This window comes from Orcinus orca, chromosome 12, assembly GCF_937001465.1.
Source record: "Orcinus orca chromosome 12, mOrcOrc1.1, whole genome shotgun sequence".
Taxonomy (NCBI): domain Eukaryota; kingdom Metazoa; phylum Chordata; class Mammalia; order Artiodactyla; family Delphinidae; genus Orcinus; species Orcinus orca.
In genome coordinates, this window is record NC_064570.1 from 62,013,359 (window position 1) to 62,157,537 (window position 144,179).

Sequence of the window (144,179 nt, forward strand, 5' to 3'; positions counted from 1 at the left end):
CTAAGGGGCTGGGTCAAGCATGTTTGCATGAGTAGGGTGTAGGTGAAGCAGGACTGGTCGAGCAGGGGACATACAAACAGCAAGAGAACAGCCATCATGAGTGGCCTGACCATATACTGGCACATCCAGATTTTTCCTACTCTCAGTCTTGGTGCTAATTTAAACATGATAACAGTGGATAATTCCACCTTATTTTAATTATCTAGTACAGGATTTCTCAAATTTGGCACTATTAACATTTTGAACTGCATAATTCTTTGTTTGAGGGGATGTCCTATGCATTTTAGGATATTTATCAGCATCCCTGGCTTCTACCCACAAGATGCCAGTAGCACCTCCCCAGTTGTGACAACAAAAAATGTCTCCAGACATTGCCAAATATCGTCTGAGGAATAAAATTGCTTCACATTGAGAACCACTTGTCAGTTATTGGACGATTAGACCACGGACTGTAGGCCATTCTGAAAGTAATTATGTGCCATTATAGCTGAATAATTTAGGGATTTGACTACTCAAATTTTTTTTACTTGATTATATTCACAGTATTTATTTAACTGCATGTACCTTGTTTTCTTTGCTAAACCTCAATTCTTTTGCAAAGAATTTAATTAAATTTTCTTTAACTTGAAACAAAATTCCCAAAAATGTCCTTTCATGTGTTAATACTTAGTATGTATTTCTAACAGATAAAACTTTCTTTTTATACACAACCTTAATTTAGTAACCACAATAAACACAATTAATAATAATTCTTTGATCTTATCCAATACAGAGCTGATAGCTAGTGTCAATTGTTTCAAAAATGTGTTTTTATTGTTGATTCCTGTGAAATGAGATCAAACAAGATCTACATATTGCGGTTGGTTGACTTTTTTTTTTACTCTAGGGCATCATCTATCTTTATTCATTGTTTTTTCAGGCTATTTATTATTTGAATAAATGGGCTAATTTGTCCTGTAGAATTTCCCACTGTCACATTGGTTAAAGTGTGCCACATGAAGTGGGTTGTGTTTCAGGAAATTAAACCTAAGTTTAGGAAACCTATTTTTTAAATAGTGGTCAATAATTACACTTATCGCTCTGTAGGGAGTCATTTTCTTTATTGTACTGGACACTAAGAATGTGTGCACTTTGATCTTGAGGGTGATAACTGTGTCTTCCAAGGTAATCCTCTGCAAATGTCATTGAAAAGGTCCATCAGTGCCTCACTCACAAAGCATGCAGAAACATGAGAGATTTATGGATTATTGACTCCCCAAAATATTTGCCCCTCATTTCTACATTGACTTGAATTCTGATGAATTTTCCAGTAAATATGATGCCACTTTATCGGCCACTCTGATTCATCTGATCTAGAGAGGCTAGTAACAAAATCCATTCAATTGTTCCATACAATATTTAATTAAGGCTCTTCTCAATAAAATTCCAAGCAGCCTGATGAAGACAACCTAAGCTTTTGACTAAAATATGCCATCCAAGGTACCAGACACTGCTGAACAAACAAGTCAGGCTTTAACTCAGAAAGCCTGGTGTCTTACTCTGTAAGTTTCAGCACTGATATTTCCACTTGGCTAGAGGTATTAGTCCAGGCACAGCAGATGCGTTAGTGATTGCACAGTTTCTGCCTTTGCCTGTAAGGAACAAGTTTCAAGCAATCATCCATAACTACTATGACCAGTGAGTCCAGGCTGAATGCCTTCCAGGACCATTGCAATGTAACTGATCAATTCAGTTAAAGTCAGGAATAAATGTTGTACCATGATTTCTAATTTGTTGACACATGGTAGAGATAACTGCCTCCAAGGAGCATATAAATAATGAATCAGTTAGTCCTCTGGGAAGATCCCCAAGCAACCAAGAGCTGCCTCATTTTGAAACGATATCCACAGTTATATGTGAGCTGCATGATCTACTATTAGTGTTTCATAAAATACCTGAAGGTCTCTTACATCTTCCCCTAAGTTTTAAGGTACTGTGATTTGGGGAGCAGGATAAGTTCACTGTTACCAGAGAAGAAGCACAAAGCCACAGACATACAAAGTTCCAAAAAAGAAATTCATTTTCAAAAATTTGGGGTCCTGTAAGTGGAACCAATATCCATTAGAAAGGGCAGAGATTGAGAATGCCTGCAATGTAGTCTCCCTAAAAACTAATAAATTTTGGGTTTCCAAGTTCAGTTTGAATAATTGATCTAATTCTTCTTTCACAGGGATTGTCTAGGGTACCAACAGAATGGCATCTGTCTGCCCCACAGAATGACTGGGAGATGGTTCTGGAATGCAGGTGGGCAAGACGTCCAAAGACCTTGACAGGTGTTTTGTATTGGAGATGGGGTTGCTGGGGGCCTCTCCTCTGTTCCAATATATGTATGAGTAAAAATTAAGAGAATGGCAGTAAAATCATGGATGGTGTTGTCTGTCAGAGACTGGTAGATCTAGCAGTAATTTTTTTTACTAAGCATATTAATAAATATTATTTATTTAAAATTTTGCACATTGCACTTTAACATTAAAAGTACTTGCAATAGTTCAGGAGAGTCACATGGGAAGGGGTGTCCTTTATGAAGAAGGTTCTAGGGATGATTCTAAAAGACACACTTAGTGTAACTCCCTCCCAGTGTCTGAAGTCTTACCTTCAGGTGATTGATAAGATTATTATTGTTCTCTTGCTACCACCATAAAACAAGTGTGTCTTATTGTAGTCGTTGTAACTTCACCTATTTTCCAATTATACCCAATACAAAAAAACAGAACTTTTTTCCCAGAAGGATTGAGTCTGAAAATAAATAAATAAAACTTATTCAAACTGAAACGCAAGGAGAAAATCATTTTAAATGCATAACAGAGCATCCAAGAGCTTTGGGGCAGTATCAAACTATCTAACGTTTGCAAGATTTACATCACAGAAAAAGGAGAGAGAAAAAGGACAGAATAAATACTGAAGAGATAATGGCCAAGACATTCTTAAATTGAATTCACTCAGAATGAATTTATTCAGAATTCACTCAGAATTCATTCAGCACAGCCCTTTCCCAGAGTAGTTGTGAGAATTAGCAGAAACTGGTTAACATTTCAGCTGCCTAAGGCTGTGATAACATTTGTGGCAAACAAGAGGTTAACCAAAAAACTTAAAAGGAAAAGCTGGTGAATGTGTGTTCACAGGGAACCTTGAAGAGCTCTGATATGCCCCTGAGAATTTAGAAGACCACACACATGCACAGAATGGTATGCATACTCAGGGTTTGTGCATGCCCAGGAAAGACCTGATCAAGCCCCCATCTCTCAAGTGTGGCTTAACTTGAGGTTCTGCACAAACAGAAAGTGAAGAATAATAGAGTGTTGTAAACTGCTTGCTTGAATATTGAAGACATACACCAGAATCCATACAGAACACCTCAGCAAAGGCTGAAAGACTTCTTAGTCCAAGGCACTTAAGGAAATCTCTATCCAATCATTAGTTGGCCACTAAACTAGCCAAGCAGACGGTAAGCACATGTGACAGTGAAAACAGACTTTACAGAATTAGTTTGAAAAAGTTACTAAGCAAACAAAGAAAAACTATACTAAATAGTAACAACAACAAACTACATTGAGGGAAAAGAATCTGATTTACACAGTTGCCACATTATTTGATTTAAAACATACATTATTAACAAAAAATTAGAAGATATATAAAAAGTAGAAAATATGGCCAATACATGAGAACATAAGCAGTTGAAAGAAACAGCCCATGAGGAAACACAAACACTGGATTAAGAGACAAAAATTTTAGATCAGTTATTTAAAATATCTTCAAAGAACTAAAACAAACAAATGATGTCCAGATAACTACACAAAGTATGAGAACAAAATAGTGATTATCACCAAACAGAGACTATCAATAAAGAGATAGAAGGAATAAAATTTTGGAGTTGAATAGTACAGTAACTGAAATGAAAATTCACTAAAGGGGCTCAAGCCACAGAGAGAGAGAATCAGCATACTTGGAGGTAGAGCAATTGCTATTACCCATTTTGAGTAACAATAAGAAAAATGAATGAAAAAGCGAGCAAATCTTCAGGATGGACCATATGTCAGGCCATAAAATGAGTCTCAAAAATTTTAAAAGGACTCATCATCAAAATTTTTTCTTCAATCTCAAAGGAAGGAAATTCCACAATAACAGAAGGAAATTTGGGGAATTCAAAAGGAATAAATAACAGGAGGAAATACATACAGATTAAACAACACACTCCTAAAGTAACCCTGGGATCAAAACAAGAAATCATAAGAGAAATTTTAAAAATAGTTTGAGATGAATTAATATAAAGACACAGCATGTCCAAACTTTTGTAGTCTAGCTAAAGCAGTGCTTAAAGGGAAATTCATAAATTTAATGCATATATTAAAAACAAATAAATATCTCAAATTAATAAATAAACTACAGCAGAAGAGTAAACTAAGATCAAAGCAAGCAAGAAGAAGACAAAATTAGAGTAGATAAATAAAGAATAGAAAAATAGAGAAAATCACTGAAACCTAAGTTTGTTGCTTTACCAATTTCCACAAAATTAAAAAAAAAATCTTTAGCTAAACTGTATAAGAAAACCAAATTACTAAAATAAATAAAAATGGAATATTAATTCTAATCTTACAGAAATTAAAAAAATAATTATAAGGAAATGTTATGAACAAATGTACGCCAATAAATTAGATAATCTAGATGAAATGGACAAATGCCTAGAAAGACACACACTACTAAAAATGACTCAAGGAGAAATGGAAATTGGAATAAACCTGTAACAAGTAAAATAACTGAATTATTGATCAAAAAACTCCCCTGAAATAGAAGTCCAGCCCTGAAGACTTCATTTTTGAATTGTAAGAAACGTTTAAATATTTAACACCAATACTTCACAAACTCTCCCAAAAAGCAGAAGAGGGAGAAATATTTCCAAACTCATTCCAGGATTAAACTGAAATTAAAAGCAGGTTTAGAATCACAAGAAGTGAAAAATACAAAACAATATCCCTTTTGAATATAGACACAAAATTTCCAAACAAAATACGAACATATTTTATCCAGCAATATGATCTATGTAGATTTAGCTCAAGCTGACAAAGTTGGTTTAATATATCAAAATTAATCAATGTAATACCTTACAGTGATAGAAAAAATAACAAAACCTTATGATTATGTCAATAGTAAAGAAAATTTTGAGAAAATCAACACCCTTTTATAATGAAAACACTCAACAAGCTAGAAATAGAAGAGAAATTCCTCAAGCAGATAAAAGACGTATATTTGAAAACCCACAGCTAACCTCAAACTGAATGGAAAAAGAAGAAAGATTTAATCATAAGAGCAAAAACAAGCCAAGGATGTCCACCATACCATTTTATTGAACATTAAGATGGAGGTTATAGACAATGTATTCAGGCAATAAAAATATTTTTAAAAAGCATCCAGATTGAAAAGAAAGAAATTAAACTATCTCTGCACACGTATTACATGACCTTTTATTTAGAAAAACTTAAGGAATAAACAAAAATGTATTAGATCTGATCAACAAGTTCATCAAGTTGGTAGGCCACAAGATCTATTTAAAAACATCAATTGCATTTCAACAATTTAGCAATGAAAGTTCCAAAATTAACAATTTCTTTTCCAATAGCATCAAAAAGAATAGATATTTAGGAATAAACGTAACAAAAAATGCAAGATTTGTTCACTGAAAACTACAAAGCATTGTAAAAGAAGTTAAACAAGACATAAATAAATGAAAAAAACTCAACTGGAAGACTAATACTGTTATGATGTCTACACTCTCCAAATTGTTCTACAGATTGAAGACAATCCTAATCAAAAGCCCAGCTGCCTTTTCTGCAGAAATTGACAAGTTTATTTTAACTTCATGGAATTTTAAGGGATGCAGATCAGCCAAAAAAATCCTAGGGGAAAAATAATAAATTTGGAGGATATTGGAGGACACAAGCTTCCTGATTTCAAAACTTACTACAAAGCTACAAGTAATCAAGACAGTATGGCACTGGCATAGGTACAGCTACATATGTCAATAAAATAGAAATGAGTGAAGAAATAGACACTTAAATTATGGTTAATTAATTAAAAACAAAGTTTTAAAGACATATCAATGGAGAAAGGATACTCTTTTCAACAAATGATGATGACCAAACAACTGTATATACATAAGCAAAAGAATGAGCTGAACTCTTTCCTCATTCATACACAAAAATACAAAAATGGATCATAGACTTAAATGTAACAGCTAAAACTATAAAAGTCATGGAAGAAACCGTAGGTGTGAATCCTCGTAATTCTGAATTAGCCAATGTCTCTTACATATTTCTCCAAAAGCAAAGCAACAAAATAAAAATAATAGATAAATTGGACTTTACAAAAATTTAAAATCTTTGGGCTCCAAAGCACCATCAGTAATTTGTAAAGGACAACCCACAGAATCAAGAAAATATTTGAAAATCATAAAGGACTAGTGTCCACATAAGAGTTGAAGAACTCCTACAACTCAACAATAAAGAGAAAACCCAACTTTAAGAATGGGCTGTTTAAATATATTTCTCTACAGAACCTATGAAAACGGACAGTAAGCACAGTAAAAGGTGATCAACATCAATAGTCATTAGTGAAATGCAAATCAAAGCCACAGTGAGATACTATTTTATATCAACTAGTATTTCTCTAATCAAAATGAGGGACCATAACAATTATTTGTGAATACACTACTAAATTATAGCACTCATACATTGCTGATGAGAATGTAATATAGTCCAGCCACTTTGAAAAACATTTGACAAAATGTTTAAACGTAATTTGACGTAAGTTTGACAAAAATTTAAACATAGACTTACCACATGACTCAGCAGTTCCTTTCCAGATAAGTACCAAAGAAAATTTTAAAATTACGTTTACACAACAACTTGTACACAAATGTTCATAGATGAATTATTAATAATAGTTAAAAAGTGGAAACAACACACATTCCTATCAACTGATAAATAGATATTTAAGGTTTATCCGTACAATGGATTATTGTAAATTATTGCTATTTAGCCACAAAAAGGAAAGAAGCATTAATACATGTTACAAAATGATTAAACCTTGAAAACATTATGCTAGGTGGAAGAATCCAGACATAAAAGGCTACATTAGGTATGATGCCACTTATATGCAATTTCCAGAATAGACATATTCATAGAGACAGAACGTAGATTAGTTGTGGCTGAGTGCTAAGGAAAGGGGAAACAGGAGAGTGATTCCTAAGAGATAGTTTATTTTAAGGCGATAAGATTTGTGGTGATGTTTGCACTAATTATAAATACACTAAAAACTACAGAACTGTACACTTAAAAAGGGAAAATTTTATGGTGTGTGAATTATATCTTCAAGACCATGAGTATAGACAATGATATTTAGACAAAAAAAGCATCGATTATAAAATTTAAAAAGTGATACTTAGGCTAATTTTTAATATTTTTAATTATAAAGCATTCATAATGATATTAATAGCAATTAATAGTGATATGTTTTAAATTATAAAGCATTATTAAGTAAGTGAAATATCATTGTAATATGAGAGAAGTTATCTTTAATATATTTGATTAACAAAGGAGTCTTATCTGGATTAAAGATTGCTTACAAGTCAATTAGAAAAAACAAATGACTTAATAAAATAGGTCATTGTCTAAACATTATATTCAAAAAATCAGTAAATGTGTGATTATGAAATACAAAATTAAAACTGTAATAAGATGACATTTCACATCCATCAAGAACATTAAAACAAAACAAAACATTGACGCTATTAAGAATTGCCAAAGATGCGGCACAGTTGGAACACTCATACGCTGCTGAACAGAGCATATACTGATAGAATACATTTGGAAAATGGCAGCATTTACTAATGCTGAACATCAGATACCATATGACTTAGTAATTCCATTCTACATACATGCATATATTGACCCAATTACAGGTATATATGTGCAACAGGTGACATGCATAAGAATGATCACAGCAGTATTATTCAAAATTCCCCAATTTAGAAACAACCTAATGTTCATTAATAATAGGTGGATAAATAAATTATAGTATATGTATACAATGGAAGACAACACAGAAATGAAGACGAAATAATACTGTAACACGTATTGACATGGATAGATCTCACAATCAAAACATTTTGAGAGATAGACTTTTGACACAAAAAGATGCATTCTACATGATTCTATTATATAAACTTTTAAACCAGGTGACTAAATCTATGGAAGTAAGAAAATTACTTACCTTTGTGTTCATTATAACTAGAAGGAGCCCCCGCTCCCTGCCATGGTAGAGGTTTCTAGAATACAGATATAATTCTATTTCTTGCTCTGTTTAATGGTTAAATGTGGGTACTTCTTTTGACATACCAAACACAAACAAAACCTTGCCAGCTGTCTTCCTCTGATAGGTTCACTTACTTTTATGCATGTTATACACGTTTAAATATAAAGTTGAAGTTAAATATTAGGGAAATTACATTGATTTGTATTTGAGTAAATTACCATAGTTATGTTAATTTCACACTATTTTTTACAAAGTAGGAAGTAAAGTAGAAAATAAAACTACTTTTCAAGCCACCAATTGTAGCTTACAAGCCATCTTCTTTTATACTGCCTCTATGACATATCAATCATGGGCAAGAAAAATATTTATACTAAATTCATGAAATTATTAAATAAGCTTGAAAATAAACATTCTTGCTTGGATCTCATTCTACATTTACAGTCTAATGGATAATATAGTTAAGGGAAGTTAGCAATGTGTATATCTCCCCAATAAATCAAATAGTGGACACATTAATGTTTGTGAGTTCATAAACTGTATTGGCAAATACACTTTTCTTATATTGAGACTCTATGAGAAAAGTTTTGTTCGATTGAATTACAAAGGAAAAGTCTACAAGCCAAAATGAATATCATATTCCTTTAATAAGCAGAAGTATGAATCATTCTCTGGATGAAATATGTAAGCACTTTGTACCTGCTAAATAACTGAAGGTTATTCTCTTTCATTGTTTCCCTTCTAATTCATTAATGTACAAAAATGCAGCAACTATGCTGATATCATCAGGGGTTACTTTAAATATTTTATAGAATTAATGTTTAAAACATTGTTCAATAAATTTGGGTTTGATAAGAAGTCTGGTTAATAATTAAAATCTATGTATCAGTTTTGAATATTTCAAACAATTTAGAAGTGATGCTGTCGAGATGAAGACTCGAAACAAATTTTTATGTTACATCCAAGGTTTACAATTACACAAAATTAGAGCCCTTTTCCCTAATTTCATAGAAGGAAAAAAAAATGTTAACTGTTCTTACTTAGGCAGCACAAATAGGACTCTGTGAAGTTGGCAAACCTTTAAAGCAGGAGAATAAGAAAACTACTGCATTCAAAATTTATTTTGATTAAGCTGTTTCAAAACAGAAGGAATAACACCAGTGGTAGCTTCAGAATGTATATTTAAGTGGGGCTTAGGAGAGCCAGTCTGGCTGGAAGGAGACTGTCGGGGACTAGTGTTGAATCTTCCTTTGAAGATTCAACACTAGGTGATTTGATTCCAGAGCGTTGTGCTATGTAAAGAGTTTGCATATAATTCATGATCAATTGAACACTCCTTCCTTTGAATACCAAGCACGGTGTATTTCGATTTGGTATTTACGTGGGATGACCTAGAGGAATGAATGGAGACGGAAAATACGTACCACAAACACCTTATTGCTGCCAGTTAATAGTATTCTGTAGAAACAGTCCTGTGGAAATAGAACTTCTCTTTAGAGACTCATGAATGTTCTTCAGTAGCTGGTTTGCAATGCAGAGAATAGACTGTTTTCAGGAAGAACTCATCTGCTCTGCTGGGATGTACCAAGCTAACTAGTCTCAGTTTTATTCAGATACTAAAAGTTTTATTTCTATGTCGGAATTTGTACCCTGACTCTCTAGTATTAATGGAGGAAATATTCACGAAGGTAAAAATATTCCTATATTGGGGAAAATAAATACAGACTCTCCTAGAATTGAGTCACTCAAACCAGTGTTTTTCCTATGTCATAGCAGCTATAAGTCAGAAAATAATGGAAAACACTTTTTTTGAAAGCTATAAATATTGGGGGGAAAAAAACTGGAGGGCAGTTTTTAGAACTTTACCTGTTTAGCGTAGCTTACCTACAGGGAACTCAACAAAATAAATGCATGTAGTATTATGGATAAACTGTGAAGTGAATTTTCTTTAAATATTACTTTTAATTATAACTGGCCCTTGTAAACTTAATACTGGAGGCAGCTGAAAAGTGGTATAATTGTTAGTTAGGTATAGCAATGTGAGTCTCAAGAATAAGTGATTGGTTATGGTTTAATAATCCTAAAAAGTCCACATATATAAACCAAACATTTAATTTCAAATACTGAACATCAAAGTACTTCCTTTTTCTTCTGACACTTAAACTGCTTTTAACATAGTCTGGAAATTGGTTTACAGACTTTTCTTATAGCCAAAGACATGAGAACAGAGATTCTGGCCATGTGGCTGCCTCAAGCTATAGCCCTTGGCCTGCCATAGATGATTAAAAAGGTTCTATGCAGAAAGAGTCAAGACTTTTTTGGTCTATGATTTTAAGTGAGTGTGGGTTGGAACAATTTAAGTGGGGAGAGACCCACATTCTTGAAAACCTTGACTCTTTTTTTACTTTTTCCTTCTTTCCAGCTGGCTAGAGCCTCTGCTTTTCTCTAAATCAGGTGCCTGTCTAGATGGAAACCAAATTCTTTTAGAATTAAGTGGAAATAACACTTGTTATTTCATATTTTCAAATGTTGAATCTCCACAGAAAGGCAAGGGCAATTTAAGCCAGAAACATGTATAAGTTGGCTTGAAATTGCTAGGAGGAGTTAAAGGAACAGATATGTTGTAAATTATATGGCAGAAGTGCCACATCCTACCCGAGTCACACATGATTTTCTTTAAAAGAAAGGACACTCCTATTATGCAGAGAGTATCTCCCTGCAGCTATTCACATCCATTTAGTGTTCAATCACTTGCAGAAGTGAGAGTCTTTGAAGGCTTAAGTATACTCATACGTTCATAAAAATGACACACTCATTAGCAACTATTGAACCAAAGGAAACTCTGCATTTAAAAAAATAAGAAAGGAAACTCATGAATAGCAACTGAAGTATTTTTCTTTTGTCTTTTTAAATCTAATCTTTATTGATCGTGTATTATATACAAACCTTTTACATAGCACAAGGCTCTGGAATCAAATCACCTGGGTTCCTAGTTCACTTTCTGTTTGACCTTGAGCAAATTATTTAAACTCCGTTTGTCTCATTTTCTCAATCTGTAAAATTGGGAAGTAATAATACATAATTTATGGAGTTGTGGAGGTCTAAATAAAATCATTTATCTAAAATTTTTAGGAGAGAATTGGGCACATCACATCAAGGACCACACTTGTTACATAGTAGGCACTCAAAAAAGTTACTCAGTAAAGATTACCTATTACTACTATCATCACAATTGATACTCATGACAACCCTATGAGTAGATGACCTTATTGACAATTTGAATACGACACAATTGAGAATCTGTAATGCCAAGTTACTTTCTCAAGTTCACTCAGAGACCCTAAGTGGTAGAGCAGGTGAGCTGGTACACAAGCCAGGTCTCTGCCAGCACCAAGTCAGCAACTCTTCTCCAGCTTCTTAAATTACATTCAACACAAATATATTAAGAATCAGTGCTGGAGAGGGTGTGGAGAAAAGGGAACCCACTTGCACTGTTTGTGGGAATGTAAATTGATACAGCCATTATGGAGAACAGTATGGAGGTTCCTTAAAAAACTAAAAATAGAACTACCATATGACCCAGCAATCCCACTACTGGGCATATATCCTAGAAAACCATAATTCAAAAAGAGACATGTACCACAATGTTCATTGCAGCACTCTTTACAATAGCCAGGACATGGAAGCAACCTAAGTGTCCATCGACAGAATAATAGATAAAGAAGATGTGGCACATATATACAATGGAATATTATTCAGCCATAAAAAGAAATGAAACTGAGTTACTTGTAGTGAGGTGGATGGACCTAGAGTCTGTCATACAGAGTGAAGTAAGTCAGAAAGAGAAAAACAAATACTGTATGCTAACACATATATATGGAATCTTAAAAAAAAAAAGATTCTGATGAACCTAGGGGCAGGACAGGAATAAAGACACAGACATAGAGAATGGACTTGAGAACACGGGGAGGGAGAAGGGTAAGCTGGGACGAAGTGAGAGAGTAACACTGACACACATACACTACCAAATGTAAAATAGATAGCTAGTGGGAGGCAGATGCATAGCACAGGGAGATCAGCTCTGTGTTTTGTGACCACCTAGAGGAATGGGATAGGGAGGGTGGGAGGGAAGCGCAGGAGTGAGGGGATATTGGGATATATGTATACATACAGCTGATTCACTTTGTTATACAGCAGAAACTAACACAACATTGTAAAGCAATTATACTCCAATAAAGATATTAAAAAAAAAAAAAAGGAATCAGGTATGTGCTTGGTCCTGTGCTTGGTCCAGTCAGTCAAAGATAAATCAGACATGATCCATCACCTAAAGAGATTATATTATTCACAGATAGTCATATGTGAAAATCAATCATTTAAATAAAATACATTAAGGGCCTTACAGAAAGCATAGAGTAAGGCGCTGCCTCACTGTAGCAGTGTAGAATGTTGTCTGTGAGGACTGGCAAGACATCACAAAATACTCAGCCTTCTCAACCAGGCTTAAATAAGCAGAATTTATTTCTCCAATTAGATACACTTTTAAAAAAATTGAAATCACTAAAAGCAAAATCCAGTAAAACTCACTTATAATAAGTGATTTTTTTAAATTGGAAATATTTGATACTCAAACCTATAGTTTTTGATATATATCCATGGCAACTGTGCTCACTACTTCCTTCTAAATAACTGATTAAACATTAAATTGGTATTACTGACAACTTTCATCTACATTTCAGAAATCTGATTCAACAATAGCTTAAATCCAATTATTTACAAGAGGAATAGTTAAGGTGCCATACAGAGTTTGGTTTTCTAATTTTAATTGCTTCAAGATTTGCAAGGAAAAATCAAAATACAGAAAAAAAGTGAGAATACTTAAAATATTTGTGGGCTGCTTTTTCCAGATAAAATTAGAAATTTGCAATAAATTATTAGTAGACACCAATACAAGTTTTGTTACATTTCTCTACATTTTACTCTTACTGTGTTATACTTTCATTAATCGCATTTTAAAACATCTCTAGGTGACTCAAAAACTGGAGAAAACTTAAATCGCAGAAGTCCACTCACTGGAGTGAAGGCTCTGAGCCACACATCAGGCTTGCCAACCTGAGGGCCTGGCAACGGGAGGAGGAATTTCTAGAGAATCAGACTTTGAAGGCTAGTGGGATTTGATTGCAGGACTTTGGCAGGATTGGAAGAAACAGAGACTCCACTCTTGGAGGGCACACACAAAGTAGTGTACGAACTGGGACCCAGGGGAAGGAGCGGTGACCCCACAGGAGACTGAGCCAGACCTACATGCTAGTGTTGGAGGGTCTCCTGCAGGGAAGGGGGGCAGCGTGGCTCACCAAGTGACAAGGACACTGGCAGCAGAAGTTTTGGGAAGTGCTCCTTGGCGTGGGCCCTCCCAGAGTCAGCCATTAGCCCCAACAAAGAGCCCAGGTAGCCTACAGTGTTGGGTTGCCTCAGGCCAAACAACCAACAGGGAGGGAACCCAGCCCCACCCATCAGCAGACAAGCAGATTAAAGTTTTACTGAGCTCTGCTCACCAGAGAAAAAGCCAGCTCTACCATCTACCACTCCCACCCATCAGGAAACTTCCACAAGCCTCTTAGATAGCCTCATCCACCAGAGGTCAGACAGCAGAAGTAAGAAGAACTACAATCCTGCTGCCTGTGGGACAAAAAATACACTCACAGAAAGATAGACAAGATGAAAAGGCAGAGGGCTATGTACAAGATGAAGGAACAAGATAAAACCCCCAAAAAACAACTAAATGAAATGGAGATAGGCAATCTTCCAGAAAAACAATTCAGAATAATGATAGTGAAGATGATCCAGGACCTCAGAAAAAGAATGGAGATTCAGAAGATGCAAGAAATGTTGAATAAAGATCTAGAAGAATTAAAGAACAAACAAACAGAGATGAACAATACAATAACTGAAATGAAAAATGCTCTAGAAGGAATCAATAGCAGAATAACTGAGGCAAAGAATGGATAAGTGACCTGGAAGACAGAATGGTGGAATTCATTGCTGCGGAACAGAATAAAGAAAAAAGAATGAAAAGAAATGAAGACAGGCTAAGAGACCTCTGGGACAACATTAAACACAACAACATTCACATTATAGGGGTCCTAGAAGGAGAAGAGAGAGAGAAAGGACCCAAGAAAATCTTTGAAGAGATTATAGTCAAAAATTTCCCTAACATGGGAAAGGAAATAGCCAACGAATTCCAGGAAGCACAGAGAGTCCCACACAGAATAAACCCAAGGAGAAACACACTGAGACACATAGTAATCAAATTGGCAAAAATTAAAGACAAAGAAAGATTATTGAAAGGAGCAAGGGAAAAATGACAAATAACATACAAGGGAACTCCAGTAAGGTTAACAGCTGATTTCTCAGCAGAAACTCTACAAGCCAGAAGGGAGTGGCATGATATACTTAAAGTGATGAAAGGAAAGAACCTACAACCAACATTACTCTACCCAGCCTGGATCTCATTAAGATTCAATGGAGAAATCAAAAGCTTTACAGAGAAGCAAAAGCTAAGAGAATTCAGCACCACGAAACAAGCTCTACAACAAATGCTAAAGGAACTTCTCTAAGTGGGAAACACAAGAGAAGAAAAGAACCTACAAAAACAAACCCCCCAAAATTAAGAAAATGGTAATAGGAACATATATATCAATAATTACCTTAAACATGAATGGATTAAATGCTCCAACTCAAAAGACACACACTTGCTGAATGGATACAAAAACAAGACCCATATATATACTGTCTACAAGAGACCCACCTCAGACCTAGGGACACAACAGACTGAAAGTGAAGGGTTGGAAAAAGATATTCCATGCAAATGGAAATCAAAAGAAAGCTGGAGTAGCAATACTCATATCAGATAAAATAGACTTTAAAATAATGTTACAAGAGACAAGGAAGAACACTATGTGATGATCAAGGGATCAGTCCAAGAAGAAGATATAACAATTATAAATATATATGCACACAACATAGGAGCACCTCAATACATAAGGCAACTGCTAACAGCTCTAAAAGAGGAAATCAACAGTAACACAATAATAGTGCAGGACTTTAACACCTCACTTACAACAATGGACAGATCATCCAAACAGAAAATTAATAAGGAAACACAAGCTTTAAATGACACAATAGACCAGATAGATTTAACTGATATTTATAGGACATTCCATCCAAAAACAACAGATTACAATTTCTTCTCAAGTGCACATGGAACATTCTCCAGGATAGATCACATCCTGGGTCACAAACCAAGGCTCAGTAAATTTAAGAAAATTGAAATCATACCAAGCATCTTTTCTGATCACAACGCTATGAGATTAGAAATCAATTACAGGGAAAAAAACGTAAAAAACACAAACACATGGAGGCCAAACAATATGTTACTAAATAACCAAGAAATCACTAAAGAAATCAAAGAGGAAATCAAAAACTACCTAGAGACAAATGACAATGAAAACACGATGATCCAAAACATATGGGATGAAACAAAAGCAGTTCTAAGAGGGAAATTTATAGCTATACAAGCCTACCTTAGGAAACAAGAAAAATCTCAAATACACAATCTAACGTTACACCTAAAGGAACTCAAGAAGGAAGAAAAACAAAACCCAAAGTTAGCAGAAGGAAAGAAATCATAAAGATCAGAGGAGAAATAAATGAAATAGAAAGAAAGAAAACAATAGCAGAGATCAATAAAGCTAAAAGCTGGTTCTTTGAGAAGATAAACAAAATTGATAAACCATTAGCCAGACTCATCAAGAAAAAAAGGGAGAGGACTCAAATCAAGAAAGTTAGAAATGAAAAAGGAGTTACAATAGACACCACAGAAAAACAAAGCATCCTAAGAGACTACTATAAGCAATTCTATGCCAATAAAATGGACAACCTGGAAGAAATGAACAAATTCTTAGAAAGGTATAACCTTCCAAGACTGAACAAGGAAGAGATAGAAAATATGAACAGACCAATCACAAGCACTGAAATTGAAACTGTGATTAAAAATCTTCCTAGAAACAAAAGTCCAGGACCAGATGGCTCCACAGGTGAATTCTATCAAACATTTAGAGAAGAGCTAACACCCATCCTTCTCAAACTCTTCCAAAAAATTGTAGAGGAAGGAAAACTCCCAAACTCATTCTATGAGGCCATCATCACCCTAATACCAAAACCAGACAAAGAAACCACAAAAAAATAAAACTACAGACCAATATCACTGATGAATATAGACGCAAAAATCCTCAACAAAATACTAGCAAACAGACTTCAACAACACATTAGAAGGATCATACACCATGATCAAGTGGGATTTATCCCAGAGATGCAAAGATTCTTCAATATATGCAAATCAATCAATGTTATACACCATATTAACAAATTGAAGAAAAAAACCCATATGATCATCTCAATAGATGCAGAAAAAGCTTTTGACAAAATTCAACACCCATTTATGATAAAAAGTCTACAGAAAGTGGGCATAGAGGGAACCTTCCTCAACATAATAAAGGCCATATATGACAAACCCACAGCAAACATCATTCTCAAAGGTGAAAACCTGAAAGCATTTCCTCTAAGATCAGGAACAAGACAAGGATGTCCACTCTCACCACTGTTATTCAACATAGTTTTGTAAGTCCTAACCACAGCAATCAGAGAAGAAAAAGAAATAAAAGGAATACAAATTGGAAAAGAAGAAGTAAAAGTGTTACTGTTTGCAGATGACATGATACTATACATAGAGAATCCTAAAGATGCCACCACAAAACTACTAGAGCTAATCAATGAATTTCGTAAAGCAGCAGGATACAAAATTAATGCACAGAAATCTCTTTCATTCCTATACACTAATGATGAAAAATATGAAAGAGAAATTAAGGAAACACTCCCATTTATCATTGAAACAAAAAGAACAAAATACGTAGGAATAAACCTACCTAAGGAGACAAAAGACCTGTATGCAGAAAACTATAAGACACTGATGAAAGAAATTAAAGATGATACCAACAGATGGAGAGATATACCATGTTCTTGGATTGGAAGAATCAATATTGTGAAAATGACTATACTACCCAAAGCAATCTACAGATTCAATACAATCCCTATCAAATTACCAATAGCATTTTTTACAGAACTAGAACAAAGAATCTTAAAATTTGTATGGAGACACAAAAGACCTTGAAGAGCCAAAGCTATCTTGAGGGAAAAAAACAGTGCTGGAGGAATCAGAGTGCCTGACTTCAGACTATATTACAAAGCTACAGTTGTCAAGACAATATGGTGCTTGAACAAAAACAGAAATATAGATCAATGGAACATGATAGAAAGCCCAGAGATAAATCCATGCACCTATGGTCAACTAATGTATGACAAAGGAGGCAAGGATATACAGTGGAGAACAGACAGTCTCTTCAGTAAGTGGTGCTGGGAAAACTGGACAGCTACATGTAAAAGAATGAAATTAAAACACTCCCTAACACCATATGCAAAAATAAACTCAAAATGGATTAGAGACCTAAATGTAATACCAGACACTATAAAACTCTTAGAGGAAAACATAGGAAAAACAGTCTTTGACATAAATCACAGCAAGATGTTTTTTGATCCACCTCCTAGAGTAATGGAAATAAAAACAAAAATAAACAAATGGGACTTAATGAGACTTAAAAGCTTTTGCACAGTAAAGGAAACCATAAAGAAGATGAAAAGACAACCCTCAGAATGTGAGAAAATATTTGCAAATGAATCATCGGACAAAGGATTAACCTCCAAATATATAAACAGCTCATGCAGCTCATTATTAAAAAACCAAACAATCCAAAAGTGGGCAGAGGACCTAAATAGACATTTCTCCATATTAGACATACAGATGGCCAAGAAGCACATGAAAAGCTGCTGAACATCACTAATTATTAGGGAAATACAAATCAAAACTACAGTGAGGTATCACCTCACACCAGTTAGCATAGGCATCATCAGAAAATCTACAAACAACAAATGGTGGAGAGGTTGTGGAGAAAAGGGAACCCTCTTGCACTGTTGGTGGGAATGTAAATTGATACAGCCACTATGGAGAACAGTATGGAGGTTCCTTAAAGAACTAAGAATAGAATTACCATATGACCCAGCAATCCCACTGCTGGGCATATACCCAGAGAAAACCGTCATTCAAAAAGACACATGCACCCCAATGTTCATTGCAGCACTATTTACAATAGCCAGGTCATGGAAGCAACCTAAATGCCCGTCGACAGATGAATTGATAAAGAAGATGTGGTACATATATATAATGGGATATTACTCAGCCATAAAAAGGAATGAAACTGGGTCATTTGTAGAGACGTAGATGCATCTAGAGACTGTCATACAGAGTGAAGTAAGTTAGAAAGAGAAAAATAAATATCGTATATTAACGTATATATGTAGAATCTAGAAAATGGTACAGATGAACTGGTTTGCAGAGCAGAAATTGATACTCAGTAGTAGAGAACAAAGGTATGGACACCAAGGAGGGAAAGCGGCAGGGGGTGAGGGTTGTGGTGTGATGAATTGGGAGATTGGGACTGACATGTATACACTGATGTGTATAAAATGGATGACTAATAAGAAAATAATGAAATTAAAAAAGAATAAAATTTAAAAAAAGACTAAAACATCTCTAGCAGTCTTCATTTAAACTTCTTCCAAACAACAAGGATCTATCCCACCTGAATCTGAGCCATTGTTTGATCAGGTATTTGAGGCTATTTGGGATCCTGGCACTTGGCATATTTCTGCCTATATCCATCTTATATACATTGCACTATCTTCTCCTAATGTAGTAACAAATAATTAGAAATCACAAGAAACATTTATCCATTCATTTTTCAAAAGCAGTTATCACCTCACACTAATAGAATGGCCATCGGCAAAACCTCTACAAACCATAAATGCTGGAGAGGGTGTGGAGAAAAGGGAACCCGCTTGCACTGTTGGTGGGAATGTAAATTGATACAGCCACTATGGAGAACAGTATGGACGTTCCTTAAAGAACTGAAAATAGAACTACTATATGACCCAGCAATCCCACTACTGGGCATATAGCCTGAGGAAACCATAATTCAAAAGGACACATGCACCCCAGTGTTCATTGCAGCACTATTTAGAATAGCCAGGACATGGAACCAACCTAAATGTCCATCGACAGATGAATGGATAAAGAAGATGTGGTACATATATACAATGGAATATTATTCAGCCGTAAAAAGGAATGAAATTGGGTCATTTGTAGAGATGTGGATGGACCTAGAGTTGTCGTACAGAGTGAAGTAGGTCAGAAATAGAAAAACAAATATCGTATATTAACGCATATATGTGGAATCCAAAAAAATGGTACTGATGAACCTATTTGCAGGGCAGGAATAGAGGCACAGACATAGAGAACCGACATGTGGACATGGTGGGGAAGGGGGAATGGGATGAATTGGGAGATTGAGATTGACATATATACACTACCATCGGTAAAACAGAGAGCTATTGGGAACCTGCTGTATACCACAGGGAGCTCAGCTCGGTGCTCTGTGGGGACTTACATGTGTGGGATGGGGGGCGGGTGTGGGAGGGAGGTCCAAGAGGGAGGGGATATATGTATACATATAGCTGATTCACTTCTTCGTTGTGCAGCAGAAACTAACACAACATTGTAAATAAACTATACCCCAGTAAAAAAAATAGCTGCAAATACTCTTAGGACACCCTGTTGATTTTTAGTGAAAGATATTTTGTTTTCAACAAAATTGATACTACAATATACCACATATAAATGGAATGTGACTACTGCACAGAGTTAGACTTGGTTTCATAAAAGCAAAGTTGATTATTGTGGTTCACAAAAGTACTATCTATAATTCATGATTTGCTTTTGTTTAAGTTTTTAAATCTTTTACTTATTTATTATCTAACAAAGTTTGTATCAACAGCGCACAGGATGATTTTCAATGAGATTTATTAGGCAAGACTGAACTAAATGCAAAACAGAAGTAGCTCTCATTAAGCCGCAGAAAAAAACCTTTGCTTCAACTTGATGAAGCAAAGTTTATGTGTAAAATCTCAAGATTATAATGGTCTTGACAGTTTTATAAATTAGAGAGGAGTATTACAAATTTAGAAGTGTTCAAAGGAGAATGGAGACCAATCTAGTAAATATGTAATTAATATTCTTTTCATAATCTTAGACCTTCTTTGAGATTTAGATTTTTTGTGTTTCAAGCTCAAGGCATCATTTAAACAATGTTGTAAATTCTGATTTACTACACCAAGGAAAATATGTATATTAAGGTAGAAAATTACTCAGCATCATAATCCTACTTTGCTTATTCTGAAAATGTTCTGGTACATTTCCATTTCATGTTATTATTATGAAAAATGTGAAATATGTAGAAAAATGAAAGAATCTTATACAAAACACCAGTGTATCATATTCATTACTTAGATTAAAAATTCTTTCACATTTTGTCTTTTTGCTTTATCTATTTATTAATATTTATATATACATATTTTTCTGAAAAACGATTATTACACTCTATATTTATAAATATATGTAAATATAAATAATATATATAAATTAGCATGTATTTCCTAAATAGGACATACTCTTCAACCACAATACCTGTATCCTACCTAAAAATAATAATATTTTTCTAATACCTTAACATACAGTCCATATTCAAAATTCCCCATGTGTCTGCCAGTATATCATTTACAGCTATTTTATTTTCAATCATGATCCAAAATATTTCACACATCGCACTTGTGGTTATGTCTTTTTATTTAAAAAAAAATCTGTTTTAAACCCTCACCTTTTTACTACTCTCTTATGATATACATCTTTTTGCCTTTCTTTTGAAGTTTTGAATTTTATTTTATTTTTTATATAGCAGTTATTAGTTATCTTTTTTATACATATTAGTGTATATATGTTAATCTCAACCTGTAAGGTACTTTTGACCCTAAAAATATCTGATCCCCAATAATACTTCACTCACTTTTTATTGCATGCATTAATGATCATTTGCTAAATCATCTATTCAATAAGAAATAATTTTCTAATTATATCGTTCTTTTTATATTTTTAGCTGGCCCTCTTTAAAAAAGATCTTTTGATTATCAATAGGAAATAATTATAGTTGGATTAAAGGGCAACATTTATGTTTAATTCTGCCTCTTTAATCAGAGAACAGAGTTGGGTAATATTGGTGGCAAATGAGCTTTTCTTTATGCTTATCTCCCGTTTTCAATGTCATCATGGACTCATAAATTTTTATTAATTGAATATTTTAGAATCTTTTCCAGTCATTGTTCATTCTGATGCTCAAATTATGGGAACTTATTTTATATAGAAGAGGAATATTCTACGGAAATAGAGAAAACATCTGTAAAAAATAAATGAATACTTTTGGTTTATGCCTCAGAATATGTAATTAATTTAACATATATCTTGGTCCCTAAAAAATATTTAAATAATTACCTCATGTGCTTTTTTGTTATACATAAATTCAACAGAACTGAATAAGTTATCGAAACATTCAGGAGATACAAAAATTCAGCTAGAAGTTAAATAATCAGACATTGTTTGACTTACCCTACACCATTGCAAAGGCTATCATTATCATCTTCATCTAATAATTAGCATACCACCACTTAGGAACTGGTTTTCTCTGATACCTATATAGTTTCCTTTATGTTACTAAATAGTTTTTAATCTTTCTTATGCCATACCAGTTAAAAACAGCATAATATCAGTTTTGTATTCAAATGCTATGTGTTTTATTCAACTGCTATATGTTTTATTTTCATGTCCTATTTTAAAATAAACCTGTACTAAAGCTGCAGTATTTATTAGAAAAAACTAAGAATCAAACACTTGTCAACACAAATCTTGTTGAATTAAAAAGGACTTAAAATGTTCTACAATTTGTTTTTCTAACATCTGGAACTCAAGAAAGGTACTGCTTCTATTAACAATTAAGTAAAACACACAATGATATCAATTTATAAAGATAAAATCTCTGCAAAAATTATAACTGCAAAGCAGATTCTGAAATAACATAGTAATATCATAACATCCAAAAAAAGCATCCATTCAGTCATTATAGAAGTGGCCATCTTACACAGTTCTGTCATATCTCGGCACATAGCTAAATCTACCTTGGTAAATTTTATGGAACAAAAAGAGAGTTGAGGAAGGAATCTGTAAGTAGACATTCTTGCTAGAAGGTGGGAGACACTAGGAATATCCTGTAATGGGGGGAATTTAAGCTCAGCATTTAGAACATGACAATCAGCACTTCAGATATTGGAACTTCAGTAAGTATCACTGAAGTTAACAACAACAAGCAAGGGATAAGTAGGCTTCATCGACAGGGATTATAAAACCTGGATCCATTTAGAAATTGAATTTGACAATTGAATTTGACAGCTAGGCAGAATGCAACTGATGTTATAGAAATCTGTCTTATGGTGGCCAAAGCCGCCAGAATAAATTCAGTACGACTTCAAGAGAATGTCACAAGCTTGACAGATTCCTAGGCTTACATGGACAAAGATACTAGCAAGCTACTAATAGAGGGGATCACAGGCACAGCAAACAAATGGAATCTAATTAAGCAAATTAGATTATAAGACAGGTCTTAGGTTTGGGGAACAGGATGAACATACTTTCTTTTTTAAATAGAGAATAAAACACATCAAAGCTAGTCTAGTTTCAATAAATGACTTGATATGCAGTCTTAATATTGAACTGGAATTCTTTAATTCTGTACAGACCAAGATTAAGTCTGATGGGTCCTGAAGTATGATGATCGAATCATGAATTGAGGGAAAGCATGTTGAAGCCATGAAGAAATAGGATTTGATGGCCTGCAGAACAAATAGATTTCGGATGCTTTCAATTTACAACTAAAATTGGTTCTAATTTAAAAACTAAACAAATACAATAGAAGAGTGCAATTTAAATGATTGGAGAAGTTCCTATATTTTAAATTAAGCATCAAACCATGCACTTATATTTAGGTTACTGCAATGTTTAACAAGCAGAGTATCATATGGAATAATTCTTAAAGTAATGTTTTAGATACACATATCACATTTTGATAAATCATTGTAGTCCCACGTTACTGAGATATTTAATGTTTTAATATTTGCATGGTTTCTTGATGAAATTTCATCTTAAGATTTCCTTTTCTCCATGCATTTACTCTGAGTGTACCACTCTTGTGCCATATAAATACTTGCTTTGCCTTTTTTTCTTATAAAAATATACTATTTCCCCTGAGATGAATTCCAAAATGGGTATCAATTGAAGTTTTATTTTTTGGTTATTATATTAGTTTCATGTCTTTTTAAAGGGAAATGATAGTGCAGCTAATCACTCTGGAGCAACTTCATATTTGAGTCCAGAAAATGGAACACTTTTTTTCCTGTTCAAACTTTCAATATATGAAAGCATTTCTATGAAACCTTAAAAAAACTCAGAAATTCTTCACAAACTTGAATAAAGCATGCATTATTATGTAGTGTGGAATATTAAACACATGATTATGTATAAAAGCTTTACACCATCATTTTAATAGCACATTGTTTTAATTAGTTTAACTAAATACTGTTCATTGAAAAATGTTGTGGCAGATTGTCTGGTGGCAGTTCATTTTTCCTGATTATACTTTTAATAATATTTTATCGATTACATGGAATACAGTTTTATCTCTGTGATAACAGACCTCACAGAAATAAATCTTTCATAAATACACTGAAAATATTACTTTTGCTAGCTTTTTAAGACAAATATTCTGAGTTCATTTTAAAGATTTTAAAACTTTTACCTGTCGTTGAAAATAAATAATTTTATCCACACTCAGTGGTCAAAAAAGTGTTGTTAAAATTAGGGGGAGTGGCACGTCTGTCAAGATCTAGAGTAATCAAATTTATCTTCTTTTGTAGTTTACTTTAATGCCTTGTACCATGTTTTAATTCAGAACTTAGAAATGTGTTCAAGCCTATGAATTGAATATGCCCTATAAAACAGAGCCAGTTTTCCCTTGGCCAAATTTAGTTCTCTCAGTGATGACTCAACTTGTAATATTTCTGATCTGAGCACTGCTTCTCAAAGACCTAGTTTTGGATTGATAAAATGATTGTCTTTGAAAATGCAAAATCTTATAAGAATTATATTAATTATATAATTATATTATATTTTACTATGAATTATATGAACTATAATTATATTAATTATATGAATTCCTTTTTTAAGATTATGGAATTGGATATTACTTATTGATGTTTGGTGATTTCTCTCTCTCTCTCGTTAGCATACCTCTTCTATATTATGTTTTCTGTCCTCTCAATACTGGACAATTCTATCTTAAACATTTATTGCATTTACATTTAAAACTGAGTAGCCAAATCGTGCCCCAGAACATAATTTTCACTGGGTTCACATGGCATAGGTCCTATGGATAATTTCTAATATTTATGAAGGTTATTTATTTTTTTAGTTATCATTTTATGCCAGACAAGAATAATTATATCTTTGAAAATATGGTCTTTCAGCTCTCTATGTTCAGGCTCAACAATCTATATAGACCATAGTCAAACCATAGTCAAGTTCTTAAAATATCAAATCAATTTATTCCAAGTTATTTTAATAACTAAGAATAAATTTCCTGCTTTCAATTTCCAGTAGACAATTACATCATATAGAATATCTTATGTTTACCATCTGCTCTTCTATCTTAAAAAAATCATTCCTTGACCTACAACTACATACAGTTATTTTAGTTCTTTTAACAGGAAAAACTCTATATGCACAATCTCCAAATTAAAAAAAAAAATCCTTCAATTAAAAAAAAATTTTCCTTCCCTGAGTTTTATCCCCAAATTAGAAAGAAGTTTCAGTTCTTAAAGTCTTATTAATACAAGATTCATGTAGCCTGATCAAATACCAATTCTTAATTCTCATCAGTCACCAACATTTAACCCAGATAATTATTCTCTTCTTCCAAAAACCATTCCCCTAATCACCACACCTCCAGCTACCCCAGCTCCTCAGCCGGTTTTGCTGGTTTCTCCTCATCTTCCCAATCACTGTGATCAGTACAACCCAGGTTTCAATCTCTGACATTTTTTCTTCTCCTTAAAGGATCTCATCAAGTCCCTTGTCTTTAAATACCATCTCCTCACTGATAACCACATAATTTAATCTCTAATCTGATGGCTTGTTTAAGCATCCGATTTATATAGCCAACTGCCTAACTCATTTATCCTGTTACATATCTAAAAAGCATTTCAAATTTAATATGTCCAAGATCAAACATGTATTCACCCTCATCATACCTAATCCTCATTATGTTTTCCCATATTAGTAAATCACAAGAGTATTCTACTACTTTGCTCAGGACAAAAACCCAAAGACGCATCATTATCTACCATCATTCTTTCCTAAACCACATTTAATCCATCTGCAAAAGTTATCATGCCTTTATTCATTACACACCTCAAATCAACCACTATTTACTGCTCCATCATTATCATCCAAATATAAACTGTTGCCGTTATCTTACTTGAATAGCAAAAGCCTTACAACTGGTGTTTCTGCTTCCATCTTTAACCTACAAGCCTTTATTTGACATTGAAAACAATAATATACAAATATGGCAGATTAAGTCACTCCTCCATTGCATACCCTATGATTGCATTCCATCTTATTCAAAGTAATACCTAAAATCCACCACCTTTAATGGAGACTAAAATGAGTTATATGATCTGGCCTATATTTCCCTTCTGCAGTACCCTATTCTTCTGCTTCAGCCACACTGGACTTCATGACAATCTATGCTTGAAATGATTTTCTCCCAGATAATTAACTGGTCCACACTCTTGTTTAATTCATTTCTCTCAAAAATCATGAGAGGCATTCCCTATCCACTTTGTGTAAAAGCACAAATGCCTCCAAGGTGTGACTATTTCACGTTCCCTGCCTTTTTCCTGTTTCTTCCCCTACAGACCTATTAACATAGCTAAAAATGTTACCTAGAGTTATTTCAATTTGGAAGATTTTCTTTTTTCTAACCAAAGTTTTCTTTTGAGGAGCAGTAGATCTATAGAGTTAGAACAGAATTTATTTTATCATGGAAGAGCATTAACTGCTCAGGGTTCTTGCACTGAATAGTCCAGGAAACTTCTCATGATGTCATGTGAAGAGAAGCAGAGCTCCCAGGGGTGAAGGCCAATTTAAATTCCTTCTTTTCTTTGAGACAACTGACATAGGGCACATTCTGAGAGAAGGCACTGAGAAAATATTGTATTGCTCTCTAGGGTAGCCCAAACCTATGGTCCTGCTAAAATCATAGTTTGTGCTGCAAAATGACTTTTCACGTTACCAGAGCTCTTTATAAAATTCAAAATATAACTGCATTGCATCCTTGACATTCTTTGTGGTTCAATGTTTATCTTTATTAGGTTAGTTTAAAATAGTAATGTACCATGTTACGTCTTACATGGATGGAATGGAAGTTAATTCCTGAATTTAAAAAATCAAGGCCTACAGAGAATAAGTACATGGAGGAGGAGAGAAAGAAGGGTCATATTAGGCTCATTTAACAGTATTCCATTCAAGCATGTTCCACTTCCCCTCAGGGCATTGTTATAAATATGGCCCCTGCTGAGTTTAGGTCTATACATCACTTGTAATATCTAGAGGGAGAGACAGTTAATGGTTTTACATACCCCTCGCTGTGCTCAGAATCATATGTCTTCTCAATCAAATGATACAGATAATTACTAATTCTAATAAAGACTCAAGCTTGACAAATTTTACAGAATTGATTTTGTTTGCAGCATGTTTAAAATTCCCAAAGTTTTAAGGCAAACCTTATCAATACGTAGTCCAATGGAGAGCAGACCTGATTTTGCTGTTGTATATCGATCTTAACAAAGTTATCCAAGTTTAACTCTCTCATCTTTGAAATCAGGTTCTAAACCATTAACAGAGTTTAACGTTCATTTTCTAGTTTTCTCAACAACGAAATGGAAGAATTTTATTAATAAAGGTTAGTAATAAATAGAGCAAAACTACCAAAAAAAGGATATGAGTTTTGCAGCTGCTGTTACACCTCCCAAAATTCATTGTTTTATATTGTAGAGTTAGATAAATGACAATTACGAAACACTGAGTTCAATTAGTTTTTATTAATGTATGACTTGGGAAAAACAGTAAGGATACTTTATCCAATTCTTAAGTCACTTAGAATGTAAGATATCTTTTTAAGAAGAGTTAGCACGCAAATTAAAATTTGTTAGGCTAGCATCCTGGTATTTCATGAAATATAAGAGAAATTTTTTCAATGTTTGATGGAAAAATTTCTGATCAAGTAAAGTACATAAACATAAGGCATTACCATGGATAATTCTTACCAAAAGAAATTTGAAGCACCCAAAAATCTCTATAGTAAGTAAGTGGGTTAATTTTTGTTTAAATCAGAATTTCTAAAAATTATTTCATAATTGCTTATATTCAAAGAACATCTATTTGTATAATGTACAATACCTCTTTATCAGGACATAGTTGGCAGACAAAGGTAAACAATGATTGCTTCTTTGATTTCTTCTAAATATAATACTATGATAATAATAACTGAAAACTTTTACTTCCTTTTATTGTAGGGAAGGGAATGGAAATATAATTGTTCAGGATATTTTATCATTTTTTAACCCAAGACAAAAAGGTTTTTTCATTATCTTTCATGGATACTATAGATTATTTTTATTTCTTATTTCTATTGAGTTTTTTCTTTCTTAACTATGATTTTTGCAATATAATACAACATAATAAAAATTAGAAGAAAATAATAAAACAATTATACCATCCCAACCACTAAATTTGTATTAATAATTTAAAGTCACTTTTAATAACTGTAAAAAGGTTTATACGTGGGCTAATTTTTTAACGATTTTGGATTTATAAAAATAAATCAGAATGAATAGTTGGAGCAAGCTATGTATGAATATATGATCTGTTTCAGCTTATGCTATTTTTATATTATCCTTATAATTCTGGTTATTCAGCATCTCTTATTATTTTGCATTTCCTAATTAATTGTAGCATCATATTTTGAGTTTTCAAATTGTGGGTTTTATTTGATTGTTCTTTCATTTTTTTCATTGTTTGATTGTTGATATGATGTGAAGGAGCTTTCCAAACAAATCTAGAGGAAGAAAAAGGGATCATGAAGGAATAAAAGCACTTATCATTTCTTTTAAGGAAGTGGATATTGGATATTTTTAAGTGCATACTAAATATATTTGTGATGCTGAACCTCGGAGTTCCGTTCTAAGATCACTAGCTCTTTTGGCTATAAAACAAAGAATGTTGCTCACCTTTCAGTTCTACAAGGATTAAGTCATTAGCCACTATAGTTATTGACCAACAGTGCACCCTAAAAGGAATTCATGACAAAAACCAGAATGAGGCACTCTGTCCTTTGGAAAAACTGGCTCTTTAGTTAGACAGGAGTATCTCTAGGCAAAAAAATTATGAATGCAGATTCTTGCATCTTCCCATACATAGAAAAGCGCTCAAATCACTAACTGAGATACCTGTTCCTCATAACTAGCAGTAACCTTCTACCAAGATGAATGTGGATTGCACATATTCCTTAGCCAAAATCATATATATACTGGCCTCTCCTCCTACCTCTTCAGATCAGTGCCCTCAGAGCTACAGGGAGACTGTTTCCCAGGCTATAATCCTCAGTAAGGTCCCCAAATAAAACTTAAACTTACAACTCTTACTGTGATTTTTTAAAACAATTCAGTTGACATGGCCATATGGTCATCATATATGATTTTTAAAAGAGCAGATTTAGAACTTTTGATTATAAGGGATAGTGAAAATGTGAACAGTAATCAAATGTAAAAGTGGTTGGAAGTAGAGGATGACACTAGATCTAGGATTTTGCATTTTGGGTGAGGTCTCTTAGCAGTTCAGTGCTTTAGAGAAGGTCAATGTATCTTAAGAAACAACCCATGACATGACATTCTGTAAAGTGAATGTACACATAATAAGTCCCAATATAATAACTTTCTCTATAGAGAAAGTTTTTAAAATAATGGAACCATTACTCAGCTTGTAGATATTGCACTCAGACCTCCAGAGAACTCCAGGATATTTGTATCATTGAATACCTAGTGAAATGGGGAGAAACCTGTATCTGTAATTTGATGCCATACTGTGACATGTTTATGCATCCTGGGCTAGACAGATAAAACATTGAACTCTACCATCATTTGATATTTGAAAGTTTTAAAACTCAGCTCTACACAGTTTCAGATTGATGTAATTTTATTACCATGTGCCAAGAAATTAAAATTCATACATGCTTCATTTCTTTTTGATATTTTAATTTTGGACATCTTTTTAAAATTACTTTGTTATGAACTTTTCTGAATGGCAAGGTCAAAAAGACAGAGAATCTTTTTTGCTCTAATGAGAAGTAGATAGCACAAGTACAACTATTTCATACTGTTGATCTTCCAATAATTAAGTTCTGAATTTTAAGTTCAATATAAACACAGAGTTGTCAGAATTCACACCAGTTATATTGGTGAAAATAGACCCATGGTAGCATCCACCTACAAACACATACTCTTGAGTTCTAACAAAATGAATGCACATTTAGACACTTTTCTAAATTTCCTGGCTAAATAAAACTGGTTTTGAATTAAAGTGAGAGAAAAGAATGAGAAATAAAGAAAGGAAAATTTACGTAATGTCTTTAACAGAAGAGAAATGACAAGAGGGTGGTCTTAGTAACAACTTTAAATGCAAATTAGTGTGGAGTGGCAAACAGGAATTGATAGGAAATGCTGAGAAACAGCATATTGAAGAAAAAAAAAAGAACAGTATATGGTGGTGGCAATCACCAAAAGACAAAGCAATTATGCACCAAGATATACTAAAAAGGAGAAAATAACATAAAAAAAATAGTCCAGTGAAGTGAAGAATCTTGTTTTTAATTTAAACATTTTGATTATTTAAAAACTCTAATCTGATGATTATTGCTTCAGAACTTTCTCCTTTCCTTGCTTTTCCCCAAATTAGTCACAGCCTCTGTCATAATATTTTTATCATCAAAATAAACGTTTTAGCAATTGTTTTGCTATCAAAGTAAATCTTTATAATATATTAAAAATCTCCAAAATATATAAAGATAAAGTAAAAAATTGATTTTAGCATTCAAAGTATATCTACTGATTTTTCTAATTATTATATTATTATTATTGCTCTAATTATTTTTAGTCTGCCTAGATATGTATTTTTGTACAGAAATATATTTTAAATCTATACATTTAAAATAGAAGTAATATGTATTTGATAATAACTTTTTCATGTGAAATTTGCCTTATCTATTTTTACTTGTCAAATCAAATTGATCTGTGGCAATTTTCCATTTTATGGATATAAATATATTTAATCCATTTTGGTTATATTAAAATTTTCTGTTTCTATAAACAATGTTGCAATTAATATATATATGAGCATGTCATATAATTATTAAATTCTTCCTTTGAAATGAATTCCCAGAAGTAGAATTTCTGGGTCAATGGTTATGTATATTTTGCATAACTTTATTCATATTTATCAAGTGCCTTCCAGAAATTTTATAAGAGATCTTTTCTTACAATCTGTTAGATTACCTATTTCTTAATAACCTCCTGGACAATGGAAGTTTTCATATGTATATTTAAAATCTTTTATCTTTCATAATTTTTTTCTCAAAATTTTGTAAAAGAATTTTGTATATGATGGACATGAACCCTCTACCACGTGTATTGTGAATATTTTTTCCATTTTTTAACTTGTCCTTTATCTTATTTGAATTCTTTATCCTGTTGAGAAGCTCTTTAATTTTTACATTATTAAATTATCAAGCAACTCTTTTTTGATAATTGCTTTGGTATTATGCTTAGGCTGTCTTTCCTGCATTCCTAAATTAGACACGCAATCAGAAGCCATAAAGATTGACAGTAAACAAAACAATCTTTTATATAAAAGAAGATATCATGAAAAAGAAGATGTGAAAGAGGCAGATATTTTTAGCAGTATGTATAACAAATTATTAACTCTAATATAAGATCTTTAAAATTTTTGAGAAAAGTAATACAAAATTTTTCTAAAAATTCTAATGTTATTGCCAGATAAATTGCACATCAAAAACACAAATGGTTGGGCTTCCCTGGTGGCGCAGTGGTTGAGAGTCCGCCCGCCGATGCAGGGGACACGGGTTCATGCCCCGGTCTGGGAAGATCCCACATGCCACAGAGCGGCTGGGACCGTGAGCCATGGCTGCTGAGCCTGCATGTCCGGAGCCTGTGCTCCGCAACGGGAGAGGCCACAACAGTGAGAGGCCCGCGAACCGCAAAAAAAACCCCACAAATGGTTGATATATATACATATGTACAGTATAGACTGTGCTAATGTTTACTAATATGTCACTATTAAACCATCAGATTATGCAAAATATAAAATATTGGTAACATTCAGTGTTGGCAAAGAAGTACCTGATAATAAATTTGTATCTTATTTCATTAAAGTTTAAATTAAAAAATAGAGTGAAATATTTAATTGTATTTTTCCAAATAGAAACTGTATATAAATTTGACTTAAATGAGCAACTTCTAGCTATTTTTCCACATACACAAAAAACACCTGCACATATGCACAACTCTATAGAAGAATGTACCGTCAGCTCTCCTTATTCCTGGGATCCACATCTATGGAATCAACCAACGGCAGGTAAAATATATACAAAAAGAAAATTCAAGCAACTGCCAAAAAGCATAACTTGAATTTGTCATGCACAGGTAACTATTTACATGACATTTACATTGTATTTACAACTGTTTGCATAGTATTTGCATTGTGTTAGGTATTATAAGTAATCTAGACATGATTTAATGTGTACAGGAGAATGTACATAGGTTATATGTAAATACTAGAGCATCTTATATAAGGGACTTGAGTATCCAAGGATTTTGGTATCTGTGGGGGTCCTGGAACTAATCCACGCTCAGATACAGAGGGACATCTGTATTTGTTTTAGCATTGGTGTGATAATTAAAAATAGACACAGAAAAGGAGAAAGAAAGAGAAAGAAAGAAAGAAAGAAAGAAAGAGAAAGAGGGAGAGAGCCCTACATATTTATTAATTTTGATTGCAAATGACAGAACCTAACTCAAACAAAATTAAGGAAAAAGGAATATATTCTACAGGCAATGGAAATATTCAGAGATAGTTCTGGATTTAGTCAAAGGGAGATTCAGGGGTTCCAGCAATATCCTCAAGTAATACTAACACTTTCTCTCTTTTTATTTGTGTTGGCTCCAGGGTGATTCTCACTGGTTAGTGGCAACATTGCTGCCACTTATTTGAGGCTCAGTTTTTGAATGCAGCAGAAATATAAATGTTTTCATTTTTCACTGTACTTTTGTACAGTGTTACACTATACAAATCGTATCATTTGCTCATCCCTAAACAAGATACTGTTTCCAGGAATATTCCATAACTTATTTAGCTAGGCTGAAGTCATGTGACCACACCTGGGGCTAGGGATGGAGCTGGCATACACAATCCACTTAGATAGAGGTGATGGCTCAGAAATATGATTGTGTTAAAAGAATAGGAGGAATGGATGCTAGAAGTCCAATGATATACCAAAATGAGCTAAATTGTTAGGTAAATACAATATGATTCACAGAATGATATAAATTATCTTTTTATAAAAAGTTAACAATAAGTAAAGATTTTCTTAAAATATTCATGTATGAAAGTAGATGTAAAAAGTATTTAATTGTATACACAACTGTCAATATTGGTTACCTATGGGGAAGGGCTGGAATTTGAATGAGATCCTTTTTATTACTTAATATATTTCAGAATGTGTAATCTTTTACACTACTAATTAATAGGTAACATTTATTAAAGTTTAACTACATCTCAAACACTGTTAACTTATTTTACATGTATAATTTCATTTAATAGTGATAAACATTTCAAGAGGTAAATGCTATTTTTATAATGATTTTCAGATGAGAAAAATGGATAACAGATACTTAGTAATTGGTCAAAATGTCAGTCCAGAGACTGTTTTTAACTACAAGGCAATATATATATATATATATATATATATATATATATATATATATATACACACACACACATATATATGGTCATATACTAATATATTTTCATATATAAAATCAGTGCATTATTTTGAATCACTTCATACTATATTATTGACATATACATATATAAAATTATAAACTATATTTTGTGTTCATAATTTCATTTAATATTAAAAATATTGTATTTTCCATGTTCATACTATAAAATAATGACCTGTCATTCCTAAAGTACTTCTAAAATTTGTACTGTTTTATTTAAACTTTAATTCATATAGCAATGAGGTATAAGACATTAATACACCCTTATTATTTTCCAAATTGTTAGTAAGTTATCCCAAAAGAGTGTATTCAATAATTCTATTTTTCCACTAAATATAATGGCCACTTTATTATTGTAATAAATAATTTTAAAATGATAATATTTGCTAAATATATATTCTGCCTCACTGGTCTATCTATTCTGATGCCAGAACTATTTTAATTCTTTTTTTTTTTTTTTTTTTTGAGGTACGCGGGCCTCTCACTGCTGTGGCCTCTCCCGTCGCGGAGCACAGGCTCCGGACGCGCAGGCTCAGCGGCCATGGCTCACAGGCCTAGTCACTCCGTGGCATGTGGGATCTTCCTGGACCGGGGCACGAACCCGTGTCCCCTGCATCGGCAGGCGGACTCTCAACCACTGCGCCAGCAGGGAAGCCCAAAACTATTTTAATTTTTAAAAAGCTCTTTCTAGTCTCAAAATTATATACATCTATGGGATATTTAGAAGAAATGTAAAGCCCAAACCTTCTCAAACCCATCAGTATTATATTTTGATAGAATTAGATTTATACATTATTTTAAGAAAATAATGTATAAATTATACATTAGCTTATACATTAATGTATAATGTATACAATTATACATTAATGTATACATTTTATTTGTAATATTGACTGCTTACCCTTTGCTTTGTAATATTGACTACTATGACTATGACAATGGACTTTCCCTTTTTAAAATAACTCCGTTTATGACTCTTAATTAGCTTCATAATTTTCTTCACACAGTATTTCTCATTATGGCATTAATATCCCAGGGCATTTTATATTATTTAAAGTTATTGTAAATGCAGCAATATTTTCACTACCATTTCTGTTTGGTTATTACTGAAATATAGGATAGCTACTGATGTTTTTATTTTTCTTGCAATATTAATTTACTGTTGTATGTTACATTTTAAAAACATTATTGAAATATACGTCACTTACCATAATTTCATCAACCTAAGGTTGTTTTTAGTATATTTACATGTTGTACAAATATTGCCATATCTAATTATACGTGCCTGGTTTCTTTCACTTAAAATATTTTCAAGGTTTCTCTATGTTGTAGGATCATTACTTCATTATTTTTATTGCTGAATAATGTTTCATTGTATGATGCATGACATTTTGTTTATCCACTCTTCAGGTGATGGCCATTTAGGTTGTTTTCACCTTTGGGCTATTAAGTTAGAGGGGGCTGCAGTTAGGTGTTGTATTAACTGTGTCTTATTTTCTGCACCCTGATGCTTTAACATCTGGGGCCTTGCTGACCCTGGAGAGACTTAGCCTCCCAGGGTTAGAGCCAATCCCTAGGGTTAGTAAACAGCTTGCACATGAGCGTGCTTTTCAAATACAATCCAATCAATCCAGAGCCCACATTTCAACCACCTTCTTTTTCAGGCTTTCACACTCCAGGCCACTTGAGCACCTGCTATAATCCCTCCAGGGACAGGTACCTCAGGGACAACTCAGAAGAAGCTTTATGCCCCAGAGTCTGCTGAAATTATTCAAACTAGCCTGCTTACCCTGCCTGGCCCCTTCTTTCCCTTGGGAACCATAGTAAAGGCTCCTGTCCATAGTTCCTCTCTCCTTCCTCAGCCTCCTGTTTGACCTGGTGTTTCCTCATGTGAACCCAACTTGCAAGGTATGCCCCCTCCACTTGGAAAATGTAAGTAACAGAAACTATCTTTTTTATGGAAATCATCTCCTGATCTGTTGGCCTTACTATACCTCCAACTTTCTATTAACACATTATACTTTAACTCAAGTGTGTCCTTTCCCCAGGTCAGTTAGGCTCTGATAAAATAGTTTCCAACGATGGCAAATCCTGTTAAGGAAAAAGATATTGCTCTGAGTGTTTTTTAAAATAGCTACTTTTCCCCTTCTCCTGCTGGAAGTATGAGAAGATTTTTCTTCAGTCTTCAGTATGAGAATCTGGCAGAGCTCCTAACAGTAAAGCTCATGAAACTTTGGGGACCACCATATGACGGGCCCCTCTGGCATTTTTAATTTGCCCACACTGAGTCTACAGAGATTTATCAATTGCAGGTTAAGTTGTCCCCTATATACAGGCTCCAGAAGAAATTTCTGCTCCTGTGCTTATGTTCAAATAAGCTATAAATTTATGTGTCTGCCTATCTCTCAAATTTGGGGACAGAGGTGTGCCCTGTGATCTCAATTCTCTGATGAATCTAAAAGTTGTTAATTTTCAGTTTGTTCAATATTTTACTTGTACTGAAGTGGGCAGGAAACTGGAAGTGCAAAGATTTTATGTATATTCTTTTTTAAAAGATTATTTAACTCTCTAATTTTGTTTTCTTTCCTAATTTTGTGTCAGATTGTAATGTCATGTTTTGTTATTAAAAATGAATTAATAAGCATCCCGTATAGTTCTTTGCTATGTAACAGTTAATTTTTACAATGTTACTAAAGGAGTGGTTTTTATGAAAAATATAATACACCAAAATAACCATAAATATGCAGTAAAGCAGCATAGGTATATAATGATGTATAAAAATGAAACATGTTTTTTTAAAAAAATAAAAAAAAATAAAAATGAAACATGGTTTTAAAATTATCCTCAGTGATATTCTATTTGAGTTTTACCAATCCTTTGAGAAATATATCATTACTATATAATAGAAAATTTTACAGTATTTCATCTCTTATGTTCATAGATTTTTTTGTAAAAATTATATGATATGTTTATGCAGATTGCACACCAGTGATCAGACACTCCCCCACAGGAACATATCTTCTGAGTAAACAAAATTTTATTTGGTGTTCAGATTATAATGAGTATATTGTCAGCATTTGACATCAGTTTAGGTCAATAAGACTTTTATCATGCAGAAGAGAAACTTCCCAGTGGCCCTTAGAGGGATAGTAATTAGAGAGCTGAGACTAAGATAGTAATTAAGAGCTGAGACTCTGGACTTAGCATTCACCTTTCACTCTGGCCCTTGATAGATGTGTTAACTGGGCAATTTATTTAGCCTCTCTGTTCCTCAGTTTCTTCATCTATACAAGTACTACATAATAGTGCTTCCTTCATATGATTGTCATGAGAATTAGTGATGTCAAAATGTACTGGGCCTTGAGTATTGCCTGACACATAGTAAGCAATCTGAAATATACCAACTATTAAATTTAATATATTCCTGTACATAGAGAATCCAACAGATTAAATCTTTATATCTTGTAGCTATATATCCAGTATATAACCCAAGGTGTCTCTGAGCATTTGCTTTAGGTAATTTTTACTTCCACAGTGGTATGCTATCATAAATCTAGTATTTATTATTGAGCACAAATCCAAGACAGCATCATTAAGGAATAAATAAAATTCATCAGGTCATGTGACTGTGAAACTTATTTGTAGAACTGTCTTCAGACAAGCTGTATGTAAATACTCAAAAATGTCATCTGAGTTCTTGATTTTCTTTCTCCATCTCTTAGTCTAGTCTCTCCCTTCTCTTTGCATCCTGGTTTCATATCCTTTTTCCTGCAGGTAGGCTCTTCCAAAGTGATGTGAGACATGACTCTTCCTAGTCCCATATTACATTGTCTACTTTAAAATTAACCAAGAGAATAGAGAATATATATTTTTCAATTCTAGGGGATATATCAGGATGTTTCTTCCTTCCCTTCCTTATACAAATCACCACCATCAAGAGATAGTGTCTTATTGATCAAACTGGCTCACTTGCCTCTCTCTGTGTAGGCTGCAAGCATACAGTGGACTGTCAGTCCTCTCACAGCGATATGGACATGCAGAGATAGTTCCTAAATGAGACAATGCTGTATAGGCCACAGCCATATATAACCTCTAAAAGGAATATGGAAAATTGTGAAATTATTTTCACTAAATTGTCCTCAATATACTATTGCTATTTTTTAAGGTTAGATTTGTTACCTTAGAAGATAATGTAGTATTTAAAAAAAATTATTACTGTCAATATTTATAATAAACAGATAAACTACATGGAAAACAAAAAAACATGCATATTTCCTTACGTACATCCTCAAACCTCAAGACTAACTTTATAAATGATAGACATTATAAAAAATAATTATTTTTATGCCTTCCATGTATTGCTTTTCAGCCTTTTTAATATACAAACTAGGAATAATAACAACATATATAAAAATAATCTTAAATATACAAATTTTTATCAATCCTAGTATGCATCTACAAAGTGATAGTAATATGTTAATATATTTAACACTAATGCACCACTTTTGATTTTCTAGGATGGTGTTTATTGAGATTTGAAATTATCTGATACAAAATGATTTTAAACCAAGAGAAGTATACTTTTACCCATTTTTATATAAAAAGAATAATTAAAATACATTCTAAAGATTGTCTTATTCCTCCATTACAGTCACTAATTAAAAACTACTTATTGAGTATCTTTTGTCATGGGCTCTGAGGTTTGCAGAAGTATAGAGAAAAAGGAGTAAGGGTCTAAAACCCTATGTTACAAATCTTTAGTCATTTTATTACAGCATCAAAAAAAAATTCAACAAATATACATTTTATGTTTGAAAATTTAATAATAGTTACCATGGAAGAAATTTTTAGATTATTTAAGCCAATTTATCCCTTGACCTGAGTTTTAGATGAAAAAAAAAAAAATCAAGTTAGAGTTTCAGTGATTTGCTTTTGTTCAAATAATGTTTATAAATTTGGGAACAAAGAGGTGAATTTTAAAATTTTTCTAAATAACATTTGGATGGCTAAATTTTAGGGTTAGACAGGGCATAAATATAATTGAGTTTCTCTTCTTCCTAAAATGATTCAATGAATAATAAGATTGGTATTTGTGGTTTCCTCATGGTCAAAGGGTTATAAAAGTGGGCCACAGTGAATCAGATTGACTTAATCTTCTGACCATGCTCAATTAGACCACACACATATGAATATGTCCAATGTTAGAAATTACTTACATTGGACATTACATTCTTGTAAGAATGTAAGAAATTACATTCTTATGAATTAGTGTGGTGTCTACCTATTAACATGATAGCTATAATAAGATATTCTAAAACACACATTGAACTTTCATTTAGTCTGACTGAAGTTGAGATTATAGCTAAGATCTGTTGACTTGTTTTTAGTACACTACTTATTTCAATGATTCCCCTTAAAATATTAAAGCAAAATCTTAGTGTACTTTTTTTTTTTTTTTTTTGCGGTATGCAGACCTCTCACTGTTGTGGTCTCTCCCGCTGTGGAGCACAGGCTCCGGACGCGCAGGCTCAGCGGCTATGGCTCACGGGCCCAGCCGCTCCGCGGCATGTGGGATCTTCCCGGAACGGGGCACGAACCCGTGTCTCCTGCATCGCCAGGCGGACCCTCAACCACTGCGCCACCAGGGAAGCCTTTTAGTGTGCTTCTTATGTAATAAAGACTTTGGCTTGTCTTTGTACCCAGTTCCTGGGATGAAGCCTCCAAATTCTGGGTATTTCCCCATTTGTGGGGAGTGTCTTTTTATTTATGGTGAGCCTCTCGGACCTCGCCTGCGTTTATGCTAATGAGGTGACTCCTGTGGGTCCGTAGATTGTTTGAGGATGGGCCTGGCAATACCAGAAAGGCCAGCCATGTGGGATTAGATGGTTAGAGTTTTGAGTCACATGATATCAGTTCAATCTCCTAGGAAGAAATGAGGGCTGGAGATTCCATTTAAACACATGACCAATGATTCGATCAATCATGCCTACATAATAAAACCTAAAAGAACTGAGAACATCCAAAGCTCAGGTATGCTTCCTGGTAGGTGATACACATTGATATGCCAGAGCGTGACTCATCCTGACTCCATGGGGAAATTACAAGAAAGCTCTGCATTTGGAACCCTCTCAGACCTTGCACTATGTGTCTCTTATTTTGGCGTGTTCTGATTTTTGTGCTTTATAACAAAACTATAATCATAAGTATAGTCTTTTCCTGATTTCTGTGAGTTATTCTACTGAATTATAAAACCTGAGGAGGTAGTTAGAACCCCAAATTTAGTAGCAAGTTGGTCAGAATTGTGTGTAGCCTGGGAACTTCCAAATTTGTAGTTGTCCAATTTGAGAGAAGTGTTGTGGAAGACTGTGCCCATAACCTATGAAATTTGACCTAACTTCTGGTAGTCAACAATCAGAATTGCATTGCAGTAATATAAAAATTATTTTAGTTAAAATATGAAGTACTTAATGAGAGCAAATTATTTAAATATTCTGTAGCCATAAGCATAAAATACTGAATAATCTATAATAACAGGATGATTTATTCTTTAAAATAGAGTAGCTTTGTCACAAGGGCATTACAAACAATACATTTTATCAAACTGAGTAGCATTTTGAATAAACTAAAATATTAACAGGTGTCATATTTGAAATAAGTATGAACAGTATTTCAAGCATCATATAATTTCCACATAAAATTAGTCAAAATAAGAATATGTCATGGGGCTTCCCTGGTGGCGCAGTGGTTGAGAGTCCGCCTGCCGATGCAGGGGACACGGGTTCGTGCCCCGGTCCGGGAAGATCCCACATGCTGCGGAGCGGCTGGGCACTTTAGCCATGGCCGCTGAGCCTGCGCGTCCGGAGCCTGTGCTCCACAACGGGAGAGGCCACAACAGTGAGAGGCCCGCGTACCGCAAAAAAAAAAAAAAAAAAAAGAATATGTCATGGAAATCTCTGAGAAAAACCAAGCAAGAGAGATATGGCAACAAAAATAGTTGTGAAGAGTATTAGTAAAATACTCAAAAATCTACTGGGCTCATGATGTTTGACATCTTGGTATATACAAGTAAATACAGAGTAATAGATTTTGCAGTGTGTGTGTATGCGTATGTGTGTGTGTTGCATTAATCACCTGAGATATTAAATATATAGACAGAAATGGGAATTATAGTATTCAAAAGCCAGAAGAATTACTCAAGTCCATGTTGTTAAATCTCAAAGCTATTTCCAGGGTCTCAGTTACTTGTCTCCATTATCTTTTCTTGATATCAGCAGCAGTGGCCAGAACCGATGGCAAGAGAGATTTAGAAAAATCTAACCTATCAACCCAAACTTACCTATGTGCTCTGGTGCTAAAAGGGTAAAACTCAAAAGCAAAATAGAGTTGGTGATGGCATTCTTCTGTTTATCCCTCTCATAATTCCTCCTTTGGCCTTATTATTGGCAATATAAGATGCAGCTCCAAGATATAAGTAAAACTGAAACCTTCCCCTAGCCTAGTGTAGTCTAATTGCTTATATCTTCAAGGACATGTGGTTTTTCTGCAGGTCACTTTGAAAAACAAATTGGAAGTACATTTTTATTGCCTTTTTTCTCAGACATGCATAATGGTTCACAAGAATAGATAAACATTTCTATATTAAGAAGAAAAGATTGATAATGGAGGTAAGCATATCTGACGACTTTTTTCAATTAATTTTTTTCGATAAACCTTTTTTGGGCAATAGGTTTCAGGAATTGTATAAAAGGCTAGAAGTGCACAAATATGCCTTCAAGGAACTATTTAATCCAGGACTAAAGATAGTAGTGCAAAAAATAAATGCAACAAAATTGGCAAGCACTATAATTGAGATAAGCTGGCATAGAAGAGAGAAAACGTGCTTTAGTTTCAAACAAATATTTGTCTCAGTTTTTACTTTTGGGAAAATAAATTAAATACTCAAGGCTACTGTGCCCTTATTTTTGAATGTATGTTGAAGACAGATTGCCATATTTTTATAATTGAGAAACTGTATATTAATTATGCAGCTCAAGTTTTAAAATATATTTTAGCTATTATTTTTGCTTTGAATTTCTCTAGAAACATGTATCAGAGCATGTTCAGAGAGTACTCAAGGGAAATTAGAGAGAGAGAGTAATATTTAGGTTGAGTTTTAGTGATCAGCAACATTTCTCTTTGGATAATGCGTGGATGGTATTTAAAATAGAGCAAAGGTAGTGATGATGTTTAAGCCATATATAAAGACAAAACAATGTGATTTGAGCTATGCAAGTGTTCACCGTGTTCAGGGAATAGTGCAGTTAAGCACAGTATATATGAAATGATTGTTTGGATAGGGGATTCAGGACAAGAATAACATCTCTTCTATGGTCCTCAAAGACAATATACTTTAATTCCTGCAGTCTCCACATGATTTTGTAAGAATGTCTTCACCCATCATTCTCCCATTCCTTGAAAAAGACTGTGCCCCTTTTATCTTAGCAAAGCCATAGTCACTGTAATAAATGTGTTCTACAATGTGGGCTGACAATTCACAGCCCTTGAGCCATATCTAATCCACTGACTGTTTTCATAAATAAGGTTTTATTGGGACAAAGATCATTTATTTCTGTAGCCTACATAACTTTCATGCCTATAAAGGCAGAGTTGGGTGTTTGGACACACACCTTATTACTCACAAAGCCCCAAATGTTTACTATCTTGCCAATTACATAAAAAAAAATTTACCAACCCCTGTTCCATAACATTCAGAAGGATGGAATGGAAAGAAGAAAGAGAGAATTGGTGTTAGCACACCAAGCAAGAAGATGAAGGATTGAACTAGGGCTGTGGCCATGAAATAGTGAAAAGGAAAAAGAAATAATTAGTCCTACCTGAGCCCAGGACATTGATGTTGAATTATAAACATTAGTGGTATTAATAATACAAAAAATACTAGCAGCAAGGTGTTTTGGATTGTTCTTATTTTCTTTGTTTTATGTCAATGAAAAAAAAGTTAGCAGAATGCTATAAAAATCTGTGAAGTTTTTAGACCAAAATTATACCCCCAATGGAGCAGGGCCTATAAGTAAGCTTTTATTGTTGTTATTTTTTGTTCCTAGGATTATATTCCAAAGCAAAGAGCAGTATATTCTTTTGCTACCCTACTGGGCACTTTCTAATGTAATGCTTTCTCTTCTTTTTTTTTTTTTTCCTCAAGTGAATGCCAACCATTAGAGAATTCCTTTAACAAAAATAATTCTTCCCTTTGACAATGTAACGAAAGTTATTTCCTTTTGACATTTACAGGGCTTATTTACCCATGAAAATCTAGAGAGTAAATGTAACTTTTCACTCCACTTAGGGCTTATTGGCCTCAAATTCAATACAATTCATTTAGCCACATATTCCCTTCCCAAAAGAGCTTAGTAGTTGGCTAACTATTGCTGCCCTCTCTAGCACACTCTGTAGTTTTTCTTCCTTCACTATTTTGCCCTGTCTTGGTAACTACCCAAATTCCCAGAGTTCTTTAAGTCTTAGGTAAATCTCATTCTTCTCAATAAAGATCTCTAGATTACTTCAACTCACAGTAGCTTCTCTTCCCACTGAAATCCTGGCTTCTTATTTTATGAGCCATTAATTTTAATCACACTTTACATTTTGATGTCTCTTATATTTCACTATGAATTGTTTGGTGCCACTTGCAATGTTTTTTTGCATTCTATGTTTATTTCTCCTTTCTCCAAGCACATTGCAAGGTCCTTACTACTATGGACTATGTTGAATAGTTGATATGTATCTGTACCATCTTTATCTATGAATGATAATTTTTCCTTTCTCAAATGTTACCTTTTTCCTTTTATTTTAAATTACTACATTGCTGTGGGGTCTTTTGGTGGGGTTTTTGCATCTCTGAACAGTGTTTATTCTTCAGAAAAAAACAAGTAAGGAAGAAATTAATAACTTTGGCTCTGGGTAAAGGACATGTACTACAGCCAGTATCATATTTATTTATCTCAGCATTTGAGGAAATGGAAAGCGATTTATCTTTTAGTTAGTTGTTGACATAAACTTCAATCTTCTACGATTTGGTGAGGACTAAAAGTGAGAAAACAATAGAGGATGTCCCGTAGATAACCTGGCATATATTAAGTGTTCAACAAATTCTAGCTCTACTACTTCCTGCTTTTCCTTCAGAACAGAATTCTCATTCTTATTTTGAAAATGTTCACTTCAGGAGGTATGCCAGTCCATGCTATGCATGATATAGATGCAAAAAAATTCTTCAATAAAAGTGTTAATTGTTTCTTTCTGCTCCCACAAGTTTTTTACCTTTCTTCTATACTTGTGAGTGATATACGCACATTAATTTAAAAATACATTGTGGAATACAAACTCTATTTTATAAGTATATACAAATAATATATTTTTTCAGACTTAATAGGCAATTCATGATATTAAAAGTATGATTGGCTAAAAAATTAGATAATTTATTTTTACATTTGTCATGAAAACTATTCAGTTGATCCAGAGGTAGTATCTCTGTGATTCTCACACTCAAAAACGGCTAATTTCAACAGTACTTGAGTTGGATATTGTGTTATTACTTCTAGATACACTCTTACGATTTAAAGATTCAGCCTCCCAGTTTCTGGAATCAGTGCCAGAAAATATCCATTATCTGTCAGCCTATTGTAGATTTTGCCTTGGTTCAAAAAACTGCCTTGCTCAAGGTCACACATTCTTCCAGAGGCATCCCTCATTCAATACTTAATAAATATAAGGTTATATAGACATGGCTTCATCTTCCCAACTCAGAGTAAATCTGAAAATCCATACTACCTCTAGAGCTCCCACTGTTTTAATTAAGGCCTTTGACATGAACGCACTGTGGCTCAACGTCTACCCCTTCTCATATTGCTTCTTTTTTTTTTATTAGATTTTTTTTTGTTGTTGAATTATAGAAGTTCTTTATATACCCCTTTATATACATCTACCCCTTCTCATATTGCTTCTTTTTATACAAGGTTGAGCCCAAGAGCACTCCCCTGTGAACATCTTACATGCTAATGTATGTTAGAGTCTACTTTCTGGGAAATCCAATTTGAGAGTATTAAATTTTGAATATTCTTCCAAATGCATAAAGATTTCCTTAGTCTAAATCCTTCTACATTTAGAAGCACAAAAGTGACATTCTCTTATGAAGTTGTATTTTTCTACTTAAATTTTTTATAATACTCATAAGTAGGAGGGAAAGAGATGCCACAGTAAATCCTGATATGATTCTCATTTCTGAATTCAAGTATCAGATTCCTTCAACTTGAGAAACTAGAATAATATTTTATTTTTCATGTAAAAGTGATGGAAAGAAATTGGCATCAACCTGTATATTAAGTTCACTGTACAAGGAATGAAGAAAGTAGACCAGATTTAAAGAACTTGGCAGGATAATTTATTTTTGTTTAATTTTTTTTTCACTTTTTCCTTCTTGGTTATCTATTTTATTTTATTTATTGTTTTTTAACATCTTTATTAGAGTATAATTGCTTTATAGTGTTGTGTTGGTTTCTGCTGTGTAAAAAAGTGAATCAGCTATATATATATATATATATATATATGTCCCCATATCTCCTCTCTCTTGCATCTCCCTCCCACCCTCCCTATCCCACCCCACTCGGTGGACACAAAGCACCGAGCTGATCTCCCTGAGCTATGTAGCTAATTCCCAAGAGCTATCTATTTTACATTTGGTAGTATATATATGTCCATGCCACTCTCTCATTTCGTCCCATTTTACCGTTCCCCCTCCCCATGTCCTCAAGTCCATTTTCTACATCTGCATCTTTATTCCTGCCCTGCCCCTAGCTTTTTCAGAATCCTTTTTTGTTTTTAGATTCCATATATATGTGTTAGCATAAGGCATTTGTTTTTCTCTTACTGACTTACTTCACTCTATATGACGGTCTCTAGATCCATCCACCTTGCTACAAACAACTCAATTTCGTTTCTTTTTCTGGCTGAGTAATATTCCATTGTATATATGTGCCACATCTTCTTTATCCATTCATCTGTCAATGGACACTTAGGTTGCTTCCACATCCTGGCTATTGTAAATAGTGCTGCAATGAACATTGCGGTACATGACTCTTTTTCAATTATGGTTTTCTCAGGGTATATGCCCAGTAGTGGGATTGCTGGGTCACATGGTAGTTCTATTTTTAGTTTTTTAAGGAACCTCCATACTGTTCTCCATAGTGGCTGTATCAATTTACATTCTCATTAACAGTGCAAGAGGATTCCCTTTTCTCCACACCCTCTCCAGCATTTATTGTTTGTAGATTTTTTGATGATGGACATTCTGACTGGTGTGAGGTGATACCTCATTGTAGTTTTGATCTGCATTTCTCTAATGATTAGTGATGCTGAGCATCCTTTCATGTATTTGTTGGCAATCTGTATATAGTTTTTGGAGAAATGTCTGTTTAGGTTGTCTGCCCATTTTTGGATTGGGTTGTTTGGTTTTTTTGATATTGAGCTGATTGAGATGCTTGTATATTGTGGAAATTAATCCTTTGTCAGTTGCTTCATTTGCAAATATTTTCTCCCATTCGTAGGGATGTCTTTTCACCTTGTTTATGCTCTCCTTATCTGTGCAAAAGCTTTTAATTTCCATTAGGTCCCATTTGTTTGTTTTTGTTTTTATTTCCATTTCTCTAGTAAGTGGCTCAAAAAGTATCTGGCTGTGATTTATGTCACAGAGTGTTCTGCCTATGTTTTCCTCTAAGAGTTTGATAGTGTCTGGACTTACACTTAGGTCTTTAATCTATTTTGAGTTTATTTTTGTGTATGGTGTTAGGGAGTGTTCTAATTTCATTCTTTTACACGTAGCTGTCCAGTTTTCCCAGAACCACTTATTCAAGAGGAGGCTGTCTTTCCTCCATTGTATATTCTTGACTCCTTTGCCAAAGATACGGTGACCATATGTGTGTGGGTTTATCTCTGGGATTTCTATACTGTTCCATTGATCTATATGTCTGTTTTCGTGCCAGTACCATACTGCCTTGATTACTGTAGCTTTGTACTATAGTCTGAAGTCAGGGAGCCTGATTCCTACAGCTCCATTTTTCTTTCTCACAATTGCTTTGGCTATTCGGGGTCTTTGGTGTTTCCACACAAATTGTGAAATTTGTTGTTCTACTTCTGTGAAAAATGCCATTGGTAGTTTGATAGGGATTGCATTGAATCTGTAGGTTGCTTTGGATAGTATAGTCATTCTCACAATATTGATCTTCCAATTCAAGAATGTGGTATATCTCTCAATCTGTTTGTATCATCTTTAATTTCTTTCATCAGTGTCTTATAGTTTTCTGCATACAGTTCTTTTGTCTCCTTTGGTAGGTTTATTCCTAGGTATTTCATTCTTTTCGTTGCAAAGGTAAATGGGAGTGTTTCCTTAATTTCTCTTCCAGATTTTTCATCATTAGTGTATAAGAATGCAAGAGATTTCTGTGCATTAATTTTGTATCCTGCTACTTTACCAAATTCATTGATTAGCTCTAGTAGTTTTCTGATAGCATCTTTAGGATTCTCTATGTATAGTATCATGTCATCTGCAAACAGTGACAGCTTTACTTCTTCTTTTCCAATTTGGATTGTTTTTATTTCTTTTTTGTCTCTGATTGATGTGGCTACAACTTCCAAAACTATGTTGAATAATAGTGGTGAGAGTGGACAACCTTGTTTTGTTCCTGATCTTAGTGGAAATGATTTCAGTTTTTCACCATTGAGAACGATGTTGGCTGTGGGTTTGTCATATATGGCCTTTATTATGTTAAGGTAAATTCCCTCTACCTACTTTCTGGAGAGATTTTATCATAAATGGGTGTTGAATTTTGTCAAAAGCTTTTTCTGCATCTATTAAGATTCTCATATGATTTTTCTCCTTCAATTTGTTAATATGGTTTATCACATTGATTGATTTGTGTATATTGAAGAATCCTTGAATTCCTGGGATAAACCCCACTTGATCATGTTGTATGATCCTTTTAATGGGCTGTTGGATTCTGTTTGCTAGTTGAGGATTTTTGCATCTATGTTCATCAGTGATATTGGCCTGTAGTTTTCTTTCTGTGTGACATCTTTGTCTGGTTTTGGTATCAGGGTGATAGTGGGCTCATAGAATGAGTTTGGGAGTGTTCCTCCCTCTGCTATATTTTGGAAGAGTTTGAGAAGGATAGGTGTTAGCTCTTCTCTAAATGTTTGATAGAATTCGCCTGTGAAGCCATCTGGTCCTGGGCTTTTGTTTCTAGGAGGATTTTTCATCACAGTTTCAATTTCAGTGCTTTGATTGATCTGTTTATATTTCCTATTTCTCCCTGGTTCAGTCTCGGAAGGTTATGCTTTTCTAAGAATGTGTCCATTTCTTCTGGGTTGTCCATTTTATTGGCATATAGTTGCTTGTAGCAATCTCTCATGATCCTTTGTATTTCTGCAGTGTTAGTTGTTACTTCTCCATTTTCATTTCTAATTCTATTGATTTGAGTACTCTCCCTTTTTTACTTGATGAGTCTGGATAATGGTTTATCAATTTTGTTTATCTTCTCAAAGAACCAGCTTTTAGTTTTATTGATCTTTGCTATTGTTTCCTTCATTTCTTTTTCATTTATTTCTGATCTGATCTTTATGATTTCTCTCCTTCTGCTAACTTTGGGGGGTTTTTTGTTCTTGTTTCTCTAATTGCTTTAGGTGTAAGATTAGGTTGTTTATTTGAGATGTTTCTTGTTTCTTGAGGTCGTATTGTATTGCTATAAACTTCCCTCTTAGAACTGCTTTTGCTGTATCCCATAGGTTTGGGGTCGTCGTGTTTTCATTGTCATTTGTTTCTAGGTAGTTTTTGATTTCCTATTTGTTTTCTTCAGTGATCTCTTGGTTATTTAGTAGTGTATTATTTAGCCTTCATGTGTTTGTATTTTCTACAGTTCTTTTCCTGTAATTGATATTTAGTCTCATAGCATTGTGGCTGGAAAAGATACTTGATATGATTTCAATTTTCTTAAATTTACTGAGGCTTGATTTGTGACCCAAGATATGATCTATCCTTGAGAGTGTTCCATGAGCACTTGAGAAGAAAATGTATTGTGTTGTTTTTGGATGGAAACACCTATAAATATCAATTAAGTCCATCTTGTTTAATGTATCATTTAAAGCTTGTGTTTCCTTATTTATTTTCATTTTGGATGATCTGTCCATTGGTGAAAGTGGGATGTTAAAGTCCCCTACTATTATTTTGTTGCTGTGAATTAGCCCTTTTACAGCTGTTAGCATTTGACCTATGTATTGAGGTGCTCCTATGATGGGTGCATAAATATTTACTATTGTTATATATTCTTCTTGGATTTATCCCTTGATCATTATGTAGTGTCCTTCTTTGTCTTTTGTAATAGTCTTTGTTTTAAAGTCTATTTTGTCTGATATGAGAATTGCTATTCCAGCTTTCTTTTGATTTCCATTTGCATGAAATATCTTTTTCCATCCCCTCCCTTTCAGTCTGTACGTTTCTCTAGGTCTGAAGTGGGCCCCTTGTAAATGGTATAGAAACCATTCAGTCAGTTTGTCTTTTGGTTGGATCATTTAATCCATTTACATTTAAGGTAGTTATCGATATGTAGATTCCTATTACCATTTTCTTATTTGTTTTGGGTTTGTTATTGTAGGTCTTTTCCTTCTCTTGTGTTTCCTGCCTAGAGAAGTTCCTTTAGCATTTGTTGTAAAGCTGGTTTGGTGGTCTGAATTCTCTTAGCTTTTGCTTGTCTGTAAAGGTTTTAATTTCTCCATCGAATCTGAATGAGATCCTTGCTGGGCAGAGTAATCTTGGTTGTAGGTTTTTCCCTTTCATCGCTCTAAATATGTCCTGCCACTCCCTTCTGGCTTGCAGAGTTTCTGCTGAAAGATCACCTGTTAACCTTATGGGGATTCCCTTGTATGTTATTTGTTGCTTTTCCATTGCTGCCTTTAATATTTTTTCTTTATATTTAATTTTTGATAGTTTGATTAATATGTGTCTTGATGTGTTTCTCCTTGGATTTATCCTGTATTTATCCTCTCTGTGCTTTCTGGACCTGACTGACTATTTCCTTTCTCATATTAGGGAAGTTTTCAACTATAATCTCTTCAAATATTTTCTCAGTCCCTTTCTTTTTCTCTTCTTCTACTGGGACCCCTGTAATTTGAATGTTGGTGCATTTAATGTTGCTCCAGAGGTCTCTGAGACTGTCCTCAATTATTTTCATTATTTTTTCTTTGTTCTGCTCTGTGGTAGTTATTTGCACTATTTTATCTTCCAAGTCACTTATCCGTTCTTCTGCCTCAGTTATTCTGCTATTGATTCCTTCTAGAGAATTTTAAATTTCGTTTATTGTGTTGTTCATCATTGTTTGTTTGCTCTTTAATTCTTCTAGGTCCTTGTTAAACATTTCTTGTATTTTATCCATTCTATTGCCAAGATTTTGGATCATCTTTACTATCATTATTCTAAATTTTTTTTCAGGTACACTGCCTATTTCCTCTTTATTAGGTCTGGTGAGTTTTTACATTGCTCCTTCATCTGCTGTGTATTTCTCTGTCTTCTCATTTTGCTGAACTCACTGTTTGGGGTCTCCTTTTCGCCGGCTGCACATTCGTAGTTCCTGTTGTTTTTGGTTCGGCCCCCAGTGGTAAGGTTGCTTCAGTGGGTTGTGTAGGCTTCCTGGTGGAGGGGACTGGTGCCTGTGTTCTGTTGGATGAGGCTGGATCTTGTCTTTCTGGTGGGCAGGGTCATGTCCTGTGGTGTCTTTTGGGGTCTGTGAACTCATTATGATTTTAGGCAGCCTCTCTGCTAATGGGTGGAGTTGTGTTCCTGTCTTGCTAGTTGTTTGGCATAGTGTGTCCAGCACTGTAGGTTGCTGGTCGTTGAGTGGAGCTGGGTCTTAGCATTGAGATGGAGATCTCTCGGATAGCTTTTACTGTTTGTTATTACATGGGGCTGTGAGGCTCTGGTGGACCAGTGTCCTGAACTTGGCTCTCCCACCTCAGAAGCACAGTCCTGACACCCGAGCAGAGCACCAAGACCCTGTCAGCCACACGGCTCAGAAGAAAAGGGAGAAAAAAGAAAGAAAGAAAGGAAGAAAGAAAGGAAGAAAGAATAAAATAACATAAAAGTTATGAAAACAAAAAAATTTTTTAATTATTAAAAATAAAAAAGGAAAGAAAGAAGAGAGCAACCAAACCAAAAAACAAATCCACCAGTGATAATGCTAAAAACTATACTAAAAAAAAAAAGACCGACAGAGTAAGTAAGGAAAAATAAAAAGAAATAATGAAGAGAAAAGTAATAAAAGAAATTGGTTGAAGAGAGAGTTTTCTGTATCAAATATTATAAAGTTATATATGTATTTTTAGGTATTGCCATTTGTCTAGGACTTAATACAAATGTTAATAATGGCAATGTACAAATGCTAATCTTTGTGATAATTTAGTATATGAAATATTTGAGATGTCATATTATGGTGAATAATGTCTCATAAAATTTATTTTTAGAAACTTTGTATTTTTTTGAACAATGAAGTTATATCTGTATACTACTGATTATATTGAGAATAATCCCCAATAGATTAAAGATTAAAATATAGAAAATAAAACTATGGGATGAAACATTATACATAACATGGACACAAACACACATGCACACAGAGAAATCAAAAAGAATAGTAAATATGTTGAAGTCATAGAAATAAAAACTTTTGAGTAATAGTGCTATATAAGTAAAATCAAAAGCTACAAAAAATACCTTTAAAATAGTCTTCAACAACTGAAAAAGGTGTCCTACCTCACTAATAAGGAAATTTACATTTTAACTCTCATATTAATAAATTCACCCATTCACCATAGCAGTGTGTCTTACACAAGTTCAGAAACATTACAAAATATTACATTTATATTTATAGTAAAATAATTTGACCCAATGATAAAGTCCCATTTGTATAAATAGCGAAGGATGTCAATTACATTAATAAGTGAAAGAATAAACTCACATTTACTCACTATAACTCTAGCATAAGGATTAAAAGGCAAAAGTATTGAAAATAACTATAGCTACTATAACTTGTTAATGGATACACAATATAAAATAAAAAGATGTAAATTTTGACATCAAAAACATAAAATGTGGGGAGGGAGAGAGTAAAAAATATAGAGCCTTTGTATGTAATCAATTTTAAGTTGTTATAAGCTTAAAATAGACTATTATAAGATGTTTTATGTAAACTGCATGTTAACTACAAAACAAAAAACCACAGTAGATGCACTAAAGATAAAAAGGAAGATATCAAAGCAGAAAGTCACCAAATTACAAAGGAAGACAGCAAGAGAGGAAGAAAGTAACAAAAGACATAAAACTCCTAGAAAACAATTATCATAACTGTAATAGTAAGTCCTTATTAGCAATATTAACTTTCAATGTAAATGGATTAAATTCTCTAATCAAAAGTCACAGAAGGGCTGAATGTATTAAAAAACAAATAAACACACCAAAAAAACAATAAAACCTAACTACAAGAGTCACACTTCAGCTTTAAGGCTACATATAGACTGAAAGTTAAGAGATGGAAAAGATATTCCATGCAAATGGAAACCAAAAGAGAGCATATTAGCTATAGTTATATCAGCAAAAATAGATTTTAATTCAAAAACTGTAACAAGGGGAAAAGGAGATTACTAGATAATAATAAAGGGGTCAATTCATCAAGAGGATATACATGTAAACACGTATGCATACAATTTTAGAGCACCTACATATATAAAGCAAATATTAGCAGAACCAAAGGGAGAAATAGACAATAATACAATAATTGTAATAGACTTCAATATTTCACTTCCAACAATGAATAGATCAACCAGACAGAAAATAAATGAGGAAAACTTTGGACTTGACCTACACTTTAAATCAAATAGGCCTAACAGATATATAAAGAACTTTTCTTCCAATAGTCATAGAATATACATTCTTCTCAAGCACACATAAAGCATTCTCTCAGATAGATTAGGCCACAAAACAAGTCCTAACAAATTTAAGAAGGTTGAAATTGTATCAAGCATATTTTCTGAATACAATGATATGAAACCAGAAATCAATAACAGAAGAAAAACTGTAAAATTCACAAATATTTGAATACTAAACAATAAAATCTTAAACAACCAATGGGTCAATAAAAACTAAAAAGAGAAATCTAAAAATTAAAAAAATGAACATTTGAAATGTGAATGTGAAACAAAATAAAATGGAAACACAAAATACCAAAACTTATGGGATGCAGCAAAAGCAGTTCTAAGAGGAATGTTTATAATAATAACCATCTACTTTAAGGGAAAAAAAAATCCTAAATAAACAACCCAACTTTACAAGTCAAGAAATTAGAAAAAAAGAACAAACTGAGCCCAAAGTTAGCAGAAGGAATGAAACAACAAAGACCAGAGAAGATATAAATGAAATAGATAGGAGAAAAACAATAGAAAGGGTTAACAAAACTAGGAGTTTTTTTTTTTTTTTTAAGATAAACAAAATTGACAAATCTGGAGCTAGACCTAATGCAGAAAAAAGAGAAGTCTCAAATAAATAAAATCAGAAATGAAAGATGAAACATTACAACTGATGCCACAGAAATGCAAAAGATTTTAAGAGACTATTATGAACAATTTTAAGTCAACAAATTGGATAATCTAGAAAAAATAGGTAAACTCATAGAAAGAAATTACCTCCCAAGACTGAACCATAAAGAGAGAGAAAATCTGAATGGACCAAAATGAAAAAGGAAATTGAATCAGTAATCGAAAACCTCCCCCAAAAAGAGAAGTCCAAGACCTGATGGCTTTATAAACAAATGAACTTACAAGCCAATAACCTTGAGGAACATAGATGCAAAATCCTCAAAAATTATTATCAAAATGAATCCAACAGCATATTAAAAGTATCATTCACCATGCTCAAGTGGGATTTATATGAGGGATGCAAGGTAGTTCAACACATGTAAAACAACAAATGTGATGCACTACATTAAAAGAATGAAAGGTAAAAATCAATCATGATCGTCTCAATAGATGCAGAAAAATCGTTTGAAAAACTTCAACATCTTTTCATGCAAAAACCCTAAACAAATTAGGTATACACATGGCACGTTCTGCAACATAATGAAAGCCACTCATGACAAATCAACAAATAACATTGTATTCAATCATGAAGAGCTAAAACCTTTGCCTTTAAGTTTAGGAAAAGACAAGGATGCCTACTCTCACTGTTCCTATTCAACACAGTACTGGAATTACTAGTCAAAGCAATTAGGCAAGAAAAAGAAAAGGCATCCAAACTGGAAAGGAAGAAGTAAAATTTTCTCTGTTTGCATATGATACGATCCATGTATAGAAAACCCTAAAGTTTTCACCAAAAACTGTTAAAACAGTTTAAAAACTTCAGTAAAAGTGCATGATACAAAATCAATATGCATAAATCATTTGTATTTCTCTACATTAAAAATGAAATACCTGATAAAAACATTAAGAAAACAATCCCTCTTACAATAACACCAAAAAGAATAAAATACTTAGGAATACATTTAACCTGAGAGGTTAAACATCTGTACACTGAAAACTATAAAATGATGATGGAGGATATTAAAGAAAATATAAGTAGATGGAAAGATATTTGATATTCATAGATTTGAAGATTTAATATTATGAAAATGTCCATACTACTTGAAACAATCTACAGATTCAATGTAATCCCATCAAAATTTCAATGGCATTTTCCACAGAAATAGAAGAAACAATCTTAAAATTTGTGTTGAATGACAAAAGTCACTGAATAGTGAAAGCAATCTTAAGCCAGAAGAGCCAAGTTGGAAGCATCATATTTCCTGATTTTAAACTATATTACAAATCTGTAGTAATCAAAGCAGTATGATATTGGCATAAAAAGAGACAGAGAGATCAATGGAATAGAACAGAGAGCTCAAAAATAAACACACACATATGGTCAATTAAGTCACAGCAAAGATGCCAAGAATACACAGAAAAAGAATAGTCTCTTCAATAAATGGTGATGAGATAACTGGATATCCACATGCAAATGAATAAAATAAGAACCCTATCTTACACCATACACAAAAATCAAACTAAAGTAGATTAAAGTGCTAAAGGTAAGACCTGAAATTGTAAAACTCCTAGAAGAAAACATAGAGGAAATCTCCTTGATGTTGGTCTTGGCAATAAATTTCTAGATTTGATAAAAGCAAAGGCAATAAAATTTTAAAAAGTGGGCGTACATCAAGCTAAAATGTTTCCTCACAGCAACAAAGGAAAACATAAAAAAATAAAAAGGTAACCTAAGGAATGTGAGAAAATATTTGCAAATCATATATCAATAAGGTGTTAATACCAAAAATATATAAGGAGCTCACAAAACTCAATAGCAGAAAAACGAATAATCCACTTACAAAATGGGCAAAGACCTGAGAAACATACAATTGGCCAATAGGTACTTTAAAAGATGATTGGCATCACTAATCATCAGAGAAATGCAAATCAACACCACAAAGAGTTATCACCTCGCATCTTTTCTGATATCTATTATTAAAAAGACAAGAGATAACAAATGTTGGTAAAATATTGAAAAATGTGAACCCTTGTACAGTGTTGGCGGGACTGTAAATTGGCATAGCCATTATGAAAAACAATACAGAGATTCCTCAAAAATTAAAAATATAACTGATGAGCCAACAATCCTGCTTCTACATATCCAAAGGAAAAAAAATCACTGTCTGGAATTGATATCTGTACTGCTGTGTTCATTGCAACATTTTTCACAATAACCAAGAATGGAAACAACCTAAGTGTCTGTAGAGGAATGGATGGCTAAAGACACACACACACACGCACACACACACACACATTCACACACAAGGGAATATTATTCAGCATTAAAAAAGGTAATCCTGCCACTTGTGATAATACAGATGAAATTGGAGGACATTTTACTAAGCAAAATAATCCAGATTTAAAAAGACAAATACTACATGTTATCACTTACATGTGAAGTTTTACCAAAAAAATTGGTCAAACTCATAGAAACAGAGGGTAGAATGGTGGTTGTCAGAGGATGAGGGATGGAAGAAATGAAGGAGAGGTTGGTAAAGGGTACAAGCTTTCAGTTATAAGATTAATACATTCTGAGGATCTAAGGTATAGCATGGTGACTATAGTTAGTAATAGTATATTGTATACTTGAAACTTTTTGAGAGAGTAGATCTTAAACATTCTTACCAAAAAGAAAAAAAAAAAAGTAACTGTTAGTTGATTGATGTGTTATGTAACTTGACGGTGAGAATGATTTCACAATGTATGCATATATCAAATCATCATGCTGTACACTTTAAATTTATTACAATTTTATTTGTCAATTATACCTCAATGAAGCTGGAAAAAAATAAAGAATAAAGCAGAAAACAGGAAAGAGGGAGAGATAAAGAGTTTTAGAAGTATATCTAAATATTCACTAAATATGTAATGGTTTTCTTGGGACTAAAGATACCAGAAGTTAGGGAAATTTACATTTGTTTAAACTGTTATGCTATCTTGTAATTTATAAGGTGTCATGTGTTTTCATGTTGGGGAAAGGTTACTGCTGTTTCTGCTCTAGTTTATTATTCTGACTCATGCTGTCTATTTACCTTAACGGCCATATCATTAGATTAGCCACTCATCTAATTTTTTACATAGAATTATCTGGATGCAATTGGATGGCTCTCTTGTCCAGGATCTAGGCATCATTAAATTATAAGAATTTTAAGATACTTTAATAATCAAATCTTTAATAGTTTGGCAAAAACTTTATCCATAGGCTATCAGGTTTATTAGGTGAAGAAAATTAAAAGGGACAAACTTCCAGTTACAAAATAACTCCATGTTATAAATGAGGCATCTGAGGCACAGAGTGTTGAGTTAACCTGCCAAAGATTAAACATCTTAGTGAGTGGTAGAGTCAGAATTTAAATCTATGTAATTTAGTTCTAGTGTCTGTGCATTTAACTACAACCATATAATCTTGATGACTGTTCCACTTAAATATTAATTTAATAATACACTGAATATTTATTCGACTTAAATATAAATAAATATAGTCAATAATAATGTAATATCTTTGTATGGTGACAGAGGGTAACTAGACTTACCATGGTGATCATTTTGTAATGTATAGAATTATTGAATCACTATGTTTTGCACCAGGAAATAACATAGTGTTATAGGTCAATTATACTTCAAAACGAAACAAGTAAACAAATAAACTCATAGAAAGGGGGATCAGATTTGTGGTTACCAGAGGTGGGGGCTCGGGGAAAGGGAACTGGATGGAGGTGGTCAAAATGTACAAACTTCCAGTTATAAGATAAATAAGTACTAGGGATGTAATGCACAACATGATTAATACAATTAACACTGCTGTGTGTTATATATGAAACTTGTTCAGAGAGTCATTATGCTGTACATCTTAAACTTATACAGTACTGTATGTCAATTATATCTCAATAAAAATGGAAGAAAGAAAAAAGAAAATTGTGCCCTTAAATTTGTTTTCTCTCTGGATAACTTCTAGAAACAAAGAGGAAAATATATTCTTAACTCTATATGTATTGCCAGAGACTAGGAACGCTAAATGACAGATAAACCTTGAGCTAATTTTATTTGGAGTTCTTATGAGGGAGCAAGTTGATTCAATCTGTGAAGCATTTTTTTTCCTTTTAATCTTTATGCATACACATAAATTCATCTGAAAGGCCCATTTGACTTTTTCTCATTGTGATGAAACCACAACAGAATTAGTGAAATCACTTGCAAAATAATTAATCTCAAATTATAGTGAAGACCCAAAAGAGAAAATATGGGAGAAAAGTTTCTGGTTAAATAAAAACAGGAGGATCAGAACAAATTTGGAAAACATCAGAGCTGACAAAAAAGGCAAGGTTTGTTGAAGGAAAAACTCATATCCCTGGGATATCTTCAAACATAAAGAATATGAGTATTAACTTTCCAAACATTAGAATAAGCAAATTATGAAAAATGTATACTGCAAAGATTAAGCCACTCATCAAAACTGCTTATCTATTCATCCCAGTACTTCTGCTTGAATTTCTCCTATTTACTTCTTCCATCAACTATATTTGTCCAGTGAATATAGTGTACTTGTAATTTGTTTCTCTACTATTCCCAGAATTACTTCCTTCACATTCTTATAGTTACATAGACTTAAAAGTACATCAAATTGCATAGCTAGTAGAAAATTTACTATTTTCTGTGCCAGATCTATTGCAACTTAGAAAAAATATATGTATACATATATATATATATTTAATTTGTGAAATTAGCCTCAATAGAAATCATAAAAATGTATTATTTATTTTAGAAATGAGATTCAATTATGGTATGATATTTTTGGTTTTTAATATCATGGCCACTATCTCTTAATGTCCTTTGGCTTTTAAAATTACTCTTTTTACTTTGCTATTAAATCTAAACAGCTTCTCTCCTGAATCCAGCACCCTCGATTTTATTTTACTATATGTTAAAGTGGAAATTATCCACTTATTTTACTTGCTTCAGACTGTTTAGACATAACACATGGAGAATGATTTTTTTAGAATGGAATGAATGATTTTTAGTTAATTACAAACAAGTCTGACTAATCTATGCATAATTTATGTTTCTCAGTGTGGCTGCAGAAAATGAAGTTGTGATCAACTCAGAAGAAGGAACTAGTATGTTAACAATACTATTTTTTAAAAATATATCTTTATTGGAGTATAATTGCTTCACAATGCTGTGTTAGTTTCTGCTGTACAACAAAGTGAATCAGCCGTATGCATACATAAATCCCCATATCTCCTCCCTCTTGAGCCTCCCTCCCACCCTCCCTAACCCACCCCTCTAGGTGGTCACAAAGCACTGAGCTGATCTCCCTGTGCTATGCGGCTGCTTCCCACTAGCTATCTATTTTACATTTGGTAGTGTATATATGTCAGTGCTACTCTCACTTCGCCCCAGCTTCCCCTAGAGTAGGCCATTTAATTTTCTTCCTAGTATCATGTGAACTCGGAAGGGTCAGATGACCTGAAAGTATAATAATAATTGTTTATGTTTTTCTGCAAAGTATGAATGCTAAAGATGTCCTAACACTTAATCCTAGCTTTTCCTATAATACTTAAAGATTTAGTATATGTTAAAATGCTTTATTAGAATTATAAAAAATAAAATGAGCCTGTGAAACAAACCAGTTGAAGAATACAGAATTCCAATGATTAATACAAATAGTAAATTACATATTAAAGTTTACTTACTTTATAAATACCAAATTCAGGCTAGTGGATATTATAGCCAAGAATTTCAAATTCATAATAATTTGAATTAATTATATTCAGAATAATCTAAATAAGAATATTGTGATTTTCTTCTTATTTTACTATGATTTTCCTATCTATTGTAAACATTTTGAATCCTAGAGAAAAGTTGAATTTTTCAGTGCATATTCTTATATGATTTACCTAGATTTAAAGAAAAAATAATTTTGCCATATTTGATTTAGCTCTCTCTTTGGTTTTGCCATACTTTTAGAAGGTAAAGTGCAGGCTTCATGCCAATTTATTCCTAAATATTCCAGCAGAAATCTTGTATTTTTAAAAATTGTACATACAATTAAAAAAATGTTATCTTCATTTTACTTAGGAGCTGTTGAGACAGTTTGTTTAATTGACTTCTTATTAACCATAGTAAAAAGTCAGAATGACATTTTGAATTGAGAACTAATTTCCCCTCAAACCTATTCCCTGATACTTGAATCCTATAATCAGAAATCAGCAAACTATAGCCTATGTCCTGTTGCCTATTTTTATAAATATATTTTTATTAGACCACAGCTACACCTAGTTGTTAAAGAATTGTCTGTGGCTGTTTTCATGCTAAAATGATGTGGATCTGAGCTGTTGTAACACAGGCTGTATGGCCATAACCCTAAAATATTTAGTATCTGGTTTTATAAGAAAAGTTTGCCAAACCATGCTGTAGATCCCACAGTTCTTTCAACCAAGCTTCTTGTACAGAAACTTGCACCAGCTGAAGAGATTCTGTTGAAATGGGTCTAACTCAAATCTGTTAGCCTTTTGGGTCAACTGGTTAATTCATCAGAACACCTAAACATGTCATATGATGCCTTTTGTCCTCCATTTTGAGAGAGATATCACAACATGCCAGGCCCTCCTTTTCATCAGTTGATTTACTCAGGGTCAAACTTCTGCATGTTATGGGATATATCTCTTACCATTAAAAGAGTATTGAGTTTCTATTAATTTCTGATTTCCTGTTTTATCAATATAATATTTTAAATTTATGGACCAATTCAAGGGTTTATGAAGTGAGTACATGATTAAAATCTTACAATCCAAATTATGGTGCAGAATTTAAAATTCACTTAATCTGAAGGAAAAAATGGGAAAGATGTTCTAACGTCTCTGACAGACAAAAATAATTTCTACAATATTTTTATTTAATGAGACTGAGAATATAAAGGACTTTCTTCAGCAACAGCTAGATACCAGTTTCTTTACTACTCCAGCTTGGCATCAATATGTATTATTCTGAGTTTTCCTAGTTGCAAGCAATAAAAACTGATTCTTAATTATTTAAATAGACAATATATTTATTGGTCACAGAACTCCTGGGATAATTGAAGAACCAGGCTATAGAAACAGACAGTAACAAAGAAGGTTATGTACCCAGAATCACTGTCACAATCCTACCATGGGGTCAGTTTGTTTAGAGTACTATTACATCAATCAGTAAACATCAGAAGCAACAATTTCTTATAAAAAGATGACGTCTTATGTAGTCTTACCATAAAAAGACCAGTGGACACTGCCTCTGCTATCATTGTCATTTCTGTTTGTATATAATAAATATCACTATTACCACTTCTGTCACAAACATGACTTCATCAGTCTTGCTTTTTGGTATCTTTAGCTTCCAATTCAAAATCCAAAGCAGGTATACTTAACTTCCCATGTTTAGGTCACTCCTGTGTTTTCACTACATGGGAGTCTTGAACTATGAACATCAGATCTTTTTGGCTTTAATACTGTGAGACAATTTACGCCATCCACAAGATTTATCAATTATGTGGAGAGGTTTTTGATGTGGAACCAAAAATAACACCTACTAAAAGTAAGTAAAGTTTTAAATGATGGTGTTTAAAGATGGTGGTAGGAAAAAAGGTATTCCCAGAAGAGAAAGCTAACAATTTAGGAACATGAATGAAAGGCATAGCTGAGGCATATGATGGAGTACTTTAGATGTTCACCATGTTTACATTTGAGTATATATTGCTCAATATTGTATATATTGAGAATATATGTATTCAGTAATACTGTGTATTGAGAAATAAGGCAAGAATAACTCTTTGGAATGAAAGTTAGGCTGGTCTAGAATGTCAAGAGGATAAACTATAAAGAATTGTTTGTTCATCATTTTTCTAATCTTGTTTGGAAATATAAAACTCACCCACCGAGGAGAGAGTGGTAATGGCCCAAGTTTTATAAACAGAGGAACAGACTAAGACTACCAGGCAAGTGTCAAAAACCTGCTGATAAAACCAATGTGATTCACAGAAAACTATTATTAATGTGGTTTCATATATTAATGGACCATAAGTTATTGAACTTTAGCCCATTTTGTGAGTCCTTATGTTATTATTCAGTTCCTATTTATCTTTGAAGACCAAGAAAAAGTGCACGTAGTCTCTAGAACCTAGACAATGATAAAAGTTACAATACTTTCCACTCCCTCTTTTCCTTTAGCATGTGCTAAATAACATCCCAGTTACAATCCTGAAACTTAAAGAGTTTTATTTGAGAAAAATACCATCATGCTGCAGAGAAATGGACCTAATATATAAAAATAACATAGCAACAACTTGAATGACTGAATACAATAAACATTTATTAAAATGTAGATCTTTGATGGTTGTTGCTTAAAATGCAGTAGGTATTATATTATTAATTAAATTCATAATGTGGCACATCACATTAGATTGTTTCTTTTTTATCCTTTAAATGAGCAATACAAAAAAAATCACGACCTCCTTCTAATAAGCATAGATTTGAAATTAATGACATCATCAAGATCAGAAATTTTCTTGAAATTAGGAAGTTATTGGATACATTCTATTACATAGTAACTTTTACAGCATACATTATCAAAGATGAGTCTATAGCTCAGTTTTTCTTAGGGTAAATGGATTGTTTTATTTAGGTAGGAAGTTAGAATTAGAAAGCATAGTCAAATATTTTAATTTTGCAGCATTGCTCCATGAGTATCAAAAAGTATGGTCGGCAATCATACTAACATAATTAACTTCAAATAATATACAGTAATAAATGCAATAAATTCTCTGGGTTACACTCCAAGCCACACCCACTCCATCGCTGCTCTGCAGCTAGATGTCAATTGCCATTTACTAACTATCTGCTCCACTGGTGCTTTGCTTCAACCCCACCTGCCTGGCCTGTAGGCACATGTGTCTTTGATCCAATGCACTACTGGATGTGAGGATAGTAAGGACTGTGCATCCCAGAGGCTGCAATGGTGCACTGGCTCTGGTTGAGAAGAATGTATTCTTATCAGATAGAAAGCATTTTCAGGACAAGGTATGAGAGTCGGCCAGAAAAAGAGGTTTAAGCTTTTAGAAGTAAGTAAAGAAACAGTAAAATCCCTGATCTGGTGAAGAATGAAGCTGAAAGCTTCTAAGGTACTCCAGGCTGTGCGTGAAAAGCTTCAAGTGATCAGGATGATGGTATTGTTAAGGTGTTGTGAATGAGAGCCCTCCAGAATCTTCCTTATCAATTTCCCTTTAAACAGTTCCTTCTTTCTTGCCTCAGTATGAAGTGTCAATTCTGGTATTTTTAGAATTTTTTCTTCCCTTGAATTGTTACCCCAACAGGTTCTTTTGAAAAAATAGTACATTTAAAAGCTTTATGTAATTACAACCTGAGGTCCACTAGCACTGAGAGGAGCTTTATAGTTAGAACTCCTTGCTGTTTGCACAGAAAAATCCTGTGGTTCACTGCTTGTCTGATATTTCAATTATATGACTGTAAACACATACTAAAGCAGATATTGATTTCCTAGGTATTCAAATTACACCAAGTGCAAGCACCAGTAAAAGGGTTTTTATCATTTTGAATGATATTCAATTTGATGTAATGGGCTTGTTCTTATATACAGGTATATATTCATGTATTTTTAAAGTTATATTATAAAACCCTATCATGTGGATAATTTTTAGACATTTTTAGACTTTTTCTTGTAGGGTGTATTCTTTTCATTGGCATATAAAATGAAAGGTACATTATGATTAGAAGATTGGGACATTCATGAAAGTAAACACTTATTTTTTTTCTTCTACAATATAAGCAGTCCATGTATATTTATTTTCATTTTTGTGATTTATAAAAGGTGTGTGATTGTAGAATCTCCAGGCACATATCAAATGTAAAAATAGTGAGTATTAGCAAATGAAAAGCAGCTTCCCTTGTCTAATTTTTTTTTGAACTATTTTCTTTCTCAATATACCATGGACATCTCAGGGAAAGATATTTTATGCTGTACCTATTTAAAATGATTGATTATATAAGTGTGATTTCAAAACCAGTGTTTGAATATTTCTATGAACAACTCATTACTTGGAACAAAAAAATGTGACTAACCATTCACAAATTTGGCCCTGACCAAAGCAACTATATATTCCTTTCCTATCTGTTTCCAAAGCTTAGGGAGAGAAATCTTGCTCATAAGATACAGAAGGAAACATTTTCCAGTTGTTCTTAGAGGTTGGGGTAGCTGGTTTTAGTTAGAGCACACAAGCTGCACCAAGGGAGAATGAAACTTCTTCATCCAACAATTGCACTTTTTGCAATGGGCCATTTTTCGCATCTGGAGAGAGTTTTGGTGAAGTCCTTGGCACTTTTAGATTACTGTCTTATATAGAAATAAGAGTCTCCTACCTTTTTGTTCTCCTCCAAGTAAATGAAACACTGTGAGGAATCTGTAATTAGTGATTAAAAATTTGCCTTATTTCTCAAATGGCCATAGTTTTAAAGGAAAACAACATGTACCTGGTTGGATTTATTTTCATTTTTGAAACTAAATTAAATTTTCAAAATTAATTGAAATTAATTAAATTTTAATTAAATTAGTTAAATTTTGTGAGAGGTGTTTTTTTCTCTTAAGAATTTCTCAATCTATCAGAGTATTTATTTATTTATTTATTTTTGAGGTAAACTTGGTATGTAACAGAAGTTTTGAGTGTAGAACATTATAATTCAATATCTGTATACCTTAAAAAGTGATAACCACAGGTCTACTTACTATCCATCATCATACAATTGACCACCATCACCCATTTAGCTCACCCCTCCACCCTTTTCCCCTCTGGTAACCACCAATCTGTTCTCTGTAGCAATGAGTTTGTTTTCGTTTTGTTCTCTTTAGATTTCACATATGAGTGAAATCATACAGTGTTTGTTTTTCTCCAACTGACTTATTTCACAGACATAAATCCTCATTCATGTCACATTCATGTCACAAATGACAAACATACCTTCTTTATCCATTCATCCATTGAAAGACATTAAGGTTGTTTCCATATCTTAGCTATTGTAAGTAATGCTGCATTGAACATAGGGGTGCATAAATCTTTTCTAATTAGTGTTTTCATATTCCTTGAATAAAAAAACAGAGAAGGAAGCTAAATCATATAGTAATTGTATTCTTAATTTTTTGAGGCATCTCTGTACTAGTTTCTGTAGTGGCTACACCAATTTACATTCCCAGCAACGGTGTACAAGGGTTCCCTTTTCTCCACATCCCTGCCAACACTTGTTATTTGTTGTCTTTTTGATAATAGCTATTCTAAAAGGTGTGTGGTGATACTTCATTATGATTTTAATTTGCATTTCCCTAATAATTACTGATGTTGAACATCTTTTCATGTGCCAGTGTGTCTTCTTTGGAAAAATGTCTATTTAGATACTGCGCCTGTTTTTAATTGGGCTTTTTGTAGTTGAGTTGTATGAGTTTTTTATATATTGATATTTTGGATATTAATTCCTTATAGGATACATGATTTGCAAATATTCTCTCATTTGGTAGGTTTTCTTTTGATTTTGCTAATGGTTTCCTTTGCTGTGCAGAAGCTTTTTAGTTTAGTGTAATCCCATTTATTTTTGCTTTTGTTTCCTTTGCCTGGAGAGACATATCCAGAAAGATATCGTTAAGACTAATGTCAGGGTGTACTGCCTATGTTTTTTTTTTTTTTCTATGAGTTTTATGGTTTCAGGGCTTACAGTCAAGTCTTTAATCCATTTTGAGTTAACTTTTTGTACGGTATGATATAGTGTTCTAGTTTCATTCTTTTGCATGGATCTGTCCAATTTTCCAAACACCATTTATTAAGGAGACTGTTCTTTCTCCATTGTATGTTCCTGGGTCCTTTGTCATAAATTAATTATCCATATATGTGTGGGTTTCTGGGGTCTCTATTCTATTCCATTGATCCATATGCCTGTTTTTATGCCAATACAACACTTTCATTTTTTTTTTATTACTGGAGCTTTGTACTGCAGTTTGAAATCAGAGAGTGTGACACCTTCAGCTTTGTTCTTTCACAATATTGCTTTGGCTATTTGGGGTCTTCTGTATTTTCACACAAATTTTAGGATTATTTGTTTCAGTTCTATGAAAAATGTCATTGGTATATTGATAGGTATTGCATTGAATTTGTAGATTTCTTTTGGTATATGGACTTCTAAACAATATAAATTCTTCCAGTCCATGAGAATGGTATATCTATTCATTTATTTGGGTTGTCTTAAATTTCTTTTATTACTACCTTATAGTTTTAATTGTATAGGTCTTTGACCTCCTTGGTTAAATTTATTTCTATGTGTCTATTCTTTTTGATGCAATTTATAAATTGTTTTGTTTATAAATTTATTTTTGTTTATAATTTTTTATAAACAATTGTTTATAAATTTATTTCTATGTGTCTATTCTTTTTGATGCAATTGTAAATGGGATTGCTTTCTTTGATGCAATTGTAAACGGGATCGCTTTCTTTATTTCTAATATTAGTGGAAGCACTCTTGTGTCAGTTAACAAATGTTGAGAACTACTAGGCAGTGTCCTTAATGATATCATAATTTTATTGGCTTCATCTCTCCTGTGCGGGATCTAAGGGTTGGGGTACCTAATGTGGAGCAAAAACTCCTCATTTCTTAGGGAAAATTTCCCTATTTTTGAGGTTATTCACAATTGTGGACCATGGCACCTGGGGTGGCGTTTTTTGTTTGTTTGTTTTTTTGGTAAGACCATGTCTGTGCCTCTTCTACACATCTTGATGCTGCTTTTGTTGTGGAGGCTCTGTTCATGCAGTTTTTAGGACTTTTTCAGAGGAAACTATTTCCTACGTAGTCATAAATGTGCTGTGTCCATGGGAGGAGGTAAGTTCAGGAGCTCCCTATCTTGCCATCTTGAACTGCCTCCCAGAATTATTTATTTAAAAATATAATCACCATCTTCTCTTGACATGTTTTCTCTTATATTTCCACCAATAAGCAATAATGGAAATCAGGATGATATTTTTATGTTTTTATTCTGTTTTTGAGTCTTCTATTAAATATTTTATACATAATCAATATAATTAAGATGATTTAAAATAGTAGTTTATATTATTTATAAAGATATTGAACACAAAATTAAATGTCATTTTGACTTTAAAAAAAAATAGTTTGACATTTATCTTCCCAAAAGAGATTTACTGACTCTTTATTGACATATAGCCTGACAGGTAGAAATAATTTTTTTGCTGTCTATCATCTCAAAACTTTCTAGGTTTATAAAGCTGTGAATAATAAGCATTTACAGAGAATTCTAATTCTTGGTAGTAGTTATGGAGAAATAATTCTACAGTTGGTTTTATATCATATTGTTTTTTGCTCATTTTTAAAAGCTATTGAAAACATCAAGAAAATTAATGGGTCTATGCAATGATGAGCATATACACACACACACACACACACACACACACACACACACACAATCAAGTGTACAATGGAGCGAGGTGTGGTGTCTTACTGACCAAGCCTAATTATAACTCAATCTAGCTTTCTCTTTCATTAATATAATTTACAAATTGTATTTAATAAGTGTGATTAATGATAAGCACAAATCATCTGGCAGCAGAAAGAACTGTGTTAGAATCCAGTTCCAATTTACCTATTGTGTGACCCTTAAAAGGGACTTAACTTTTTGAATACTGAAGTTTCATTTTCAATAAAATTATGATATCATTAAGGACACTGCCTAGTAGTTCTCAACATTTGTTAACTGACACAAGAGTGCTTCCACTAATATTAGTGCCTCTTTCAGCTTATAACCTAAATGTTCTAAAATTATTTTCAAAACAGCACCTGGTGCAGTGTGACCAGACTATAAAAAAGTACTCAATAAGTATTTATGGAACAACCAAGTGAATTTTTGAAAAGAATTTGTATGGGTTGAATTGTGTCTTCCCCACACTGAAAAAAGCCATGTTCAAGCCCTAACACCTGGTGCCCATGACAGAATTTAGAAATAAGTTTTTGCAGATGTAACCAAGGTAACATGAGATCATACTAAGTTATGGTGGGCCCTAAATCCAATATGACTGGTGTCCTTGTGGAGAGGATGCAGAGACGTAAGAGAAACACACAAGGAGAATATCACATAAAGATACACAAAGGGAGAATATCACGTGAAGACAGAGACAGAGATTGGATTGCTGAATCTGCAAGCAAAGAAAGAATAAGGATTGTCAGCAACAACCAGAAGCAAGGAAGAGACTAGCAAAGAGCTTTCTTTTGATCTTTCAAAGAGAGCATGACCATGTTGACACCTTAATTTTGGACATCTAGTCTCCAGAAGTTTGAGAGAATAACTTTCTATTGTTTTAAGTCACCTAGTTTATGGTATTTTGTTACGGCATCCCAAGGAAATGAATGCAACTGTTCATATTTCATTCCAATAAGATAGTTTAAACCTGTAATATAAATAAGTATTGCTTACATTGTGCCAGGTATCATTTAGATACATATAATTTTCTTTGGTAACTTATTTATGAATGTATAATTTTTTACATTATATGCATTAGCATTAACTTTATGATTTTGTATATATTTTCATAAATTAATTGATTTAATTCCCAGAACTTCTGAAGTACATATATATTTCTATTTTACAGCTGAGTTAACTGAGGCACAAAGATGTTAAGTAATTTGTCTTATGTCCTTGGAGCCAAACTATCAAAACACAAGGTTAGGATCTGCTTATAAAATTAAAGAAGAATAGAAAGAAGTTGCTATTACTGTCTCAATAAGGGACACACATATACAAAACTGAAATAGCTGTAAAGGATCCCCACCTTTAATTGTTCAGAAGTTAAACTGCACCTTAAGCCTCCTTGACCTGTGTATTCTTTCCCCCATTAATATAGTTCTCACAATTCTCTATTCTTCTCTATTTCTTCTTCAGTAGATAGGAAAATCCCATGATAACCATGTAACTGATATAGTATCCAAGCTATTCATTACCTTCCAAATTGAAGCAGCTGTACACGCTCATGTAAATCATACTTGATACTGTCATTCACTTTATTTCATTTGTTGAACACAGTAATATAAAAAATGATCTTGAAGTGCTTGAAGTGCTTGTTTGTTTATATTCCTTTTTCTCCCCAGAATAGTTAACATCATAACCAGCAGGGCCTAGGGCAGTACCTGGCCTAAATATTAAATAAACCTACATTTCCTATTTATTTCCTTAGAACTACTTTACATGTGTTTGGTGGGTTTTGTTGTTGTTATTTTTTTGTTATTGTTGTTTACTAGGATGTATTTGGATAAAGAAGACAGCAGTACTGACAATTTTCTCTCATCCCACATTTCATATGTACAGTTAATGTAAGGAGAGGATTTGTCTCATCTACCACATGTGGATGCTGATTTCATCAATATCCTTTGCAGTGAGATACTGGGAGCACCCAGATCCATCTGGGAAATTGTTAGGCTAATAGAGTTATCCATTCCATATAGGTTTGCAATTATATTGTGATTATTATTATTTGCTCAACATTTAATACAATGTCTGGCACATATCTGACAGTACTCTTTTATCAAGTGAAAGAACAGATTTGATGTATCAAAAGATGCTATAAAATTCATAAGCAAAATGTTTAGTGAGATTCCTGAGAGTTGGTGGGGACAACTGCAAATGGGAGGAATTCATCCCATGAAGAGGGTTACCCTCACCCATCTATCTTCATAATACTTTCTAACTATTATGGGATATTGGTTGCTGTTGTGTTGATGGTAAGAGGATCAAACTAAAAGAGATAGCAAAAGTGATGCAACACAGAAAAGGCTTAATCTATATATAAAACATTGTTAAATCTGTCGAAAATGAAATCTTGCATTGTCTATTTCAGTTCCATGTTGCTCATATTAAACAGAGAATCTATATATAAGTACTGACCTCTGTTCTTTTCTGGTTAACCCAGAAATTCCATGAGATAGGACTAGTGGAGAGGGGGTATCCTGAAACATTAGCATCCCTTTCTTAAAAGTACTCCTTTGGTAGAGAATTATTTGTTTGTGTAAACTTGAACAATTTTTGGTTAGTTAAATTAAAAACTGAGCTTTTAATATGTTATGGTATATGCTTACTTATGACGAGATATCAGAAGGTTACTTTATTGCTGCTAAGACTGGCAAAACAGAAAATGTGCCTTCAGATCTTACTGGATTTGGCAATGAAGAACTGGCATTTCTGTTTTGATATGTAATCAGGATAACTGCTACCTTCAGCAGCATGGAAGCAGTTAAGATATGTAGTACAAAGAGCAGTGAAGAGTCTCTGAGATTGATTAGATGCCAAACATAAGCATTAGTCTTGTCAGTTAATCAGACTTTAATGATGTTTATTGCAAATATATTACAAGGTACTGGAGATCATTGCTGCTCTGAAACTAACTAATACAATGTGTAGAAGTAAAAATTAGGAGAATTTTAGAGCCACACGACTCTAAATGGGAACTACCTTTGTTGATGCATTGAAATTATTCTTGAATGACTATATGCTGGTCCATAAAACAGTGAAAGTCCAAAATAAGTTAAATGTAAGATATATAGAGTCTTGCCTTTTACTTGTGTTCTGCTGCTCATTTTGATTTTGTTACTAGGATAAATCAAATTGTAACTTGTTCATAAAAGAATTCTTACAGGCTTAACCATCACTTGTGAGTTTTAAATAACTATTAAATTGCTAACTATCAAATATTTGGAAATATTTATAAAACTTCAAGTAAAAATTTTATGTCCATATGCCTCTGACTTAAAACGGAAATATAAAAATATTTCTGTAAATATAACAGAATCAAATTTTATTGTCTTTAATAAATTTCTGTGAGCTGTTCACTTCACTGAGTTGCTTTGAAGGAGATGGTCCATTATAGCTATTCCATAGATAAGAGCAGTCACCTTAATTCTTTTCGGAAAACACAAATGCCAAATGCACAAAGTGAAGAGTCACTCAAATTCTCTCTCTCTCTCTCTCTCCATCTGTCTGTGTCTCTTCTCTTTCTCTCTTCAAGTGTACCTCTTCTTTATAAACCTGAACACTCTACTGCTTACAAGTACAAAATACTTCATAACAATGTATTTTTAAATGATTTAGAAACAACCTAAATGTCCTACATTAGGTAAATATCTAAGTAAACAAGGAATCATTTACTCAATGAAAAATTATGTCCTTATTGAAATGAATCACAATGAAGATTATTAATATCTAAATACTTCTATTATTGTGATTTAAGGAAACAAGATTTTTTATATTGTGTGATATGACTACCTAAATTTTTTTAGAAAACATAATAGACTGGCCAGAAAGATTTGTAACAGACTATTAATAATGGATGTATATGTACTATGGAGCTTAGGATGCCTCTTTTCTACTCTTCTTTCTTTTCCCCTTTCTCTAAAGAAACATTATATACATATTTATTTCAAGTGAATAATGGATTACTCTAGAATAAACTATAAAGCAATATATTTTCCCTCTTTCCATTATATATATGTACATATAATTATTATATATATATAATTACTATTTCCTATGTACTTACTCCTTAACAATACAAAAATACAGTTTTGTATTAGCTTTCATCCCAATATATTCTGAAAAACTCATATAATTTTTAAGTAAACAACACTGAGTTTTATTCTATAATATAGAAATACATTTTTACTTATAATCCAAGATGAATTCAAATCACCCAGATGAATAATTCTATTTTTAATAAACTTTTTATAGTTGAATAATTTTAGATTTATAGAAGCTTGCAAAGACAGTACCAAGAATTCACATATACCCAGCACTAAGTTTCCCCCATTATTAAAATCTTATGCTTTTCACAATTAATGAACCAATATAGATACATTATCATTAACTGAAATACACACTCGATTCAGATTCCCTTATTTTTTACCTAATATCCTTTTTCTCTTCCAAAATTTTATTCAGGATATAACATTATACTTAGTTGTCATGTCTCCTTAAGACTCCTTTTAGTTGCAACACTTTCTTAGCTTTCTTTGTTTTTCATAACCTTGATGATTTTGAGGAATGCTAGTCAGGTATTTTGTAAAATGTCCATCAACTGGGATTTGTTCGATGTGTTCCTCATGATTTGACTGGAAATTAATCCCATCTTTTATAATGGGTTTTGACCATACAGAGAAGCATTCATAGAAATATCCATTTATTTATTATCTGGAATATGCCAAATGCATTGACTACCAGGTAATTCTCCTGAAGCATCACGAAGTACTTCATATTAAATGGCTAAATATGAACCAGAAATTCTACTGTGCTTTGGAAAAATATATTCTGAATTTTTAAAATATTCTGTCTTTCATGGTTAGCTGCTTTTCTGTAAAAATTCAAAAAAAGAAGGTACTCAAACTAAAACTACTGATATATTGGTCATTGGAGTATGACAAATATTGTAGGATAGGCCAAGTTTGGGGAAATAACAAATCTGGCATCCAAAATGTAAAGTCACAGCATCCCTAGCAAAATCTAGCTAAAGTACTGACATCAGTAATCTAAAACAAAACAGATTATCCTTTCAAAAGAGAAATCCCTGTGACAGAGAATGTACATAGGCCAGTTTCAGAAATTCAGTTAAGCAGATCATCAACTTGACATCTAGTTGAGTTGTCTGTGCCCAGGAAGTGGAGCCCAGCTCCAACTGAAATTTAGAACCCTGACTTTGTAAAGGGGTCTATTCACTCTGAAAAATTATGTAGAATGACTTTCTGCTTCTGAAAATGTTGACAAGATATGACTTGAGAAAATGTATATGATCACATTATAATTATAATAAAATATATTATTCTTAAGAATAAAACAAAATGAGCAAAAACCTGACCTAATTAACCATGTATTCTAATCCTATTATCTTTAAGACCAATATATCTCTCTATTTTAAAATTTAATAGTTATATCATAATAGACTTTAAACAATCTTTATATATTTTATTCCAAAGTTTTGCATTTGTTTCAAATTTATTTTTATACCATTCAAAAATATTTAATTCCCTCTGGTGTTCATTTAGTGATTTACATAGGAGGCATGCTGTGCAGACAAAGCAAGTTGTATTACAATTTTCATTTCTCTCCAATTAATTTTAAAACCTGAGACAGCAGCAAATTCATCAATCGTGATGTTGGAATGATCTTTCAGGCTTACATAGGCACATAAGGATATCATTATGGAGGTTTGAATCATTTCCCTTCAGTAAAAAAAACTGCTGCAAATCATTGGTTTGCCATATTTTAAGATAGACAAGGACAAAAGTTATCAAAAGGTAGAAATGTTTATTTTTCTTTTTTATAAGCTTTAAAAATCCTTATTTCTTGTTATACAGCCTTACTAGTTAAACTATTAAAGCCAAATTAATAAATATGTTTATTATAAATATAACTATAAATCAGAGTGGGCATGAGTGTTATTGGTATTACCCTTAGGAGGAAAATAGGAATATGACTTTTGGGGAGACTTCAGGCATGCAGTGCCTTCATTGTGAAATGAGAGTCATCAACCCATGATTACTAGCTGATTGGACAGGAAGTGAAAAACCAACCCAAATTGGATGCATCAATTTCTTTCAATCATAAAGTTAATATTTAAGTAATGTCATCTCTGACGGAAATTTTAACTGAAAGCTATGCAAAACTATGAGGTACAAAGAAAATCCATCAATAGAAAGAGATAAGAATGAAGTCTACCCAAATAGAGAAGCAGAGGCAAGTAGAGACAAAAGCATGCTGCAGGCAAAGTGAACTGTTCTCCTGACATCCCAGGTGAATACCAGTTCACTGAGCTTTAGATTTTTTTACTCTGCCTGGCTTCCATGAGATGGCTTTCTCAACTTCCAACTCACTTCTCTTTTTACTTAAAACATGTGAGTGGTTTCTTGCAAGAAATTATCCCTGAATAAATATTAACTCTTTTAATTAATTAGTTGATCAGTAAATTAAAAGATACTTTCAAGTACTTCTGCTCAATTTTTGTCTCATAAAATAAGGTGGTTTAGGATTATTGGTATCATTCTTGACTAGCATTTCACAGGGGTACAGAAACTGTCTCTTGCTCATGGAATCACATCAAGAGTAGAGCACGAAGGTACAGAAACTGTCTACTGGTCATGGAATCACATCAAGAATAGAGCACAAAGGTACAGCTCTGTAGCCACCTGTCCCTAAAATCTCTAGAGTTGTCCCACTCTCGCTATAACACAGATATAAAATTTTCCATGAATTTTGTAAGACATATGCCATTAAAATAATACCTCAATTTCTTTTGTTTAAGCTATTTTGCAGAATTTTTGTTTCCTTCAACCAGAGGTGACTTAAGATGAAAGACTAAGAAATGATTATTCTTTCTTTCATAATCAACTGCATGATATTAAGAAAAATTTAAAATTTATTCTTAACCTCAGTTTTTCTTTTGATAAAATGAAGATATAGGATTGTATGAGGATTAAGTGAAGTACTATATATAAATCACATAGCATAGTATCTGGTACTTAAAGATGCTGTAATATCATAGCTAGTATAATAATAATATGATGACTCACTATGAAGTCATTGATAAAGAGAGGTGACAACTGAGAAAATAAATAGAAATGAACAATTCTGTAAATGGAATTAATATAACTTCATGAATGGGGATCACATACCTGCAACCTTTTAATTGACAAGTGGAATTTTACTAGACAGAGAATATGAGGAAAGAATTTCAAGCTGAAGGAACTATATGTGTAGATGCCTAGAACTGTAACACAGGTAATATTTTAGCTCAGCAGTTAAGAATTTGACACACTGGGATGCAGTGATGTGACTGGATAAGAAGGTTGGGTCCCACATGGCTGGATTCCTTTCTGAGGCTGATTCTTCCATCTAACAAGTTCCCCAGGTAAATTTTCATTATCAGAGAAGTTTGAGATTCCAGACTATAGTAACAATTACAAAAAGACCCATTAATTCCCTATAAAGGGTACTTGTTATGTAGGTAGTTTCTATCTCAAAAAAACCACTTCACTTTCCTTAACAGACATATAAATATTGAAGATACATGGAAGATTTTCTGAACTTGAGATTTTCAAGGTAAACAACAGCAGGAAGCATTAATATTTATTTACTTTTATTCCCCACTTTAACAACAAAGTTGTATTTACTCTCTTTCTCTAAAACCGAGTGAAGTGAGTGAAGAATTTGCAGGTTAGAAGGTGGAGAGACTGATTAATCTTGCTTAAGTCACACTGTACTTGTTCACTACTAATTATAAATGATATGGTAAATATGAGTCAAGAGCAGTAATGTATGTAGTATCATCTCTATTGAATATCTTAACACACAGGATTATTACCTGAGAAGTAGTCAAGGATCGTGAAGAATTTGAGAAGAGCACTGTGCTTTTCTCTTATAAAAAGGAAAAAAATGTTAAACATATATTCCAAATAAATTGCATTTCAAAACTTGCAATTTTTTTTCTAAATAAAGCACCACTCTCTCCCTTTGCTGTAGTAATAAAATGAAGTCAGCCCATTATTTAGAATTAGGAATGCATTTTCCATATAAACAATTTTTTTTTTTTTTGCAGTACACCGGCCTCTCACTGCTGTGGCCTCTCCCGTTGCGGAGCACAGGCTCCGGACGCGCAGGCTCAGCGGCCATGGCTCACGGGCCCAGCCGCTCCGTGGCATGTGGGATCTTCCCGGACCGGGGCACGAACCCGTGTCCCCTGCATCGGCAGGCGGACTCTCAGCCACTGTGCCACCAGGGAAGCCCCAAGATGAAGATTTTTAAAGGAGACTTCTGGACATTTTCAGTGGCTTTAGAAGTTGATGGTTCTGGTACTTATTGTTTCTAATCTCATTCTGAGTTTTAAATTTGCTTTTTCTTTATGCAGCACTTTTCATATTCTTTTCAACAGAAAGAGGTAAGGAGGAACACTACTCTCCACAGTAATTTTATTGGAAAGGAAACTGAGAATTCATTTTTCAAGTGAGTACCAGAATTACCCTATTTCCATAGTTTTAATTATTTATACTTTAAAAAAGGTAAAGAAACTGATTTCCCCCAATCTGTGTTTTTCCTTCCTTCCTTCTTTCCTTCTTCTCTCTCTCTCTCTTTTTCTTTCTTTTCTTGTGTTGTTTTTGCTTTCTATTATAATGAAAAATAAATGTGGATTTTTTTAAGCTTATAAAAAGGGTACTTCTATTCACCAGCTATTATAAATTTTGAAAAGGTTACATACTATCTCTCAGAACCAGATTCTTTATGTTTTAAATGAGAAAATAGCATCTATCCCTTAGACATATTGTGAAGATTAAGTGAGATAATGTCCTAGTATTTGTTTTGTCACATAGAATCTTCTCAATAATTTTAGTATTTACAATATTAATAGGCCTTTCTTTTGTCTACTCTGAGATATTTTTTTGCTAACTCCTTGTGATATTTCTGCATGTTAAACTGAAATTAGCCACATTTCTAAGGTTCTTAAAAATGCAAAAATGTGCTTTCTCTTTTCAACCAGCAGATGCCTTAAGAATTTGATTTTATCATAAGAAATTGATTTTCAAACACTACTCCCCTAGGGGACACTAGAGTGAAAAAATATTCTTGGAAAACCTTCATGCTTATTTGTAAATGCCCACATCTTCAAGATTTTTAAATGAATCAATGTGAAATATAAGCATACTAACAAATGAAATGCTCTCTGTGGCTGTCCCTCATTGGTGGACAATGTATCCAGTTATGTAAGAATTGTCATTGTAGTATGTGATGTTTTAGTCACTTCCTATTCAACCCTTTGGTGAAGGAGAGATGCCCACCCTGCAATTACAGGGATGGATAGACATAGGATACTGGGCACTGGACAGATAAGATAGTAATTTACGAGTCACGTACACTCACAGTTCAGGGGAGGAGGACACCCGCTCCACACAGGGCCACACAAGGTCTGCAGTCTGGAACAGAGTGAAGAACCGGGGTCTGTGGAAGGCAGACACACAAAAGGGTAACTAAGGTGCCCACTGATTCCCCGGGAGGATGTGATGGGCTTGTTTGAATCACTTTGTGGGCTGCCCTAGAACTGAAATCTGCTACTTAATGGTAAGCAATAATTTCATCTGGTCCATTTGATAAGGGGATTTGTTTGGCTAAGGGGACCTTATCTGCAGGAACAGAGAGAAAACCTTAAACTTTTGGTTAGGCCATTTGAGACTTTCTTAATTTCACCAATCAAGGCTGTACATAACATTGAACCTTAATTTCAGACATTACACCTAATGTGAGGGAAAGAAAGTCGAGGGATTAATATGATAATTTTATACCAAGCCATGACTCCCAACCCTCCCAAAAGGGTTGTATAACTCAGATAATTAGAAAAGGCATCTCTAATATACATTAAGAACGGAGAGGAGACATTTCTTGGGATATCAAACTGAAATCTATAGTCCTAATGGGTATTTCCTAGATTCAAGTCATCTCAATTAATTTTAATTGCAATTACTTTTAGTGTTTAAAATATCAGAAATTCGCTATTCTTTGAACAAGATTGTTTTAAACTCAAAATAAGTGGCAAAGTTATACTTTTCTAAGTCACTCAATAAAAGTGGTCTTACTAGTTTGAGAAGAATAAGTATATCAAAATTATCATTTTGTTCACTTGTTCTTTCTATTGCTAGAAAATTAGCAAGGCCTTTTAGTAAGTTCCTATCAATCAAATTAGCATTTTAAATAGATTATTTAAATAAACGGGATCATTTTTTGTTGTTTTAAAAGGATGATTTAGATGCACCTCTAGTGATTTGGGGTTAGTTTCAACCTCTTTGTACTTTCTCTTTCCAAAAACATGTGCTAATAAGTTCCCAGCAATATTATAAAGATAAACTGAAAAGCACTTTGCATAAATGAAATGGTATATAAATGCAAATTAATAGCACTAATGTATGTTATAATTGTATATAGAATCTTCCAAAGTGAAGCAGTCTTAAGTTAGGATACATCCCCTGAGGGAAGATAAGGATCAAAGAGTTCATAAAAGGACACATAAAATGGTTAAAGTAGAATGAAACTTACGCATACACAAAAGGAAAGTAGGGAAGCTAAGATTATTTAGCCTGGAAATGTGAAGAGATAGAGCAAATATAATTGAGTTATTTAAGATTTTGAAGAGTATAGTAAAAATTGATAAGATCCTTTTTATATGCTATTCCATAATATAAGAAGGAGAGATCACTCAAAACTAATGGAAGTTTAATTTAAAAGGAATAAAAGGAAATGCTCAATTTTCGCATAGTGTAAAGTCAAACCACATAATTCAATACTTTAGGAGATTATAGATTAAAACACAGAGGCTACATTTTTAAAATAGGAAAAAAAAGGACATTTGTAGACAAAGCAATTTTCCATATTAAATGGAGGAAAATAAAAATGTATGTCCAATGTAATTAAAAGATGACCTAGTAAAATGGTTACTTCATTTCTCAATTTAAGCATAGAATTAGCAATGGGCCATGAAGATTGCTAAAGTTTTATTATTCCTGAATCTTTTGTAATTTTATTTAAAAGGAAGAAATCATTGAACCTGTAGATGTGTCTATGCCTCATCATCACCACACTCCATATTCATCCCACATTCTTCTTTTCCCCTACGAATGACTAATGACCTGGATTCCTTTCACCAATGTATAATTTCATCTATGTACATGATTTATGCTGCCAGTAAATTATTGGTAGCACAGCTACAGAATCAAATATTATATATAAAAGTTTGAATTTTGCAAACTTATTTTGTATTGAAGAGCTGTGGGCATGAATTCAGTAAGCAGAAATTCTGCCCTTATAATTTTCAAAATTTTGTGCTGTTATAGTTATAAAAATTAATACATTAGCAATTTCAATATAAATATTTTAGAAAGGAGAATGTTTTTCAAGTATCCATGCATGTATTTCAAGTATCCATATAGTTTTTTAGAAAACAAATTCCTGAGAAATAAACTATTAACATTTAAATGTTTGGGGACATTAAAAAATGGGGAATGAAAGTAAATATAAGAAGCTGAATGTGAAAAGATATTCCTAAATACAAATAGTAAGGATACATAGCTCTTATTTTTTTTCTATTTTAAAAGTTTAAATAAACTTTTAATTTAATGTAAATTTTTAACATTAATAAATGTGACGTCATTAACAGTTAATGTCATTTTTATTAATTAACATTGCTTCTAAAATGTTTTGAAAATGCAAGTTATATTTTGGGGGGAAAGACTACAATTTTACTAGAACAATGTTTGCTTTGTTATAAAAATCAATAAAGTCACACTGACTCTTTTGTTTTTCCTACTAGAGAGACAGACATTTTTATTTGGTTCTTAGATTCTTTCCTGGGCAATATCCCAGTGTTAGAGAATTATAGGTTCCAGGAACAATCCAATAGACCTGTTTTAGTTGAAAGTTGATTTTAACAGCTCAAGATTTAGTGACCAAGGATTTTGCTTAAATGGGACATGTACAAATCCTCTATTGGGCAGAAATTTTAGGATTTTCAAACTCAGAAAATTCAAAGCTCAGTGTCTGATAGCTGTGACTTTAAGTCATATCTTCCAATAACCAGAGTCAAGAAATGAGAAATGTTAAGAAAAACTAGATGAACATACTGTGCCTAAATTGTGAGAAATGTGAGACGTTAAGATAAGCTGATAGAAGTGATATGCATTATGAAAGGGAGGATACAAGGTGTTTTATTTGTTTTGCTTTTTTGTTGTGTTTGCATGCAATCAGTGCATATTTTAATCATTATTACATATTTGAGATATATATATGGACTCTAAAAAAAAAAAACCAAACAAACAAAAAATCTTTTATATTTACTGAAATATAGAAAACTAATGGAGAAGGAGGAAAGAAAGAAAGAAAGAAAGAAAGAAAGAAAGAAAGAAAGAAAGAAAGAAAGAAAGGAGGGAGGGAGAGAGGGAGGAAAGGAAAGGAAGGAAGGAAGGAAGGAAAGGAGGAGGGAGGGAAGGAAGGAAAGAAAGAAAAAAAGGAAGAAAGAGAGAAAGAAGGAAAGAAAATATGTGAAATATAGAGGTAAAATGAGAGAGAGAAAATATATGGGATGGGAAATTTACACAGTAGTTGTAGTACTACAGTAGTAAATGTACATAATGAATATATATGTGTGTTAATATATATGTATATATATATATATTAGAGTACCATATTATAGTATTATAAATATTTTTATTATGTTTCTTAAAATTTGCATTTATTCCAGGATTCAGCTCAAGTATATGTTGCATAACTCTTATGACCCAAGTAATATGCTAGATGCCAGTAATGAAAAGAGTAATAATAACAGAAAAATAAACTTGATTCTTTTCCTCAAAAAATAAACATGATTCATAAAATAGTAAGGTTATAGTATTTATACCTCTATGGATCATTTTAACAAAATATGTATGCCTACATACATTTGGTATTCATGTAATACAATCAGAAGAAAGGAAGTTAGGCTATGATAGAAATTCTATAAATTCTTTCCATTTAAGTGTTCTTGGTCACTGTTTCCCAAACTACTACTGGTGATTTGTGAGATAGTTTTACATCAAAAATGATGAAAATTTTAATTTTTGTTTTATATACTTACTTAAATGTACACATTAATAATATACAACATAGGGCTTCCCTGGTGGCACAGTGGTTGAGAGTCTGCCTGCCGATGCAGGTGACACGGGTTCGTGCCCCAGTCCAGGAAGATCCCACATGCCACAGAGCAGCTAGGCCCATGAGTCATAGCCACTGAGCCTGTGCATCCGGAGCCTGTGCTCCGCAGCGGGAGAGGCCACAACAGTGAGAGGCCCACGTACCGCCAAAAAAAAAAAAAAAAAAAAAAAAAAAAAAATATATATATATATATAAAACATAAACAAAACATAAAAGCTATGATTTTAGGGGTATTATTGATTAGAAGGAGGCTTTTGTGGGAAGTGTTTTAGTATTCTAGCTTGTTCTGACTGCTTGAATTACAGACCTGATGCTTAGGTGTATCTATTCAACTTCACACCTGTAGCAACTTAATCTTCCCCTACAAGTATTCAACTATATGGCTAACAGAAACAAGCAGGGACACTCACTACATTTCTGTCTCTGAATTTCTATGCACACAGTTGTGATCTTTTGGATTGTATATTATAATAAAATAAGATTTCTTGTGATACACAGATATAGCAAAAAACATGATGAGCAAAAATTTGGTAAACAATGCATCTGGCATCTAGTAGATGTCTACCCTAAGTAATGTGGTCAACAATAGAGACTATAAAATACTGCAGGCATTTTAAGTCTTATGCATTGTTGAACTAATGTTTTATTGGGAAGACACTCAAATAAGCAAGAATTAACGTTATCCTACAGCACTGAATGAGAATGAAAAGTTTAGACAAGTTCAACAAACAGAAATATGTGAATTATTGTGGAGGTGTTATTTAAAAAGCAAGAAGGCATATTATTTTTACTTCTTTATCACAAAATGATAAGAGAGCAAAAGTAGAATTTAAAAAATGATGTTAAAGCAATTAAAAAATATGTTAATGAAATAATGTGCCAACCATAGTGAAATAGTGGCAAAGGGATTCTGCCAGGTAAAAGCAACTTAGAGGAGAACGAACTGTACATGAGTATGAAAGGAGGAATCAGAGCAACCTTAAGACATAATGCAGGATTCTGGGTTGCTGTGTTCTTGGGATGTTATACAGGAATTCAGGAAGAAATAGAGAGAAAATCAAACTTCATTTAAAAATTCAGAGATAAAGCAGAAACTAACACACCATTGTAAAGCAATTATACTCCAATAAAGATGTTAAAAAAATACAAAATAAAAAAGAATAAAAGTTCAGAGATAGGATTAAATAATTAAGTTAAATTAAACTAATTTATTCAGTAAAATAAGACTATTAAGCAATGTTATGGGGCTTACTTGTAAGAAATTTACAGTCAAAACAGTGTTGCACCAAGTAATTTCTCCTTACCTATAAATATTTATTTACTTTTGTGAAACAATATCTTGAAAACAAGTATTTTGAACAAATTTTATAAAACTGAACAAGTAATTGTTTTACATGTACCAGTAATTAAAACTGTGTCTTTTTATATCTATAGAACATAATTCTGTAGAAGCAACATAAAAATGATAAGTAATTATTTTATTTTACATCAATAATTCTTTGAGTGCTGAAGTATGAGGTATGAATTTCTTCTACTACTTTGCATAACTATAAACATGTCAGTGTGTTATAAAATTGGCAATTTTAAGCACATCCTTTTAAAAATATTCATAGTTCTATGTTTAACGTTATGCTTATTTATAGCCAGTTACTTTCACATCGTGTGTAGGTGCCATTTAACTACTTTAAAATTATTGATAATTTTAAAAAGCTTTAAAAGCAAATAAAATTAGGGTTTATTATACTTAATTATCAATTGATAGAGTTAATGTGATGAATTAAAAAAAAAATTCTACCACCTAGTGGATAATTGCCATTAGTTTTTTTTCTAAATATCAAAAAATACTTTATTTTTTATTTATTTATTTTGTAAACATCTTTATTGGAGTATAATTGCTTTACATTGGTGTGTTAATTTCTGCTATAATACAAAGTAAATCAGCTATATATATACATATATCCCCATATCTCCTCCCTCTTGCATCTCCCTCCCACCTTCCCTATCCCACCCCTCTAGGTGGTCACAAAGCACTGAGCTAATCTCCCTGTGCTATGTGGCTGCTTCACACTAGTTATCTATTTTACATTTGCTAGTATATATTACTCCATGCCACTCTCTTTGTCCCAGCTTACCCTTCCCCCTCCCTGTGTCCTCAAATCCATTCTCTACATCTGTGTCTTTATTCCTGTACTGCGCCTAGGTCTTCATAATCTTTTTTTTTTTAGCTTCCATATATATGTGTTAGCATACAGTATTTGTTTTTCTCTTTCTGACTTACTTTACTCTGTATGACAGACTCCAGGTCCATACATCTCACTACAAATAATTCAATTTCATTTCTTTTTATGGGTGAGTAATATTCCATTGTATATATGTGCCACATCTTCTGTATCTAATCACCTGTCAATGGACACAGGTTGTTCTATGTCCTAGCTATTGTAAATAGAGCTGCTATGAACATTGTGTACATGACTCTTTTTAAATTATGTTTTTCTCAGAGTATATGCCCAGTAGTGGGATTCCTGGGTCATATAGCAGTTCTATTTTTAGTTTCTTAAGGAACCTCAATACTGTTCTCCATAGTGGGTGTATCAATTTACATTCCCATCAACAGTGCAAGAGGGTTCCCTTTCTCCACACCCTCTCCAGCATTTATTGTTTGTAGATTTTTTGATGATGGCCATTCTGACTGGTGTGAGGTGATACCTCGTTGCAGTTCTGATTTGCATTTCTCTAATGATTAGTGATGTTGAGCATCTTTTCATGTGTTTGTTGGCAATCTGTGTATCTCCTTGGGAGAAATGTCTATTTAGGTCTTCTGCCCATTTTTGGACTGGATTGTTTGTTTTTTTGATATTGAGCTGTATGAGCTGCTTGTAAATTTTGGAGATTAATCCTTTGTCATTTGCTTCATTTGCAAATATGTTCTCCCATTCTAAGGGTTGTCTTTTCATCTTGCTTATGGTTTCCTTTGCTGTGAAAAAGCTTTTAAGTTTCATTAGGTCCCATTTGTTTATTTTTGTTTTTATTTCCATTTCTCTAGGAGGTGGGTCAAAAACGATCTTGCTGTGCTTTACGTCACAGAGTATTCTGCCTATGTTTTCCACTAAGAGTTTCATACTGTCTGGCCTGACATTTAGGTCTTTAATCCATTTTGAGTTTATTTTTGGGTATGGTGTTAGGGAGTGTTCTAATTTCATTCATTTACATGTAGCTGTCCAGTTTTCTCAGCACCACTTATTAAAGAAGCTGTCTTTTCTCCATTGTACATTCTTGCCTCCTTTATCAAAAATAAGTTGACCATATGTGTGTGGTTTATCTCTGGGATTTCTATCCTCTTCCATTGATCCATATTTCTGTTTTTGTGCCAGTACCATACTGTCTTGATTACTGTAGCTTCATAGTATAGTCTGAGGTGAGGCAGCCTGATTCCTCCAGCTCCGTATTTCTTTCTCAAGATTGCTTTGGCTTTTCGGGGTCTTTTGTGTTTCCATACAAATTGTGAAATTTTTTGTTCTAGTTCTGTGAAAAATGCTATTGATAGTTTGATAGGGATTGCATTGAATCTGTAGATTGCTTTGGATAGTATAGTCATTCTCACAATGTTGATTCTTCCAATCCAAGAACATGGTATATCTCTCCATCAGTTTGTATCATGTTTAATTTCTTTCATCAGTGTCTTATAGTTTCCTGCATACAGGTCTTTTGTCTCCTTAGGTAGGTTTATTCCTAGGTATTTTATTCTTTTCATTGCAGTGGTAAATGGGAGTGTTTCCTTAATTTATCTTTCAGATTTTTCATCATTAGTGTATAAGAATGCAAGAGATTTCTGTGCATTAATTTGTATCCTGATACTTTACAAAATTCATTGATTAGCTCTAGTAGTTTTCTGGTAGCATCTTTAGGATTCTGTATGTATTGTATCATGTCATCTGCAAAGAGTGACAACTTTACTTCTTTTCTGATTTGGAATCCTTCTATTTGTTTTTCTTCTCTGACTGCTGTGGTTAAAACTTCCAAAACTACGTTGAATAATAGTGGTGAGAGTGGGTAACCTTGTCTTGTTCCTGATCTTAGTGGAAATGATTTCAGTTTTTCACCATTGAGAATGATGTTGGCTGCAGGTTTGTCATATATGGCCTTTATTATGTTGAAGAAAGTTTTCTCTATGCCTACTTTCTGGAGGGTTTTTATCATAAATGGGTGTTGAATTTTGTTGAAAGCTTTTTCTGCCTCTATTGAGATTATTATATGGCTTTTCTCCTTCAATTGTTAATATGATGTATCACATAGATTGATTTGCATATATGGAAGAATCCTTGCATTCCTGGTATATCCCCACTTGATCATGGTGTATGATCCTTTTCATGTGCTGTTGGATTCTGTTTGCTAGTATTCTGTTGAGGATTTTTTGCATCTATGTTCATCAGTGATATTGGCCTGTAGTTTTCTTTCTTTTTGACATCTTTGGTTTTGGTATCAGGGTATGGTGACCTTGTAAAGTGACTTTGGGAGTGTTCCTTCCTCTGCTATATTTTGAAAGAGTTTGAGAAGGATAGGTGTTAGCTCTCCTCTAAATATTTGATAGAATTCTCCTGTGAAACCATCTGGTCTTGGGCTTTTGTTTGTTAGAAGATTTTTAATCACAGTCTCAATTTTACTGCTTGTGATTGGCCGGTTCATATTTTCTATTTCTTCCTGGTTCATTCTTGGAAGATTGTGCTTTTCTAAAGTTGTCCATTTCTTCCAGGTTGTCCATTTTATTGGCATATAGTTGCTTGTAGTAATCTCTCATGATCCTTTGCATTTCTGCAGTGTCAGTTGTTACTTCTCCTTTTTCATTTCTTATTCTTTGATTTGATTCTTCTCCTTTTCTTGATGAGTCTGGCTAATGGTTTATCAATTTTGTTTATCTTCTCAAAGCACCAGCTTTTAGTTTTATTGATCTTTGCTATTGTTTTCTTCATTTTTCATTTATTTCTGATCTGATCTTTATGATTTCTTTCCTTCTGCTAACTTTGGGTTTTTTTGGTTCTTCTTTCTCTAATTGCTTTAGGTGTAAGGTTAGTTTGTTTATTTGAGATGTTTCTTGTTTCTTAAGGTAGGATTGTATTGCTATAAACTTCCCCCTTAGAACTGCTTTTGCTGCATCCCATATGTTTTGTGTTGTCGTGTTTTCATTGTCATGTGTTTCTAGGTATTTTTTGATTTCTTCTTTGATTTCTTCAGTGATCTCTTGGTTATTAAGTAGTGTATTGTTTAGCCTCAATGTATTTGTATTTTTTACAGATTGTTTTCCTGTAATTCATATCTAGTCTCATAGCATTGTGGTCGGAAAAGATGCTTGATACAGTTTCAATTTTCTTAAATTTACCAAGACTTGATTTGTGAACCAAGATGTGATCTATCCTGCAGAATGTTTCATGAGCACTTGAGAAGAAAGTGTATTCTGTTGTTTTTGAGTGGAATTTCCTGTAAATATCAGTTACTTCCATGTGTCATTTAAAGCTTGTGTTTCCTTATTTATTTTCATTTTAGATGATCTGTCCATTGGTGAAAGTGGGGTGTTAAGGTCCTCTACTATGATTGTGTTACTGTCAATTGCCCCTTTTATTGCTGTTAGCATTTGCCTTATGTATTGAGGTGCTCCTATGATGGGTGCGTAAACATTTACAATTGTTCTATCTTCTTGGATTAATCCCTTAATCATTATGTAGTGTCCTTCTTTGTGGCTTGTAATAGTTTTTATTTTTAAGTCTATTTTCTCTGATATGAGAATTGCTACTCCAGCTTTCATTTGATTTCCATTTGCATGGAATATCTTTTTCCATCCTCTCACTTTCAGTCTGTATGTGTCCCTATATCTGAAGTGTGTCTCTTGTGAACAGCATATATACGTGTCTTGTTTTTGTATCCATTCAGCCTATGTCTTTTGATTGGAGAATTTAATCCATTTACATTTAAGGTAATTATCAATATGTACGCTCCTATTACCATTTTTTAATTGTTTTGAATTTATTATTGTAGGTCTTTTCCTTCTCTGTGTTTCCTGCCTAGAGAATTTCCTTTAGCATTTGTTGTAAAGCTGATTTGGTGGTGCTGAATTCTCTTACCTTTTGCTTGTCTGTAGAGGTTTTAATTTCTCTGTCAAATTCTAATGAGATCCTTGCTGGGTACAGTAACCTTGGTTGTAGGTTTTTCCCTTTCATCACTTTAAATATGTCCTGCCACTCCCTTCTGGCTTGCAGAGTTTCTGCTGAAAGATCAGCTGTTAACCTTATCGGGATTCCCTTGTACATTATTTGTTATTTTTCCCTTGCTGATTTTAATATTTTTTCTTTGTATTTAATTTTTGATAGTTTGATTAGTATATGTCTTGGTGTGTTTCTCCTTGGATTTATCCTGTATGGGACTCTCTGTGCTTCCTGGACTTGATTAACTATTTCCTTTCCCACATTAGGGAAGTTTTCAACTATCATCTCTTCAAATATTTTCTCAGTCCCTTCTTTTTCTCTTCTTCTTCTGGAACCCCTATACTTCGAATGTTGGTGCATTTAATGTTGTCCCTGAGGCCTCTGAGATTGTCCTCAATTCTTTTCATTCTTTTATCTTTATTCTGCTCTGCAGTAGTTTTTTTCCAGTATTTTACCTTCCAAATCACTTATCCGTTCTTCTGCCTCAATTATTCTTCTATTGATTCCTTCTGGAGAATTTTTAATTTCATTTTTTGTGGTTTTTATCACTGTTTGCTTGCTCTTTAGTTCTTCTAGTTCCTTGTTAAATGTTTCTTTTGTTTTCTCCATTCTAGTTCCAAGATTTTGGGTCATCTTTACTATAATTACTCTGAATTCTTTTTCATGTAGACTGCCTATTTCCTCTTCATTTGTTTGGCCTGGTGGTTTTTTACCTTGCTCCTTCATCTGCTGTGTGTTTCTCTGTCTTCTCATTTTGCTTAACTTACTGTATTTGGGGTCTCCTTTTCGCAGGCTGCACGTTCGTAGTTCCTGTTGTTTTTGGTGTCTGCCCCCAGTGGCTAATGTTGGTTCAGTGGGTTGTTTAGGCTTCCTGGTGGAGGGGACTGGTGCCTGTGTTCTGGAGGATAAGCCTGGATCTTGTCTTTCTGGTGGGCAGGATAACATCCGGTGGTGTGTTTTGGGGTGTCTGTGACCTTATTATGATTTTAGGCAGCCTCTGTGTTAATGGGTTGGGTCATATTCCTGTCTTACTAGTTGTTTAGCATAGAGTGTCCAGCACTGTAGCTTGCTGGTTGTTGACAGGAGCTGGTTCTTAGTGTTGAGATGGAGATCTCTGGGAGAGTTTCGCCATTTACTGTTACGTGGACCTGGGAGGTCTCTGGCGGACCAATGTCCTGAACTCGTCCCTCCCACCACCGAGGCACAGGGCTGACACCCGGCTGGAGCAGAAAAACCCTGTCAGCCACATGACTCAGAATACAAGGGAGAAAGAAAGAAAGAAAGAAAGAAAGAAAGAAAGAAAGGAAGAAAGAAAGGAAGAAAGAAAGGAAGAAAGAAAGGAAGAAAGAAAAGAGAGAGAGAGGGAGGGAGGGAGGGAGGTAGGGAGGAAGGAAGGAAAGAAAGAAAGAAAGGAAAGAAAGGAGGAAAGGAAGAAAGAAGGAAATAGAGAGAGGGAGAGAGGGAGAGAGGGAGAGAGGGAGGGAGGGAGGGAGGAAGGAAGGAAGAAGAAAGAAAGAGAAAGAAAATAAAATTTAAAAGTTATTAAAAGAAAAAATTATTCAAATTTTTTTAAATTAAAAAGTAATTTAAAAACATAGAAAGAAGAGAGCAAACCAAAAATCAAATCCACAAATATAAGAAGTGCTAAAAACTCTACTAAAAAAAAAAAAAAAAACGGACAGAGAGCCCTTGGACAAATGGTAAAAGCAAAGGTATACAGAGAAACTCACACAAAGAAGCATACACATACACACTCACAAAAAGGGAATATGTAAAAATACATATATATCATTGCTCCCAAAGTGTACCGCCTCAATTTTGGGAATGATTCATTGTCTATTCAACTATTCCAGAGATTCAGGGTACATCAAGTTGATTGTGGAGATTTAATCCGGTGCTCCTGAGGCTGCTGGGAGATTTCCCTTTCACTTCTTTGTTCGCACAGCTCCTGGGGTTCAGCTTTGGATTTGGCCCCACCTCTGCATGTAGGTCGCCTGAGTGCATCTGCTCTTCTTGCAGACAGGGCGGGGTTAAAGGAGCAGCTGATTCGGGGTCTCTGGCTCACTCAGGCCAGGGGAAGGGAGGGGTACGAATGCGGGGCGAGCCTGCGGTGGCAGAGGCCAGCGTGATGTTGCACGAGCCTGAGGCGCGCCGTGCGTTCTCCCTGGGAAGCTGTCCCTGGATCACATGACCCTGGCAGTGGCGGGCTGCACAGGCTCCCGGAAGGGGAGGTTTGGATAGTGACCTGTGCTTGTACACAGGCTTCTTGGTGGTGGCAGCAGCAGCCTTAGCGTCTCACGCCCGTCTCTGGGGTCCGCGCTTTTAGCCGCAGCTCGCGCCCGTCTCTGGAGGTCCTTTAAGCAGCGCTCTTAATCCCCTCTCCTCGCGCACCAGGAAACAAAGAGGCAAGAAAAAGTTTCTTGCGTCTTCGGCAGGTCCAGACTTTTCCCCGGACTCCCTCCCTGCCAGCCGTGGCGCACTAGCCCCCTGCAGGCTGTGTTCACGCCGCCAACCCCAGTTCTCTCCCAGCGCTCCGACCAAAGCCCGAGCCTCAGCTCCCAGCCACCGCCCGCCCCGGCGGGTGAACAGACAAGCCTCTCGGGCAGGTGAGTGCCGGTTGATCCTCTGTGTGGGAATCTCTCCGCTTTGTCCTCTGCACCCCTGTGGCTGTGCTCTCCTCCGCGGCTTGGAAGCTTCCCCCCTCAGCCACCCAGTCTCAGCCTGCAAAGGGCCTTCCTAGTGTGTGGAAACCTTTCCTCCTTCACAGCTCCCTTCCACTGGTGCAGGTCCGTTCCCTATTCTTTTGGCTCTGTTTTTCTTTTGCCCTAGCCAGGTACAAGGGGAGTTTCTTGCCTTTTGGAGAGTCTGAGGTCTTCTGCCAGCGTTCAGTAGGTGTTCTGTAGGAGTTGTTCCACATGTAGATGTATTTCTGATGTATTTGTGGGGAGGAAGGTGATTTCCACATCTCACTCCTCCGCCATCTTGAAGGTCTCCAAAAAAGCCGTTAGCTTTTGACATGCAGTCTTCCAACCCATAATTTGTATGTTTCATATACACATATTAGAGAACTGTTTGTAGAATATGATCCAATTTTATACAAATTGGACACTGTCTATACTTAAATTATGATCTTAGATGGATATCCACATACAGCTTTTATTTAAAACATATAGTTTAGGGGCTTCCCTGGTGGCGCAGTGGTTGAGAATCTGCCTGCTAATTCAGGGGACACGGGTTCGAGCCCTGGTCTGGGAGGATCCCACATGACGCGGAGCAACTAGGCCCGTGAGCCACAACTACTGAGCCTGCGTGTCTGGAGCCTGTGCTCCGCAACAAGAGAGGCTGCGATAATGAGAGGCCCGCGCACCGCAATGAAGAGTGGACCCCGCTTGCCACAACTAGAGAAAGCCCTCGCACAGAAACGAAGACCCAACACAGCAAAAATAAATAAATTAATAAACTCCTACCCCCAACATCTTAATATATATATAGTTTATAACTTTTTTATTATTTTTCAACTTAATATGTTCTTTCAATACTAGAAATTGAGTACTGCATTTTTTAAATGAAAGATCTTTAGAAAAAAATTTATCATTGTCATCATTAAAATATAAATAAAATATTTAAATGTATATATAAATGTGTGTTTGCGTGCATGTATTATAGATGCATGTATGTATACATGCAAATTCAAATCATGGGTCTGTATATATACTTGGATAACCAGGATTGATCTAGTAATGTGTTTAATCATTTTTTAACCTATGCTCTTTAGACTTGCCTTTGAATCACTGTTATTTGAAAATCAAATGCAAGTTTGCATGTGTAACAGTTGGCATCCTGTTTATACTGATTATAGACAGCTTGGAATTCTTGAGAGATTATGTAATAACTGAAAGAAAAAAAACCCTCAAAACCTCAAAAGTAAAGTGAGCATATAACAGAAGCTTTTAGAAAATAAGTTTTGCCCTGTTTGAAGACATTGTCAGTTATACTAAGGGCAAATATTACACTTTATAAGAAAAATATCAATTGTGTGCACCTGATCACACAGTTTGTGGCAGAGAAATGCTTTGAAAGAGGGAATTAAACCTCTGTGCCAGATAGTGTTATTTGCAGTAGAGAATGGTTTATAAAAGAAAGTGGAGTTAAAATGAAACTTAAAAAGAAAAGACCAAGTGCTGACATAGATACCTAGGTTTTGGAGCTTTCATTCATTGTTTGTGGGAATGCAAAATGGTTGGCCACTTTGGAAAACAGTTTGGCAATTTGTTATAAAGTTAAACTGATGTCAACTGTATGATTAAAATTTGAAGTTTTTGCTCATGCAAAAACATCTATACAAATGTTTATAGTAGCTTTGTTTATAATTGCTAAATTTAAAAAAAAAGTTTAACTGGTGATTGGATAACAAACTGTATTACATCTATATAATGGAATACTGCTTAACAGTAAAAAGGAACAAACAGTTAATACATATTTATAATAGGATAGATGAATCTACATGGCAATTTAGTGAAAGTGGCCACATTCAAAAAGCTACATACTGAATGATTCCATTTATATAAATACAATGGTTGCCTGTGATTGGGAGTGTGAGAAGGACTGGTTATAAAGTGGCAGCACAAGCAAATTTCTTGCAGTAGTGGAACTGCTCTTTATCTTGACTGTGGTGAAAGAGACATGTCTCTGTGTATTTGTCAAAGCTCACTAGAACTTATAACAAAAATAGTGAATTTTAGGTGTAAATTAGATAAATACATACATAGACACATTGATAAAAAGGAAACATAATTTTTAAGACAGTGATCAAGCCTACTCTTCTTCTTTATTCATAATATCTTGAATGCAAATTCCATTGTTCTTGAGAATATAAATTGGTAAATGAGTGCCAATGTTATAACATAATAGAGTGAGTACAGTTTTAAGAACAGAAAGTTGAATTTCCATTAAGATATTATAGATGTGTAACCTTGAGAAAGTAACTGCCTTGATTTAAGTATTTATAAGTATGCATGTTAATTAAAGGTAATAATGCCTACAATCAATTTTTGAAAAGATTCAAATAATTTTGATGCCTAGCAAATAGCAGGAACTTTTAAAATACTTATTTTGTAATTATTTTATTTTATTACTCTTGTTAGTAGTAATAATAACTATGTAACTATTATTTTAAATTGGATGCCAAAATGAATATACTAATGTGAACCACAGTGAAACTTCGCTCTCTATAAAGAATGAGAAACTAACCCAAAAGAAAATTTGCAGTTATTAGTACTTTAGAGTGCGAGCTCTAACAATCTTCTCAATGTAGGAGGAAAATAACCTAATGTCATTTTATTGATATAATACACATGTGATATCTAGTACTCATGGTATTTAAATGGCCATGTAGAGTTGGAGGATTGTGTTTTTAGTGCAACCGTTTATGTCAACTAACCTGAGATCTTAAATTCTTCTATAGTAAAAGAACTGCTGTCTTAGTGAGACTTTTGTTTGTTACTATTTTGTATCTACGGTGATTTTATCACTTTTTTCTAAAATACTTTTGCGCTAAATTTTATCAAAAGAACAGAAAAAATAGCTTTTGTTAAAGAATCTGAAATGATAGAAATGTGTATCCACCAATTATTTATCATTTGTCTATAAAACTTAACTCCCTGAAAAGCACTTATATCATTGTTAACGGAAATGATAATGTCTGTCCTTGTTTAAAAATTCACTCTATTCCTAACTTTTCTCTTAAAAATATTAGCACAAACTGCTTCTTTAGTCCTGTTGTCCTTCTGATGCTTTATCATTTAGGATATATACTTTTTAAAATCCAAAATAGTAGTGGAATTTTCAAGATACTGATTTAGATCTCTTACCTAAAAGGATTCTGGAGGTTGAAACCCAAGTATGTTAATGGACGCTCCATGGACATCAGGAATCCAGCATCTTCCTCTTTTTTGTTTTTCAACACTTCTCTGCCTTCCTTAGTGAGTGGTTACGATTTTCAGCACCAAATTACTATTTCAAGGAAAAAGAAGGATTGTATGTGAAAGGTAAAATACATCTCTCCCAACTTTGATAATCCCTTTTAAACAACTTTTTTTTTAAGTTCCACTCAGTGGTTTCCCTGGTGGCACAGTGCTTAGGAATCTGTCTGCCAATGCAGGGGACACGAGTTCGAGCTCCAGTCCAGGAAAATCTCACATGCCGCCGAGCAACTGGGCCCATGCTCTACAACTACTGAGCCTGCGCTCTAGAGCCCGCGAGCCACAACTACTGAGCCTGCGCTCTAGAGCCCGTGAGCCACAACTACTGAAGCCTGCGTACCTAGAGCCCGTGCTCTACAACAAGAGAAGCCACCGCAATGAGAAGCCCACACAATGCAATAAAGAGGAGTCCCTGCTCACTGCAACTGGAGAAAGCCTGAGCACAGCAACAAAGACCCAACGCAGCCAAAAATAAAATTAAAAAAAAAAAAGACCTTTCTCTTAAAAATAAATAAATAAAAATAAAGTTCCACTCAGTTAGTCTTCCTTTCATTCCTTTAGTCATCTTACCTGCAAAGGAAGATGTAAAATATCACTTATTAACTGTGCTAAAATCAATGTCTCATTAGTCGCATTCATCCTTGCCAAAGGGGGACAACCACAAGATCATATCCAGTTACTCAATGAAGCCCAATGTCTTTTATATCTGGTGCTGGGTAGCTCTTGATATCAGATATAGATGTGGTTCTTCATATTTGTAACCCAGAAACTAAAGTTCCATTTATCTGCTCATAAAATACTCATTCCGTGATGGGAGATGAGAATAACCTCAAAAAACTCTTAGTTAGTAAAATGGAAAATGAAAAGTGAATACCATTCACTAGTTCCGAGCAATAATCAGTCTTCCTTTTACAGAAATGGAGAGAACTGATACCCACTTGTTTTCCATTAAGCAAGTACGCATGACACATATGAATACTTAAAGATGATTGAATCTGTCACAAAATTCATGCTCAACTAATATGTATTTGAAGAATAAATAAAGTATCTAAGTAGAAAGATATATTGGGTTTGTTTGGTTTCAATGGGACAGGAGAATAAAATTTATATTTGAATTGTATACTGGCTAAGAATCAGGCTTTTAAAAATAAATAGCAGGCTTCCTATAATTAAATATTTATTATTAAGTGATAATTTATAGCACTTTTAGAAACTGCATTAATTAGATTTAGACTTTCAGCTGAAGAACATCTCTCTGATGATGTAGTAAAATCTTTCATAAAAGATGTTGGGAGACAAAAGACTGAAATCGAAAGATACAGAAAATCAATTGTGTTATATTGTTATATTTACAATGATTATGATATTAATCATTGTATATATATTTAACATATATACAATGTTCATCATTGTTACTAATAATAATACTCATTTGATTTAGAGAGTTAAAATGTGTTCTATATATTTTTATGCTCAAAGCATTAAACCATTCTTTCTTTGGTGTAGAAATACTCAATAATTCACTAGTTATTAATGATTAGTACATTATGAATTCCACTTACCATACTACTCTCTTATATAATTACTGTATAGTATGAACCCTAGCCTACTGTACATGCTCTAATAAATATTATCTTTTGGTGGTCTTCCTGTAATAGTCTTAATATCTTTGAGCTTCCTTTATACAGTTTTGTCTTTGGGTCTCTCACATCCCCCCTCCCAAACTTGTTTTAGCAAGAAGGGAAGGGAAATGAAGATAAATAGACATCGTCTGCCCTTTTACAAGGTGACAAACATTCTCTATTAAATAATCCATGGTTGCCTACAAGTGGAAAATTAGGTGATACATTAGGTACAGTGAACAAAATTTCCAGTTTTGTTAATCTGGATCTCATTCAAACCTCTACTCTTCTTTCTTCCTGGCTGTTATTGCTGGATGCTGCCTTTATTTTACTCAGCTACTTCTTTCTTCCTTTCTATTATTGATATCAGGAAAAAAATAGATTATGCTTACATATGTGTGTGGTTAGAGATACATATATGTATGTGTGTGTGTATGTGAGAGAGAGTGAGAGAGAGAAACCTTTCAATCATAAAATAATTATTTTCTAAAATATATCTTCTCTAAAACTTCAGCTTTGAAAATATTTGCTAAAACTTCTTAATAAATCAGTATAAGCAAACAGTAAATAAAATGCCAAATGCTCAATGAAAAAAATTTATTCTAGATTAAACAATTATAATATTTATCAATTATATTGCCTTTTATACTACTATGGGTAATCTGATTCCATAGCTTCTCCAAATGCAGTTAATATATGATGGATTATAAATTGTTTTTAAGAAAAGCATACTTGCAAGTTGTTGAGTGTTTTAAAACATTCAACAGAGAGTCTTGTCATGTATTAATTACAATGAATACATCGCATAGCGTCAGGAGGCTCATATCTTTTAAATATAAGTTCTCAAAGCAAGAATCACTCTAATTTCATTCTTTTAAAAATTTTCCCATCATAGAACTGGCTCAAACATAAGCAGCAAAATTGAAAACAAAGACAAAATAGTCTTCTTCAATCCATTAATCTAACCTATATAATAAAAATAAATATTACAAATAATAAATGGGTTTAAAGTTCTCTGTTTTTGAATTACTAGAAAACATATGACTTAGAATTTTAGTATGTTCAGATTTCTCATGGTTTTTAAAATAGCTCGAAAGCTGAACATTTTACATAAATTGTCAGGACTCAGATTGATATATCATCAGTATCTCTATTTTACAAATGAGGAAGGTGAAAAAAAGAACAATAAGTGATTTAAAATAGTTTGCACACAACTGTCTACTTTCTACAAAGACTAATGTCAGTGCTTTTTAGGATGATATTATGAATCAGTCAATTTTGAGACTGACCATGTTCTACATTTGAACAAATCTTGAACATCAGACCCTGAGGAGTGCTGAGACTCCAGTCCATAAAACAGTCAAGTGCTTGCAATTTTGAAAGCATTTGCTAAACTGAACTGAAAAGAAAGAGTTTTTCATTGATAAACACCCAGTGAGAGTGTAGACTCTTTAAAAGACTCTCCTCATTCCTTGAACTGTGTTTTCTCATTTGAAGATGAAGTCACCACTAGACTATTATTCCTTAATATTCCATTTTCTAAGACTCAAATGTCAGTTTCTTTATATACTACTTCTCAAATATAGTTACAAGAACTAACATTATCGTGCTAGTCTACTCTACATATGCTTCAGTTTGTCAATGTTTATTGTCAATTTTGTCACCTAAAACAAAGTAACATACTTTAGGTGATGGAGATTTTTACAGTGAGAAATCAACTCAAATACCAGTGGAAGGGAAGTATTATTATCTATGATTGGGACATTGTAATATTTCACCTCTCTGAGAGTCACCTATTAGGAAACCTCAAATATTCACAGGAGACACAAAAACCAGAATGTCTCTCCAGGCTTGTCAGGACAGCCAGGAATCCTGGCAGTCAGTCAGAGCAGATGGTGTAGACCATGCCTTGGCAGTGTCAGATCCCAAGACAGCTGGATTTAAGAATGTAGAGATGGACTGAACACAAGTCAAATACATGCTGGCCAGCTGAATGTATCAAAATGAACACAGACAAGAGGGGCACTAAGGTCAGTTCTGTGTGAGCTGCTATTACTGCTTTGTTCAATCTCGTAATAACTATCTGACTCAAGGCAAGAAAAATGTATTGTCTCTTCCCTTTGAAGCAGATCTTAAAGGGACCTTGATGTATTAGAGTGAAGTTGAATTCTACTCCCGAGAGACAGTAAGTTTAGTTGTATAAGCATTTATCCCTACTTTTCCTCTCAGTTGGTATGTGTGCCCAGAAGTAAGATTTGAGACTGTAATGTATACCCCTATGTCATCTGGTAGTGTAAATATGATAAAATAGTAAGTGCAATTCTCATGTTTAAGGTTCATATTTTAACCAAAACGGGCCTTAAACACAAGCCAATTGCATCTTCTAACACTTAACTGAAGAAACAATAGTCTTTTTCAAACTGGAAGGAACACTAGCTGGTTTGGATTTGTTCTGGGGTGATGTGTAAGAGTGCAACGTCATGGATTCATAACGTATTTTCAAGAATAATTTTCTTTATATGAGATTTTCTTCCATACAGTATTAAGAATCTGTAATTTCTACCGTAGATTCTATTACTACAGGGTATTCAAGTAGAGTAAGTATAAACATAAATAGATAAATATCCAAGTCTAAAATCATGGCTTGGGCTTCCCTGTGGCGCAGTGGTTGAGACTCCACCTGCCGATGCAGGGGACACGGGTTCGTGCTCCGGTCTGGGAAGATCCCACATGCCATGGAGCGGCTGGGCCCGTGAGCCATGGCCGCTGAGCCTGTGCGTCTGGAGCCTGTGCTCCGCAACGGGAGAGCCCACAACAGTGAGAGGCCCGCGTACCGCAAAAAAAAAAAAAAAGTTCTAAAATCATGGCTTTATTCTGTCTCGAAATAAATGCAATGGGGAAAAGGATCAATAATAGAGAAAATAAACATCAGTCTTGTCAGCAACATTCACTAGAACTTCTTAGTGGCCCTAGAGATTTAGCCACAGATTTAGAATTTAGAGAATTCTTATTGACAGAAGGTTATATTATATGGCCACAGATTGGTCCAAATAAAGCTACATAGTGTAGACAATGTGGGTCAAGTTCTAAAACACTTTTTAAATTTTTAGCATAGATGGTTCATTTGTTCATTTATTTATTCTTTCATTCCAGTAACCTCCAGTGTTGACTGAGTATGTAATATGTATTACACATTGTTCTTGACATCTTGGGAATAGCAATGAATCAGATAGACAAGGATATTTCCTTTAAGAATTTTTACATTTTATTTTAGGAAGTCTGACAACAAGTGCAACCAAACCAAGGGCAAATAAATAAACAAGAACAATTTTATATAACAGTAAGATACTTGAACAAAATAGGAATGAGTCAGGGAAGGCGTCATCCAAAGACCTAGACTTATGAGACATAAGTGGCAGCTCAACAGCATTATTATTTGGCCTCTCAGTAAATGGCAGATTATAAATTGCAAGTGATGGAGGGGTCTACTGGCTAATCAGAATAAGAGAAATGTTTGGTGCTATATCTCCTATAATCTCCACATGGGTGATTGGTTGATTTTATTATACACAAAGCAAACTTTTAAAAGGGAAAGCCAATGCTTTTGTTATCTCACTTTTTCCTTCTCTTTTTTTGTTACAGAAGCGTTAACTTCCTGCTGTAAAAAGAATCATGTGCAATTGAAATTTTTAGCATCGCATTCTGAACCAGTTTATTATTTAATACTGGATGAAAATGGTGTTATACAAACTGTATAAATAACAACTAAATTAAATATTATAATATAATCTACAAAATATACAGGATAACAAAGAGTAATTAGAAAATCTGTGCTCTTTTTCCAAAAAAATAATGGTTAAAATCATAATTTTAGATGATTTAGTTACAATGTAATTCTTTCAAAATACCATGATTTTGGTTGGAGATTGTCTTCAGATCAACTTTTCTTAATTAGAGCTTGAAGACAAATAGACTTTATTTTTGTATGATCATGTATGAAGAAAAATAGCTGACTAATAAATCTATAAATGTATTGATAAACATACAAAGACTTGACATTTTATTTGTTATTATTAATGAAGAATACTTACAAAATTGCCAATACAAATAATAATTTTTTAATAGTTTCTAAAATGCTATTGGATTTCCCTTCAATATAAAAGTGAAATAATAGCATTCTTTAAAAGCATACACAGCAAATGACAAAGTATAATTGATCACATACCCGATAATGTTTTCTTCTTGTTTGTTTTGTTCTAAGTAAGAAAGTATTTGATCATGTGGCCAATTTGTTCAATTTTGTGTGAAACAGACTAACAATGTAGATAATACATCCTAATTTGGAGGAAGAGTAACTGATGGTATAATATTCAGATACAGCTTATCTTTACATATGCATTGCATAAGTGACTAATTTTAAAGAAAATTAAAAGTTATTCAAAACATCATATTTAGATCTTTGAATTTTGTCTGAAATATATTAATACCAAGAATTCAAGAAAAAGTTTAATGTATTTTACATCCCCCCACTTTTATATATTGTTAACATTTTTGCTTTTAGAAGAAACTTCATATTAAAATAAATATAGAGGTGGATGGACCTAGAGTCTGTCATACAGAGTGAAGTAAGTCAGAAAGAGAAAAACAAATACCGTATGCTAACACATATATATGGAATCTAAAAAAAAAAAAAAAAATGGTCATGAAGAACCTAAGGGCAAGATGGGAATAAAGACACAGACATACTAGAGAATGGACTTGAGGATACGGGGAGGGGGAAGAGTAAGCTGTGACAAAGTGACAGAGTGGCATGGACATATATACACCACCAAACGTAAAATAGATAGCTAGTGGGAAGCAGCCGCATAGCACAGAGAGATCAGCTCGGTGCTTTGTGACCACCTAGAGGGGTGGGATAGAGAGGGTGGGAGGGAGGAAGACACAAGAGGGAAAAGATATGGGGACATATGTATATGTATAACTGATTCACTTTGTTATAAAGCAGAAACTAACACACCATTGTAAAGCAATTACATTCCAATAAAGATGTTTGTAAAAAAATAAAATAAAATAAATATATTTGGAAGATATTAGAAAACATGAATATATATATATATATTTCCTATAGCTTTGTCTCATGACTGGGTTTCCTCTTCGTTTCCATGAATGATTCTTTTACCTGAAGCATCATAATCTGTCATCATGGAAATAGTAGCATATGCCAGCATCCCACTGCTTGTGATCAATTTGCAAACAGTATGTGAAAGTTTGTCAAATTCATGTGTTTCCAGCATGCTACTTTGTCACCATATTACTGGTTAAAATGCCACCACATCTACTGCTGCAGTTTTCCCAGAAGAAAACAGGTGTATATTGATTACATCATCAGCAAGAAAGCAACAGATTTGTCTCTTCCTTACCATGTCATTATAATGTAAGGTAACAACTAAAATATGGCTACAAGCTGATATGTAATGAACTGAAGGTAAAGTTCCCAGGTGTTTGGGAAGTTCTCAATGTGAATAGGTACACAGGTTTGATTCTCCTCATTTAATGATAGCATTTTGCTTATTGCTTTTTTGGAGAGTCCACTTTTCCTTTTACAAATATATATGTTATACTGGAAAGCAGTATAGCATGTTAGCAGTGGTTGGGGGAGGAGCATGGTATTACAGCTAATCTTCCCATAACTTTATTTATAAATATTATTTCTTCACTAAACATATTTCATTTGTAATTTTTAAAGTAGATTAATAGAAACATAGGGTTTTTGAGCAGAGACACTTAAGGATGTACTCTAAGGGTAATAGGAATGTGTATAAGTTGAATAACAGACATTTTTGAAGTATTTTTCTTTCCTTATAATATGTAATTCATTTTCTTTTTAAAATTGTTTTGAATGTCAATATGTAATTCATTTTAAGTGTTATCAACTAATACATACTTTACCAAAGTAAAAATATTATTTTAGACTATGATTTATTGATTATGACTGCCACTATACATATGACTATTATGATTAATTGTCAACAAAATTAATTTTCTGGCAGAAAGTAAACTGGAAAATAACAAATTAGAAATTTACTACATTTAAAAAGTATATTAGATATTTAACTTAATAAACATTTTGCATATAGCAAAATAAATTTTAAAAACTTATGAACATTCAATAAAATGGAGAGGAATTTTTATACAAAATATAAATGTGAAGAATAAAAATATATGGGTTTTCTAGCCCATAAATTAGCACATTGATGTTCTGTTGTGGTTTGTGGTATTATTTCTTAGTAAGATCAAATACACTTTCAGATACCTACACATGGTATATTCATGTCTTAGGGATATTGTCAAAATTTATTGAAACAGCCATATAGCTTAAAAAAAATCTTAGACATGGATTCTTATTTGCTCAACCTGTATTTCTTGAGTACCTGCTAAGTGGTAGATTCTGGGTTTATTCTGTGAATGTAAACAATAAGGAAAACCAAGCACTTTTTCTCTCTACAAATCATTATCAGTCTAAACACAAACTCAGATGCGAATAACCCCCAAAACTGTCTATTAAATGGTTTAATAGAGGTAAACATAAAATGGTATGGAAGCACATAGAAAGGACTCTTTTGGAAATTAGCCCAGGCTTTTGTCTTGCTCACACCCATAACCTGGTCCTGTCCTGCTTTAACCAAACCCTTCAAAACCATCTTATATTTTACATATAAATATTTTTTCATTCTTTATATTTAAAAAGTCTTTAAGCCTTATGTCTACTATGAAGCTTAATCAAATATACTGCTTTACAAATGTTAGTAACAGACTTAATTGCGGCAACAGTAATAGTGGTGGTAGCAGCCAAGGCAGCTGCAGTATGTGTCATGCGTAGGAGCACTGTGTCCTACGTACTTCCTGACTGTATACAGGCATCGTCTCTTTTGATTGTTGCACAAACTTATGTAAACGTGTAAGTGGAAACTGAATATGAACCACTCAGAACCATATCTGAATTTATGCTAAAGAGATGACTCGGTGGTCCCCTATAGAGTTTCAGGATGGGAGCGCACCATGGGATTAGAGAACCCTCAGCCCCACCCCTCCCCCCAGACCTCCAAGGAGGAGAGGGGCTAGAAATTGAGTTCAGTCACTAATGGCAAATGATTTACTCAATCATGCCCATGTGATGGAACCTCCATAAAAACTGCTAAATGAAGGACCCCAGAGAGCTTATGCATTGGTGAACAAAATGAGTGCACCCCGTTGCTTGCCCTATGAATTGCTTTTGATTGGCTGTTTCTGAGTTGTATCCTTTATAATAAACTAGCAACAGTAAGTAAAGTGTCTTCCTGAGTTCCGTGAGCCATTCTAGCAAATTATAAAACCTGAGACGTGGGTCATGGGAACCAGTGATTTATAGCCAGTTGGTCAGAAGTATGGGAAGCCTGGATTTGCAATTGGCATCTGAAGTGAAGACAGTCTGGTAAGACTGAGCCCTTCAACTGTAGGGGCTGCACTAACTCCAGGTAGTTAGTGTCAGAACTGAAAGGAATTGTAGGGTATCCAGTTGGTGTCTGGAGAATTGGTTGATGTAAAGAAAATCCCACACATCTGATGTCAGAAATATTGTCAGAAGTATGAAAGTTGCTTTTATACAAATTATTCTACTTGTTCCTCACAGAAATTTTTGTTGAGAGTGTTTCATGTATATATGTAAGACTACCTCCAAAAAACCAAACCAAACCAAAAAACCCACTACAGCTAACACCACAGTTAATGGTGAGAAACTTGAAGCTTTCCTACAAAGATCAGGTACAAGGCAAGGATGTCCTCTCTTACCACTTATTCTCAACATCATACTGGAAGTCTTTGTTTATGCAATAAGACAAGAAAAGAACATAAAATGTATACAGTTTGGGAAGAAAGACATAAAACTCTCTTTGTTTGCAAATGACATGATTGCCTAAGTAGAAAATCTGAAAGAATTGACAAAAAATGTCCTAGAACTAAAAAGTGGCTATAGTAAGGTTGCAGGATACAAGGTTAATATAAAAAAGTCAATTGCTTTCCTAACCAAAAATGAACAAGTAGAAGTTGAAATTAAAAACATAATACTATTTACATTAGCACCCAAAAAATAAAATACTTAAGTATAAGTATAAAATAATATATATATAAGTTCTATATGAGAAAAACTAAAAAACTCTGATGAACAAAATCAAAGAACTAAATAAATGGAGAGAGGTTCCATGCTCATAGATAGGAAGATTCAATATTTTCAAGATAAAGGTCTTGATCTATACATTCAATGCAATCCCAATCAAAACTGCAGCAGATTGATCTATACATTCAATGCAATCCCAATCAAAATTGCAGCAAGTTATTTCGTGGATATCAAGAAAATGATTCTCAAGTTTATATGAAGAGGCAAAAGACCCAGAATAGCTAACACAAAAATGAAGAAGAACAAAGTTGAAGAATTGATGCTACCAGATTTCAAGACTGATTTAAAGCTACAGTAGTTGAAGTAATTAAAGCTTCCAGATTTAAAGCTACAGTAATCAAGCTTGGTGGGAAAATACACAAAATCATTAATAAAACTGAATAGAGAGCCCCTATATATTGTCAACTGATTTTTGATAAAGGAACGTAGTCAACACAATGGAGCAAAGATAGTCCCTCCACAAAAAAAAAAAAAAAGGAAAATGAATCTAGACACATATATTCTTCACAAAAATTAACTTAAAATGGGTCACAGACCTACCTAAATGTAAACCCCAAAGCTGTAAAGCTCCTAGAATATAACATAGAAGAAAACCTTGGAGACCTGGATATAGTGATGTAGTGATGTCTTTTTAGATACACCACCAGAGACAATACACCACCATACATAATCCATGAAAGAAATCATGCATAAGCTGGACTTTATTAAAATTAAAAACTTCTGCCCTTCAAAAGATACTATTAAGAGAATTAGAAGGCAAGCCACAGAATGGGAAAAAATTATTCTCAAAAGACACATCTGATAAAGAACTGTTATCCAAAATATACAAAGTACTCTTAAAACTCAACAAGAGATTATTATACTAACTGAAGTTAGTCAGAGAAAGACAAATACCATATGATATCACTTACAAGTGGAATCTAAAATATGATACCAATGAACTTATTTACAAAACAGAAAAAAGACTCACAGACATAGAAAACAAACCTATGGTTATCAAATGCGACAGGGGGTGGGAGAAGGATAAATTAGGAGTTTGGGATTAACAGATACACACTACTATATATAAAATAAATATAAAACAAGTTCTACTTTGTAGCACAGGGAACTGTATTCAATATCCTCTAATAAACCATAATGGAAAAGAATATGAAAAAGAATATATATATATGTATGACTGAATCACCTATTTGTACACCAGAAACTAACACAGCATTGTAAATCAACTATACTTCAAAAAAAAAAAACTCAACAAGAAAACAAACTGATTAAAAAATTGCCCAAAGACCTTAACAGATACCTTACCAAAGAAGATATACAGATGACAGATAAGATTATGATAATATACTTCACATCATATGTCATCAGGGAAATGCAAATTAAAACGAGATAACACAACCACCTATTAAAATGGCCAAACTGGAAGACTGATGAAATCAAATGCTAATGAGGATACTCTCATTCATGGCTGGTAGGGATGCAAAATGTTACAGCCACCTTGGAACAATTTCTTACAAAACTAAACATACTCTTAGCACTTGATCCAGCTATTGTACATTTTAGTATTTACCCAAAGGAGTTGAAAACTATGGCCACATTAAAACCTACACACCGGTGTTTACAGCAGCTTTATTTGTAGTTGCCCAAACTTGGAAGCAATCAAGATGTCCTTCAGTAGTTTAATCAATAAATAAACTATGGTATATCCAGAAAATGGAATACAATCACTGCTAAAAAGAATGTAGTATCAAACCATGACAAGACCTAGAGGAACCTCAAATGTATATTATTAAGTGAAAAAAGTCAATCTGGGAAGGCTGCATACATACAGTATGATTCCAACTATATAACATTATGGAAAAGGCAAAACTATGAAAATAGTAAGATCAGTGGTTTCCAGGGGCTGGGGGAGATGTGGGATGAATAGGCAGAGCACAGAAGATTTTTAGGGCAATGAAAATATTCTGTATAATATTATAATGATGGATATATGTCATACATTTGTCCAAATGTACCCTACTGAGAGTGAACCTTAAGGTAAACTATGGACTTTGGGTGATTATTATGTATCACTGTAGGTTCATTCTTGGTTTATAAAAGTACCATTCTGTTAACTAAACTTATTGTGGTGATCATTTTGCAATGTATACAAATGTCAAATCATAATGTTGTACATCTGAAGCTAATATAATGTTATATGTCAATTGTACCTCAGTTTAAAAAAATGTACGATTCTGGTGAAATATGTTAATAAATGGAGAGGGTATGCATGTGTAGAGGCAGGGGTATATGGAAAAATTTCTATACTTCCCTTTCAGTTTTGTTCTAAACCTAAAACTTCTCTCAAAAATGAAGTCTTAATTTTTTTTTAAAGTAAGAAAGAAGTGATGGTGTATTCACCAATGGAGGCGCGTTCCAAAATTTAGCTTTATGAGGGTGCCTTATGTTTGGGGTACAATTGTCCCACCATTAATAAGATAAATATTTTTATCTTTATTTGATCTGACAATATTCTAACTGTATTATAAATGTATGAAATAATCTCACTGGTGGGGTTAGGGGAAAGGATATCAACCTATGTAGTTAATGAGTCACATCACTATTGTCACAGTCTGGATTCTGTCCTGTGATCCTCTTATCTAACTGATTTATTTTTAAATTTGCATACACTAAGGTCATAGTGCTGTGCCCTTCTAAGTGTTTGATAAATGTTTCATGTATCTATTATTATAGTATCATAAAGAAAATCTTGGTTTGCCTAAAATATCCCCTGTGCATCAACTCTTCCAATTCTCCTTGAATCCATGTCAAACACTGATGTATTCAGAGTCTCTATAGGTTTGCCTTTTCCAGAAGAATGGAACACAGCCCTTTCTGACTGGCTTTTTTCACTTCGCAATAAGCATTTAAAATTCACACATGCCTTTGCATAACTTTATAGAATATTAATATTTATTGCTTAATAGTGTTCTATTATATGGATGTACCTCAGTTCACTTAACCATTCACCTATGGAAAGGCATCTTGATTGTCTCCAGTTTGCGGCACTTGTGAATAAAGCTGTTATGTATATTCATGTGTGGGCTCTGTGCTGACAGAATTGTTCAAATTAATTGGGTAAATAGCTTCCTGACATTTTGATTGGCATTTCATTGAATCTATAGATCAAGTTTGCAAGAACTAACAGCTTAAACATATTGAATCTTCCAATCCATGATCATGAACTATATCTCCATTTATTTATATCATCCTTTATTGTCTTCATCAGGGTTTTGTAATTATCTGCATATAGATCCAGTACATATTTTGTTATGTTTACACCTAAAATTTATTTTTGAGGGGTAGGGAGTATAATCATGAATGGTATAATTTTCAATTTCAAATTCCAATTATTCATTGCTGGAATATAGGAAAGCAACTGACTTTTACATATTGACCTTGTATCCTGTCACTTTGTGATATTTGCCTATTAGTTCTAGCACTTGTTATGTAGAGTCCCTGGCATTTTCTATATAATAATTTTTATGTCTTTCGGTGACTTGGTCTATTTCACTTATGATAGCAAACTGTGGATGGATATTTGTTTGTAGACGTCATTATTATCCTTTAGATGTCTGTGTGAACAGTAGTGATGAACACTATTTCACTTATAATTTGTAACTTGTGTCTTCTCTATCTTTTTTAGTTAGCCTGTTCAAAGATTTATCAATTTTATTGATTTTTTAAAAGAACCCATCTTTTGATTTAATTGATTTTTTTCCCTATTGTTGGTCTGTTTTAAATTTCATTGATTTCTGCTCTAATTTTTATTATTCATTTTCTTCTGCTTGCATTAGGCTTAAATTGTTCTTCTTCCTCTAGTTTACAAAGGTGAAAGCTTAGGTTACAGATTTTAGATCTTTCTTCCTTTCTAATATATGCTTTTAAGGCTACAAATTTCCCTGTAAATGCTGCTTTCACTGTACCCCACAAGTTTCAAAAAGGTGTATTTCATTTTTATTAAGTTCAAAATATTTCTTAAATTCTCTTGAGACTCCTAATATGACCCATGCTACTTAGAAGGGTGTTGTTTAATTTCTAAATGTTTGGGAGGTTTCTAGATATACTTCTCATTCATTTCTAGTTTAATTTCATTGTGGTCTGAGAATATACTTTGTATGCTTTGTATTCTTGTTATGTTGTATCTTATGAATCAGAATGTGATTACCTTGTTGAATGTTCCACATAACCTAGAAAAGAATATGTGCTCTTCTATTGTTGGATAGAGTATTCTATAAATGTCACATAGATCAACTTGATTGCTAGTGCTGTTCAATGCTATTTATATCCTTACTGATTTTCTGCCTGCTTGACCTATTATTTACAGGACAATTACTAACTATAAAAGTATATTTGCTATTTCTTGTTTCAGATCTATCAGTTTTTGTTTCATATATTTGATGCTCTATAGTAGGTACAGCTACATCATGGGTCATTATATCATCTTGGAGAATTTACCCCTTTATCTTTATGTAATGTCCCTCCTTATCCCAGATAGTTTTCCTTGTTTGGAAATCTGCTTTGTTTTAAATTCATACAGCTACTCCAGCTTCTTGCTGTTTGTATGTATTACATGGTATATCTTTTCCCATCCCTTTGTTTTTAATCTATTTGAATCTTAGTATTGAATCTTTATACTTACAGTAGATATCTTATAGGTAACATATATAATTTGTATCCATTCTAACAATGTCTTTGAATTGATATATTTAGACCATTCACATTTAAAATAATTTGTAAAGTTTCATTAATATCTCTCATATTCATAATTGATTGCTTTGGTTGTATTTGTTTCTTTTTTTTTTTTTTTTGCCCTGCATTTCTTGCCTTATCTGGTTCTCACTGGGCACTTAATACCATCTTTTATATCCTTTCTTAGTCTCTCAATTATCTCTTAAAAATGTTTTTAGTGGTTGCCCTAAAGTTTCCTATATACATTTTCCAACTACCATCAAATAGCACCATATAATATCACATGTAGTATAAGTACCTATGAGAGTGTATTCCAACTTTTTTTTTTTATATCACTTGTGTCATTGATGTTATTCAGTTTACTTATCCATGTGCTATAATGATCCAATACTTTCTTACTATTTTTTAAACAAATTGTTATCATTTAGATCAATTAAAAGTAAGACAAATAAAAGACTTTATTTTACTTACATGTATTTTTTTCCTACATTTCACATCCTTTTTTATGTAGAACCAAGTTAATGACCTATATCATTTTCCCTTTGCCTAAACTTGGTTTTACCATTTCTTTCAGGGCAGGTGTACTGTTGATAATTTCCCTCAGGTTTATTTCTTTGAAAAAGTCTTTATTTGCTCTTCATTTTTGAAGTGTAATTTTGCTGGATATGGAATTCTAGGTTGGCAAACCTCTTTCATCTCTTTAAATATTTCATTCTAGTCTATTCTTGCTCATCTGGATTCTGATAAGAAGTCCATTGTAATTCTTATTCATATTCATCTATGGGTAAGGTATATTATTTTCTGCCTTTTGACCCCAAGATTTTTCTTACCTTGGTTTTCTGAAGTTTGAACATGATATGCCTACATGTATTTTGGGGGTGTGTTTGATGTTGGTTGTAGCTGTAATTTAATCTTCATAGTATGTGCCAAAAATTTCAAATTCCTCTGGTATGCTTGTTTTTGTTAGCACTCTTGAATTTGATCTACCCTAAGTACTTCTAGAGAAAGAGTTTGTGCCTATAGCTCTTTCAGCTGTAATCTACTGTTATACTGCACTATTGTCATGCTTGTAAAATGTAGAGGAGGGAAAGTGTTCTGTAATCTTAAGACAACATCTTAGTTTTTTAGCGGATCTATGTCTCTGGGCTGTGATTTTTACAACTGTATGTCTAGCAGTGGACCTTTTGCCTCTGCCCTTTCATCTCTTCCCTGGTTGCAGCATTCCCAATCAATTTCCTTGAAGCCCTGACCCTTGTTGATTAGGGTTACTCTCCTCCCCTTAGGTAAGACAGAAATGCTAGAAGGGAAGGAATGAAGTGAGAGGAATGATCTTCATCCAGCTGCGATAAGTCTCAGGCAAAGTCTTTTTTCTTGAAAAAAGGTAGTTATGTTTTCTGTTTATTTTTTGTGAGTGTGTGGAGAAGTCTCTGGGAATATATCTGGGAAATAATGATTACTCTTTCCCTCACCCTGTTAGAACCATGAAGGCATCTTATTTAGATCTTCAACTTGAGAATATGGCGGGGTTCCTGGAGGTAAAGCCAAAAAAGTATGTGGCTCTCTAAGAATTTAAACCTCAGGGACTTCCCTGGTGGCGCAGTGGTTAAGAATCTGTCTGCCAATGCAGGGGACACGGATTCAATCCTTGGTCCTGAAAGATCCCACATGCTGTGGAGCAACTAAGCCTGCAAGCCACAACTACTGAGCCCATGGGCCACAACTACTGAAGCCCATGTGCCTAGAGCCCATGCTCCGCAACAAGAGAAGCCACTACAATGAGAAGCCTGCTCACCCCAATGAAGAGTAGCCCAGTGCAAAGTAATGAAGACCCAACACAGCCAATAAATAAATAAATAAATAATTTAAAAAAAATTTAAACCTCAGGAGTTTCTCATGTTTACACTGGACCCTCAGTGTCCAGCTATTCATCGAAGCTACCTTTTAAGAATTAGTTTATGGCTCTAGAGGCTTCTGCTATTGGGAAACAGGTTCTACGCTGTGACTCTGAGGCTGCTTCTGTCTCTACAGATTTCAGGTTGGTGGTTTTTCTCAACTACTAGCTGTATGAAGCATCTAAGAAAATTCATTCACTTTCTAATTGTGAGAATGGGACTTCTAAAATCTTTATATGTTGGAACTAAAGCTAGAAATCTTATTCCATTACATCCTCCTCCTCCCCCACCACTGGGTTTCTTATTTTGAGTTGTGAGAGGTTTTCTCATTATGCACAAACTTTCTTTATTAGATATGTTACTTGCAAATATTTTTATTAGACATTATTATTATTGTTATTCTCCTCAGTGCCTTTTGCAGAGTTTTATACAAAATTTTTTAATAGAGTCCAAGTTTTTATGTTTTGTTTGGTTTGGTTTGGTGTCATAACCAGGAAAACCTTGTCAAATTCCTAGAAATAAATATTTTCTTCTATGAATTCTTGTAAAGCCTTATCATTTTACTCTTCACTCAAATCTCTGATCCATGTCAAGTATATTTTTCACATGGTGTAAAGTATGGAGCAAGGTTTATTTTTTGCATATTATTACTTTTTCTGGTGTACTTTGTCCCTTTCTGTAGATCCAAGTTTCCCTCTGCTATCTTCTCCTTTCTTCCTGAAGAACTTTGTTCAACAAATCTTTTAATATGGTTTTGTTGGGGAGGAATATTTTCAGCTTTTATATATCTGTAGAAGTCTTTATTTTGCCTGTTTTTGATAGATATTTTCATTTGATATGGAAGTTTGAGTAGTGTTTTTTTGCTCACTTGTTTTCACTGGACAGCCTACTGTCAATCTTACATATTTTTTCCCTTTGTACGTAGTCTTTTTTCTCTTCTGGCTTTTGAGATTTTTCCTTTATCAGAAGTTTTGAATGATTGGATTATAATGTGTTTTGGTGTCATTTTCTTCAAGATTCCTATACTTGGAAATGACTGAAAATCTTGGATCTGCGGGTATCTTCATATTTGGAAAATTTTCAGTAATTATTTCTACACATATTTTTCTGGCCTCCCCAATTTGAGAAGTTCAGTTACATGTATATTAGCACACTTGAAGCTGTCCCACAGCTGTTTCTCTTTTCATTAATTTTTATTCTATGTTATATTTTAATAGCTTCTATGTTTTGTTTTGAAGAATTTCTATTACTATGTCTTCAAGTTTTCTAATCTTTTCTTCCTGCAATGTTTAACTAGGCTATGTTTCATCCCAGGTATTGTAGTCATCTCTAGAAGTTATATTTGGGTCTTTTCACATTTCTGTGTCTACATAACTCTTTGAACATATAGAATATAGTTTTAATGTCCTATTTTTCTAATATCTGTATCAGTCCTGGGTAGATTTGGTTGACTTTTTTTTCTCCTATTCATGGATTATATTTACCCATTTATTTGCATGTCTGGTAATTTTTGATTTGATGGCATACATTGTGAATTTTACACTTGTGGATGCTGACTATTTCTAGATTCTCTAATGCAGTTAATTTACTTTGAAGTACTTATTCCTTTCATGTCAAGGTTCATCAGGATTGGTGCAGTGTTTAAGGTTAAATATTTCCTACTACTGAGGGAAAACTTTTCTATATACTCTGCTCATTATCCATGAATTATGAGATTTTTTTCAGTAATGGGAACAGGCACTATTCCTAGCCCTTTGCAAGTGTTGGGCTCTTTTGTCTTTAATTTTTCAAATAATTATTTCTCTAGCCTTGGGTAACACATGCATGCACTGATCAGTATTCTTCTGAATATTCAGGGAGTTCCCTCTGTAGAACTCTGGAGTTCTTTCTTGCAAAGCTGTGTCCTGTTTTATTTGTTTCTACATTTGTTTGCCTCTTAAGAGTTCTTTGAAACTATGGATTATTGTCTTTTATTACTTTTGGAAGTTCTCAGCCATTTCTTCAAATATTTATTCTGACTCATTCTCCTTCTGGGATTCCAAATACATATATTAGACTGCTTTATATTGTCCTATATCTTCTGTATGAGTATGATAATGATGATGATTAATGATAACTTTCACTCTTTTTTTCAGTTTGAATAACACCTATGGACTTATCTTTAAATTCACAAGAATTTGTTGCATTCTTACTTTTGGTAACCTGTCAAAGGAATTCCTTCTGTACATCTTGTATCATGTTTTTGAAATTGTTTAGCATATTACCTATAGTTATTTTAATGTTCCTGTGTGATAGCTGCAACACCTGTGTCACATATATTATATATTTAAAATGAATATTATGATATATTCAGTATTTCTGGTACAATTGGCATGAAAAACTATATAAACCCTCAAATGTATGCAAGTCTCTATGTTCTAAATTGCCTTGTTAAATAAGGTTTTTGCAACAATGAAAATGTTTAGTTTGGTAGCCACTAGCCATTTATACCAAGAAAGCATGTGAAATATAGCTAGTGTGACTGAGGAAGTGAATTTTAAACTTTACTTAATTCTAGTTAAATTTAAATAGCCACATCAAGCTGGTAACTACCATATTAGCACAATTGTAGAATTTATCAAATCTAAGCATAGGATTCATATTTTCAATTAAAAAAATTTAACTCAGCAAAATTGCTCCAGTATACACTGGAGGTACCTATAAAGAAAATACTATAACGCTCTTAGTAGCCCATTATGTGAAGGGTCAATTTAGATGTGTTCACGACTAAGACTTTATCAAACATGAACAATAACCTTCCACGTCTATACCTAAAAATATTCATGACTACCAAAAAAGTAAATATTTTTCTTAAGAAATATGGATTGTTTAAAAGTTCAACAATAAAATATTTTAGTTTTCCGTATTATCCCTGTAATAAGAGACCCCAGGACTCCCTGGGGGCTTATGGGATTTTTTTTTTCTTTTATGTAATATAATGTGTACAAATTTAAATGTGATTACTTGAAATAAAGGGATAAACCTATTTTATCATGGCACACAATTTTGACATATTTCTAAATAACATCAGAGTCCAGTATAAAGAGATCAAAACTGGGAACTAGAAATCTTGTCTGACTGTGCACCTGTCTTGAGCAACAATTCTTTGAGTGTCATTTACCTTTTGTGTAAATTGGAGACAATGGACTACCTCATGCAGTTGTTAATAATGCAGAGGAACTATACGTATTTCAAGGATTATGATCTTTTTGTGGTTTTGCTCAGAACAGTCCCCAGGGTTCTGACATTACAACTCAATATAAACATTGATAACATTAAAATTTACATTAATTTGTAAATTTACATGAATAGTACAAAATATTACATATGCATTTTAATTACAAGTATATCTACATGGTAGTACGTCTAAAATACATGACCAATTCTCATTAAAGTAGCTTCCTTTTTAATCATTTACATGACTTAGGATGTGTGAGAGTGAGATATAATTCAGATGTCCATTAACAGAATCTATTTATCAATTTGAAGGTTTGCCCCATTCACCCCCTACTGTTCTCCTGCATTATTTCAACTAGATGAGGTGGTGTACACACTACTGGTAATTTAGGGAGCTGAGAATAAATGCATACCTTTTTTTTTTACATCTTTATTGAAGTATAATTGCTTTACAATGGCGTGTTAGTTTCTGCTTCATAACAAAGTGAATCAGTTATACATACACATATGTTCCCATATCTCTTCCCTCTTGCGTCTCCCTCCCTCCCACCCTCCCTATCCCACTCCTCCAGGCAGTCACAAAGCACTGAGCTGATCTCCCTGTGCTATGCGGCTGCTTCCCACTAGCTATCTACCTTACGTTTGGTAGTGTATATATGTCCATGCCTCTCTCTCGCTTTGTCACAGCTTACCCTTCCCACTCCCCATATCCTCAAGTCCATTCTCTAGTAGGTCTGTGTCTTTATTCCTTTCTTACCCCTAGGTTCTTCATGACATTTTTTTTTCTTAAATTCCATATATATGTGTTAGCATTTTGCTGCAGGGAGCCCTTGTCTTGCCTTTTCGGTTCAGAGCATTGTTACTCAAAGTAACACCAATTAACACTTAAGCGACAGAGTTTCAGTTTCTACGTAAAAACTGGGAATCTCTCTTTCATGCCTCTGTACTAGGGCTTGTGTAGTTATGATATTTAATCAGCTGAAAGCAGAGGGCATGCACTTGTAGTTGTGTTGTTATTTATAACTGAGTATAGCACTGCTGCTGTGGCAAACCTTACTGGCATAATGTGTACAAGGTTTAATGCTTTCTGGTGCTTCTCCTCATTGCTCACCCACCAGGCTATTCTGCTATAATGTGGCAGAGTATTCTAAAAGACTTGCTTGTGACTGAAGTTAATTGGGGGAGGGGGTGGGGAAGTTGGAGAGTAAAAACAGTAGTGAAAGCTGAAATGTATTAATCAATTTTCAAAAACAAGCATGATCCTTCTCCAATTCTGGATAATTTTCAAACTCACAAACATGATATAACAATTCAGATGAGCATAAATAGTAAGGGTCAGAGGAGAATAAATAATAATAAGCCAAATGTCTATTTTGAAGTTTAAAAAGACTTTAGTATCTGTTGTAATTACACACACACTCACACACACAATATACAAATGAGGAAAGAAGTGAGATTTCACAAATCATGTAGTAGAAACCTAATATTCTGAGCTTTAATTGTGCTAAAAATTGGCTGTATTCACAACAGGATCTCTGGACGGCTGCTAGCATGTAAATTGGCATCACAGCTATTAAAATGTACATTTTGTACAAAGATAGCAGTATTACAATAGTATCTAAAATAGGCCTGTACAAGTTTTTTCACTAAATATACATTAAGTCCTTAGGCTATCATCTTTATGGGAGCACTATGAAAAAAATATTTATTAGACAAAAATAGAAGCTACTCTTGAGGTGACTTCACAATTATAAAAACTTTATCTGCTTTGTGTCTTCTTCCACTATCTTTTCTCTGATTTTTCCTTTGCAAATCCTCATTTTATTATCCAGATGGTGCTCTGATTATTTATTGATGTCTTCAACAATGCAAAATTTGTGAAATATCTACTAGATGTTAAAATTTAGCCAATATTTTCGAGATGCAGCATTGAACAAAATGAATTCAAATTTATCCAAGCATATTCTACAGCTACAAACTTCTACTTTCATAGCGTTTATATTCTACTGTAAATATCCTTGTGAGGCATGCAATCATTCTCCCTTCCAATGATAGGTAAACACAATGAAGAACCACTATATTAGAACCAGATTGATTGGCATTACACATAAGTATCCTTGATCATGAAAAGCTGTGGCCAAAAGACAACCTAATCCTTTCTGTTCTGCTAGCTAAATTCTTCCTTAATTTTGAGATTCTGGTAACTATTGCAAGAGACTGGTTTTTGCTACTTCAATAGTCTTTCTATAAAGGAAAAGCTGCTTTAAGAGCAGCTGCTGCTTACACACCGGAGTAGTAATTTGAAAAATAAAATAATATAATTGAGTTGTTCAAATATATTTTAAATATCACACAAACAACAATGGCAAGAGATCTTTCTAGTATAGTTGTGAAGATCAAATGAATTTGCACTTGGAATGCTTCCTTCATGGTTGCAGCACATTGTACACACATGTAAATATTAGTTTGCTGCTTTTATTACTTCTACCAGCCAGAGAGCACATTATGTCGTGGTCTATATTTGTTTACAACAACTTGTGATCTGGAAATTAATAAAATATATTATGTGGTGGTCCACATTTGTTTATCATACCTTATGATCTAGAAAGTAATGGCATAGGAAAGAAAGAAAAGTATAGTAGAAAAATCACTAGATGAGGATTTAAAAGATGAGGTTAAAATTCAGATATGCTACAATTAGCAGATTTTCAATTTCCACAATTCTCAAGGATTGAGAGTAGATGAGCTAATAATTAAAGGATTATTTTATAATTTTAGAGAAAATTAATTGCAAAATAGTTTAGTCTTCTTAAAGTACTGAGTTACATGATACAAATATTAGCTTTTCATTTATTTAAGTGATTAAATATATTTCCCTGTGAATTAATATGATATTAAATCTAATTTAAGATGTTTACAATTATATGCAGTGTTTCATTCCCACCTCTATCATGGATGATGAATTAACAAGAAACTAACTTTGTTTTTAATAATTTGAAATTTTCGGATAGGCATAAAAGATAAACTTTATTAAACTGATCAACTAAGTAGGCATCATGAGTAAGTGATGATATATGTTATTTATCATTATATGTGAGATTGACCAATACTATCATTGTGTTTAAATATGAGAGCCAATTATAGAGCATCAATGCAAAAAGGAAAAGAGAAAGAAATTGCTTCTGCACATATTTGTTCAGGTAAAGAGAGTCATGTGGCTGGACCTAACTTCAGTGGGGCAGAGAAATGTAGTCTTACCTTATAGTTAGTAAGCAGAGAGCTGGAAATGCTTAAACAGTATTAATAAGAACAATTTTATAATATTTTAAAAATATGCTCTTTTTAACGTTAAGTTTATTTTTCATTCTTTTAATGTTAATAAATATTTTATATCATTTTGAAGAACATCTATACATATTTTTATAAGCTTTGGGATAGTTGACTCTTCTTAAAACTTTAGAAAAGTTTACATTACTTGATATAATACAATTCTGTTTTGTAATGTCATATACATTTTAGTAATGTTATATATTATAATTTTAAAAAGTTCCAATTTGGAAAATAATTATTTTATTAAGTAAATTCCATAATTATGCCATTAAGAACTATTCTTATATATTTGTGCATGGTCTAATATAATCTTACCATATAGAGTTAATTAATCATGATTTGCTTTTGCAGCATTACTGCTATTGGTCAATAAGTCCATTTAAAAAATAATTTTTAGTTAACCATTTTGGGTTGTGAATCAGGATTCTCCTTCAATGGTTGCAATAATGAGACTTGAAAGAAAAGAGCAGTTGTAGAAGCGTGAGATGGTTTGTGACAGCAGTCCTCAGCAGAGAGTATGCGTTGGAGGTACTAGTTTTTGTCCTCCACAGTCACTTGACGAAGTCTGGAGACATTTCTGATCGTCATTATTGGGGAGTGCTACTTGTTTTAGAGGGTAGAGGCCAGCAGTGATACTAAACATCCTACAATGCACAGGATAGCCCTGCACAACAGAGAACTGTCCAGTCCAAACTGTCAATGGTGTCATGGTGGAAAATCCTATGCTAAAATATCAAACCAGATAGTGGGGCACCCCCAGGATAGCTACAGAGGGACACAGTTAACACCTCAAGGACCTCAGGGAAAAAGGAGGAAATAGTCACTGGTGATCAGTAAAAGGTAGAATCTTGGATAAGTGTGCCTGCTAGTGGAAGTTATTACCACAGAGGGATGCAGTGACAGCCAGGGACAAATACGACAGCATGGACTTAAAATGAAGATAACTATGGACCTCTGTAATGCCTTGAGGAATTATATATTTTAAAAATATGTTAATGAAGCTCTTCTGATTTTAATATTAAATAGGTCCTCCAGTTTAGTGCTTATCAAACTTTAGTCTGCATCAGAATCTTCTGGTATGGAACAAATACTTTAACTTCTGTCTCCTCCTTTAAACTGCCTATGCTACCATTAAACAAATCTAAGCAAAGATAGCTGTCAAAGGAATCTTTTTAAAAAATTTTTATTGGAATATAGTTTACAATGTTGTGCTACATTCTGCTGTACAGCACAGTGAATCCGTTATACATATACATATATCCACTCTTTTTTAGACTCTTTTCCCATGTAGGTCATTACAAAGTATTGAGTAGAGTTCCCTGTGCTATACAGTAGGTCCTAATTAGTTATCTATTTTATATACAGTAGTATGTATATGTCAATCCCAATCTCCCAATTTATCCCTCCCCCCTTTTCCCCCTGGTAACCATAAGACTGTTTTCTACATCTGTAACTCTATTTCTGTTTTGTAAATAAGTTCATTTATACCATTTTTTTTAGATTCCACATAGAAGCAATATACAAGTAGCTCATGCAGCTCAATAACAAAAAAACAAACAACCCAATCAAAAAATGGGCAGAAGATCTAAACAGACATTTCTCCAAAGAAGACATACAGATGGCCAAAAAGCACATGAAAAGATGCTCAGCATCACTAATTATTAGGGGAATGCAAATCAAAACTACAATGAGGTATCAGCTCAAAGGAATCTTAGAGATACAGTGTCCAGGGGGTCAGTCTCCTGGACTGAGAGCAAAATAGAAAAGGGTGGAGAATAGAACTGAAGTGGGGTAAATTCAGAAAAAGACAACACACCTATCAGATGTGGTTTGTGTTGAAATTTTACTGTGCTATTTAGATTAACTCAGTCTCCTAAAATAACATACAAAAAGGAAATTTGGATAAAGTGATCTCTTTTTATTACCAAGACAGTTTGTTCCCACAGATATATATTTTTAAATGAGCAATTTGAGAACTTCTAAACATACTAGAGCATAATCTTTTCTATCTTTTTATAGAAGAAAAACATTTAACATGAAGTTCCACAGTTTAAGATGTTGAAACAGTTGATTTCCATTCACCTTTTTTGTTTACTATCCATTTCTCAGGAAAATGTTCCCCACTAATGGCTTGTAGCAATTAAACCTATGTGGGAGCATAAGTTTTGAGAAACTTGCAAAATGTTATTACCTTATAATCTAACTATATTAAAAGTCTGCATTGTTCACAGAGAGCTGATTTCAGTGTACAGGACCCCTCACTGAGGATTAAATTAAAATAACTCTTTTCATAGATGGCTCCCACTGGAATGTAAATTACAATTCTAAGATTGCTGGTTCTCATGGCCTGCCTTTGCTATTTTTCTATTGAAACTTCTAATTTTAGTATACATGATTAGTGTGTTTTGGATCTAATGAGAATGGGATGGCCAAAATGGAAGAAGATTAACAGGTAAATCACACAGGTCGGATTGGTTTAGGTCCAGAGGCTGACTGGATATACTCATCAGCACAGAAACATGTGGAGTTTGTCTTTCACTCTACAGAAACTATGCAGGTGAAATACTTGGGTTTTTTTGTTTCTTTGTTTTCTATTTTCTAGGTAGACATTCAGCTTCAAAAGCAAACAAACAAATACACAAAACAAGAAGTACTGAAGCTGAGAGCAGATCTAGCTCTTTTTCATATTTTGATTAACTGTTTTATTTTTTGCTTCATTTCATGGTATCTCAATAGTCTTAAATGTGCACTATAACAATGGCCTTTGAAGTATGAGTCATAAAACAGCAGCATCAGCATCACCTGGGGGCCTGTCACTAAAAAATGTCATAGGCCCAATCCTGAACACTGAATCAGAATCCCTGGGTTTGGGGTCCAGGAATTGGCATTTTAACAAGCCTTCCAGAGATACATTATTCCATAGTTCCAGGCAAAGGCAAAGCTTCACTACTAATTACTACTGGGAGCTAACAATTTTATTTTAATGCATCCCATGTTAAAATTCTATTCATCACTCCATCCACAACATATAGCAGAATGTTGGGATAGAGCAGGAGCTCATTCAGATGATCAAAGAGGATAAAGGAGCTGCATAAGCATATGGATGTGCATATGAAGGCAAACAAGACAAGATATCAGGCCAAAGATTGATCTCAGTATAATTTCTTACCTGGTACAATTGCTTCACTGAGGGGCCCTACTGGGCTGCTTTTGTTATCACAGAATTTCTTAAAGGAATTAGGGCAAGTCACTTGAAACCTATGGGAAACAAGTATTAACAACTGAGCTAAGGCAAAGTTTTCAACATAAGAGTTGTACTGTCACAGGCAAATCATCTTATAATCTAAAGTATATAACAGAAACTGTCTCCATACACAACATACACTTGGGAAAAGCCTAAAGCTTATAGGAAAAAATATCCACCACTGAAAATCTATGGAGGTCTTCCATGCAAATTATAATCAAAGGGGCCTTTGATGGGTCCTAAATTTGACCAGAATACCTCAACCTCAGAATACAGACAGCATGAAATATATTTTCAGGAGATAATGTAAATATGCTTGCAGGGAGAGGTGAATAAGGATGGAACTTTTAAAAATATGTTTTCTATCTCCCCTCTCACCTGAAGTACCAGTCAGCAAAATTTTGCCATATTTATAATAATATCCCAAAGGTCTGCTTCTCCTGACTTGAGGAAACAAAGGATGTTTCTAGAATTCTTTCAAACTTCAGGCTATTTCTGCTATTCTCTTCCCTAAAGAGTTTCTCTAGCCATCTCTGAGACTGGGGAATTGTCATTTTATAATCAGACACGCTATTTGTAACTTTAAATAAAATCTTTCTCTTCTTATGTTCACTGTTTGCTGGCATCCTACGCTGCTCACTGTCAACAGCTCTGCCCCAAATGGGGTTGTCCAATCTGTCAATCTCTGTGCTCTTTTTTCTCCCCGTCCCCAGCATGGAAACTCCTTCCTATCTCTTTACACTCAACTCTTTCAGATAAGTTATCCACAGTGGAGCTCTTGGGCCAATAGTGGTACAATTCCTTCGTTTATACCATACCTTTAAGGGTAGTCAGATCAAAGAGCAGTTGGGCATAAATGCACAGTATAGTGAGAAACATGACTTAATCTTACATTCAGTCCCCATCTTCCTTTGTGGCTCACAGTCCTACTACCTCACTCCTATGACTTTTCTCTCTTAGTTTCCATGATCTCTCTCTACTTCCAGCTTCTGGGGCATCTAGTCTCTTAGATTTATTCTAATTAGAACCCTAATAGTGGATTAAGATTAACTCCTCTCCTCATTAAAATCAAAGGGCATCACTGTGTATGTTTCAATATCCCCAACATTCTGAGACTATTAAGATAAACCTTAAACTTTCTGCTATTCATGAGAGTAGGTTACAGAGAACCATACAGGCATTTTTGCAGAATTTCTCAAAATAAATTTAGATAGGTTCTGACCCAACCAACATATTGTCACAAATAACTCTCTTATGAAAATTGGAATTTTGAGCACTGATACAGAAGAATTAGATTGGATGCTATGAGGTAAGAAGGAGATGGTCATGGTCATTCGATATCACAAGAAAAACGCCAGCAAACTTCTAAATCAAAGGGAAATATGAAGGATGGAAAAGTTGAACTACATGAACTAGCTATTTTTGTAGGCCAAAAATAGTTGAATATTGTAAATTTAGTAATATTTCTTTTGATTTCAATCATGGGAAGAGATTCTGAGACTGGTTTTGCTACTTTTTGTAACCTGTATTTCTATTCAGGTATTCATGGTCAAACAAATCAGTATATTGACATTAAAGGCAATATTCAATATGATGAGGCATTAGAGCAACATTGTCTAATTAAATGAGTGACATGTATAATTCTAAATTTTCTAGTAGCCACATTAAAATTTTTTAAAGTAATTAATTTTAATAATATGTATAAAACACTAATTTTATCATCAATCAATACAAAATTATTTTACTTATTTTACTATTTACTATTATTATTACTATTTTACTTATTTTTTTACCAAGTCTTTGAAATCCACTATGTATTTTACACTTACAAATATCTCAGTTTGGACTGACTTCATTTCAAACGCTCAATAGTCATAGATGGCTACTGGGTACTCTACTAAGGTTGAAGTACTGGATTTTTGAATCTGTCATTGGTGTATTAAATTGTATTTATCTATTTTAATTTCTCTTTTAAGCCAGAGTAGTAATTTTTTATGAGAAACTAATTCATATGCAATATATATTTCCCCAAGGTATTAAAAATAGTATCAGTGACGCTGGGAGTATTATAATTTAATTTTGAAGATAAATACGTTTTGGATAAACTTGTTCTTATGTTTTTTGTACAAAATTAATATACTTTTGAAGAAAAAATATTTTAAACAAGCAAAATATATAGTAGCATTCTAGAATTATGAAACAGTGTGAACACCATGATTAAAAATTATTGCACTAATAAAAGCATAATTGTTAAATAATTTTAAAAATTCTATTAATCAATTCTGAAGAAAGAAAGTATTAACTGGTTTAATATGAAAAATAAATCTCATTTCAATATCAATTGGCTTAATTTTGACCTATAAATCTTTATCACCAACTGACTGTGTCCTATAGAGATACAACCAGAGCCCAGGTTTGTGAACAGTTGGTGAACAAAGGCCACCAGGCACATTTTTTCTGCCTATGTTAGCAATGCTGATTTCAGTGAAGGTCACTCAAATCATCCATATTTGATCACTGCCATCTGACTAGTGATTCTAACTGAATCACTAAAGGCTCAAGGTTCCTTGTGAAACTGGATTAAATCCTTTAAGGAAGGCTCAGGAGCACTGCAGAAGCAGGTGAGACCGATTCACTAAGCTCAAGTGGCAGGGAAAAGGGTCTTTAAACTAAGAGCTCTGGTGGTGTCCAGCATTTTGCAATGCAGCAGCAAAGACCAGGGCTGAAGTGTTCACAAAGGAGAGTCTTTAGATTGTTCAAGTGATAGTGATCACAAGAGATCCCCTGGAGTAGAGTGGTGACTGGAAAATGGCTGCCAGTGCCCTTCCATCTCTGCTTAAGTGGGAGAGGCACTCATGTTTCATCTAATGCCCGGTCTCACTGGATTGTAGTGACCAGTAATCTCTGGGAGGACCATTAAGTCTGGAGAAATGGAAAGGGCCTTAGACACTCACTACTATAATTCTCAGATTTATTAGAAGCTTTTTCTTCTATCTTCTTATTTGTTTAAAGTTTAAGCCCCAAATTAATGGCCCAACCATGACAAAACATTTTAATTTTGCATTAACAGAGCCCAGATTAGCTTTACCACTGTTGTAACATCTGTGGTTCCTTGGTGTGACTATAGTTTTGATTTTCATAACTTGAAAAATTAATTTTCTGGCCTTAATCTGTAATATGATAAGCACCAAGCATAAAATGGCAAAATTGTTTGCTAAAAATAATTAGTAGAATTATTTGTGGGTGGGAGGGTAAAAGCAAAATGAATTTATTTTATAAAAAGAGGACCAAGTGTCCTCTTTAATTTTACTTTAGTAATGGGTTTGAATTAGACTTGTAATTATAGTTGTGTTGTTGTACCTAAACTAGCCATGCATAAGAATCATTTGGGAAGGGTTTAGAAATACTAATTCTGAGAATCAGATAAAGATAGTGATTATGATGACCTTAAAGTTCCTCTCAGCTTGATGAAATTTTAGACAGGTGTTTTTCCTGACTATTGGCACCTCACCTCCCTTTTATAAGAGCATTTACTTTAGAAAACTTACAATTATAAATTATTTCTCTGCCCCCTTGTGATGTAAATCTTCTATAACACAGAAATGTCTTTCTCAAGGACCTGGGAGACATTCCTTTGAATGTAATCATCAAGAAATTTGGGTCCCTATCTCCCGGTCCCTGTAGGAGGTAGAAACCTAACTCAGATAAAGTGCCGATTAGAAAGCACAGATGGACTAATCACACTGACCGACCTCTCACTAATGTCCTCTAGCAATTTTTCTACTAGCTCACTCTTGTGTACTTATCTCTCCTTTTGTTTCAGAGGAGTTGAGTTCAATCTCTACTGCACCTCTTGAGGCCAGTCTTACTGCTTATTAACAAGTCCAGTGAAAGTTTTCTTTGACAATAGTTAAATGAGTTAACTGCTCTCACATAATTTCCTTCTCTCTATCCCTTAATCTCATTAAAATGATCATGAAAGTATATCAAAAGGGATACATTCATAATGGCACTGAGAATAGGTGGAGTAGACATAAGTGGCTATGAACTTAAATGAATTTCTAGAAGATAACAATGGGATAGTTTGAGGAATACACCAAAGTATATGAAATCATAGGTGAACATTTTGGAGATGATGGAATTGGGGATGGAACTCCATCACCATTCTGCTAAGGAAGACTCTCTGGGGAGTGGATTCAAGGTGGGAGTCTACATATATTAGAAGCAAGATGAAGAAATAGGACACAATCAGAGTAATTAGTTAGTGGCCTACGTAGGAATGACCATGTCAGTTCTCTTATTCACCCACTCAACATCCTTGCACAAATAGGATTTGTGATGGCAGTACTAGCTACTGTGCTAAATTCAGAGACCTTTTCTTTAAAACTAATGAATAATCTACCTGACAAGATGATTTTGGATGTAAATTATAGAAATTTCAAATAAATATTGCTTATATGATGTGAATATTTATCTTACATGACAAGAAGTCTGGAAGAAGGATTATATATGGTTTGGCCTTGAATTCTCCTTCACCTTCTTCAGCCTATGGTATAGTCCTTAAATGTGTACTATCATTGTTTCAAAATGGAATCACAGGCAAACACATTAACACTGAAACAATAATATATCTGTTTTTATTGGCAACGTTTTTTGCAATAGAGAAAACATATTTCTATCACAATTTTTTTCTCAAAAATATTTAAGTTGGATAAAGTCAGAATATAAAAGTATAAGAGTGTAAGTGTATGTGTGTGATGTAAGTGAATGTATGTATTATATAGCTTCCAGAGCTAAACATCACAGTGTTCAATATTTACCAGTTTTTTTTAATCATCCACCCTATGAAGGGAATGTTATACGTTTTTTTAGAGAAAAATTTTTTTCAAAAAACATCTTTTCCTTTAACTTCACTTTTACGATTATAGAGCAATTGTATATTTTAAATGTACTTACTCTACATGCATTACAACTTTTACTTGAAACTGTTGTTTCAAAGAGTAACCTAATTAGTAACCTAAAACATATGAGCTAAACAAAGGAGGATCTTACTCATTTATTTCTTAATTATCTCAAAATGTAAATGTTATACAATAAGGTTCTATTTCTCTTAAATTAACATTAAATGAAACATTAAAAATATTTTAAAAAACACCCCAGAGGATGCTAGTTATTTATTTATTTTGAGCATTTTCATTCAATTATTTTTTAAACGTTTAAAGAGTGTCTAATTTGCATCAGGCACCGTATTTGTCACTGTGTAATTGACTACACAGATAGGCAACTTAAAAGGAGGCAATGTAAATATATGCTTTTTATTATAACAATGTAAATATATTATTTATTTATTATGACAATGTAAATATACTATTATTAAATATATATTTAAAATATATGCATTTATTTTATAATATAATATCTATGTAATATAATTAATATATAAATTATAATTATATAGTTTATAATTATAATATTATATTATTATATATTATATGTTTTGTATAATAGAATTAATAAAGCTAACATGAAAGTGTAGACAATGGCAAAGAGTGATGTCTCAGCAGGTGAGTTGGTATTTGAGATGAGTCTTAAAAGATGAAAATTTGTAGACTGGAAAATTTAGGCACTGGACATTCTAGTCACTTTAACCACAAGAGGAGGAAGCAAGTGAAAAGCTACATTATATTTGTTAAGAGCTGAGCTGAAGAAAGCTGAGCTGCCAGGTGTAAGACAAAAGCCAAACTGAAAGTTAATCACTTTGTGTAATAGAACAAGTAAGAGAGAAAAAAGAAGAAAGTGTCGGCTTTCCCCATGGAACGGCACTGGGTGAGGGTCAGGTTGATCAATGCAGATGTAGGGGATTCTCAGTGCAGAGGGAACCTTGAACAAAAGGCTCCAATTATTTTATGGACCCAGGGGCCAGAGACTGAGGGTTGAGGGAGAGGAGGGAAGGGGTAAGAATGGAAAAGTACTGATAACTGAGTCAGAGTGGAGACAAAGTGTCTTCATGTTCCCGATTTGGAGACTTGAAAATGGTGGCATCTAGGATACACAGGCATATATGCATAAGAGCACGGCGGCCAGGGAGACCTGTGCTCTTGACTCCAACTCCCTTCAGAGCCTGCAATACACTGGTTGTACACCAGACTGGTGTGGGGAGGGCAGCTTTTCCTGATAACACCTGTCAGGTAAATCCTTGGTAATTACCTATAGTTGGGCCTGAAAGATTACGCATAAATTTTTGGCAAAGAGCTGAACTCCTCAATAGTCAGGATATATTATTCATTCAGAATGATTTGACCATACAATATTTGATGGAACATGAAGTTAGAAAGCTAGTTTTATGGAAGGGCATGGAAGATTTTTGAATGCCATGTGATGGAGTTTATCCTTAATTGCACAGAAACTTTTAAAGGAGTTTTGTGTTAATCTTAGAAAGTTCTTACAGTCTTAATCATACACATTTATTGAAGGGTTTTAGCAAGTGACTGAATCAATATTTGCAGTTTAGAAGTGCAGTGTCATCACAAAATATTACTAGAGATAAAAAGGAAAATTTCATAATGATTAAAAAAGTAAAATTTACCAGGGAAATATAACAATACTAACTTTGTGCATTATTAGTAATATAGCTTCAAAAATATAAAGCAAAAATGGACAAAAATCATAATGGAAAATATTAACAATACCCTTATAGAAAATGATGGAACAACAAAAAATCAGTAAGGATATCAACAATCCATAATAAAAACGAGTCAAACAAATTAGCAAACTGATTAGGGTATATAAAAAGAATAATGCAATATAATCAAAGTTGGTTTTTCTGGAATTATGAGTTTGGTTTAACATTTTTAAAATCAATCAATGTAATTCTCCACATTAACAGAATAAAGAAAACAGTTTACATGATTACATTGATAGATTATATTAAAATTGTTATGATAAAAAATTTAGCAAACTAGGAAGAAGGGACATTCATTCATCAAACTGAAAGAGTATGGGTAGATAAATAGATAGATGACATTTCTACAGCTACCATCACATTTAATAGTAAAATGTTTAAACAAAAGCTTTTCTAGATTGGAAATGATTTAAGAATGCCCATTATCATCATTTTTATTTATTAGAAGGTGTAGCCAGTGAAAAAATACAATAAAATAGTAAAGTGACTGAAAATGAAGAAATAAAACTATTATTATTTATATTAATTGTGAAAAATTAAACCTACAAACCTACCAAAATATTAAAATTAATAAGTATGTCAGCAAGGATTGATGAATACAGGGTCAATGTACAAAAATCAACAGTATTTTTATAAACAGGTAGTAAGCAATTAGAAATTAAACACAAAAGAAAGTAATTTTTAATAGGATAAAATTTGAAAATATAAAATCTAGAGAAAAAAATTAATGAAAGAGGTACAGAAAAGCTTCAAATAAAATTTAAAACACTACCAAAAACATTAATAAAGAAAGAAAAATGGAGAGCTATATTATATTATGAAATAGTTATCTTGATGTTTTAAAGATATTAGTACTCCCTAAAATATTTAATGAAATTCCAGTAAAAATCTCAAATGTTTTGTGATGGCAGTTGAAATGAAAATTCCAAAATTTATTACCAATGCAAAGGGTCAATGATGCTGCATATATACTTGAAGAGGTAGAACAAAGTGGAAAGAAATTCATCACCTAACATCAAGATTTATATTAAAGCTATACTAATTTGGGGGAGAGAGCAGAAAAAGATCAGGTGTGGAATCCAGAAATAGCATCTAGCACTACTTTGTGACCAAGGTTGCTTAAGAGAGTGGGAAAATACTGTTTTTGTAATAATGGGTGCTAGATCAATTGAATATACATGTGAACAAATAGATAGCCATAATAATGATAAACTTAATTCTTATAACAGATTCTACACAGAAAATAATTCTAGGCAACTTGTGGGAGCAGAAAAACAATAAGCCTTCTAGAAGAAAACATAAGAGAATACCTTAATAATGTGGAAATAAACGATTTCCTAAAAATGATTAATCATTAAAGGATTAAAAATTGCTCAGCTGGACTACATTAAAATTCTTAAAAGCTGTCTATTAAAGGACATAAGATAGAGAAGGAAGCTATAGAGTCAAAGAAAGTATCTAAGACAAAACGTTCACGTATAGAATTCAATATGAAATGGAAGAAAAGCCAAAAGAAAAATGAGCAAGAGATTTGAACAGGCATTGCAGAAGAAGGAAATCCAAATGGCCAATATACTTAAGAAAAGCTACTTAATTATAAGGTGATACCAAGCAGTAACTTGTTGAAAGTTTAAGAAGATGGACAGTTCCAATGAGTGATGACAGGAATGAAAAACAGAAAGAAATCAGATATCCTTGCAAAGAGGTTTAAGTAAAACCCGTGTAATGGTTCATGAATGCAGAAATGAAGAAAGCACTGGAGAGTAAGATATAATATCATGAAAAGACTGTCATGATGTGTGTTTGTGTGTGTGTGTGAGGGAGAGAAAGATTGAGAAATAGAGGGAGAGAGACAAGATAATCCGAATAATATTGCACACATACTAACTTGATTTTTAAAAAACAAGAAAAAGAACTAAGAAGATATGAAGGAAAAATGTTGTATTTTTCTGTTAAAATAATAAAATAAAAATATTATAGAGATACCATAGAAATAAAATAAAACATCATAGACATATTGTTTTCATATTTTTGCATATATGTTTTAAATATTATAAAATGAGATTATTTTGTATGATTATACTAAGCTACTGTCCACACTAAAAAACAAATAATGGGGACTTCTCTGGTGGCACAGTGGTTAAGAACACAACTACTGAGCCTGTGCTCTGGAGCCACGAGCCACACTTACTGAGCCCGCCTGACACAACTACTGAAGCCCACACACCTAGAGCCTGTGCTCCACAACAAGCCACCGCAATGAAAAGCCTGCGCACCACAACGAAAAGTAGCCCCCACTCGCCGCAACTACAGAAAACCCGCGCACAGCAACAAAGACCCAATGCAGCCAAAAATAAAATATAATTAATTAATTAAAAAAACCAAATATTTGTTATGGGGCATATAATTTCCTAATTCTTCTTGTTTCATATGAGAGTGCCAGTACTAGCATTTTGCCTAGCCCACTAGCAAATTAAACACATACACACACACTTGCAAACACACACACACATATTCTCCACATTCCTCCAGGGAAACAGTACATTATCTGATGGATGCTTTTAAAGAAGATACTCGTGAAGTTGTCGCTCAGCCCCTACTCTGGTATCTCCCACCTTCCGAGTCTGAGTCCCATGTCACCATAGCCATGCAGTGAGCTCAAGGGAGCAGGCCCTGCCCTGGGCACAAGGCTGGCAGGGTTCTAACTCTGCCAATGTCTGTGTGAAGAAAAGACCCTTATCTATGGGTGAAGTATGAACAAGCCACTGTAGCTACCAGAGATCTAAGCAAATTGTTTTTACCAATCAGTAATAGGACTCATATTCCCATCTCTGTCTCTCTCACTCACCTTTCTAACTTTCCTTCGGATCTCAATTCGGACAGGGAATACAGTGTTACCTGTTGAATTGCCTACAATGCCATGAAAAAGATATATAATGTGTGGCATCATGCCTGTCCTTTGAGCCTAATTTTTCCTTTAAGATTAATCTCTTCGTGACTATTCCATATTCTATTTGTATTGAATATTGTATCACATAATATGAACATTTTCTACTCCATTGCCTCAGTTATCTAGTTAACCTTGATGACCAATGAAAATTATAATGGAGTAATCACAGTTCAGGCATACAAAAATGAAGTCGGGTGGTCATTGCGGATCTGGTCTCAGACGCCTCTCTGCCCCACTGAGAACTTGAACTTTCTCTGAACTGTACGAGGCCCAAGGACATCACCTGTCAGCTACAAGCTTATGGTCTCAAGGCCTCCCCTTGTAACTATGCAACCATTTCTAACCCAAATTAATCCTTATTTAACAGGCATCCTTACTTCTTGCCAGCTCCGGTTTTAATTCTTGATAAACAACTCATGTAAATAACTGTAACCTTGCAATATTTTGCGTTTATAAGCCTCCCTCATTTTGTAGTTCAGTGGAACACAATTCAAATGCCTCTTGAATCTGTGTCTCCCAGGCTGCAGTCCTAACAAACCCCAAATAAACACCTTTTTAATTTCGATCAGATATCCATTTCTAAAATTTTGGTTAAGAAGACAATAGGACAAAGTAAAATATTTCTATGTTCAGGACCATTTTGAAAAGTAGCAGAATAACAGTTAACCGCTATTGAGACAAAAGTAAAAGCTATAGACGACAGGAGAAAGGGGGTAAATTAGAATACAGGGAATGGAAAGTCACAAAGAATGTATCTACAATGGAATCCTTCCTCCTGATAATGTCCAATGTAATGTCTCTGCATTAATCTGTGCTTCATTTAATTTAAATTAATCAGATTTGGAGAAAGTGTTTCAAAGAATAGGCTCTAGAGTCAAATTCTCTGGGTTCAGATCCTGGATCTACTGCTTATTGGATCTGTTCTTCAAGGTACTTAATCTTTTTATGGCTGAGTTTTATAATCTATGGAGGAAGATAATGACTAAATCTACCTCATAGAGTTGTGTGGAAAATGTGAGAAAATGTACATAAAGCATTTTGTACAATATCTGCATTATGACCCCATAAATGTGAGATCTATTACAATTATTATTTATATTAACATCATTACAGTGCTCACATGGAATATTTGTCCTTGGTATTTTAAAAACAAAATTACTTAATATTCAGTTTGACCTGGCTGTAAAGCTCCGTTTTTTTATTAAAATGCTTCTTTGGTTTGCAGCTTCTTAGGAATTGTCTTCTGTGCAGAAAAACTCCCAAGAGCCATTGAAAAATAGAAAAGAATCACTTGGATTTATTATTTTGATTTTACACAAATCCACACTATCTTCTTCTTGTTTAGTTAGACTGAAAATTTGTGGTAGAGACAAGTTAACGCACTAGCAGTCCAACACTATTAAAGTTTCCAGTAGCTTAAAATTAAGTGACTTTGCTTTTTGCCACAGCTTTGCCACTAACAGGCCCCCAAGCCCCGCTTGATAGTCAGGTTATCAGACAACTGTTGAGAGCCACAGTAAATGTATTCAAACCTCTGCAGAATCTCTTTCTTTCTGTCATTATTTCCATGGTCTATAAATCAATAAAAATATGCTAAATGCCTTTAGAGCATTGTAACTTGATGCTTTGGGGTGGGCTCAGTTGATGTTTAGTACTCTTTATTATAAACTCAATAAAGAGTCATTAATGTCTTCAGTGGCTGTAGGACACTGTCTAATTCCAAATGCTGCATATTAAATCAGTGATGCTATAGAACACACCTTTCCTAAATAGCGTTGTCAATTCCTGTCTGCGTTAAAATGTTTCTTTCTTTCCCCACCTTCCTTCATTCCTTCCTTCCTTCCCTCCCTCCCTCCTTCCTTTCTTTCCCTCTCTTTCCTTCTTTCTCTTTTCTTTCTTTTTTTTTCTTTTTCTTTTTCTCTCTTTTTTTCTTCCTTCCTTTCTTTCTATCTTTCTCTTTCTCTGTTTCTTTCTCCCTTCCTTTTTTCCTCCCTCACTCCCTCCTTTCTTCTCTCTCTCTCTCTCTCTCTTCCTCCTTCCCTCCACCATCACCTGGCCCACTTTCTCTCATTTTTGCCTTAGAGGTGGTTGTAAGGTCCTAACCTGCAATTAGTGTCATCATTGCATTTTGTTTATAAATATTTCTTAAATGTAATAAAATCATTTTCAAGAGGTACATTTTGAGATGTTCAATTTGGAAAAATCAGGTAAATGTCTTAAAAATAAATGTGATTGAATCAGTTGTTATCACTGGGCAGTACATCCTAAGGTTCTATTCTTTAAGTTTTTCTGTATTTTTTTTTCAAATTTTTCTTCAAAGGACAACCATTCAATAACAAAAAGAAATAATAAAGCTATGAAACAAAATATGATCTAAAAAGTACTTGGTACTTAGATCTTTTATGTAAATATAAGGAAGTATTATAATTTCTCTTATATGTCCTATCAAGAAATATCCAAATAATGTTTTACAAGTTACATCTCCTTTCAGGAATAAGAATATTTTCTGCTTACACAAAACACCTCAAACTGCCTTTCAAACACGATTCTATCAATATTCACTACACTTCTTTGAGTTTATTGTATTTTTTTACCTTTACGGTCAGAGGAAAAAAAAGTAGACAGGTTGATCATCTAAGGCCTACAAATGAAGTCAGCTGCTCACACTCAATATCTAATTCAAATTTTATTGCCTTCAAAATGCTGATGGAAAAGGAAATCCATCAAGGTTTATAACAATACTAATAAAGTTCTCATGTAATCACCCACATGCCAAAGAAATATATACATCCCAAGATCTTTAAGAATAACTAAAGGAAAAGCAAATTTAAATGGGTTAGTAATATTGATTTCATTTTCTTAAATGCATAGAGAGATTAAATTTTCAAAATACACTAAGGAATAAATAGAAAAGCAAGTACAGTATGCATACAATGAGATTGCAAGTAAGAATTATATGAAGCAGTGTGTTAATGTATGACGAGTAGTAAATAAATTACATTAAAGTGTTTGCATATTAACCTTTCTCCAAACCAGTTTTTTAGATTGTCTGAAATGAACAAGGAAAAAGATTCCTCAGCCTTTGGGATAAAACAAGACACTGTTATTATACTCAGGGAAAAACAAAACATGAAAATATGTGACAGGAACATACAGATTTTTGTGCAAAATGAACAAAATGAATGAGCAAATATTATTGCATAGTATTTGAGAATCACACATTATCAAGGCTGTGAAGCGAGCAACAGTGAGAAGAGGAAGAAGTAATAACCTGACAAGATTTTTGTTCTCAGGGTAGCGATTTCCCACTCACTACAGAGTGATACTCAGGTTTGGAAAATAATGCAGCCAGAGGTTTTTTTTTTATTATTATTTTACAAGACTGAGCTTTCTATTTTTGCTGTTTATTTTTTTAAATTAAGAGTATATTATGTGTTAGTTGACTCTTTATGTTATTGGTAAGGTTTTTGGTCAACAGTAGGCTACTAGTAGTTAAGTCATCCAGGAGTCAAAAATTATAAGCGGATTTTCAACTATGCCAGTAGGTGCACCTAACCCCTGCATTGTTCAAGGATCAACTGTAATTCCATGTTTATAAAATGTAGCAAACTAGATATACATATGTATATATATTTGCATTAATATCTGCGATCACGTTTATATCTATATCTATTTAAATTAAAATATATAATTTACATATGCATTTATAAATACAAAGTCATTATTTTCTCAAATAATTTTAGATTTTTTTGCATATAACAACCATAAAATATTTTAAAAAGAAATTTTACATAGGCATTGTAAAATAATTGTTATAAAAATCATGGTTATCTCTGAAAGAGAAGTATACATTTATATGGTGAGCAGACATTTGGTGCTGTTCAAAACATCTATAAGACATTTTGTGCACAGCCAGAAAAGCTGGTACTTGAAATTTGGTCCTAAAACATCCATGAACATATTTGGTCCATGCCAAATTGTTTTGGACAGGACCAAATATCAAGGTCCTTTTGATGTGGACCAAAAGTCTTATGGACAAAATGTTTTATGGTTTTTTTGGACAAGACCAAATGTCCTGCAAGGATTTATATATAAACATAAAAATAGTAATATAATAATCTGCATCAAAATGGACATATTATTCTGTTTAAAACTGTGGGAAAACAATTTTCTTTCTGTTAAGCAAGAGACAATATGAATCAAGGTATATTTTTAACTTTATCCTCTTTTATCATTAATTTCAGTTCTAGAAGCCTATCCTAAAAAAAAAATCAAAACCCACTTAAAAAAAACACATATACATCATATTGCTCATTGCAACTGTGTTTATAAAAGTTATAAATAATATAATTTCAAACAACAGTTTAATGATCAAAGAAAGATTGTTCAGAAAGATGGTGGAACTTTATCTTCCATTGGAATTAAGTTTTCAAATATATTTACTCACCTGGGGAAATGTTATTAACTTCATATATGAGAAGATTATTTAACAAAATGGTATGTATTGGGGGTAGAGCTCAGGGGTACAGCATTTGACTACAAAATGGTATGTACATTTGTTAAATGAAAATTGCAAGCTATAGAATAATGGGTACAATATGGTATCATAAGTAAAAAGCCCTGTATAGTATTTATCTGTGCCTTTTTATATTGATTTGTAAAAATATAGAAATATGTTTGGAATGGTAACAGTAAATATTTTTAATTTATTTTATGAAGCACCGTATTAAAAAGAAGGGGAAATAATTAACTTTTCCTTTATATATATGTATATTGTTTGTTCGTTGCAAGCATGTATTAAAGAAAATATATAGAGTTATCCAAATTTTTAAAACTACTATGAATATATGCACAAATATACATAAATTTTAAAAAATGAAGTAATTTGTCACAAAACATTAATAAAATTATTGATTAATTTTCTTTTTTATTTTCAGGGTTTTTGCTAATTTCTCAGTTATTATGTATTACTTTTAAAATATTATTTTGTCAGAATGGTAACATCCCAAATTTGTGTTTGAAGCAACAGATAGCAACATAAAGATTTTAATTCATATAGACATCCATACACATCTATATATAATTTCCAGAAGAAAAAGCTAGAACTAAAACCTAATATTGAAAGTGGTTATTTTAATGTCAGGGATATAGATAATTTACTCCTTTATACACTGTCTGTAATGAATATTTTATACACTTAGCCATTATTTATTTTATAAACAATTCAATTTATTTTCATTTTTAAAATGAGCTTATGAATAAAATAGTAATGCAGTTGTGAATACCCAAACTGTACCATCTAGTTGTACTTTTCAAGAGCTAAAGGACATACAGCGATCTATCATAAAGCATAGATTTCTCGTTTGTCTGAAAAAACAATATCCAAATTTACAACAATAAGCAAGTGTCAGTCATGCCTCAACCAGATCAAAGTTGACAGACAAGCCCCAGAGCAGGTGGATTGCTTCAATTATATGCCATCTATGATGAATACAAAATACGTTCTAAAAGCTTTCTGGAAATCTGTGGGATGCTGGCGCTAGCTCAGAGCAATATGACACTGATGATGAAGCTTGGGCAAGATAAAAGTTCCAAAAAAAAGACAAGGCATTGTTTTTTGTGACCTTTGGTTTGGCAACAATTTAACTATAAATGCAACAGCTGGCCACTGAAAGGATGGTATCAGGACCAGTTGAAGGGTGCTGAGAATGGATGCTATTGGCAGGCCGCCTATGTATTTGAGATGAAATAAGCCCAGCAACTGGACATTTTAGCAGCTGGCCAGACAAAGGATATTGTTCAGATATTTAACAGCTGATAATTGAGCATTCTAGTAATATTTGTTGGAAAAAAAGCTGGTTACCAAATGGGTTGACAATCGATATTCAAAGTTTGAGAGAAGGCTTTATGGGAAGATAAGCCAAGAAGCCTGAGATTGTCATTACCTCAACTCTTTCAGGAAGACTTTCGAAAAGATTAGACTAGAGATTCCATAGTATAAAATGAAATGGATCATTCTTTAACTCCAACATTGAATAGCCATTTTATACTCTTTGGCCTTATCTTCACTCCAAACCAATCCTCTTGCCATAATGTAATTCATTTCTTATTTATTGACATTTCACTTTTTCCTAAATTGATAATACTCTGTGATGTAATCTTACAATGCAAAAGTGTGCCTACTGTTTATCAATTAACATATTTAACTGTTTAATAAGTCCATTTAGTTAAAAATATATGAAACACTTGAAAGAGCATTCACTCATAAAGTAAGGAAAAATATAAACATTTAATTGACAGTAAAGATGATATCATCTTGCTTTCCTGGAGATACACTTAAATAGAGTAGAAAGATGTGGCAATTTAAAATCTCTCTCTACAACTTTGGTTTTCAAAATTTAAACTAGGGCTTCCCTGGTGGCGCAGTTGTTGAGAGTCTGCCTGCCGATGCAGGGGACATGGGTTTGTGCCCCAGTCCGGGAAGATCCCACATGCCGCAGAGCGGCTAGGCCCGTGAGCCATGGCCGCTGAGCCTGCGCGTACAGAGCCTGTGCTCCGCAACGGGAGAGGCCACAACAGTGAGAGGCCCGCATACCGCAAAAAAAAAAAATTTAAAACTATACCTTATAATTTTTACATTACTTTGAAAGTTTTGGTGTGATGCAATGACTATTTATTTTTAAAATTAAGACTCATCATGATATATATTACCACTGGTTTACAAACCCAAGGATTAAGTAAATATAATAACACTGAATATGGATTATCATGCAGATACTTGCGATTTGTTTTTATATACCTAGCTTTTTAAACATTTTCTAATTAAAAAATCATTTTGACTCAAACTCACTATTTTTCTAATTTATTTATTTTATTTACTTATTTTTGGCTGTGTTGGGTCTTCGTTGCTGTGCGCGGGCTTTCTCTAGTTGTGGCGAGCGGGGTCTACTCTTCGTTGCGGTGCGTGGCTTCTCATTGCAGTGGCTTCTTTTGTTGCGGAGCATGGGCTTTAGGTGCGCGGGCTTCAGTAGTTGTGGCTTGCAGGCTCCAGAGCACAGGCTCAGTAGTTGTGGCGCATGGGCTTAGCTGCTCCGCAGCATGTGGGATCTTCCTAGACCGGGTCTTGAACCCATGTCCCCTGCATTGGCAGGCAGATTCTTAACCACTGCGCCACCAGGCAAGCCCCAAACTCACTACTTTAAAGTTGTCCTCTAGCATCTATCAAGGATGTTTTCTTCTAAGAAATGTTCTATAAAACCATAATTGTTTAAAGAATCTGGTAAAATTTGATTACAGCAATTCCCACCGACTTAACTTGTAGAGATTTCTGACTTATTCTCTGATTTGAATACCTAATGAATTTCCCAGGACTTGAAGCCAAATGAAACACAGCATACAAAGTTAAGAGGCAAATAAAGAGAGATCTCATCCTGTCTTATTTTATCTGTTACATGCACCATATTGAAAACAAAGGTCATATTGTGAGAGAACAATTATCTATTAGTCTGAAAGGACATATGGGCAGAACAATGAATGTAGAGACATTAAACAGAAAAAGAGTTCAAATCCATGAAATGGTGATTTGAGGTCTTTAGGGTTTAATGAGCATTGGAAAGAGTTTATAAGATTTGTTCAAGTGGGGTCATGTTTCACTATAAAATTCATGCTGGCCAACAAATGAAGGAAAGAAGAAAACCCTTCTTGCTTGCCTTAAAAAAATTCCATGATCCTTAAAATACCTAAATATTTGTGAAAAATAGAACGTCCTGAATGATAATGTCTCCATTTTCCATATTCTTTTTCAAATCATAAAATTTAGAATAATTGTACTTTCAGACTCTTTCAAGGCAAACCCTTAATAATTTTTTCCATTTTACAGAAACAATATAGACTATGTTTAAAAAAACACTATAAGCGTGTATGTTGTGTGTGTTTGTAAACTTATCCATATGTTTATGGGCATACATACATGTGTATTCACCTACCTACTTTCAGAAAGATAATTGGTTAGTGTCCAGAATTCTTAAAATATCCAATCATTTTTGTCTCACAAAAGTTATCAGAAGTTTATTGTTTATTAAGCTTTTTTAATACCTTCTTGGTGTTAGTAGAAATAATAATTAAGAAAAGAAAATTGTTTATGAAGAGTTTTTTTGATTATCTCTTTCCATTATTGAAAGACTTTGATGTCTTCAAAACACAAACTAGTGTAAGAATTTTAGGGTCATTATTATTTTATACTTCCCCTTGGTTTGTAAATCAGCTATCTTATGACCTTACAAATGATGTTATTTTCCTAGTGTGAAATTGTTTAAAATACGATTCTGTTTCTTCCTAACTTAGAAAAAGTATATATTGAACAGCCATACTATTTTATTAAATATATTTTAAGAAAGAAAATAATTTTTGCCTTACAGTTTATGAGTGTATATTTTATTATTTTGTCTTCATGGCTATATGCATAATACTATTATCCCTATTTACTGATAAGAAAATTGGGAAAGAAAAATTAGAGATGTTGACTCATCCAAGGGAATATGTGCTTGAGTGAACACTCAAGTTCAAATGTTCTTTTTACTTACAGAAAATTATAATAATGAGCTCATATTTTCTGGATTTCATCAATTATAAAACAAAAAATATTTTGTTATACGTAACTAATAAAATTCATTTTACAAGAGAATTCTAGTAGAACAGAAATTAATAAAAGTTCTTCATATTAAGATATGAAAATTAAGACCTAGGTAGGTAAGTGACTTGCTAGAATTCCAGCTATAGATAGTGTCATAGGCAGGATAGTTATCATGATTTCTTAACGCTTAGCACTCAACTTTTTCAATTAGTCTGTCACCTTTTGTCTCTTGTACTAAGTATACATGCAGTATGATATACAATACATTAAGAATAGTCTATTAAATTCAGGCCCCAAATTTTAGTTTTCATTATTCCTCATGCTTTACATGTCCCAAGGTAAATATGGTGAACAAAATTCAGTAAAATAGAAGTTCAAAAACAGATATTTAATACATATCCCTCAGTTTAATTGACCTATAACTCAATAAATTTTCAATCCAAGATCAGAAACTTGAAACACATAATCACTTTTAACTGCTCCCTACTTTCCTTTTCTGGGCCATCCATCTGTATTTCTACTTTGGAGAAAAGTAGAGAAAATTAATGTGACTGTGAATCAAAATGATACATATGAAAGAAACAGAGCACAATCTTTGTGGCTTTTGTACTGACTTTTTGGGTTGAAAGAAGGAAAATAACAATAACTGAGTTTCATTTTTGCCTTACTCCCATTTAAACTTCAAAACTACCTTTGACATTAAAAAGACACAGGAATCTCTTGATACCTTGTAATAAAGGGAAAATTGCTCCTTAAAATCTGCATGGTAAATCTTACACACATCTAATCAGAGATTACAATAAAACAGAATAAACCACCTTTGTATTAGAATTAGCAGTATTATTACATCCATAAATTATGACAATAACTTTTTTAAGTAGAAAAAGAGACCAATGTGATTTACATGTAAACCCTTTTGAGATTATGATTCAGTGCTGAAGATCTGAGGAATTTTGCACCTATAACAAAGTTTAACAGTCAACCATTCAATTTAAAGGAAAATGCATTCTTTACATCTATCACTCAAAACACATCAAAGGTGAAGCAATACTGAACCCCCCAACATTTCTTCTTACATCGTCTACAGGATTGGACTCATTTTATCCAGACTACACTGTAGAGCCTATTTTCTCCATCTTAAATTTTTCTTTCTCGGTTCCCAGCCCATAGGACTTTTACCCTCTCTTCCCCAACAAGGCCCTCATAGTTCTTTTATATACAAATTAAATGTAAGTGTTTCCCATTCTTTTCCTGGCATTGTAGAAGGTGGATATTTTGAAAGAAAGAAAGAAAGAAAGAAAGAAAGAAAGAAAGAAAGAAAGAAAGAAAGAAAGAGAGAGAGAGAGGGAGGGAGGGAGGGAGGGAGGGAGGGAGGGAGAAAGAAAGAAAGAAAAAAAGAAAGAAAGAAAGAAAGAAAGAAAAAGATCTGTGAGCATTGCTTGGAGGCCAAAGAGTGACTAGCAGGAACACTGTCTTGCATGCTTGAAAGATGGCAATCAACATTACACAGTGGCAAAAAATGATAAGAGGTGTCACAAAGTATTTGAAGGCAGAAATGAATGAAATAAACTTGTAGGATGAGAAGAAGGAGATATGAAACGATGTTATTAGTGGGTGTCTGTTTGCAACGACCTCTCTTTGATGAGAAAGAGAAGAGCTCAGAGAGAATTTGTCAGTTTGCAAGCAAAATAGCAAGATTTTAGAGAAATGTCAGAAATTCATGGCTTTGCAATGTTGGAAAAGCCAACCAATTTTAGACTCCAAACAATAAGAAAAGAACATAAAATTTTTAAGGGGAAAAAAAAAAGGATTGATTTAGGGGCATGATATCACTTATTAAAACCCAGAAACTGATAAAAGTCTTTCAGACAAAGACCAATTAAGGATCTAGGAACAACCAAATCCTTTCAATCAGACAAAATGACTCAGGGAAGGAAAACAGGAATACTGACAGTCCCACCAAAGTTAGATAAGCTCTAGGGATAGGCAAACACAATTGTGTAAGGTGGAACCAAGATGGGGATGCAAAAGCAAACAAATATACTGCTTCTGGAAATTATGTCCCCCCAAAAAACTGTGGGCTTGTTATTTAGCAATGGACTTCGCTAAGTATTTTTGTGAGGTGTACTGCTAAATGATGCACTGACATGGGCCAGAAAAAGAGAAAGGTTACTATTGAAGACTTAAAATTATCTTTAAACCCCTAATAGACCAGGGGCAGGAAACAAACTGAAAATGCTCTCCTCCACCCATTCCTTAAAGGCCCCTTCAGATAGGGTCAAGTACAACGTGGAAGAATGAACAATTCCCAGAATGCAGCACCATGAGAAAACTGATGTATTACAATAAATTGCAACCATATATATTTGGGGAAAAACAGCTTACATTTTAATTTCAAGTCTATGATGTGAGACTCATACTGGTTTTAGCAAGTTTAATGATGTATTTCAACTTGGTGAAGTCGAAATAAGAATTGGTTTAGTTTTTCTCCAATTACTGTCTTAAGAGGGTTCTCAATAGAATTTAAATTTAAGCTTCACAAACACAGACATTTTTGTTTGTTTTGTTTACAGGTGTGTCCTCAACAGCTAGAGCAATTCCTGCTACAAATACTCTCTGACTAAAGGAATCAATAAATACTCTTTTAAATTTTGCTTTGTTCCCCTCCAATTATATCGTGTACAGATCCCATAAATTTTGAGGCTCTTTCTTTTTTTTTGCGGTATGCGGGCCTCTCACTGTTGTGGCCTCTCCCGTTGCGGAGCACAGGCTCCGTACGCACAGGCTCAGCGGCCATGGCTCACGGGCCCAGATGCTCCGCGGCATGTGGGATCCTCCCGGACCGAGGCACGAACCCGTGACCCCTGCATCGGCAGGCAGACTCTCAACCACTGCACCATCAGGGAAGCCCGAGGCTTTTTCTATTTTTAAATACAATTTAAAGTTGCAATTCCAAAGTGGATTTAAACTTCATCACCTCCTGTGCCCTCAAGGCTGACTTGGGCTGGGATTGTGGACTATATGGAATAAAGGAGAGGCATGGCCTGGCTCTGAGATATTTTTTCTCTTTTTTAACTTCAAGGTTTAGTTCCTCTTGTGTATTGGACTGGGGAGAAAGAGGGAAACTTGCTAAACCCTGCAAAAGTCCTAAAGTGTAGTTGTAACATTCTTAAAGTTTCTCTAAACAACCCTGAAGAACAGAGATGCTCTTTGTAGGCTAAGAGTTCAAATGCTTGTCTTCTCCTGGGTAAATGTGTGAGTTTTTCAGTGTCTTCTTCATGCATCTCCTGCCTATCAGTTTTCTGTGACATCCCCTGGAGGACATCCCCCGAAGCCCGATGTTCCATCCCCTTTAACTGGCTGCAGGCACTTCTCGCCGTGCACCTGATGAGCAGCATGATCAGAGATGGGTATATATTTGTAACTGTGTAAAAGATACTCTACAGTAATATTTTAAAACCATTTCATGTATTTTTATGTTCAATGGTTAAAATTAGTTTTACTTAAGAACGAAGTGAAGGGCCATAGAAATTTCCAAAACCTCAGGATCTGAGAAGTTTTACTGCATATTAAATAAGCCAACGAACAAGCTCTTTATTTCATTGGCAATGCATTATAAAACATTTTTAAACTAGTCTCTGCCTCTCAATTTTGTTGAATTAAGTGTATAAGTGAAAGGAGCCCCATCTTTCACAGTCAACCCCAACTCCACTCCACTTGAGCACTTACTGAATTTCTGTGGATTACAGGGGTCCCTTGGGAAATTAAGAACCAGGAACACACACACACACATGCACACACAGAGTCACAGTGCTCTGATCTATGTGATTGATATGTAAAAATCACTACTTCTTCCCTGGACAAAAAGAAGTGTCTTGAAATTTTGGAAAGATATCTTTCCTAAAATAATCAACATGCTTTTGTATTCATGAAGTTGTTTTTGAGCTAATGCATAATTTTTACATTAAAAGTAAAGTGCTAATAAATAAACATGACTTATGTGCCTTGTCACTCACATATAGTTTGACACAGGAAGTAGCAAACAGAGTTTGCCTAAATAAAGGGTCTCTGAAACACTAAAAATTAAGAGAAAGGAAAGCAGTGCATAGGGAAGGGAACTATGACAGTGACAAGAGAAAATGACTGTGATTTTTCCCATGCTATCTGGAAGGGCTCTCAGTTATAGGTGTTTAGAGTGTGTTGAAGAAATCATTATATAGCTGAGGAATATCAGAAGCTACCAAATGTTTGTTAATATCAAAAGTTAAGATCCTTTGGTTTGGAGCAATTTTAGGGTTATGAAGGTAGAAAGGGATTTACCATGGTTCAGTAATAACTGAGAGGCAGAACAACAAAACAATGAAAATCGGTTGTCATGGGAATGGGGCACTAGTCAACTTCAAAGCCTAGACACCCATGAGACTCTCTTGCAACACGTAAGATGCAAGGGAAAGAAGTACCTTCAGTGTTAAATGGATACTTATAAAACCCCAAACAACTAGAGGGCATGCCTGTACTCCGTATTACATTCATTCTAAAATACTTTGTCACCAAATGAGGCAAGAAGAGTAGAAAAAAGGTTTTTTTTAATAGTCAAAAACATTTTACTATGGCATTTCCTATCTTCTGAATAGAGTAGTATAATTTTTCTCAGTTAAACTTTATATAACTCCTTCCATATCCAAAGTCTAATGGAGAGAAAGGGAGGGATTAAATGGTAAGAGACTAAGGTTTTGTTTCTGTGGTCTTGAAAGTTGATAACTTAATAGATATAGATTTTTCAGTGTAACTTAATATGCTTTTCTGTTATATATATGCAGACCCCGGGGTGAAAATCCAAATTTATTTCCTGAAACTTTGAGAATAATTGAGTTTAGAAAACAGTCCTAAAAGAAATTGTTTCAGTAAGTCTAAGAAACAGAGTCTTCTCACGAAAGCCTCTCACAGCACTTGTCATTACTGATTACTTCCTCTTTCTTAAAATACATGTTGCATTTGATATAATGGTTAATTTTATGTGACAGTTTGACTGGGCTAAGAGCTGCCCAGATAGAAATAAAACATTGTTTTTCAGTGTGTTGTGAAGATGTTTCTGAAAGAGGTTAGCATTTGAATCAGTAGACTGAGTAAAGAAGACGTGCCCTCAACAGCATGGGCAGCAGCTTTCAATTCATTGAGGGCCCAGCTAGAACATAAAGGTGGAGGAAGAGCAAATTCTCTCTCCCTTCTTGAGCTGGGACATCCATTTTCTCCTGCCGTCAGACATCAGAGTTCCTCTTACAAAACTATATCTGTGCGCAATAGTTTCTGTTTTTCTGGAGAACCCTAGCTAGTACTCTTGGTTTCTTAAATACCACACTCCACTGGTTCCCCTCCTACCTCATTTGTTGTCCCTTTTCAACTTCATTTTCTGTATTCTCTCCTTGCAGGACTTTGAATATTAAATTATTCCAAGAGTTAATTCTTCATCTACACTTTCTCCTTGATTGATTCTGTACAATCCTGTGGCTTTAAATGTAAGTGATATGCTATGACTTACAAAATAAATATATCCAGCTTAGACCACTCCTCTGAGATTCAAACTCCTATAACTAATTACCTACTCAGTGTCTCCACATGGTTATCTAAATGTTACCTCACTCTTTTTTTTTTTTTTTTTTGCGGTACGCGGGCCTCTCACTGTTGTGGCCTCTCCTGTTGCGGAGCACGGGCTCCGGACACGCATGCTCAGCAGCCATGGCTCACGGGCCCAGCTGCTCCACGGCATGTGGGATCTTCCTGGACCGGGGCATGAACCCGTGTCCCCTGCATCGTCAGGTGGACTCTCAACCACTGCGCCACCAGGGAAGCCCCTTACCTCACTCTTTACATGACAAAAATATTTTTTTCTCTCTCCCAAACCTACCACTTTCTCGGTCTTCCTCCCTTCATCAAATGGCACTATCATTAATCCAGATGCTTTTGTAAAAATCTAGGAAGTCACATTTTACTCCTCTTATTCTACCTCATTCTACTTTATCTCCCATTATCTTTCACAGGGGTCGTCCCCTCAAAACCTCCTGCACTTCCTGTGTATTGGAGGACCTGGACTGATACATTCTCCGTGGTTTATAAGACTGTCAAGCATCTGGCACTAATATACCCAATTATCTTACCTAATTATCAACCACTCTCTCATATTCTTGCCATTTCTTTAAAAAAAATTCTACAAGTTCTTTTCTTTTACTTTTGCAGTTCTCATCAATGGCAAGATCAGAGCTCACCTCAAACTAAAGTTAGCCAGAAACAAATTACTAGTGGCAGTTGTGTCCAATCTGTAAGAACAGGGATATGTTATGTTAAATTACAATTTGTTGTCTAAATTTTGCACTAGCCTTTTACGTATCCCCACAAAAAATGTGTGTATTCTGCATTATAAGACTGCCTTGTATGAATGATTATTTTAAGAAATCAAGAATAATGAAGCCCCTTCCTCATTTCGATTACAAGTGGAGGTAAAAGACAAGCTACAGAAAATGAAATTGAGACTTGTTCTTGGTCACTATTTGGGAAAATATGGGTCTCATCCTCAGTTTCTATGACAGACTATAGGGTGGGGAAAGAAAAAACAAACAAACATGAGTCCTTGGCAAAGCTGACGTAGCAGGATATGAAGTCAAACACTGAAGAAGCTTTTGAGGAGACTATAAAATGTTAAACTTACTATAAATTTCTTACTGCATCACAAAAGCATAAGCCTAATAAATCAAACCATTTTGGAGAGCTCCAGACCTAACTTTTAGAACTGATAATAAAAATGGATTTTGGGCTCTGATTGTAAGTTTTGGCACTCACAAGAAAGGGTGTAGATAAACAATGATGTCAGATATTGTTCAGGATTCTTAGATCTTACACTTTACAGCATTTGAAATAAAGACACTGGTTTCCTGGTGCCTAGTGTCTCATGAGTCTGTATTTTTCTTCAAATAGTTCATTTGATTTAACTGCACTCAGTGAATGTTTTAGCTACTAGAATTATTGATGTCTAGTCTAATGGGAGAACTGTGACTATATTGATGATTCCTAGCCATTCTACGAATGTAAGTCATGTTTTAGTCTAAATACACTGAACATATTGTCTATATCTGTGCTGTCCAATTGAGTAGTCTATATATCTCTTAAAAATATTATTCCATTACGTGGTTAGATAGTCCATCATGCAACAGACCTTATTAATGAGTTGCCAGATAGGGTTGCCTTACTCTAGTCTACAAAATATGAAAAAAACAGGGATGTAAACATAATTATTCCATTATTGATCACTGTGATGCTCTATCATCTCCTGAAACATTTTGCCAAGAAAAACAAAATTATCTGT